Here is a 144,179-nt window from a genome sequence, read left to right as displayed (position 1 = left end):
TTCAATATTCTTTTAATCGCGATGGCTGTGTTTGCATGAAATCACTTTTAATTCATCCCTCATTAGTCGATCAACTTTAAATCCACCCCCACTGCCCAGTATTCCCATTATAACACAGAAGTACAATCGAGTGTACCCAAGACGTTTAATTCTGTGTCACGGCACATATTTCCGTCCAGCATCCAGTCGCATTACAAAGACTCTCTGCGGAAAGTTGCACTTCTGATTTTTCCCTGCCCTGCAATTATTACCACCCAGCTGGCTAAATAGTCTCGGGGACCTTACGGAATGTAATTTCCAAGAGATGCCCCAAGAGTGCCGGCTAGGTTGTGGGAATTGGTAAACACACAAAACGAACTGAGTCCCCGAGGCCCTGCAGTGCCTAAGAGAAAGGGTAAGTGAGTGTGGATAACACTGCTATCAAACAATGAGACAGCACAGCCGGCCAGAAAGGGACTTAAACTCATTACAGCTCTGGGCCCACATGTTGGGTTACACTTGTCTACTTATCGCTGCAAAAATTTCGCTTTGGCTACTTTCACTGTTAACTGCGGTATATTAGGTGCACTGCTTTGGAATGGGCTGTATTAGATTGTGATGTTGTTTAGTGAGGCTGCAGAGTCAAAGGAAAAACAGTGATTTAATTCCAGAGTGCCCAGTGCATTTCCAGCACTGCTGCAATCCTTCATTTATTTCATCTATCAGATCCATTTATCTCCTTAATAACAGATGCAGATGAAGGGGAGAAGATTAAAGGACATTCCAGAAATAAATCTAAAAAGGAGGGCCGTTTAAGCCTTGAGCCAACTGTGCAAAAAAGGGTCTGCAAGTCAATATTAGAAAGGTGATCTCATGGTGCGTGTGCTATGTGTATGTTTCCATTTACCAAGCGATTTTCAATTTCCCCAGGTTCAAAGATCACAAAATAAGATTTGAAACCAATTTATAGACTTTCCACCTGTTCTTTAAAAATGGGTCAGAAGCACTGTGCGAGTCAAATGAAAGTAATCTGAAAGCCTTTATCAAAGCAGAAATATATAGGCTAATTGGCAACTTTCAAAAGACTTCTGAGTTGCTTGCATTTTAATGATGGTACAGAATACTAATTTAACGCTAATTAGTGATGAGGAAACTTAAACCTTCCCAAAATCATTAAAATATTTTGTACCCTGCATATCGCAGCTGCAGATTTTAGCATTACAAGGTCGACTGAGATTACATTTAGCACATTCTTGGTTAAAAAAAAAAACTGTAAAAGTCAAACCCAGTAGTTATTATTTTAACTCCTGACAACATAATTTATAAGGGTATAATCAAAGTGTCAATGGACAATTCGTGAATTATATTTCTGGTACTTTGGCGCAGGCTGCTGAACAGAGCAGTGTTTGCAGCTGGCTACCAGTAAGATATTGTCAGAGATGATCAGAATATGTCACAGCCCACTTGCTCTTTAATTGTTCTCTCGCTCCAGCCTCCAGTATGAGGTCGGGTTTTTATTCATCTTGTTGGCGGATCGAAACGAAAGACTTTCATGTTCATGATTTACGGAGCAGTCGACCTGTCCCAACATGGGTGTTGACATGAATCATAATCTTGGTTTTGTCCAATGGCTACTCACAGTTTCAGTCAAACAGGATGGCGGCAAAGTCAAAAATGCTGACTGTTGACAGCCAAATCTGAGTCTAGGCTACAGTTTGCGACATGTTAAGTACTACTCCAACAATCTTAAAGCAAGTTCACGACAGTTTGAAATGGATCGTTTCAGCAGTCATGTAGGAACCAGGTCTGCAACATCTGCATCGTTGATTGCATGGACAATTTATCAGGTGTTGTGACGCCCCTAAAACTGAATGTCAAACTGCAGCCAATCTCTCAGGAGCAACCAGTTCTCGGTCAAAGTCAGGCTTAACCCATAGTGTCTCCCTGCAGTCCCTTCAGGACAAACAGTATGCTTTTCAGATATCAAACTTCACCGATGCACCGAGTCTGCAATAAAAGCCTAAAAAAAAAACTTTTTTAAGTTGTCTGAATGTTTATGTGTCATGAATATTTGTGGTTCAGCTTATTTATACGCACCTCTGTTATTAAAAAGTCATCTCAAAGGTGGATGATGAAATATTAATGCTGCTCATATTTACATTCACTTTACCAAATACACTAATGTTAACCAGGAAAGCATACAGCACAGATTTAGATGTTAATCCACAGGGCTATTATTTTATGTGCTGCAAGTCCCGGATCACTTGCTCTTTAATTGTTCTCTCGCTCTAAGACTTACATAACCAATTGAGTGGACTTGTGAGGGGACAGCTCGCATCCTGTCAGTCACGCCCACGTGCGTCGTGATTCATCGCTGTGGTTGGACTAACAGATGTGTACGTTCTTAAAGATCATTGCTGCTTTAAAGCTCACAGATTACGAACAAAGCGGCAGGACAAAGGTCACTGGATGTATTTTTGTCTGTAAGGTAATCATTATATGAAATGTGCATTAGCCTTTGATGATACCCTTGAAATGTCAAAAATACGCAGTCCTCGGTGCCATTCAGCATTGATTATTTGTACATTTAGTGATGCATTTTCTTCAAGGAAACTTTCCTACAGTGCAAATGTACAGAAAACCGTGGCTTTAAAGCAAAATGTGTAATGATGGTTGAAATTATAAGAAACGAGAGACACCGGCTGCAGTGGGAATCCTTTTTCAACTCGTAGTTTTACCCTTAATTGTAACTGTAAGGTGTCATTTTGTAGGATGCGTCATCCTCAATAATTTCATGTCAATCATTTGTCCCCCTTCTATTAACTCCACCGAGCGTTTGTGACAGCTCAGCCCTCCCCGTGTTAGAGCGCGAGACAGACGCAGACAGAGAGGTTACGAGATTGTTGGGGACACTCATCAATTTGCACACGGGCTATTTTTTTCGCCAGAGTAGCTCCAATGAAAACGAGGTCTGTGGGTTATCCCCTGCGCATTGTTTCTGGAAAGAGAGAGGGCTGTTGATTTTTTCATTTGAGAGCCACAAACATTATTCCGTTCAAGCAGGAATTTCCTCAACAATTTAAATTGCAATATTCACGACCAGACGCCGCCGGAGCGAAGGGGCTGCAGCAATCTGATGCAGACAAATCAAGCGGCCATCTTCCAAAACTACTGCTATGTTCCCTCTATGTGTCACTGTCGCTCCACGGTGGCTCAGCTAGGAAACAGCTGCTAAAACAACAGTTTCAGTACAACAGTAAGTCAGTAAAGTAAAGATGCTGTGTGTGTTTGTATCTTAACTACAAAGGGAAATGTGTTTTACTGCCTCACTGTAACCATGACTGATGACAGTTTTAGCAGAATATTAAGTGTAAATTAGAAAATGTTTTAATTTAAAGACAGGCAGAGACGGTAAACTAGTGTTGTCAGCTGCCCTGTATTCGCCAAGACGTTAAAGGTTAAAGGTTAAATTGGTTTGTCCCATACATGACCTGCATTGTCCCGAATATTGACTGCTACTCTGCAATGACCAAACCTGTCATCCAATCACAACACCCTTCATATGCATCAGTTGTATACGCAGTAATGTCTGGTGTTGTGCGTTCAGTTTGGTGTGCACAAACCTGCAAATACGGATGACAACATGCAGAAAAGAAAAGACTGTGCAGCTACAACAAACAATAGTAAGCGAAAAAAGACGTGGGTTAACTCGAGGTGGCAACTCGAGGAAAGCCTTGTTTATGCCGGAGAATTCCCCGTTGGCCATGGAGGTGACCTAACTCAGCATACTTCCACAGAAACGCACACAAGCTGAAGAGGGAAGCGGCATCTGTGACATCTGCTGTAGAAAATGACAGAATTGTGGCGAATGAAGCTTTGTGTGTGTGCATTTAGGAAGAAGGAAAGCATTAATCATGCCCCTCTTTTCCTCTTCTGCGAGTGAAATGTTTTTGTTTCTACGACAGTACAGGGCTTATTATTACAAGGCTTGATGTTGTGAAAGCATTTTGATTTTAAGCAGGTCCTCTCATATTTGGATATTTGGCAGCTGAATGGTCAAAGTCAGTGTACAGAGCCAAAGGATGAACGAAGGAGGAGGACAAAGTTCGGATTTTTGAGGGGGACACTGGATCCCTGGTGTACAAATGCTAATGGTACACAGACAATGAACAAATTTAGCTGAGAGTCAGGGCCCTTGGGTTTCAACCCATGCATTTATATTGTGTGTGACCATTACCTTAAAGTTACAGGTTTCACTTGGAGGAAGCTGGTGCTCCCTAAATTAGATCCCTGTGGCCATGTGTTGGGAACGAGCAAGGCAATAAGAGCAGCGGACAGAACTCAGCATTCCTCGCTCATGTTTTTGTCTCGAAATTTAATAAGAGCCCCCGTCTCGCCACCAGAGTCCGTCCCGTAGCTGAAAGGTCGTGCGCTTGACCCTCCCTTTCTCCCCAGAAACATGATCCTAATTACACTGTGTAGAAATCGCTGATTGAATTGTTCGAGTCCAGCATCCCGGACAATGTGCTCCAAATAAACTTCAAAGTAGGTCACCTGTGCAAGGTTTTTCCCATTTAGACGCCGTTATAAAAAGTCCAATTGCTCCTCTGAGATTTTTAAAAACAATAACTATTTGGGGAAACTGTGAAAGGCAGCATTGAGCATCTCCAAAAAAGGCACAAAAGGGTTGATATTTGCTTTTTTAGTGGTTCTATTTTTCTTCAACAAATTTCTAGTTGTTTAAAAAAAACTATTTCCACAAAGAAAAGTTTAATTTCATGAAGTGCTGGACACTGTTAAAGGAATAGTTTTGCGAAATATTTTCAGCTTCCTTGCTGAGCGTGAGAAGCCTGACACCACTGCCATCTCTTCACCGTCAATATGTCTGTGAAGCCAACCGCTGGTTAGCTTAGCTTAGCATAAAGACTGGAAACAGCTAGCCTGGCTCTATCCAAACATAACAAAATGTGCTTTCCAGCACCATCAGAGCTCACAAATTACATGTCGAAGCTCTTTTGATTAATTCATACAAAAGAGTGTAAAAAACAACAATTTGTGCAGTAAAGGACCAGGAGTGTGTGTCCATCCCTGTGTGTCCACATACGCTGGCCCAACCTGCTTTTACAGTGTGTTTCTTGCTAATAGATGGTTTTACTGCCCAGCAATTGAGTAATTGCGGCTGAAGCCGGTGTTGAGTGCACCGCGACGCGTCCTTGTTCTCGTGAAAGTGCCTCTGCTTTCATACTGTCATGCTTACCCGTGTCGTTAACAAATGCCAACAGGCTGCTACCAATGTTCTTCAAAATAAAAACACTGACAGCAAAATATCTTGAAGGTCCTCAGAGGGGTCTCTTTTGAAAAACACCCAGTGTGATCAGTCACTCAGGTTTCCATTCAGTATGCCGCCTGATAAATGTCAACCACTCTGCACTGGAAAGCAGCATTGTGCCAGGTTAAATGGTCCTCGATCCATCTCTCTGTGTTTCCCTCACGCGCCTCACAATGATATATGTATTTCTTGTACTTGCATTCTCTTCGTCTCGTCCTCCCTTTCCTCTCTCTCGTGGACAAACTTTGTTCTTTCACTGCTGCTGCAATCCCTCTTTGTCACCACGCTCCCCCCCCTCGCTCCCTCTTTATCTCTGTTTCTTCTCATTGTTCTTAATCTTTTCATTGCTCTCCATCTGCCGCGGACTCCATCTTTTTCTCATGCTGCTTGGTTCTTCCACTGACTTGCATTCATTTTCCACCCATTTATTTTTCTCAGGGTTTCTCCGGTCTGTGTTTTCCTCTACTTCTGCTCCATATTGATGTCCTCTCCGGCAACAGCAGCATTCAGAGCTACTGGATATTAGCTCAGTTACAGAGTAGCTTGTTTCTAGCTTGACACACACTCCACTTTTGCTGTTGTCAGCTTTACTGAATGCTCAATTTTATGTGATGTAAAATGTTAAACATGCTTTCCTCTTAATGAAATATTCGACCAAACACCTCCTAAACTAATGTCATTCCCATTAGCTTCAGCTGTACTTTGTGTTTAGTGCTAATCAGCATGCTAATATGCTAAATTAAGATTGAACATGGTAAATATACCTGACAAACATGAGCACCCTGGCATTAGCATTTAGCTTAAAAAAGCATGGCTCGTGTTATCCTTTTTTAAACAAGCAGAAATGTGAATCAGAATGATTTTCTCCTTTTTTAGGAGAAAGTGAAGACGGTCTGCCACCACAGAAACAACCTGATTCAGTCATGTTTTTAGGTGGCCTACTTTAGCCTCCGTCGTCCATCTCTGCCATCGCTTACTGTGAGAATTAGTGACACTGATGAGCCATAATCTAAAACAGTGGACATCTTTCCCACCCCTCCCACCTTTAAGCTCTGCTCGGTAACTAATCGCTGTGTTTCAGTGTGGATGACAGAAGTTTTTCAAGGCCATACCTCTTGAAATGCACTTTTCAAAGAAGTACGAGGCTGCAATAGATCATTTTGTGTAGTAGTATATAAGTATATAAAGTATATAAAATATCAAAATTGCATGCATTCTGTTTAAAAGATTGATTTTCACAGATTAATTTATTGGGAATCAAATTTTTGTCTCTTTTTTCTCCAAATAAATACAGTTTTTGCACTTATATGCAGAATCAAATCATATTTAATCGTAAATGCACACCTAATCAAGAGCTAACTAGCATGGCTGGACTGACCACAGATTGATCTGTAAGTAATGACCATGGTGTACTCAAAAATAGCTAATTCATACAACGCGTCCTCCAAACCACATCCAAAGGCTGAAGTGTCGTCTCGATGGTTGGGTGTAAAGTTGAGTTGTTTTGCAGCTGTAGAAATATTTTGTGCATGTGTGAAAAGGTTTTGTGCCCACAGGTATAAGTTACACATGAACAAAAAGTTGCTGTAGCTGTAGAGATATTTTGTGGATGCGAGTTCAAATGAATTTGAACAGTGAGGTTTCACAAAGTCAGAGAGGCGGACGCACAAATGTCCTATTTGTGTATGTGACAGTGAAGTACACACACTAGAAGCTGCAGGTTACAGGTGCAAATTTTGACCCTGTTTTTACACCTGAGAGGACAAGCCAATCAGCACGTTGCCCACTGACGAGCAGCACTGCCCACTGACCATCCAATGAGAGGAAGCCAAACTGTCCAATGAGAGGGCAGAGCTTTCCAGTGGGTTCGTTCTGGTTACGTATGTTGGAGGGAACATGGGAAACAATAACACTGTCCATCCAACACACATCCAGTCCTCACCTGTTTCTGTGTCTTTTGTCTCAAGCTAACATCTCCTCCATCCATTTCACTCAATTGATCATTACGTGATGTTGATTTTCTTTGAAAACGAACTGCCTTTGTTGTCTCCTGTTGCCATAAACACTGAGTTCTGTCTCTTTTTGACAAATGACTCTGAACAGATATCTACACTACCTTTTATTAGTCATCCATTATAGTTGAGGCTGCTTTATGCTTTTTAGAGCTGTTTGTGTGGTCTTTGTTTTCGAGAATCTTTGAATCACGGTGCATGGGAGTCTTTCTCGTTCTGGAACTACAGAAACAGGTCAACTACCAGACTGGCTGATTGATGACTGACTGACTACAAGTTACTCCAGCAGACTACAAGCGGTTGCACAGTCATTTAACTCTGATCTACATCTCATATTTGCATTACTGGTAGTCTGTTACTCTTACGAATGTATTATACATCTGTATCACTACTTTCACACTTCCTCTCATCACTTTTGCTCACCTTGATATACAGAAACACAAGCACATCAATACAACATGACTGAATTTTGCAGGCTGTTTAGGTCTACTGAATAACACTGGCGTCTTACCCAAAAGACCCCTGAGCTGCCTCAATGAGCTTTACTCATTGGAACCATTAATTAAACTACTAGAATATTACACTTGCTATTGCAAATCAACATGTATCAGATTATGAGTGCACTAAATAACAATAATCCCAAACAATAAATAATTCATCCATCCATCCATTTTCTATACCGCGTATCCCTTTCGGGGTTGCGGGGGGTGCTGGAGCCTATCCCAGCCGTCAACGGGCGAGAGGCGGGGTACACCCTGGACCGGTCACCAGTCGATCGCAGGGCTAAATAATTCATGAAAATGGAAATTATACATGAAAACGAGGGGTATCCAGTGTCCATCCACATGGCCAACATAACTGTGGGTCCTACAGAAGTCCAATAATCACTCTCCTGTTTGCTTTGTTTTGTATTCCACCAGCTCTCAGCCTCTTCAGCTGCTAAATGCACCACTACGTTCACCCGCCACTTGCTAACTTTGAGTGTCTTCTGTTTGGTGCTGCGCTGGTAGAGTTTCATCAAGGCTTTTCTGCTGAAAGCATCCGCCTTCTGCTCCCAGAAATGACACTGTGAGAGAGCTGGGAGTGAACCGAAACAGTAGTGTTGCAGGCCATAAAACACTGCCAGCTCGAGCGGGTTAAAGTGGTGCCAACCAGTGCTTTCCCTTCTTCTCCTGCAAACACTCATAGTGTGGTACAAACATGGTCGCTCTGCAGCATAGTGGAAGCTATGCGAGCGCTCTGTGCATGAAGACACTTTAGGAGACTAATATAAGGCAGCTCTGCTCTCCTCAACTTTTCGTTCTTGTCTCTCCTGTTACGTTTTCCTGCCATTAACCTGCTTTTAATATGAAGACGGCCTGATCTTAGACCTCTTGTTCGCCTCTATTCACCTTCTATAATTCACCCTCTTTCAGCTTAAATTTTGAAATAAGCTCTTAACTCCAAAAAGGTAATTTGACATTACAATGGTTTTCATTAATGCCTGTCTTTTTCAATAGACCATTTTTCATCTTGTTTCTCATCATTCATTCACACCTTCTTCATGTCTTCACTCTTATACCACAAAGCTCAGTCAGGCTTTTTTTTTTCCTTTTTTCCTTTACCATTACCTTTACTCTTCAGAAACAATGGCGCTCAACCACTTCACTCACTAATTTTTTCTCCTCTTGCACTTTTCCTTTTTCGTCTCTTAAGCCACAGTCCCCTGCTTTTGTGATTTTTCTTTTTTTGCCCTCCTCTCATTTTCTGCCTCCACTGAGGGGTACATGAATGGACCGTGGAACAGCTGTAGTTTTGACAGGATTAATAGGGCTGATATTCTACCTTGAACAAGGGCCAATGCTGCGTTGAACCATCGAAAATCTACAAGTGTTCAGTGGCTGTGGAGTGGCATCTCCTCTCAATCAGAGCAGGGCTGTTTATGGGCCTCCTCAAAATAGGCTGACACGTAGGTAACTAGCTTTAGAGGCATATTTGTGTCCCTGTTCTCTAATATAATGTTCTATTAACACACTTTTATTGTGTTTGGGTCAAAACCCGAACCCTAATCCTGATCTTTGGGAGCATAGGAATAATCCCCTTATTCCCAAAGTGTTCAGGTTGAATATTTAATGTGCAAGAACTTTTAACTTTCTTTCCACATTTGAGCCATTATCATGTTAGCTACAGCGTGCTGCTGAGGAGATTTTGCAAAATAAGAGCAAGCGGCTGCTGTGCGTCGAGTAGATGTCACCAGGGAGGAAGATGCGGTGGGCAGAGGGGCTGCAGAGACCCAGGCAAACAAGGACGGCTGGTTATTGCAAAGCCACGTCCACAAAGAATTGGAGGAGTACCACCAATTTTAGAAATGGCTTTTTAATAGAAAAAGAAGATATATCCAGATGTGAGACCTCTGAGTAGTTGTCAGATTTCAAATGGTCTTTGACAACCCAACTGTCCAAGTTATGAAGATGCCTTCTTCATGATGCGATGGCATCACTTGTCGTTTATCAAACCAGTGGCATGCAGATGTCAGCATTCACATTTCAGGTGGAAAAGCAGGAGTGAGTGAAACAGTGCGTGTAGAGTCATCTCATTCATCCATGTAATATTGTACGTCAGCTAGAAATGAAACTATCCACTAGACTGCACAGTGGGAGACGTTTTACCTCATTTAAAGGACTTCATCAGTTCAGCATTTGCGGTTTTTCATTGACATTTGTTCTGCCCTGTTGAATACCAGATGGGTGGGGTTTACCATATCAGGCAAAACCACGTAGTGACACACATGTTGTGAGAGAAAAACACATTATTCACTTTCACTTTGCTATAAACATGTTCTGGTTGTAATGTCAAGCTTACAAGAGCCCACTGAGTGAAGAGTGAATACGGCTGATCAGACCGGCGATGTGAAGCCCAGGAAGAAGCAGGATGTAGAAACCCTCAGCCATGAGGCCCTAAATTACCTCAGTGGTGCTCACTTTTGAAATTGAATAGGCTTCCTGGAAGATTTAAGGGCCAGCTTTATGGGAATAATGGAGAGCAAGTGCGGTAACACAGTGCAAACAGGGTAACAAGTTCAAAACAATAACCGCAGATGCAGAAAACATAATAGCAGGACGTATAAATGGATGCTCACACACAAGCCATGTGAATAGACACTTAAGGGCATTGTGTATGCACGCAGTGAAGCATATGTACTAAATCTTACGAATGGAGGTTCATGGACATATATACATTGTTTTGCATTTGTATTTGCATTCATTTAAGGTTTATAGAGGAAGTGTCGCATGCTCTCACTCTTGCAGAACGCAGTGCTCTCGCTCCTCTTCTTCTGCTCAGTCGACATCTACTATCTCAGTGGTTCAGAGACGAAGGGCAGGCGCTTCCCTGCTGTACGTAAGCCAACTGTTTGGGTGCCGTGCAGGTAGTGTCGCGGGTTTAATCGGGGCTTCTTTTTTTTTCGCTGAACACATCCGCCTTCTGCTTCTTGGAAATGACACTCTGAAAGAGGTGACAGTGAACCAAAACAGGAATGTTGCGGCCCATAAAACACTGCCAGCTCGAGTGGTTTTAAGTGTTGCCAACCAGCGCTTTCCCCTCTTCTCCTGGAAACACTTAATCACTTCCAGCCATGGTAATAACCATAGAAATATTGTCCAAAACACAGCTCAATGCACGACAAGGAGGGGACACAAGTCAGGTTAAAGTGCTTCTCATGATGAAATTTTTATTAATTTCTTTTTTATTGTAATGAACTGCATCAGTAGTGAGCGGAGTGTGTGATGAGTGACAGAATGGTGGAGCAAAAACGTCCCAAAACCTGGAGATATGGAGCCACGGCGAGAGAGACAACGAGAGCAGGCTGGTGGTTTAGGCTTTGGACGAAGCCTACAGAGGTGCCACCACATTAACGTTACAACCCTCCCTGACTGAAGCTCATGCTAGAAGAGGCCACTATATATGTATATATGGGTGCTGTGTGTGCGCGGAGAGACTTGAGGCAGTAACAGAAGGCAGCTTTACTCTCTTGACCTCTTCGTTCTTTTGTCTTTCATGTTACGTTTTTCCTGTAATTAACCTGCTGTTAATATGAAGACGGTCTGATCTTAGACCTCTTGTTCGCCTCTATTCACCTTCTATAATTCACCCTCTTTCAGCTTAAATTTTGAAATAGGTGCTTAACTCCAGAAGGTAATTTGGCATTACTATGGTTTTCTTTCATATCACCCCCCCCCCCCAATTTCTTTCCCTCTTGCACTTCTTCTTATGGTCTCTCGAACCAAACTCTTTTGATTTTTGAGAGTTTTTTGTCCTCCTCTCGTTATCTGTCTCCACTGAAGGATACACGAATGGACCAGCTGTATTTTTGACAGGACTAATAGAGCTGATACTTGACCTTGAACAAGGGCTGCATTATGCATACATTCATCTGCTGCTGTTGTGCAAGTCAAGACACCAAACTGTGAAAGTCTTACATGTATTTTACTGCTGTTTCAGGGAAGATTAGCATTCTGTACACATACCATTTGGTGGCTGCTTTATCGCCTCTTGGCGCCATGTGTGCGTACAGTTTTATCACGCTCGGCCACGGAGGGAATCAAACCACTAACCATGCTAGTGTTACTGTCACGCTTTACCAGCTGAGCCACACAAAAAGCTTTCTACTCACATGGGATTATTCAAAAATATTCTGTAGCACAGGGTCCAATGCTAACACGAATTCCTCGACTGCATTACTAGTTCATGAGTTCATAAAAAGTAGAGCACTTTTCCCATTTTTCACACAGCCTGCAAGTATGGTGCAGTCTTTTGGTGCAACCAGTGCCCAATCACAGCGCAGTCAAAGGAAATGCTAAATAAGATGACTGGTCAGGAGCAGGGGCGCTTTCAGCAGGACATTTTTCACTTCACAGACTGCAGTGAGAAATTCTGATTTGTGTGAGCATTGATGATTTTCAGGTGTGCACCGTGAAAAATACAGGTGTGTACTCACGTGCACTCACACACACATACACAAAAAGATGGAAAACGGCAAAACTCACCCCTGAATAGTAAACACAGATTTTGTGAGAGCTGGAGTTTGAGGGTGCCGTGTGTGTGCATGCAACTACAATTATAATATGTAGCCATCATTATTCAAGGTTTTTTAAAGGGGATACTCCACCAATTTTACACATGAAGTTGACTCATCACAAAGAGTACTACACAGCCTGTGAAAGGATGTGATATTGCTCAAAAAAAAAAAAAAAATTGGACATAATATGAGCCTTTAAAGTGCTGGATATTGTTGACCAGCCATTGAATGACCATTGGTGTTCATCTCTGTGGTGTAGAAATGACTTACTACTACTACTTCGTACTACATACTACTACTACAGATTAGTCAACTCATTCATTGAATTGAGTCATCGGGATTATCTGCAGTTGAGCTTGAAACTTGTCGACAGGAAGTCTATGTTACAGGGTGGAAGTGTGAGTTTTAAAGGCCCTTAAATATTATTTTCTCAATCACTTCTTACTATGAATAATAGAATCATACCTGACACATGAGTTCCCCAACTGTTTCTAACTACAATACTAAACTGCTGTTTATCTTTGCTTAAAAAATGGGGCTTTTCCATCGGCTCTTTTGCTGATTTATTTTCCCATTACCAGTTTAAACGTGCCAAGTTGTGCCGAGTCGCACCTGAAATGGACCATCTCCTGAGTCAAGGCAAAGCTCGGCTGATGCTTCATCACTTTCATTCATCTGTTCTCTGTTTTTTCATGCAATCAGCAGTAAATGCCAAGCAAAACCCTGACAACAACCTGAAAATCCATGGTGATAAGTAGCTGGCTACCAACAACTGGCTTTAAATGTACATGGACAGTATGCTATTCTTGCAACACTGCGCCCTGCATTTCCACAGTACATAAAGTATTCTGTTAATATACCATTTGTGTACTGTTTAAATAGAAATCTGTCTTCCATAATCAGTCAGAGCCTGTTTGTTTACTCCCTGCAGCACCTTGGCACTTACGGTCAGCTAATCACTGGGTGATTTGATTTGTGCTAAACGTCTATCTCCACTTGATTTGATGCAGTTGTCTTAATCAGGACGACTGAGCAGCAAAGTCACTCTGACTTACGTTGGAACAGTGGTTGGCAAATGCCATAAAAATGATGATTATCAGGATTATGTATATGTTCCTTTCTTCTGCTATCAGAAAGCATAATACTCAAGGAAGCAGTTGCACCAAAATGATGATTTGCAAAGCTGTCAGAAAAGCAAAGGTGAGCACATGTTCACATTTTGACTTTTTGGCACTTGTCAGACTTGAGTTTTTATGAGGCAGTGTGGATGAAATGAAATTTTGACAATTCCCCAGGGAGAAAAATTTAGGACGAGGGCAATTTTCCAAGCTGCATGCAAGTGTAATGAATCCAACAGTGTTTTCTGCTCCTCCTGAACTCAGAAATAAATACAACACAAACATATTCACCTCTGTCCATCCCTCCTTTCTCTCTGTCTCTCATTCATATTCTCTCTTTCTCACATATTAGTGGAGTGGATATGGTAGTCAGACATGCAGGCTATGTTAATAATGTAGAGTGGAGCAGGTTCACTGTTATCTGAGACTGAGAGCCTGCACAGTTCAAGTCTGCCATCTACTGAGAAAGAGAGGAGACGTTCAGCATCACCTGTTAGGCATATAAACACTGTATTTTGATGCAGATAATCATCTTTATCTTGCTTGGTGTCTTTTAAAGCCATTATCTGCTGTATCTCAACAAAGGTTAGCGAAACAGCTAGCTTTTATGCTAGTTTACTGTCAGGTAAAGTCAGATATTTTGATCTCTAGAGCAGTTATTAGTATCTGGTTCTACAGTAGAGGCAAATTTTACCCACTTTTTTTTACTTCTTTTGAGAGTAATTTCTTGAAAGAAAGATATGACTTTGGCTCGTGTTGGCTGTTTTCTCTTGGCGTTTCCTAGAGAAAGTAAGCTAGTACAAAGCTAATCAGCTCTACATTTACTGCTATCCCAACTGCCAGCTGAAGTTGAGTTTGGAGGACTGCAGAAAGATGTTCAAGTTTCACATAGAAATGTGTTCAGCTGATTATTTACAGACATTTTCATGTTAAGGTGAAACGGTCGTGAAGATAAACAGATGAGCATGTATTAGATTTAATAGACAAATATTGCTACGTGTAATACAATTCCCTTTCTTTGAGCATAGTTCACTTAATATGTCCCCTATTTATACTACTTATACTGTATATACTTGTACTAGATATGTTTTAAGGTATTTTTATCCATGTTTATAACTCACAGTAGTGAGATAGTTTTCACAGTAGTATTGAAGTGCAGCCATGCTAGCCACTGCTGTGAGGCTGTACACTGCTTTAAGATAAATGCTAGCTTGAGCTCGCTAACATGCTGACAATGACAATGCTAACATGCTGATGTTTAGCAGGTATAATCTTTCCCAGGTTCATCATTTTAGTTTGGAGTACCCAGAAGCTAGCATAAGCGAATTAGCAATAAGCACAAAGTGCAGCTATACTGATGAATGTGATTAGTTTTGCAAGTGTTTTGCAAGTCAGTGAACCATCAAAATTATATCAGTTCATCCAGAGGGAAACGAAAACACCTGTACCAAATTTCACGGCAAACCATCCAGTAGTTATAAAAATATTTCAGTTTGGACCAAACTGGTTGATCCACCTACTGCTAGAGCCAAGCTGCTAGCATGGCTAAAAGGCTAAGACTGGTTAGTGTTAAGGAATCTAAAATTTTAAATACACAAAGACTCAATTATTAATCACATAAGCACAGTGTAGCAAGACCTCAAAAAGAGTTTTATTAACACTCAGTGCTTTGGGCCCATACAAACACATGCTCAAATGTTGGAATTTCTCTATCTTTATAGTATCCAATGACCCAATAACCCGAAACAAATTAAAAAATGGTATGAGTTTATTGTCAGTTTTGGAGGATTGGGGGTGAAATAAGTAGATCTCCGGTGGGAATTCTTCCACTCGTATGTAATTTTCTTCAGTTGCCGTCCACAGTAGCAGTACATGTACAGTACAACAGTACTGACAAATAGGCAGGACAGAGAATGAAAAATCAGTTTGAATAATTCTGAGTGGGCGTCCTTTTTAAATTTCTGGGCCCAAAGCTGTTCATTTCACTGATTGATTACTTTAAGAAAAAGTAAATCCCATTTCAATTACTAATTTGACCCACAGCAGCTTCCATTATACTTAAATATGTATGAATGTCACACACACAGCCACTAATCACAGCGAGCCTGCAAGTGAAAGTGTGGATTAAGAAAGAACGTATATAACTCATAACTCCCACGCCATCCTCTTAATCCCTACATGTCCAAGTTTTGCACAATTGAGGGGATTTGCACAAGTTGTACATGACAGATGAGACGAAAGATCAACTTTCTTTTTCTTACTTTTGTTTCTTTCTTTTCGCCGAGTGTATTATTCGTCAAAAACTGATCAAAAGCCAATCTCCATCATGTCCGCGTGTGTCGCACATACCTGTGTATCTTACCGTTTGTGCAGTTATCTCCCCTCACAGCCAAAGCTGAAGATATACAGTAGGAGCTTCATCTTTTCTGTCTCATCCTACGCAGGGGTTCCTGCACTGTGTCACCACCGAGCTCAAAGGGGGAATCTGTGACTTGATAAGTCCGGGTAACATCAAGGAGAAGCGATGTTTTATTCATCGGCACAAAGCTCCTGAATTCCCTCAAATCAAATTCGCCCGCCTTTGTTTGAGAGATCAAGCTTGAGGTTTGACACATATAGAAATGATTGGATTTCTTTGACTCATAAAAGAAGGAGGGAGGGAGAAAGTTATGAGTTCAGGAGAAGACAAGGTTATGCTTTTAGGGGAGTTTAATGAGAAAAGATAAATGTTTAACTAATGTAAGGAGTAGTCCGGCAGTTGAACATGTTTGTCTTCTGTTCCACAAATTCCTGATTTTCATCCAAAATGCTGATAATGCAAAATCTGGCATGGCACTTTTTATTCTTCTCTGTTTCACTTTCAGTTTTTCACTCTCTCACAATCAGCCCCAGCGCTGTCTCTTGATAAGTCAGCCGCTCTCACATTCGGGTGACCTTGGCACCCTGCTGATTCACTTGTTTTGTTTGCGATTCTTTCATCCTGTGCGTTTCTCTCTCAAGCCTCTCTCCTTTCAGATTTTTCCATCTCTCCTCTCTCCCACTCTGATCTCCTGCTGTCAAAGAAATTCAAATACCTTCTCAGTAGCACACGCCGGTCAGATGTGACTTGCACAAATTTGGGATTTGTTTTTACCCTCAGATTGGACAACGCAGTAATTGCCAGAAAGGTCTCATCGCTCGATAAAGCCGAGCCCTGCAGGAATTTAAAATGATTAGGAGTGAATTGTTATTAAACACGTTTTGGTTTCTTTTTTATCTCATCTGCAGAAATTTCCTTCTTTTTTGCTCTCGTTTTATCTTCCGTCTTGTTTCACTGTGTTTCATCAACTAAAGTAAATTAAACTAAACCCCCTCAGACTCGTTTCACATCTCACAGCAGCGTCGTCGAGTTTCAGCTGAGCTCATAATGTGATCCAGGTCACCGCGACAATGTCACAGAGTTACAGTGCAGTCGAGCTCTGAACTCCCACTCTGTTGTTTGAGCCGAGCGGCTCCTGTTGCCGACCCGTTACTGTTAAACAACGCCTGATACGGTGGATCCAGAGCTGTAGAAAACAACTACAGACTTCTTTCAGGAAGGTGAAAGGGAACTGTTTCATTTTTCAATGACAGCTGGCAAAAATTTCAACAGCAAAATCATAAACTCTTGCAATGAGTTGAAGACCCTGTCCCCATCATTATGCTCTCTGCAGGACGACGCAGGGACATTGCTGGCGTTTGTAAGTTTAGTCCTGGTGGGACATTCTGAGTGAGACGGAAAACAAACCTTCAGGGAACGTTCCCATTCAGTCCCTCAGATACTGCTCTCATTTGGCCCCTCAAAGAAGTGGTTAGGACGTCCCATTTTAGTCCCTCATAACGTTATAATGTGGACGTTAACAGGACTTTCTGGGACATTTATTTATTTTTACACAAACACGCATACTGTATATATAATATAATAAAATTATCCATCCATCCATTCATTCATTGTCTATACCCGACTATCCCGTTTGGGGTTGCAGGGGGGCTGGAGCCTATCCCAGCTGTTGATCGCAGGGCAACATATATAGACATACAAACATTCACGCTCACACTCACACCTGAGGACAATCTTAGAGTCACCAATTAACGTAATGAGCATGTTTTTGGTCTGTGGGAGGAAGCCGGAGTGCCCGGAGAGAACCCACGCTTGCACAGGAAGAACATGCAAACTTCACACAGAAAGGCCCGACGCGGGAATCGACCCGGCGACCTTCTTGCTGTGAGGTACGTGCACTACCTGCTGCTCCACCATGCAGCCCATAATAAAATCATTAGGAAGGACTTTTTCCAAATGTCCCTGTAATGTCCTCAGAACGTCCCGTAACATAACTGACATTTTGCAATATCTAACATATCGTAGGTCTCGTCATTTAGAGACATTTTGATGCAGAAATGTTCCACGTTTTACCTTTCAGAGCTTCATTTTTTACCAAGCCCGGAGCAGATTTTACATGTTTTGTCCTTTTCCTTAAAGATTTTAAGACTAAATAAAACCAGTTGAGATGTAGATTTTTTTTCGTGGCGTACCCTCGTTGTGTTCAGGTTCTCAGTGTAGCTATGGTTATTAGCTATTTTAGAAGCCTCTTCTAATGAATGCAAATTACAGCACTGAGGAGAAGCAAGATTCACATTGCTAGTACAATAAAAGGCCTTGAGGAGGTCAACATATTTTCCTCACCAGCACCTGATTACATGACTTTTAACCCAAACATCCTGCACAACAAAAGGAGGGAACTGCTGTTTAAACACCTACACATCAATACGCTGCTGAGGTACACGGAGTACGAATGGAGGAAGGAAGGATTGCTCCTCAGTGCTTCTGTCTTCTGAGCGGTTTATGATCACACATCATTATGTAAAATACATCTCCAGGCCCCTCATTAGCCGAACATTAACTATCAGGATTAGGAGTGTGCAGCCAATGTTGCTGGAAAGTTGCGTGTGATGTAGGTTCGCTCAAAAAAATGTAATCTTACCCTTTTATTACGCTCACTGTAAATAACCAGAGTGTAAAATCTCAGCAAAGTGAAGAAGAACGAAAGTCTTTTGAGGCTGCTGACTGGTCTCTCAAGGCTTCACACCCTGGCTTTTCAAACTTTTAAGTGGAGGTGTCCTTGTTAATCGAACAGCCAGCCAGTGGCGCACCACGTCTGATAGACCTCAACACTAACTAACTGGACTTCATCATGTCTTCTGTCACGCTGTTGACAATCACAACAAGGTAATTGGCTCAGAAAAGAAGCTGACACCTATTAGAATACCCAGACTCCCTTTCTGAAAGGTGGTTTTTGATATCTGGTTGAGGCTCACTCCGGAATCGCGTGTCACTCAAAGAGCTTGACTGTAACTATCAAACATAATTTTAGTTGACAGGCGAAAACACTACAATTAGGACTCAGCTGCTTGTGAATCATGAGTAGAGACAGTGCAGTCAGATGGATGGACGCCGGAGCAGGAGTAGAGAGGAGGAACTCGCTCGAACAGTCATGAAAGGCGAAATTCAAAAGGGTTGGAGACCTCCTCAGAAAGTCTCCTTCCCGACCTTAACGGCACACAAAAGCACAAAGGTTTTCTAGTGTGGAACATCTTCAAAACTGTCAAAAAGTAAAGGTACAAAAGATTGTATTGGAAACTTCTTCCACATGCAGAGTGTAGCAAGGCCTCGAGCCACAAGGCTGCACTCTGACAAATGTATTTGTTAAAGTCAATAATGAAAGAATACAGAAAATGTACACAAAGACATGACTCTAAAATGCCTCCATTCACCTATGAATCACTGAATGCTTTGCAGTGAGAATACATTTCTGATGTGCTGCTACATTATGAAGCGCGCACACCCGAGAAGGTCGCCTGGGACGCGTCCCGCTGTCCCCGGATCAGCTCACTTTCTCCACCTGTCTGGATCAGACTCCGGGGAAACACGGACTCTGCTGCAACACTCAATTCTTTTAAATTGAGGCTTAAGACTCAGCTTCTTGCCACGCTGCCTTTTATTAAATTAACTTTGGGACTATTGATTCGCATCTCGCTCTGCACTGTATCTGTAACTCGCATTCTCCCGTTTTATCAGTTTTGCCTTATTTGATTCTTTTAAACCTTATTTATATTGCAATGTCCATGTTATTTTAATACATTTTATGTCCTAAGTGTCCTTGTTGGCAGTGGTGGAAGAATTACCAGCAAAACTTTAAGTCTGAAAAGTGCTCAGTGCTACAAGTGTTGGAATCTGGTCTTTTCAGTTGTGACTGGGCCACTTTCATGTGTGGTCCTAAACCACAAACCAGCCGAATCTGAACATCGTATCTGAATTCATGCGACTTTCCATCACTCACTCTCCTGAACTGAGCGTCTTGCCGGGAGACTCTTGTGGAGAGGCGCTGACAGATGTAGTTTAAGGTAGCCCCTCGCATCACGAAGCTTTGGATGAAATCAGTTTCTGTGAAATCATTCACGTCACAATCCCACCAGAGGCTCCGGCTCTGCATCCCCACGCACCCCTGGACAGAAGGAGCAGCCTTCGCTCCACAAAAAGACAAAATTTAAAGTTCGGCTCCCTTTCTCCTCGTCCTCGTTATCGTCTGCTCACGAATGCACATCAACCTTTAAAAGCAACCATAAACGCTGCCTTCAGCGGCCTTCATGTTTAATTCTATGTTAAAAATAATGTGAACAACCAAACAAAGAAATCTGATCCGAGCATTAAACCTGAACTGCGCACTGCTGCCTTGCCTTGATTTACTCGCGTACAGGTGAGCAGCCAATCACAGGGCTGACACACACTGTAGTACACAGCAGGCAGACATTCATTAAAACTCACATTCACACAAGGAAATCAGGCAAACACAACAAACTGAGCTTTTTTTCTTTTGCAATGCATCTACACAGCAATACGCTGTGTAGTGACAGTGAAAACTGAAACAACTTCATGACTTTTTTAAGTTTGGTGATGTCGTTTCAGCCTTTTTTACATGCCGCAGTAAGAAAAGCACAGGTGTAAATAATAAAATGACTGATGGCTGAACACCGTTTAGCTGTTAGCTCAGTTTCAGGACCCTGGTGTAGTGCCTGCTGGACCAGTGGGACACTCGAACACAACAGAGCTGTTAAAGTTCATTTTGAAACGGCTTCATACACTTAAAGGGATAGTTCGGGTTTTTTGAAGTGGGGTTATATGGGGTACTTACTGCGTCCGCAGTCAGTGTGTTATCTACAGCAGATGATGGTGGCAGTTTGGAGAAGCAGCAGGAGGGCGGGTGGAGGAAGCTAAGCAGGGTACTGTACTGTAAACACATACTGTACTAGCCACCTTAAAACATCAGTTTAAGGGTGCACTGTAGTATATTAAGAATACTTTCACCACTTTACCTCGTTGTCAGACAGCCCTAACCAACAGCCACCAGACTCCTTTGACAAAAACACTAATTTTACCTTCCAGAACACAGGACCTGCTTGTTTACCGCCGCCTCGATCGGTTCATTTGTTTGCGCTGCTGTGTGACTTTGGTGGATCCGAACTGTCCCTTTAAAACACCAAAGTCACACAGTAACACAAACCAGCTCAGAGTTTGAGGCAGGGTTCGACCAGCGTGCAGCAATGTATTACTGAGCCCAGTTTTTCCAAAAAAACATGAACGTCACCAGTGTGTGATTTGTATCCCACTGCAGTGATATGTAGCTGGGTTTTATCTTTCACCTTCATCTTAACATATTTCATCTTATTGTAGGCACACCTGGGAATTCACCACTCTCAATTAATTAAACAGCAGAATTCCCCAGTGGCTCCGCACTAGATGCTTGGTTATATTTTGCAGTCGTGTACAGCTCGACAGGCAGAGAGTGTGTGTGTCGGGGGGGTCGGGAATTGAATTCGCATTAAATACGAACCCACGTATGATCCTGAAAAGGTGCTTTGGATAAAACTGTCCCACCTTGGTCCTCAGAAGCTCTTGTGGAGCATGCAGCTTGCAGGAGCCGTGCATAACTCAGACAGTTTCAGAGCTGAAACTATAAGTCAGGGGCATGTGGTGAATTAGAATCAGTGGAGGAAGAGTCGGGTCTTGCAGGGTTATCCCACGTGATGAAGTCTGAGGCTCTGATCACCTGTGCAAATCCGATTCAGCTCTGTTTAATCGCACCTAATCAATCGGGGCGATATCATTCGAGTCAAAAGACATTTTAGACGACTGTGGTCCTGACAAACATTTTTATGATTTGTTCATTTATATTAATGAGGCCTTTGATCTATTCCAGCTGCTTTGGGGCAGACAAATTAAACTCATAATTGCTTAATAAAAAGAAGTGTGCAGTGCTTAAGTGTGGCGATATTAGTTTTAGAAGCAGTTTTAATCAAGCTTACCTTTGCTAAAAAATGAGGGTGAAACTCAAGCTGAATATTTTTTCATGAGTTCCCTCTTCTGTGTGTGTGTGTGTGTGTGTGTGTGTGTGTGTGTGTGTGTGTGTGTGTGTGGACAAAATGTGCAAATGTAGTGCATGTTGAATAGTGTGTGTGTGTGCTGCCCTGATAAAGAATCTCATTTGATCATTTAATCACTTTTGTAGCGCGTCGTAAAGCCACAAGTAGCTTTGTGGTACCTTTATGGAAACCGGCACCATAAGACTGAAATACTCTCCGTCTTCTGGATTTGTCTTGCTCTTTTTTCCCCGATGACCTTTTCAAAGACATATTTCTCTCGGCTTTAATCTCCCAAGCAAAAGTAGTAATGGCGCTTGTTCTTCAATGCATTATTTAGTCACAATTCTGTCCCGCAGTGGCATGATTCTTGTGATTTGTAGGTGGATAGAGGTCAAGACATTGAAGTTAAAACTCTGGATGTCTGGCTTAAATACGTGTTATTTCAATAGCATTAACATGACTCTATTCCAGTATAGTTACAGAAACGACCTGCTATAAACTGAAAAACGGTCACCTGCTACAGGCTGCAACAGAAACATCTAAAAATATTTCATCTTTCAACCAGTTTTGGTTACATTTTGCAGAAGTCTTGCAGTACAGTACAGTAGTAGTACAGTATAATCGCCTTAATAAGCTAACATGGCTAACATGTTTGCAAACAACTACCTATTTACACACAGACATGAAGAAAGAGTAGATTTCATGTTTTGGCCACTAAAGCTTAATATTCGTCATTATTTTAGCACTGTTTTGCTCTGCACCAGCCTCTTTAGCTGCTAAATGCTCCACCAGCTAGTTGCTAACTTTATGCCTCGTTTGTTGCTGGACAGGTAGTCCAGTATTCAAAGTTGATATGGCTAACATGTTAGCTAGCTTACACATCCAGCAGAAACATTAGAGTATAATATAATCATTTAGCTCCAAAAACAGCTGCCTGCTGAGGCCGAAAACGATGCTAATGAGAGCAGTGAGAGTGAAGGGCAGTAAAACAAAACAGTAAGCTGAAAGACCATAAAATGCTGAGGGGAACTGCAGATTTGAGCCAGAATCAACGATACACAGTCGATATAAAGACTTTATTGGTGCAGTTGCAGTGTATACGACACACCAGAGAGGGCACGCTGCTCTGGTTAAACCTCTTCAATTAAGCCTTAAAGATGTGCTCTGATGCCTCTCACAGCTCACAGCCAAACTCGCTCTCTCAGGTAAAGCCTCCGCTCTGCAAACCTCTACTTTGGCTAAGGCCTCGCAGACGCAGGGACACCACAGTCCCGACTGAAATGGCTTCATTATACTGTACCGCAAAAACTGGCTCCGAGTCTCTCTGGCAGAGTTTTGGAGCAGAAACACTCATTTGCACCGAGCACGTCTGGTGCCAAAGCTGACTTTGTCTGTCCCAGTCTGGGTAAACATGGCAGCTATCAACATGGACTAGCTGCGGCTATGGCTGTTTGGGAGCCCGACTCTCTGCTGCAGGTCATTGTATTAGCTGGGAATGTGCGCATCTGCATTAGCGTTCCAGCGCTCTGGTGTCCTCTTTCATTATTTCTTCATTTAGCTCATTTTTTAGGGATAATTTTGCCTCGAATAAGGCCTTTCCCTCTTTCTTTAGTGCTGCCCTTTTATACCTCACCCCCGTGCTGCTTTAAAAACATTCCACCTTTTCTTTTTTCTTTTTTTTTTTCTGCACATGAAAAAGGTAGACGGCAAGCCCCAGTAGGTCACAGTGCATTAACCACACTAATAAACCCATTACATTGCAATGGAATGGGATCCAAACGAGAGAGGGAGAGGGTGTTGAGTGATGGGGATAAAGAAAGGAGAGGCTGAGTTTGCCAGAGAGGAGTGGGAGACTGAGGAGGGAGAGATGAAGCACAGTGGCAGGTTGGGTAAAAGCCTCACTGATGCACGCTCACTTTACGTATGTGCGCCTTTAAGCCCCTCTGTCTATTAATTATCTTTTCTACCAGCATTCATTAAGAGCAGATCTGCCATCTTCTGCCAGAGCATCACTTTCGGCTCCTACACCACTCCTGTTTCGGGGCATTAGCATCATTGGGGGGCCAATTACAACACTGCGGTGTGGTTCGGGGCCATAAATATCCATAGTGCGTCCCCAACCTGCAGAGCTCCTGCGAGGAAGGAGAGGGAGCAGAGAGGAGGGAAGCACCGGGAGAGAATATGGGACAAAGGAGCAGCTGAGTGCAGTTTTTAAATGTACTGCTCCAGAATCAGATCAGTGTGTTTGTTGCAGAGTGAATAGTTGTGGATGTCACAGCAATTCATAATTCAGTCCCGGCTCTGCAGTGAACGAGGAAAGACTGAGTCACGCACCGCTTTAAATGAGGAGGTTATTGGTTATGGGCCATTAAGAAATATTCGTTAGTAATTCGATCAAAATGCAGATTTGCTGATACAATGGCAAGAGTTACGGCCTGTTAACATGTTATTTATATCATGGTACATACTCTATCTAAGCCACGTGGCCAAAAGTAAGTGGACACTCAAGAATCCTCTTTGCAAAACCTTATGTTTGGACATTGCAGTGCAAGCTTTCATATAGCAAATGTCAGTGTGGACCCTAATAACCCATATTGTCCATATACTTTTGGCCGTGTAGCACTTTATTACCGCTGTACAGCACTGCATGACCAAAAGTATGTGGACAGCCAAATATTACAGCCATACGTGTTTGTTAAGCGTCTCATTCCAAATAACCATCGGCATCAATCTGCAGCTATGACAGCTTGCACCTTCAGGGAAGGATTTCCAGATTTTGGGAACTGGTTGCAGGAATCTGTTCCAGTCATACTCATTAGTGAGGTCAGGTACTGATGCTAGGTGGTGTTGTGTCCACATACCTTTTGCCTTAGAGCACTGAACTATATGACCAATGGCCAAAAGTATATGGACAAGCTTATGTGATTTTTACACACCTCATTCCAAAATCATGAGCATTAATATGTAAGGAATAATCAAAGAATATATGCACCTAAATGGATCATTATAGACAGTATATTAAACTATATGGAGGTTAGCATTGTTGCTATATTTTCATTAACAGTTAGTTCTTGTTTAAAGTTACCTGTATTTCAAAAGTGCAAAATGTTCTGTACTCTTTGCTTTTTCTGTCATTTCCAGTGTTGACTGACAAATTACTTCCAACTAAATCTGCACTTCTGCGCTATTGGACAATTTGTTCAGAATATGATGGATTTACTGGGTTGGATATCTGTGATTCATGTTTTAGTTATCATTTAAGCTTATATGCATAAAGAAAGTCCATTTTCAAAGAGTGAGCGGGGACACAAGATTTTTTGGCTCATGCTGCATCCAAGAAAGCTCTCAATATACATTCTCCACCAACACATACTGTACTTGATAGAAAAAAACAAGTGTGGTCTGTCACAGTCTTCACCAAACACCCACTGACTCTCTGCAGGTTTCACTGGCAGGGAGTGGCTGACATGCCTGGTTTCCTCTGAGGCTCTGCTGACACCATGTGGCCATCGCAGTAACTGCACCTCTGAGGCGGGGGCCAATAAGGTGGGTTGGTGTGAGAGGCTGGGATTTGTTGCTGTGTACAGTAGTGCCCAAACAACACATTCATCACTGGCAGACGTCCCGCTCCTCTCCTAGTGCGCCGAATTGATGAAGCATCAACACAAGTTTCATCACGTTCACTTTATATTGATAAAGCAATCATGCATGCTTTTCTTCTGTGTATCACGGTTTCCTCACTCTCAAGACAAATGGGGTGTCAGAGTGATGCTTTTCCCCACACTTCTGCACTCTGCTGTGGGGAGGATGGGGGCTTCACGCGGAGGGTCGGGGCTGATGTCCAGAGCTCAGCTGCGAAGCGAAGGATCAGATCTTTAGATCCTCCTGATGTGCAGGAAGAAACGAGAATCATCTTCAAAATGTGTTTTAAATTCTCCTAATTTCCAGGTTTTAGGCACTTTCTTTGTTTTAAACGCGTGTAAAAATCTGATCAAGACAAGTGTCGTATTAAAATAATGATCAGTAGATCAACAGATAATTAATCAGGTAAAAATAGTCGGTTTTGGGGCTGATTCTTGCACAAAAAAATCTATTATATGACAAGATTTCAATGTTTTCTGACATTTTAAAGACTTAATGACTGATTACAAATGTGTAGCTTAATTGCCAATGACAGTAACAGTTGTAACCTTCAGTATTTTCTATGTGTTCCAGTGATTGACTTGCAAGAAAGAGATTTTTTTAAAGCAACAGAGGTCAAAATATTCTGAATTTTAGCCAGAACACTGGATCCTACATTTCCCATGATGTAGCTTGATAGTATCTTTTGTTAGGCTGCAATGCACTGTACGCCATAAACACACCTGATGTCACAGAAACATGGCGACACGTACATTGAGCAGAATTACGCTTTCATCACCTCATGGAGGGTTTGTCTTATGAAATGTGCTCGAACGGCTTTGTCGCATCTTTGCAAGCATGCAGGCATTGAATTCCAGCATTTCCTGACTGGCACGTGTCCTGATAAGCTAAACTAAGATAACCCCAATGACATCATCAGGGTTACTTTTTTCCAGATGTCAAAGAGGTCACAGACGAGAGGCTGAATCTGGTCATCGTGGCGAATAAAAAACACTGAAAGCAATAAGAAACACTGCAGCAAACACGACTCTGACACATACGATGCCTCCATTTTTTTTATTAATTCTTCTACAGTATACAAATATTCACACACAAAATGTTCTCAAAAAACCCCTAATGTCTCGTAAACATTCATTTTCTCCTCGTCTTGCAGTTCCGTCTTCTGTTTCCTTCATCGTGTGCTCTTTTGTCACAACCGTCCAAATATATACTATATTATATATAGATTTTTTTTTTCCTGTAAAAACTGAGGCCACAGGATCCTCGCGTCATCGTGTCGTCCCGTCACCCAGACACGCCTCGTACATGGCATCGACCCCCCGGCGTCGCCTCGGCCGTCACATGACCCGTCGTGTTTAAATGGCACCGGTGACAGCGGGTCCAGGATGGAGGGAGGAAGGCAGAAATCACAGTGTGAAGCAGGAGCTCTTGACATCAGTGCGCTCGGTGCGGGCCCAGAGGAGGAGGAACAGGACCGTATTGCATGGGTCGGCTTCGAGCTTAGTGTGTGTGGTGGGGTGGGGGTGGGGGTGGGGAGGCAGGACAGGACACCGTGATAAGTGATAAGGGACAGCTAGATTACAGAGGAAATGACTGGTGCGGGTTAAATCTGCATATTCAACAAACTTCCTTCAGTAAAGATCAGTTCAAAGGAACCCCCACCAATATAAATCTATTTAAAAACATCTATAAGAACATAATCATGTGAAAACAAAGTATTTATATATATATATTTATATATATTGAGACATCCATAAGTCGTGGCATTGAAGACGCCTCAGATAATTTTGGCTCTGGCATTATGTGCCGCGTCTCCACTGCCGCCGCCCATGAACTCCTCTCATCTCTGTAACTTTATTCAATATGTACTCCGCGAGCAGCGGCTCTTTCCCAAAATACCAGGAAAGCAGTAGTGCAACAAACTTTTAGCAGGATTTTTTTTTTTCCAAAGGAAATTACTCAAGTTTAGGACTCAAAGACTTCGCAAGATGCAATCCATAATTTGTACGAGGGGAGGGGGCAGCCGTCAGAATCTGGTTGGAGGAAATCTGTGATGTTCACGAGCTGCTGTCGCCGCCGAAAGTGTGATTGAAAGAGTTTCGGCGGGAACGGCAAGCATCGCTCTGCACGTGTTGTGCTTTTCGACACGCTTATGGACTGCACCTTCAGACCCTTTACACATAGTGGCTTTTTGGCTCGAACCGAAAAGAACAGGAGACAGTGAGCAGGTAGTGAGTTTCGGCTGTCTGCGCGACAGCCCCCACGACCTTTGCAGGCTTCTCTGTGAGGCTATGAGTGAACTAAATAAAAAGGCATTATTGAAAAATAAGGCTACCAGTCTGAGGCGTTTGAAGGCGCCAGACCGAGCTACATTCCATCTTTGACGACAAAAAGAAGAGCATGAGAGGAAATGAAATGTTTTAGCTTACAGTGATGTCCATTTTTATTTAGTATTAGGGCTAAAACAACTCTTAATATTTTATTTCTCTCTCTGTCTCACGCTAGTTTTATTTTTTCTTCTTAAATAAGCTTTTGATTTTCGAGGAGGAGCGCTTGATTTTCTCTCCATTGTCGCTGGAGTCCTGGGAGGAGGTGCTCTGGAGCTTGTATTCCCTTCCCATGCTCCGGCCCTCCGAGTCCAGGGAGGTAAGAGACGGGTAACGCCCCACGTTGGGCAGCATGCTCGCGGGCAGCTGGCCGAAGCTGTAGGACTTCTCCAGGATGCCGTTGTACGTGCCTTTGCCCGTCGGAGTGCTGGCGCTCCCCTGTGAGAAGGTTACGCTTTGGGACTCGGGTATGATGCAGGTGAGGTCAGGCGAGCCTCTGTGTGCGAACGGGTGGTGCTCCAAGGCCGGGGAGGGCGAGGTGGAGGGCGGGCCGGACGGGGTTGTAGCCGGAGTGGGAGGCAGAGGGGGAGGCGTGGAGTCCCTGAGACTGCTGCTGCTGCTGCTGCTGGTGGTGTGCGTGGTGGAGGTGGCGGGGGTGCCCGCGGGAAGCTCCGAGCTCTGGCCGAACAGCAGCAGCTCCTCGCGGGAGATCTTGCGGTAAGGGGCGTCCGAGCCCGGCGTGCAGGGGTTGTGCAGCTGCTTGCGGCCCACGGAGGAGTTGAGGGAGTCCGTGTCGGAGCCGCCCTCCTGAGCCGGTTCCCTGAGGAGGAGAGCAGACGCAACACGGTCACGACGGGCACGGATTAGAAAGAAAAGACGTTTTTGAACTGCAGAATGTGTCACAGGATGCGTTCGCAGCAGCGTGGACGAACTGTTTGACGGGGACAGTGACGTACGCAGGGGTGGCTTCAGGTATGTGTGCACACACACAGGGAGGAAGAGCATTAAGTTACCATTTCTCATATCTACTTCAACTGTATCTTAATGATTCATTTAGCTCGTCCTCCTGCATTTTAGGGAATTCACAGAGTTTAAGCACATTATAATGTGAGAGAGAAGCTGCAACTTTGTGGCCCTTTCTTGTTGAATGGACGTCTGTCTGAACGTACTGTTAACACATCTGTTACTTTAATCTACACATTCCTACATAAAGCGGTGTTTAATCCAGTTCATTGTATTGCTACGTGGTCTCTGGGCAGACTGAATGTACAGTTTAGTCTGCTGCGTGCTCTGGTACTTAAAGGAAATTTGAGGATGACACACTGCGCAGGGGGCAGTAGGCAGGGGGCGGGGGGGGCGTGGGGTTGCAGTCAAAAGAGGCCCAAAAGTAAATCGGTATTTGTGTCTGGTCATGTGTGAATGTTTGTTGAAGGAAGGTACACAGATACTGTGACATCACTGTGACAGAAACTGTTCACTGTTCGTTATCATTATCAGATTATTATTATTATTGTTCATTATCAGACGATATACTTAACGTGTCACCTCTTCAATATTTGCTTATTCTGAAAGATGAAATTTCCCTGCTGGTTGTCGTTTGGCTAGTTTGTGGCCACTGTTTCGGACACATTAGTAATGCAACCTGTGGTCAAAGTGCAGGAATTAAAGTGAGATAAGATCTTTTTCTGTGTAATTGACTGTGTTAGACTTGAACTATTGATCGTGTACCACGTAGAGGTAATTCATGCATCCTCCACATACGAGACGGAGCCACTTAACCCCCAAGCGGAAAGCGTCAGTGTGAATGTCTGAATGAAACACCTGTGAGTCCAAACTGTAAAACCATTCCGCGGCGTTCCGGCCACCGCTACATACCCCCTCCTATCCGAGCTGAACATGATATGTTCGTCGTCTGCCTCGGGGCGATAGGAGAGGGAAGAGCTGGCCATGGACAGCAGGTCGGGGTCCGGGGACATCAGCGAGGACTGCGGAGAGCTGAGCAGGCTCCGGCGGGAACGACACAGGCTGCTGCTGCGGGTCAGCGAGGGCCGGATCAGCGTGGTCGCTGGGGGGGCGAAGAAGAAGGACGAAATTTACCATTTATTTAAGGACTTTTGTCTTCCATTCATGTCTCTAGAGAGCGTCAGTATCCTCCGCCGCCACCTTACTCACTTGTGAACTGCGGAATGATGGGAGGCGTGTCCTCGTCCAGGTCGTCCACTCCCCCCGCAATGGGGTAGGGGGGCACCGAGACTCGCGGCATGACCACCCAGCTGTGGTCTGAGTAGAGGCTCGCCGTCAGGCTCGACAGCCCCGAGTTATTGACGACGGGGAAGTTGCAAAGCTTCTCGATCTGCTGCCAGCGGTGCAGCCGCTCCCTCAGGCACGCCGTCACCTCTGACAGAGCTTTCCTTTAAAAAAAGAAAAGAAAGGAGACGCGTTACGGGGCGAACGGGGTGATCGTGTTTCTGATATGGGTTCAGATTCTTGGCCGTCTTTGCTTTGCTTTGTCGGGATTCAGACAGTTTTGGCACATGAGCTGGTTACATTATGAAACTGGGCTTTGCCTATTAAAGTGGGCATGCAGATTTTACTTTGTTCCCTCTTTCATGTTATTTTTTTCCCTTTTTGGCTTTTAAACTCAAAGGAAGTCTTTATCTGAGTGGCAGCGCCTGGATTATACAAGACTTCTGAATGCATTAAACATATCTGGAATAAAACTGAAGGAATGTAATAGCATTATGTGGTCAAGCCCGGGCGAGGACTCCACGTCGTACAGTCAGATGTTGACACTGCTCGGGTGTTTCCCGGTGCAGCGAGCGCTCTGACGAGTTTAAACCCTCAACAAACAAACCGAAAGTCGCTGTTGGCGTAAAATGGCAGCACAAGCCTCATTTAATCTCCCAGCAGATTCTGAATAATGCAAACACGACCATTCAGACGTCTGCCTGCCACAGAGGCTTGATTCAATACAGTCAGAAGGCTCAGAGGACTACTCTGTGTTTTTGGATGCCTTTGTCGTGCGTTTAGGTTGTACCAGGCTGACAGCTGAGAGAAGAGACAAAGATACCTCTGAGCTGCAGTTTAAGGAGAACATATGAGATGACCAGCCATTGGTTGAGTCAGTATATCAGTTTTAATCATTTAATTATTCTTATTTTGGGGCCAAAAGTAATAAAAAATGTAAGTTATACTGCTTTTCTTTATGTTAAAATAGCCACCACCGAAAGGGAAGAAGAAAACCATTAATGCAACAGGTGACAGCTGTACTGCTCTTTTTACAGACTGTGTACTGTATATATATTTATATTGTTATATTTTTTACTTTTTAATAGTTGATTTTTAGAAGATTTATCATGCACCAACATCACCAAAACAAATTCCTTGTATGTGTAAAATCATATTTGGCAATAAAGCTTTTTTCTGATTCTGATTCCAAACAGCAGTGTGTGTACATTAATGTACATGAGTGAAGTAATACACGCTGCGAGTACGACTGAAGGTTTCCCTGACGACATATTGACAACATGCCATCGTGATCACGGACCTTTCCTGTAACCTTTCGTATCAATAAGCAGCGATTGGTTAACATCATTGTAAACAGGAACAGCTGACAGCACAAACAGTGACGTTTGTCCCTTTAGCTGCTGTGACGGGTGTAAGTGTGTGTGTGTGTGTGTGTGCGGTGTGTGTTTTCTTACTTCGCTTCCAGTATCTTGTGGTCCACCTCATCCAGCGATGAGCTGTGGGCGACATGAAGAGTTCCAAACACAGAACCTCGTTTCTTCTTTATCTTCTCTGCCTGAGATTCAACAACGAGACGGAACGTTTCAGAGGATTACTGTGACTGGTGGCTCTGAAATATCAATCGATCGATCAACCAAACTTTATTTATATAGCACTTTTCATACACGATAGAATGCGAGACAAAGTGCTTTACAAGAGTTAAAAACAATATAAATGAAAACAGAACAACAGTAAAAGAAGAAGAAGAATCGTACTTATAATTATTAATATCACATCACACATCATGTTGCACACTACACGCCACGCTCTGTGAAATTAATTCCTCCGCATTTGACCCATCCTGGTTGCCCTTCCTCTGCGGCAGACCAGGAGCGGCGCCCGGGTACCCAACTCTCTTCGTCACCATTGGTCAGGTGGTGATCTTCATGCATGTTTTTAGTGGGGGTATATTTTATGGAGGATCCCCCAGGGGAACACGGGGAGAACATGCAGAACATCCTCGAGCAGCAGGCACTGAAGGCATGGTGGAGGACACGCCACCAGCGCCCACAGCGGGATTCGAACCAGGAACCTTCTGTGAGGCGACAGTGTTACCACTTGTTCCACCGTGCTACCCAAAAACCCATCCCTCCCACCCTCCGTATGTACTAACACACACCCTCAACTACATGCATACACACACACACACACACACACACACACAGATAGTAGTAAGAGTTAGGAGACATGGCAGGGCACTGAGGACTGAGGAGACAACAGAAGCTGTCCGTGGTGCTGAAGCAGCAGACAGATTTGTAATTGTGCCTTTTTCTCTCTCACTCCTGCCCGTCGTCTTGGATCTAAAATATTCTATAAATACTCAATTCAACAGTGTATTGCAGTGACATGTAGCAGCGTGTAGTCACTGAAGGGCGGGAGGATCATGGAGACACACTGCTGCCTGTCGTATTCATTTTATAAACTTTGCTGGCTTCGTGCAGTTCACTAAAAGGATTAGCGTCATGCAACTGTTGAATTAAACACGTCTGACTTGAAAATGAATCCAGTGGTTTCAAACTGTGATTAAAACTGATTTTCCTGACTCACATTCAGCTGCCTGAGACATAAATAACTCAATAACTCGGTGGAGTTACCTCGTCTTTGGCGACGCACAGCTGAAACTCGGCGCTCTGTTTCTTGATGTTGTAGTACTGAACCTCCACCTCGTGCGTGAGCTGGAGCCACTTCTGAAGAGCTTCAGGCACCGAGCGCTCCGACTGCATCTCCTTCTCCGCTCGCTTCAGAGCCTTCCGCACCTACGGGGGGGGTGGGGTAGGGGTGGTCATACATCAGGGTCCAGGTTAAATTCACTGTCAAATATTTAAAAGCGTTCCCTGTGAGATCATTGATCAAACATCGTAAGTGAGGCTGAATACTCGTTGAATTTTAAATTCCGAATCTGAAGGCGAGGACTCATTACGACGAGGAACTCGTGATGTATCGGTGCTGTATTTTTTATGGGGGGGGGGGGGGGATGGGGATATGTTATGCAAAGCAGGTATTTTGTGGAGGAAATTAAAATTTAACATGAAAAAATGAAATTAATCTTTTCGTTTCAAGGTGCTTTAGCAGCGGCGATGAATACATTTCCATTCATAAGAGTTAGGATCCATATACTGCCTGTTCGAGTCGAACACTGCCTTTGAACGTTTGAACGATGAGAAATCGATCTGCGGGTGGCATTTCTGAGACGCCCGACCTGCACTAGCTCCTCCTCGGCGTATTTGAGCCGGCTGAGTTCGCACTCGGCGCCCTCTCGCAGCTCTCGAAGCCGGTGAGCCTCCGTTTTGGCCCCGGTGATCTCATCCCGCATCTTCTGCTCCAGGTTCTGCTTCTCCACCGCCACCGTCCGGTTCTCCTCCTGAGCCTTTTCCAGCCTGGGAGACAAGACGAGATGCAGAATGTAACGCCTGTCACGGTGTCTCACACAGAAACCTGATGCGTTTCCTTCTCTCACCGGCTCTGCAGGTCTAAGAGGCTTTGCTCAGCGTGCTGCAGGCTCTCCAGGTCCTTCATCATCTGGGAGATATGCACCTTGCTGGACTTGTTCTGCACGTACGCAAACCAGCAGCCCCCGACACCAATCACTATGGAGATCATCAGGACAAAGTCTTTCATCCAGTTATGTTGTGGGCCTGCAGGGGGAGGGGGGGGGGAAACAGGTGGCGTTAGCAAAAAGTCTAAATTTCATTGAATGTTTTTGTGGCTGTAGAAATTGAGAGTGTGAGCATAACAAACATCCAAGTCGGGTCCAAGTAAAATACTCACGTAGAGGAGGCCCAAACAGCACCGCGTCCAGCGCCTTTAGGTTGAGCTTTTGTTTATGCCGCTGGTCTAATATCTTCAGCTGCATCGACATGAACGACGGTTCATTTGCCGCTATTCTGAAATACGGAGAGGAAGAAAAACCAGCATTGAATCTTGTTTGCGTCTTTCTGCGCAGTGACATTTCAACTATTTCCAGTGCGCGTTGTATTTGTCTCTGCATGGACGGTTCAGTGTAAAAGTGCTGCTGTCGCTGCTTCCTGTGGAATATAGGTTGGAGAAAAGACATTTTTGGACCTGCAAGAGCGGATTCGTTCAGAAACAGGAGGGCTAAACGGAAGAGAAGATTAAAAGGTCGTCGACTGACTGAGTTCTGTGAGAATGAAAATGAGATTCAAGCCTCCACAGTAAGTATTTCGGGCTGATTGAATATAGTATTGAAGCAGAAGGCCACTGGAGGAAACAAAGGTAAAATCATGTAAAAGGTAAAGGCTCTTTTGAACTGAGGTGCTGAATCTAAAGTAAGCTCTTTTAATTGATGCAGTATTCATTACTGCTCTCACTAAAGCGCTTTCAGTGCCCGAACTTAACTACGATTCAACATTTCTCTCGCTTCCTGTCGACGTTTCGGCTTGTGTGGGTCCTTCAGATGAAAGTTTTATGCTTAAGAGGGGCTGCAAAGCTGCAGTTGTACCCCCTTGGTGTGCCATGGATGGATGGACTGAATCCCGACTGCTTTTGTCTAAACATATCTAAACATATCAGTCAAATCCCGCTGAGACGTACAAGCGTGACTGTGCACCTGCACGCACACACAGCAGATCATCCTCATGTGCCTAGTTTGACCTTTGTGACACGGCTGTCACCGTTTCCTCCTCCCACGACCAGCGGCCACATGCCACCACCATCTTAAAGGGCTCAGACAACATGGCAGCCCGTGGAAACCGAATCCCCTCGCTGTGACATCACTTCATGAGTCAGCGCCCAATCAGCTCTGTGGCGTAACACGAAACCCCTCAATAACCCGTCCGTCTACTCATGCCGTACATGCAGTGTGCGTGCACGGCATTCCACAAGTGTCCCAGCGGCGTCTGAGTTTCTTCTGTAATGTCGGCGCTCGGATGTCTCTGTTCATCTTTACTGTGCCACACGGAGGGATTTGAGGTGTCTTTTGTGTGCTATTAAAAGACTAAATCGTCACATGAGAGCGTGTTCAAAAAGCACTTACAGACTGTAATTATGATCATGTGACGAAAACTGCTCTGGCCTTTAAAAAAACACTAAAACCAGAGAAGAAGAAGAAGACTGAGGTGAGGTGTCTCTCTCCTTTCCCCCGCTGTGCTGCCTTTAATGACCAGCAGTGGGCAGCATTAAACAGAGTAATGGAATCTAAAGGCGCCTCTGGGTACTGTAACAAACACCATAACAGTGTTACTGTTCATTAACACACTTCACTGCTCACCAACGGCCAAACAAAACACGCTCACCAGAGGCCCGTGCACGAGGCGCACTAACCGAGGTAAGGTGTTCCCTGTGACCCGGAAGTCCCGGAAGTTCTTCTCGTACTGCGGCAGCTCCACCGACTCCTTCAGCCACTGCACCGAGTCCTCGATGGTCCAGTTGTGGACTGGATGAGGAGAGGATAAGGGCCAAAAAAAAAAAGATGGTGATGGTTTTATCAAGAGCAGCTCACAGAGAAACACAAGACTGAGAATAAAACAGTGACAGAAGAAGCATTCTGCAAAATACACTTCAAGTATTTCCCCCCTGGCTGGTATATTATTATATATTTCACCATTATGCTGATCATTCCAGTGTTGTCGCTGCTCGAGGTGGAGCTGGTTCCCAAAGTAGGGTTCAGACCCCCTTCAAAGGGCCACAAGATAAGTCTGAGAGGTCTGTGCGATGTTTGATTGGCAGAAAAGAAGTTCTGCGACACAAATCTGCTTTTTGGACTTTCATCTTATATACCTTTGAGCCTCGACCAGTGGTTTAAATGAAACCAGCTGAGGTGTTTTAAGGGAGAACAACACACTGGTTTGACCTGAACAAGCTTATCTGATGTTTGTTGGGTTATATTTGAATCTTCAAAGCAGCTAAAGCTGTTAAATAAATGTAGTGGAGAGAGAAGTATTCATAGAAGTGGCATTAACAGTAGCATCAATTGGAAACTGTTATTCTAAAACAAGCGAATGACTGTGAGCCATTAAAAATCATAGAAACTTGATTAAAAATATCATACATATGACTTACTGTGAAAAAAAGCTAAAACTGGATGTTTATTTTCTGCAGTATTTATTCCAAACGCTGAGGATGCACGAGTGCACGTTAAAAACTTGCTCCGCGACCACTTAGCTCTGCACATATTCATAAACAAACTTCGGCACGTCCAGGCTGAGAATGACAGATCGGATAAACACACAATTAAAAAAAAGTGGAGGACTCTGAATCGAGTTTTGTCCCCATCTGAAATTCAAATAAGCAGAAGAAGCCGGAGAAGGAGGGAAAAGTGGATGTCTATTCAGATGATTATTACTGGAGAAACCTGCCCTTGCAGATGCTTCCACATGTGGATTTTTCTTTTGCTGTTATCTCTATCGCGGCTAGTATTCTAAGCGTAAGAAGTCATTTTCCTTCCTGCTCAGAACGACTTCACACGGGGCGGTGAACGTGGAGGTGTTGGTGCTCCTGACGGTCGACCTGCGTTTACCTTCGGAGGTCTTCCAGCCCTTCCACAGCTCCTCCACAGTGATGTGCTGGTCTTCACGGTGCAGGTTGCTGTGTTTGTTGGTCTGCTGCTGCTTCATGTCTTCTATTATAAACTGGGAAGTAAAGAGAGACAGAAGTGAGTTTTCTTCTTTAACATGTTTTTTTGTTTTGTTTTTTTCACTCAGAAGTCAGGGGAGATGCAGAGGGCTGTGCTTGTCTGTGTATGTCCATGTGTGGTTTTGACAAAGCTGTGGAGAGCTGGCTTTGCCTAAAAGTCTGGCTTTGGATCACACACACACACACACACACACACACACACGCACGCACACACACACACACACACACACACACACACACACACACACACACACACACACACACACACACACACCCTTTTGGTCTCCTTTCTTCCTTTTAGGGACTTTGAAAAGAGAAAGAGACTCACTACTTCCACCTGTGTGTGCATGCGTGTGTGTGCACGTGCGTGTGTGTGTGCACGTGCGCGTGTGTGTGTTTTCAGTTTCCGGCTGTCCTCCTTTGGTCGCTCAGAGCTAATGCCCCTGCAGAGAAAGCCTCAGCAAACAAACCCACCAAAGAATTGCCAGAACACCAACAGCATTAACAACAAGGAGAAGGAGCATGGCTGACAACCAAACGCCTCAAAGCATTCATCTTGCAGCTCTGTGTGAGTGTGCGGCCACGGCATAAACTAAAACCTTTATACATCCTGTCTACTTCACACAGCCTTCCTGCTTTGGATCATTAATTAGCCTTTGATGGTACTGCAGTAAAATATTCTAAGCTATCCTGCAAGCAAGCGCTGTAACACAGTAACTGGATGGATGACTTTTAGGCTAATGCTACGTAAGTAAGCTACGATGATTAGCTTTAAATGTTTAACTCCTTTATCGCACACCCTCTTTTTGGGAGCCACTGGCCTCAATTCAAACAAACAGACTAATTTTAATTGGATTATTTCTCTCCTCCTTCCAGCCTTTATGCTAAGCTAGGCTAAGTGCCTCCTGGTTCCAGCTTCTTAATGCACTTCTCATTTAACTCTTTGCAAGACAACAAATGGGTATATTTCCAAAAAATGTCTAACTATTAGAAGGAAGGTGGAAGGTTAAACCTTTCGTGCAACACACCTTAAAACACCTGAAGATCGACCTGTGTGTAAAGTAAATAAACCCATGGTCTGCTCATAGATAAGCTGAAGCTGCATGTAGCAGTCTAATACAATAATGTGACGTAATGAGACTTTCTGCCGCTAAATGTTGTTAACTGTTGCTGAGGGACACATAACGAAGAGCTCGTACTGATGCTTTAACAATAGTGAAAATTCACGGAGGAACTGAAAGTTCCTGAGTGTTGGACCTGGGTGTGATCAGCGGGGAGCTGAATGTGTTGCTATAGCATGTGTTCATGTCAGCGGCGAACGAAAAGGCGCTACAAACTCGAAGCCTCTTTCTCACTCTGGAACGCAAAACTGCTGTTAGTGGAGAAGACTCATCAGCAACACTGAGACTACAGTATTAACCGAATGGTGTGGCTGCAGCAGAGGGTGTTTTGACATGTCACACATTTAATGAATCACAATAGTCGCAGCTCAATGAGTTTCATCTGACTTGATAAAACAACACACGGGTTCCAACGCAGCTTGAAAAATGCATTAAGACGGAAGCTATCATCAGCGCCACATCCCTTTGAAACAGTCCTGAAAGCATTCAAAGGTACGTCATGAACGACGTGACAGACACAGACATGGATTTCATTTTCAGAATCCACCATCTCCGCCGAGTCTGAAGGAGGGCTGTGAGTTTGACATTGAATACATAATAGCAGTCTGGTTGGCTGCCTGCAACAAATGTTTCCAGCACTGGACGCATTTTTCCTGTCAAAGAAAACAAACATCTCCCTCTGCCATCAAGAAACTGTTTGAAAATGCTGCCGGAGATTCACGAGTGGCGCTCGCGAATTATAATCGCACGTTCAAAAGGGTGAAAATGTTCGTGCTAGTTCAGCGTCAGCGGGAGTCACGGCTGGAATATACTGGAAAAAATGTCGGACGACACCCATGTTTTGAGACCTCGTCCTTCATTTACAGGAACCTGAATCTCCAGCCTGTGGTGTGACGGTGCGCCAACTGGTGATGTGATAGAAACTCATTTACAACACTTGCTCATCATCAGTGATTTAGCTTAATAACTGCCTTGCTAGTAAATACGATTAAGATTCGACAGCCATGCGAGCAGTGTTGTGAGGTGATTCTTGATTATGCTCGCATGCTAATGTTTAGTTTTACATGTTAGCATGCAAACATTTACCAAGTAGCACTAAACACAAACACAGTTTGCAGTTTTGCAGGTATTTGGTCATAAAACCAAAGCATTAGACATTTGAATATTGACTTGATTACGAGTGAGGCATGACAACTAGTAAAATCTACTGGTGGCGCTAGAAGAAAAGTCAGGGCAGCACCAAAGTCATTAGGATTCGTCCTCTGGTCGCAGTGAATATCTGCACGAAGCTTCACGGCGAGGCGTCAAAAAGCTGTTGAGATATTTAGTTTGGAACAAAGTGGCGCAACAGTCGACTCTGATATCCTTTGAGCTACAGCGCTAGCATTGGCTACAAACATAAACAGTAAGACTTTTCACAAGAGCTTCATTGGAAGTATCCAGGGTACATCAGGGCTGGAAGAACTACAGATTTACAATGAACCAAACAGAAGACGATCTGTAGGAAGCCTTTAGTTGTTGTTGTAGCCTGTGTTCGGGCTTTTCTCTGGTGCACATATGGGTCTGAAAAGCTCTTTCAGGACATCAGTAGTGGACAAAATACTCTGAGGAGCCTGAAAACTTTGCCCAGTGTTTTTTTTCCCCTTCACCTTCTGCTTACACAATACAAATGCAAATGAGCTTTCTCACTGACGTAAAGCCAGGAACCAACTAAAGGAACCAACTGTCTGCTGAGTCACCGGAGGGACCACAATGTGTGCAATACTAGTCCAAACAAATGTCTTGCAAAGCCTTTAATGCTCACTGTACTTTATGAGAAATGAAGTCCTGCTGGCAAGGAAGCAAACTTCAAGGATATCTGCCAGACGAACGAGAACAGAAAAGGCCTGACGACTGAATGGACAGATCGAGTTACAGCCACAAAAGGAGCTGACTTTATGAAAAAGCCTTAAGTTTCTGTGAATTATTCCAACTGCCTTCATTTTATTCTCACATACTAAGGTGTCATCAGAGTGCAACACTTTCCAAGACTGAAATCCAACAACTTATAGACATATTATGTAACAGATAGCATACAATGAATGGTAGAAGAAGTAGCACACCAAGTACTCATTGTGCAGAATGGCCTCAGGAATATATCACCAATCAGCTGACTAGAAGTAATAATGTATCAATAATGTTGCAGCTGATAAAAACAGGAGCTACTTTCAATTATTTCATATACTAACAGGTAGCTTGATCCATCATTGTTTACAAAATGATTTATATTTTGCATTAACAATCTCATAGAAGCACAAAGAAAAGGCATAAAATGGAAACACTCAATTCAAGTACCTCAATACTGTACTTAAGAACAGTACTTGAGTTACATCCTATAACTGCAATTGATCCAAGGAAACGGCTCGCGCTCGTCAAAGCGAGATGACTGTCATCAAAACTACAAAAAGCTGCTTAAATAGAGGGTTACAAGTGACGTTCAAGCGCTGCCATCTCGTTCTGAGACCTGTGCTCGCGGGCAGAGTGGCTGAGCAGCTTTGCATACGGTCAAAGGCAGCTTTGTGATGCTTTACGGAGCCGTATAAAACATGTGGTGAGCCTCACATATAAAGACAGGTCTTTGTGTGGGAGCCTTGCAGCTTCTGTGGTGTAGAGAGTTTGATAGCTGTGATAATTACGCCGCATTGGAATTTCAAAAGGAGACGAAATTCCTGCGAGGAAAACGGATGAAGCGGTCTTAGCTCGTGCTTACACTTTAATGTGATAATAAATGCTAAAAAAAAAAGTGTCCTCTTGTAAACACGACGACGGGAGAAAGAAACTCTGCTTGGAAAGACAATGAAACTTTGACGCGTTGCACAGATAGAGGCCCAGCACAGACAGGGGATGACACACAGTCAGACACAGGCAGCGGCAGACAAAGACATGTTTGTCCCTATCAGATTCCAGATTGGGTGGAAGCTGGCCGGAGCGGAGACTCTTCCCATGAGCCTCTGCTCTCTCCAGCGGTCGGCCGTGGCTCCGGGCGCCCCTGATATCGCCTGCATCGGCCCATCTGTCCACATCTGCTCATCTAATTCACTGAGGGTTATTACATCCACCGCATCTATCATCACAAAGCAGAAATGATTCTTCCTCACTCAACATGCGTCCCTCGGCGTTAATCAAGCCCCTCAGCAACGTGAAACTGCAGGAAGAGGGTGATCAGATTGATTAATCGTTATTAATCTGCTCTAAGTTCGGGACAAAAACTTTGACGTGCTTGGATATGATTTATGAAACGCGTGAACGACTGATTCATCACACACGACAGCCGTACGAACCATCACTCGTACGATAACATCTTCCCTGCTTTGGAAGTTCAGCAGGTGTCTCTGCACAACAATGTGCTCTGCTGTTCGACTTTAAGCTGCACGCTTCCAGGACTTTCTGACATGATTTCTGGGTTTAAACTGTGTACATTTACTCAAGAACATGAACAAGAATATCTGCAAATTTCAGTATTTCTACTCTAAATATTGCACTTTCTACTCTTTTGCTTTTGTCTGACTTTATAGATGACAATTTCCCATGCCCTTACTGTCCACTGAAAACCATGTATCTCCAAATTTGGTGAGTTTTAAAGTGAGTTTTTCTGATAAACTGAAGGATTAAGTGTTTCTTAATGGGTTAAGAAAATTCTTCTGCTCCTTAGGATAAATAAACTATTTGAAACCCCTCTCGGATTAGCTGACAAATGCACCGTGACAACACTGCCAACAGGCTTTTCTGAGCCCATAAAAAGGACAGAGATGCTGCAAACATGTGATGATCTCATTGGATATGAAGCATTGCTGCGGATTAAACTACCCAACAGTACATAAAGTAGTTCAAATGAGCTCATCTACTGTAGTGAAAGGCGTCAAACACATGAATGCAGCAGGAATATTAATCCAAAAACATCAGACACAACAACAAAACACTGACAGGGAACATTTTACTCCAGAATTAGTGCTTTTACTGTTCGTACTTTAAGTGATAATACTTGCATACTTTGTAGATTTGTAGCAGAGTGTTAGCACTTCTACTTCAGCAAAAGATCTGAATACTGCGTCAACCACTGGCGTCATCAAGACCGTACTTAAGTCAATAGAACGACTTCTGGCAACCTCACTGGTCGTCAAGAAGAACATACCGCAAATCAAACAAGATAAAACATGTTAATTAATGCACTTCAGGGGTTTTTGAAGAGCGCGAGGCGAGTTTAACCCTGCATCTCGTCTTTATGCTAAGCTAATCACCTCCCAGCTTCAGCTCCACGCACGGACGTTTGAGTGCTTCCAATCCTCTCATCTTGGCAAGGGAACAACATTTCCCAAAATGTTGAACACTGCGCTCGACATCAGTCGGTTTTTGGAGAGGAAATATGTCTTTGAGTCAAACCTTTGATGCACAAGGTTTTCAAAGCTGTAGGTCATAAATAAAAGCTCTCCGTTGAATGTTCCCTGTAGAACATTCCCAGACAAGTAAACAAACGCCTTCTTGCACCTTATACCCGCCTGAACACAACCAAGATGCATCCTGTGAAGCTAAAGCCCACGCAGAAGTGGTACCATCGCCCCCTGCTGTCAGGCGGGTTCGGGTTCTTGCACTTTCAAAGTGATGTGACGCGATCCAGCCGGGCATCTCCCCCTGACAGACGGGCAGCGTGCGGCCCAGCGCCGCGAGGGGACGGCGTGCACCTGCCGTCCCCAGTGACTGAGCTCAATAACAGACCCCCTCACGTCGCTCAAAACACCCTGACGACGCTCAGACTCACGGAGTAATCAGAGACAGGGTCGTGTTTCACAGGGTTACAGCTGGGTTTTATTCCTAATAAAATTCTTCCACGGTCGTCAAATTACAGACGCTTTTGGAAGACTGTAAAAAAAGTGCTTACATTTGATTTTGAGACTGTTAAAACACATCATCAGGAGGTCCTCGGGGGTAGAAAATCACTTTCCGGGAGATCAGAAACACACTTATTTCACACAACTTCAAAAGCCATGTAATCATGAACGTGTTTGGCCATGGGGATAAAACTGCGACGTGAGACTAAAAAACTGCCAAAGTCGACTTTTTCCCCCCATCAAACCAACTGATTCTGACAAAAATGCAGCTGTTTGCTTCACTGGAGAGCTATTTGTGTTCTGCAGCGACTCTCCGCTCCAAGCATCGACTTCAAAAAGCAGCCAGAGCCTTTTTTGTTCAAGTTCCCGGCTGATTACTCTGTGACGTGACGTGTCAGTGCGCGCTGTCGTTGAAAGAGGGAACGGAGATACTTGTTGGCCTCACAGCTTCCTTGTTTGCTCTCCTCGCCTCGCCCCTCCACAGAGCGTGCCAACATGTGCAAGTACACATTAATGTTAGGAGCAACTCATGTCAATGACTCAGCAACCTGTAAATCATCTGCGTGTGTTTTATCTGTGTGTGGTGATCTAAACTGTAAAACATACATGGGTAGGCATTGATATGTCTGAGAGGATTCATTTCCCTGCAGCTTAGCAACGCTGATTGTTGTTAAGTAACGGAGGAATTTTAATTTTACATTTCAGCGCTACCAGGTAACTCACAAGTAAGCTTTCTCTTCGTTGAGCAAGCAGTTAAGACCTTGATGAAGGGGATCGTGATGCTGCGACATGCCAAAGTCTGGTTCGTGCATTGCTTGAAAATGGATATGACAAATTACCTGCAATCAAAATACCGTAAATAAGCGTGAAACTACTTAGTTTGCAGCCAAAATTCCTGGGTCGGTTGAAGCAAGGTCGTCGCTAGGCTCTGAAACATAGCAGAGAGATAGCACCTCCTTCTGAAGGCTGCCTGAACAAAGACAACTGATGAACTGACCTCTTTTACAGAGATCCCACAATGTTGGCGTTACGAAGGGCGATTCAACTGTGTTGCTGCCGTCGGCTTGAAGGCGGAACAACAATGCTAACCCTTTCCACGTATGAACGTTTTATACAGGACGGCCAAGCAGGTGGATAACGACAATCCTGTCTTGAAGAGGCCGTGTTAAAGGGCTCTTTGTCTGGCACTAACTCATCGAATGCTGCCTTGAAACAAGTAACAGTGATGCATTAAGCAAAAGTCACGTAGGTCGACGTGCTCGCAGTGTCATGCGGTGAAATCAGAGCCTCGACCTTTACGGCCGTTATCTCTTAATCTGCAGTTTATTTTCCTGATTAGTCCACAAATCGTTTTCAGTTACTTTCAACCATCACAACAGTTTATCATCACAAAGCAGGAGAAAATGTTGGCTTTGAAAAAAAAGAAATACCTTCAAAAAAACATGAGAAAGAAGCCGGTCCTTTCCACCCTCCATCAAATCAGCCTTGAAAGACATTTTTTCTTACATGTCGTGCCAAATGCTCATCAATCCTTCCCTTTCCTGCTCAGACCTAAACAGGTAAACATTAGCCAAAAGCCGCTGGTGTCAGCGCCTCTATATATCACCACTCATGTCATCTTTACCACCAGCATAAGAATCTCTGGAATGCATGTCATGAAAAAACTGGACAGCTCGACCACGGCTATAAGATTACAGATATGAGCATGCGCTCGTCTTAGTGCTCCTCTCAAACTTTGGGGTAAAGATGTGTGTGTGTGTGTGTGTGTGTGGGTGGGTGAGTAATAAGAGAAGGAAAAGAAGCAGGAAGCGCCAGTGAGATCTTTGTTGGCCAAGCGTAAGGTTTCAGGCAGGTGGCAACGGGGACGAGGGGGTGATGAGGTCTCATCCCGACCCCGCGCTCCTCACCCCCATGACCGCGCCACTCCTTTCAGCTCACCGCTGCCAGGAAGAAACTGACATGGCGTCAAAGGTGAGGTTTTTAAGGGTCTTGCTCTCGGACGTTTCGGGATGTGGACTGGAGGAGTTGGGAATCAAACCCACAACCCTCCATTAAATGGAGCTCCAGTTGCCTTCATTCTAAAAAAAGCTTGGAACAGACCACACTTTCTGCTGCTCCCTCCTTTACTGAACTCTCATTTAAGGCCATTTTTACTGCGCATTGTCAAGTAAAACATCAGCAAAGCTCATAATCCCGTATTTAAAAGGCTGATGAGTGCAAGAGCTCTGATCATCTGTCTGCTTTTGTGGCTGTATTTTTAACATTTTGAACCTCTGAGACTTCATCAGTTAACATGCTGACCTGCTAACTTTGGACTTTTCCTGAACTTTGACTGTGAAGGCTTTTTCTTTTGGGTTCAGGCAAAAGCACTGACCTAATGCCAGGTGGTATTTCTTATGAGAAATTTGACTGAAAGCTGCATGGAGACCCTGAATTTGAGCCTTTTTTCAGGTGCCGATCCAAAGAAAGGAAGTGACGGGTTTTCAAAATGGCTGCACAGAGCAGACTTTGTGCGGGACCAAACTCGTCACCCCCGCGGCGTCAAACAGACAAGCCGTTTCGCTTAGTATCAGTTAACTGTGAAAATCAACTCGTTTTGCTCACACAACAGAGCTCTTCTTTCAGAAATCTAACTGATCGACAGCCACTGATTCGGTGAAAGGAGCATCCATCGTGTTATGAAAGCCCAGCGCCGCCCGCCGCCAGAGCCCCCGAGAAGAAGCTTGGAAATCCTCGGTGGTGAGCGGCGGCCAAAAACAACTGGGGCTTTCTGCTGGAGAGAAGCAGACACGACTCAGTGCCCTTATAAAGACAGGAGGGTGAAAATGGGGCGCTCCTATACAGTGCAGCACATACAGGCAGCAGGGCTGCAGGCACACATCGCCTTTACGTGGGCCGGGGGCCAGTTCCAACACTGTTCCAACACGGGGGGTCTTTAGGCGGGACGCATACAGCATCCAGCTCTTTGCTGAGGGGCCACTGCAGGGCTGCCGGGTATAACTGTTTCTCACACCAGCACTTCTCAGCCGGTTAAAAACAACTCCTGCCAACACACACACACACACACACACACACACACACACACACACACACACACACACACACACACTAAATGTGACCGTGGTCCCAAGTGGTTTCTTTTGAACGTAAGAGGTCGTTGATTACCAAGAGACCAGAGGGCACTGCAGGTCAGGGAGCTCTCAGGTGTCAGCTCTGCCCCTCTTGTCACTCATAGAAACTTGTCCCTTCTGTCTCCAGGCCACCCACCCAACACACACACACACACACACACACACACACACACACACACACACACACACATGACCAGTGTCATTACCACCAATCATCAACAACGTCACAAGCAAATATTTTTTTTGTGTTTTCGGTTTAACTGAAAAGCACGAAATCTCCAATAAACACAGCTTTCTCATATTAGTGAGAAACCATTCAAACGGCAGGACGGTCATGTGAGCATATGCATGCACATAACATGCAGTGTGTGTGTATTTGTGCATGCGTGCAAGACACCAGTTCTCTCTCTCTCTCCTCCCATGACTATTATCTGACTATCAGGAGAGCAACAACATCCACCCTACTGCCACAAGCTCTCTCTATTAGCATTGTCACAACACAATATTTACTTTCACCTGGTAATCCGCTTTTCTTGTGTCAATCTTCAAAACATTTACAAGTGACCTCGTTTAGCTCAATAATGACCTATGAAATGCTGGAGTTTTGCTGGGATGGTAACACGAGGCAGCATGTGACAGCAGTCAAATGCTGACTATACAAGAGCCGCAGCGTGAGAACCAATCAGATTGTCACGCTGCCAATCATAAAGGTTTTTGCTGCCGTTCGTCTCAGATGATGAGGAGCACCAACCTTTGCACACCAGTGGTGACCCCTTATAAGAAATGTCATCTCTTGAGACCTCCATCACGTTCACGGCCTCAAAGCTCATTTACGGACGGAGCTTTCTGTCCGTGCTCTCCTCTTTAATGGATCTTTGTTTCAAACAGCATCGCCATGTCTGCTGCTGTCAGAAACTCTTGGCTCTGAGCTGCCCTCTAGCGGATGGTTTACCTGACATCCATGTCAACCTAAAGTACGCATGGAAGTATATGGACAGTGTTACATCAATTTGAAGTGGACCTATCTATTTTCATAGCTGACCCATCAGTATGTACGTGATTTGTGAGCAACCAGAGCTAATTCGTCTTCATCCAGGAGGCCGTACAAGCTAAAATAATTCAGCATTTCACAAGAAACTGGCTAAATTTAGACAGTAAAAATACACATAATGTTTCAACAGAAATATTTTTTTTCTTTCTTTTTCAAAGCTAATCACGTGAGCGTCATCCGTGTACGAGCACCTCGGATATACTAGGTTGGAAACCACTACTTAAATCTAAAGATCACAGGTTTTGCCTTCGCCTTTTGCTGCTGTTTACAACCCATGAGGATGTGTCCTAAAGCAACACGCTGATGCTGAGTGTCCAAAGCTGTAAGCGCACGTTCACAAAGCTCACCTCCACACTCTCGTTGACCTCTATTCCCCCGTCATTGTCGTCATCCAGCTGTTTGTGGATGTGCCGCAGCGCTTCCAGACTGAAGCGGTCGGCCTCGCCTATGCACGGTGGCATCACTATAAGACAGGGATCTACAGGGGACAAAAAAAAAAAACAGGTCAGAGATGAAGGATCAGGGATGAAGGTTAAGAAAACAGCCGGAGGCGGTTTACACAGTGATCACATGCCCGGCTATTCATGACAGGAGCAAACAGATTAGTGACGCGCAGACTTCCTGGTTTTCGTGTCACTTCTAGTCACAGCATTATACAAACTGGTGTGCGAAGGCTGCATCTGTACCAGCCAGCTCAAAACGAGCTTAACTGGATGGCACAGATGTCAGTGCAAAGCGCCATGGAAGCCAGGAATCGCTGCCATGCGATCCAGTGGCACACGGGAGATAAAACGTGCTGCAAAGTGGGGGTTACGCTGCGAACAAAACAGTAACAGAGAGCAGGAAATAATGACATCTGTTCAAAGCTGGTCCTCGTTTTGGAGCAGAGGAGTAAGATGACATGTTAAAATCATTTTAGAGCTGCAACAGATAGTCGATTAATCAACAACCGTTTGGATAATCATTCACCATTTTCCAGCAAAAAGGCCAAACGTGGTGCTTCAGCTGTCTCACTGTCTTACGTGATGATAAAATAATTCTCTCTGGATGTAAAGACATGCTTTAGTTTGGGCTGTAGGAAAAAGTCATGGGCGTTTTTCACTACTTTTCTCACCAGACAATGACTTAAGTGAGAAAATAATCTGCCAATAATGAAAATAATCCTTGGTAGGCTTCAAATAATCCTTGATGCCAATTGGCATCCATTCAGTAGAAAGTCGTTTAATTACACTTAATGCCCGGCATCTTGAATGGCTGACTCACGTTGAGCTGCAGCTTTTCGGGTGGTTCCCTGCCAGGTTACACAACGGCAGCAGAAACCTCTGGTTTTGCGTGATTGTGAAGAGGTGACACATACTTGGGATGATCCAGCCATCAGCCACTAATACCAAGACTGCGGTGTCCATTACGTAAGACCTGTTTTCCTCTGAGAATAGCGGAGGATTCGTTTTCATGTGCGCTTATGAGCAGTTTGTACTAGCATGACTACACCCGCCTCCAGGGGGGTGACCACACCTGCCCTCCAGGCTTGTATTAAAATGCACGCCACTTCCTTATGCGATTTGGAATAAGGGCCAGTTATGAAACAAGGTTTGAAGTACGTCGTGTTCCCGCTCGACTCTCTCGTGTGCTCGTGTCAATCCGGCAGAGTCGCCTCCACTTGTTTTTACTCAGTCCCCCTCCCGTCCCACTGGGGAAATGAACCCATTACTTCCAGGCTTCCAAGCGGCGGACAGTTTGAGCTGGCCGGGCGCCAAACTGTCTCAGCGGAGCCACAGAACACACGCAACCTTGGAAACAGTGGCTCACACACGAGCACACACAGCAACATACAAGTAAAACCGCATTTTAGGAAGGTTTGAGTCACAATCAGCTCCACAAAATGACAGAAACTCATCTTTCAAACCTATGACTGCTTGATTAATGTCAATCCAGGGCTTTGTCCAAACCCAAAAAATAATGATGCTCCATGTTTCAGACTGAAGACAAAGACAGCTGAGGCAAACACAACAACCCAAACAACAAACAGACAGTGTTCAGCTGCTGCTTGCAGTTATGCTACGCTAAGCTAACTGGCTGCTGTTTCTAGCTCCATACTTAACACACAGAAGCAAGTGTAGTATTAACCATCATCTAAACTGTGCATGAAAGACGCAAATGTCCAAAATTTTAAACTATTCCTTACTATTTTGGATGCAAGTAAAATAAATTGTATGTGTGAGCATGTACAGTAGAGCATATAGGCGACCATGTGGCATTTTCGGTGACTTTTTGATGTAGGATCTGTTTACTGAAACAAGACTTGACAAGTTATAGAGTTGCCACTTGGCAATGCACAGAAGAAGCAAAAGGAGACATCTGATTGGACGTGTGCCCGCGCTATGTTTGGATGAGAGGACGCTGGGGAGGATGTCCATGTCGAATGAAGACACCAGCTCTGGCAAAGGGCTGAGCTGGACCGAGCCTCCGGACGACCCAGCACCAGAGGATGGTTTGTTGTGGTGCAAACAGATACAGCAGGTTTTAAAATCTCCACCTGTTGACATGATGATGTTTAACTTGTGTTTTGACTAAACTGCTGCAATTAAAAGCAACACCGGCTACTTCCTGGTATGACAACACAGTGCGCACCAATCAAGAATCGGAAGAATCTGACCTCAAGCGCATGCACTGTAATTCCTCTAAACACCGTGCACTCAAAAGGAGGAACGCAACAACCTCGAAACATGCCTCAATTTTCAGCCTCCGTCTGAAAATGTGCATCAGTGAGCGACAGGAAACAGTCGCCGTGTCCATCTGTCTGCAGTCAAAAAGCATCTGACGCTCGAGAACAAGTTATATAATGCATTTGCTTAGCTCGCCAGCGCAGTTTACATAGCCTGCCGTTTGCATAGCATGCATATCTATTTGGCTGTTTGGTTATTTAAACAAGCAGAAAACTCAAATACTTTACTTGTTTTACATACACACACAGACAAACACACACACACACACACACACACACACACAGATGGCTGCACATCCAACTGCGAAGCCCTGTTTTGCAGAGACATCAGAGCTGATATCGGCACACTTTAACAGCTTTCTGTGATGTTGATCTGTCTGTTTCATTGTCATTTCTTTCTATAGCGGTGGCCTGATTCTGTTCTGCATGTGCGCAGAACCCTTCATGAAACTTATCTTCTGAGGCTCATCGAGAAAAAAGATAATTCTGAGATAAAACAGGCAAACAAAAAAAAAAAAAGCTGTCATTCACTGACAGTATTTAGGCTGGCCCACCTAGAAATATGACAGCACAAGCCTTTCCTTCCCTGGTGGCCTATTTTTGAGTATGTTTAGGGACCGCTGCGGGCACTACAATGAGGAACCATGTGACAGGAAGTGGCCGCCGGTGACCCCGAGCATTCCGGGGGGACGCACGCGAAATCAAAACAGACGGGCGAAGCGGACCCGAAAGATGACAAATTTGGAAAGTGCTGGGCTATTTTTAACCCATCAGGCTCCCAGTTGTCAGGATGTAAAAGCCCAACAATGGCAGAGGTCTCCCTCGCTCACACACGCACGCATGCAGATGTTCAGCGCGCACACACAGCGGGCAAACACAAGCAGTTGTAGAGGCGCTCGCTCTGCCATAACTCACAGATGTGTGCGAGCTGTCACAGAGGGCGGCAGGTTTGCTTCAAAAGAGTCTGAACAAACGCATTTAGCTGTCAGCCGCTTCCTTTAAAGTGAATCCCGAAGCTTCAAAACAGTCTTTTTTTTTTGCACAATATATGCATGTCATTAAGAGGGTTCTGTCTGTAGTTTCAGAGAAAGCTGCTGAGCAGGTGACAGCCGAAGCAGACAGGAAGGAGCGTGCGTCTGATGTGTTCATGGTGATGTTTTTAGGAAGGGGGGGGACTTCCTTGAACCCGGTCCCTTGGGACGCGCGGACATCGTGTTGGTACCACTGAATAGACGGAGCAGACCAAGCTTCCTGACCCCACGGCATTCTGCGTGTTCGCGAAGACGTCGTTCTCCAACATTTGAAGTGCCAGACGAAGGTTTTCTCGAGCAGGTTTGATGTGGTGATCTGACAGACGTGACAGCGGAGGAGTAAAATTAGTTTTCCTGCATTCTGACTCTCGTGTGCTCGTATTCAGCTCAGATCAGCGGTGTGACGGCAATGGTTTTTCTATTTATGCAACTGGTCCACAACAACTTCCACAGACTCTCCTTTAAGCCTCGAATGTTAACAGACACATACCGTACTGTATTTTTTATTGTGCAGCGTCCTGCTTGTGACTGAGCGCCACAGGCAGCGTGGGGACACCTAAAGACAGACTGTATAAAATAAGATAACGGGAGTTTCTCCACACTTTCACGACCATTTTGCCTTCTTAGAAACATTTCCCAGCACAATACAAGTGATGTAAGAAGAAATGTACTGATCTCTTTTGACAATAAATGCACTATTTTACACCTTCAATGATTTGAATTGATGCAGAAAAACATGTCATAGACTGAGCTCTCCACCTGGGAGGAGAAGGAGGCGCAACCTCCCCCCACCTCACTTCAAACCTGATCTCGGGTGAGGAGCCAGATTCAGTGTAAGAATATCCATGCGGAGGGAGGGGGGCGGGTGGGTGTGGGCAGCCGCGGCGTGGAATTAAGATAGCAGGATATGATGGGATTGACATGTGACACTGGGGAGCCACAGGGGGGGCTGCATGGCCTCTTCTTACCCGCAAACTGCTGGAGGTTTCTGTGTGTCCTCTGCTGTTTCCTGCTCCCGTACAGACAGGCATTGTCTCCCTGTCTTGAGCGCAGACAAAGAAGAGACAAGGACACAGAAAGAAGCGCACCTCAGGCACACGGACAGCGCTGACTCATACACAATGTCAAGCGTCCACGATGGTGCAGGTGGCGGCAGACTCGACGAGCCAGGCTCCAAGGTGGAGTAACGCGGAAGCAAACAGGGCACATGGCTAAAACAGATGACGGTGGGTTCGCTTGCGCACAGAAGAGTTCCACCTCTTCATGTTTCAGCCTCCTGACGGGGGACGCATCTCAGATGCTCTGAGAACAAAAGCTGCTGGGGTCAAACGGTATTCGTCTCTGTGGTGGAAGCTCAGCAACTCAGTTTTCCCACCTTACATCACATGCATCTTTAGCCAGACGAGCACGTGCACACACATATGGCTTCATACACACAGTATCAGCAGTCATTCGGATGGTATGTAGCTTCAAAACTGCACTTAGACTGCAAGAATTTGACACCATCCTAAGCCGCCTCACTTCTCACTCCATGCTCCAATCACAGCCGAGCCAGAACTGAAGTCAACTGCCCGAAATCCCTCCCTGTGCGCGACTTAGTGCACTATATTTACTTTCAGCCGCTTTATTTGGGTGTCTGAATTCTTTGTGTGACGCTGCACTATATAGCGCCTTCAAAAACGTCCTCAGTGCGATGAAGAAAGCGGCGTTCAGCATCAGTCCCACCATTTCTCCTTTTAGAGACACCAAAACTGTGCCTCTAGGCCGATCCTTTTTCATAACATACACTAAGCGTCCAAAATATGAATTTACTGCTCATGGAAGAGTAAACTATTGAGTGTTTCTTAAGGAGGAATAAGTGAATGAGTGAGTAATTAAGAGCCTTAATACCTCAACAAATTAGCAAGATGCTGAAATCAGTAAAAAAAATGAACTCAGATCAACATAAAAACCTCCACATACATTTGAAATCAGACCGTGTCTGCAGTTCATTAGGTCCACGGGCACCGTGCCAGACTCTTATCAGCTTTCACATGTTTATGATGTACAATGAGGATGATGCTGCAGACGTATTTTCTTGATGTCCTCGGGATGTTAGACAGTTCACTCCACTCATAAGACATGTCTGGCGGAAGAAAATCCTAATTGCACTGCATTCAATACAACAAATTAGATGCTCCAAATTGTGTAAAAAGTGGAGGGAGGTGGGAGGAATGTGATGTCGGTGTGTACCAGACTTGTCCCCTGCAACCGGTGCCCATATGGCAGTGTCATAAGTCAAGCTGACGGGTCAGTATTAAAGGCAAGTAAATAAAGCTTCTGGGGAGTCTACCATTTCAGCTCATCAGCAGCCATGAATAAGACACAAATATCATTAGCCTCCTACAAATGCCACCCAGCTAGTGCAGAGAGTGGGAGAGAGAGTTGAAGATGAAGAAACAGGATACAGAAAGAGTTTGAATGTTACTCGTGCATGAGCTGTTAAAATGAGTCTGCCTTTAAAAACTGACCTCTTTCACTTATTCGACGCTGTGACACTGGAGGCTTTTTAAAAATTTTTTTAAAAAAGGCTTAATGAAGTTGGCTGGCTCAGAGGAAAACATCTCTTTCCAAATATCAGACAAGTGATTTCAAAAAGAAAGTGTTATTTATTTGGCAGGCTCGGCAGGGTTTTTATTACGTTTGAGCTACTGCTGCGCTGACAGGTGAGCTTTCTAACTCCCCAGGGTGCCCCAGGGCAAGGCAGAACAATGTGTGGCTGCTAAATCATCCCTGAGCCAACACAAAAGAGTGCCACACACACAAGAAGAACACGATTACCCATGTGGGAGTCAAAATCTTTTAAAACCACAAGCATCGATGAGTGGATCTCATGATGTCTTAAGAGCCACAAACACAGAGGCAGAGTCCCGTTTCCAGCCAAAGCAAAGCCTTGCTAAACCGCACACACGCTAAGCTACGTGTGTCCAGGCTCCAGATGTTCGACGTGTCTCAACTGAGCCTGATCCACCCTGAACTGGAGGATCTTTGTTGCAATTTGCTGAACGTAATAAGGCATAGGTTATGCAAACAGTACAGGCGGAGCTGGATCGGCTCAGGCGTTCCCAGGGTCAAACCAAGAGTGCAACATCCGATGGTACAAAGACAATATATTTAATGTTTGACCTCATTAGCTTTGTTGATTTTTGTAAATATCTGCTTATTCCGAATTTGATGCAGCAACATGTTTCAAACAAGTTGGACAGGAGCAACTGAAGACTGGGAAAGATGTGGAACGCTCCAAAAACACCTGTTTGGATCATTCCACAGGTAAGCAGGTTGATTGGAAACAGGTGAGAGCATCATGATTGGGTATGAAAGGGGCGTCCTGATGGAGCGAGGTTCACAACTTTGAACACGTGACTGTACAAAGGATATTGAGGTTGTCCGTTCTGTATGAGCTCTGCCAGGGTCCTACACTGTGGTCCACAGCTCTGTGTAGCACATAATGGGAAAAGATGTTTGGGTTGGGTAACCTTAACCCAAAATCAAAATGATAGACATTGGTTTCGTTGTGTTTATATAAGCGTTCTGATGCCTTGTTCCCAGAAAAACTTGAAACTGGGGAACACTGGACTGTGGGCAACCGCAACCAAGGAGGGAAGCTAGCGTGGATTTTCAGGGCGTGAATAAAAGTTAAGGTAGCCTGTGGAGCAAGAGCTGTTTGACTGTCAACAGAATGTTTGTTGGTTTATAATAAAACTCCACAGGTTTGCACAAACGTAGACAGTTCAAATGCTGAGCAGATAAAAGCTTTCTACTTCCCTATCTTCGGTTCAGTAAGGGATCGGGAGCTCGCCGTCCTCGACCTGTTGAACCCAGTTATTTCCACTGAAACAGGGTATCCTTTGCACATCTGAACCACCTTAATGGGCACCAGTAATCCTCTGCTTAGGCCACAGCTTCAAGGGGAGTGGGAGGGGGGGCAACTCGAGCAAAACGTGTGGAGGCCCACCGAGTCTGATCAAAAAACTTCCAGAAAAGGAGACGCTCCTTGCACCCGGGCGTCCCAGGAATGTTTCAATAACAGGGCCGAACACGAGATGTGTGATATACGCGGCCGGCCGGAGGAAGAGAAGCAGGAGGAGAGGATGGAAAGGCAAGAGGAGGCCGAGCGCTCGTTTAATTATCTCGCTCTGCCTCCGACATGCTCCTCTGGATGTAAGGTTAATGGACTGTGTGCCTATAGAAAGAGAGGCAGAGAGCAGAGGAAGAGATCTCACACCGGACTTGCTCGAGTTAACAATGAACAATGAAAAGCATCACGAGAGCTCAACATGCACTGGCCATGTAGTCAGCCGGGATAACCAGGGAAAATCAATTCCTTAAGGCTAACTCATGCACACGAGCGTACGGGAGATGCAGACTGGATAACCCGGACCGGGATTAAGTGTTCCCCATGTGTGTCATGGCCTCAGGAAAGGAAAGCTGAGGGTTAGGACTCTCCCACCGGACTTCTGAGAAGCATCTCTTTTAGGGTAATGGTACCCCATGTTCCCTGACCTCGTCACAATTTGGTTAAACAAATAGAAGAAGGAAAAATAGCAACAAAAAACAGAAACCAGATGTGTCTGGAGGCGAAGAACAGCTGCAATCATATGAATCTCACTCCTGAAAACCACCTGATTCATAACTCTGAAATATATGACTCTGAAAAGCAGCTTAGTTTTAATGTGAGTCGTTTGAACTCACAACAAAAACAAATTCACACTGATGGATTTTACAGTCAATTTCAACATCAGCATTCATTGGAGGTTTAAGGTCAGAGGTGTGTGTTCAGCCGCTTGTAAGATTCACATTATTATGGACCAATAGGTGTCCTGCATCCGAGTGCTATAGCTTCAACCACATGGCTCCTATTATTTCAATGTTTCAAATATGAAGGCATTACAAGTTCGCTGTCGTTAAAGAAGCCTGATCTCATTTGTGGCATGACAACCGTGAAAGGAAAATATCTGCAGCTTCAAAATGAGCAGGTGAAGAGCAGCTAAAGACACAAAATACTGCACGCTGCTTCCTGCTTCCTGCGAGATTTGTTGTTAGCAATGTTTACATCTCGCTGGATCTATTGTGGGACTGTCAAAATCCAGAGCTCAGACCTCTGCGTGGCCTTGAAATAGATTTAAAATGGCATTTGTGTGATGGAAAGAAACACTGAGAACAGCCCGTTCAGACTTTTGGTGCTACCTTTCAACCGACGAGGTTTGTCAAAACAAGCACACATCTGCGCGCTCGGAGGACAAGGACACACGTTTGTGTTTTCAACATGAAAAGTGCCTCTAAAAGACACATTTAATGGATATGGACACTTTCATCACCGCGTTTGCATGGGAATGTCTCCCTCGGACGATTTGTAGCTGTCAGCACACAGCAGGTTTGGCCGTCTGCCAGCTTCCTGTGTATGTCTTTTACCTTCCTGCTTGACAGGATTCTGGTGTTTTTTTTAACTTGGAGCTCCTATATATGGACGCCAGTGTGAAAGCTAAGAGTATGCGACGAGCTTCAGACAATAGCTAAGTGAATCAGCAGAGTTGAATCCAAATAAAGAGGCCCATCAAATCTGAACAAAAGAAGCAGCTCACAGAGGATGGCTGCAATACAGAGGACTGACAGCAGCAAAACCCAATATCAGCATGCTGTATTTCATACTGGCAATATGGATTCCAACTGCCTGCATCTTAAACCACCTTTGCCCCACTTGCTGCTGGAGAGGCGGGAGAAGAAAGCAAATGAAAGTCATTCTGTTGTTATCAGGTGCTTTGATGTGTAATACAAACCTTGCCCGTTTTGGAACAGCTCAAGGCAAGGCCAAGTGGCTCCTGAGGACCCACCTGTTGGTGCGGATATGCTACTGTTAGCGGCGCTTCGGCGGATTAGCAGCGGACTCACCGCGGCCTTACGGCGCCCAAACAAGACATGGGTTAAAAAGAAAAGCAGAAACACTTCAACTGCTCGCTTCATGCTTGGATCTCAACATCCACCAGGAGACAGTTGAGGCTGATTTCTTCTCGTGTGATCAATTAAAAATCAACGGAAAGCAGCCCGGAATATTCGATAACACTGTAAACCAGCATTAACTGATTTTTCCGTTTTTTAAGTTGATATAGCCAACTTGTTGGTAAATAGCTTAAATGAGTAAACAGGACTCACTCTTTTTTCAGCTTTTTTTTTGGTCTCCACCAACTGGAGATATGTCCCTTTTTAGTTGCTAAATGCTCCATTACGTTCACAAGCTAGCTGCTAACGTGGTCTGCCTGCCATTCGGTGCTAGACTGGTAGCGTACAGTCGGGTTTTAGAGCGTTTTACCCGAAAAATCTGCAAACAATGCTGATGAAAGCAGGGAGAGTGAGAAAAAATGCGAAGTTGTGAGCTAAAAAAAAAACAAAACAAAAGGAGGAGCGAAAAGAAGCTGAAACGCTCCAAAGAGCTGATGGAGGTGCTGCGTTGGACGATAATTACTTGTAGATTCGTCATAATGAGCGTTCACATTGTTCAGTTATTTGACATAGTGTTAATCTAAAAATATTGATCATAGCAGCTTTAAGTCAAGATGGTTGGTTTATCACATTTGTTATGTGTTATGTTTGCTCTCAACTCGCATATTTGTTTGCCATGAGCACAGGTCAGAGCTCAAACATTGGAAGAGACAGACTTGAGAGGGGCCAGCATACCAAAGAAATCCACACCAGTCTATGCCCCTCTTGCCCAGGCCACCACATCACGAGCCCTATGCCAAGGGAAAGTCCCTGAAATCAGAGGGGACAGCTCCTCACGTCTACTATCTAACTTTAAATCCCACTCAAATATATCATATAGCCCTGCAATCGGCTGGCGACCGGTTCAGGGTGTACCCCGCCTCTCGCCCATTGTAGCTGGGATAGGCTCCAGCCCCCCGCAACCCCGAAAGGGATAGGCGGTATAGATAATGGATGGATGGATGGATATATCATATATATATATATATAGATCCATCTGCCCGAATTTGAATGGAGCAGTCAATCATCTGCTTTCACAAGACAGTAACTTAAGAAACTGAATCAACCCATTGTAGGTCTCCGTTTAGGCTCACAACAAATAAACTGTAAGATTTTGCATGCAGCGCTGAGAAAACAAATGCTTCAGTAAATACACGTGATTAGCCAGGAAATGGCATGCAAAGCGAGAAAGCCACGCTGACAATTTTAGGCTTCTGTGAAGGGCATGGCATTGGCTTCTTCCTGTGTTAAGGTGACGAGTATTATCACAGCAGGATGCCACTCGCATAACAGGACGGGACCGTGACCCCTATCAGCCTTTTATTCTGCAAACTGCAGGGCTGAAGCAGTGTTGTGACTGACGGCGATTGTTCCAGTAAATCCATTAATTGTGTCGTCTTAGCAATGAAAAACGGCCTTCAAATCTACCAGGATCTACCAAATCTTCCAACCAGATGGTACAAAATCGATTTTCATTGTGTAAACCAGGCAAAAGTAGCAGCTCCTTGTATTTCAGAAGCTAAAAAACAGCAAATCTTCAGCATTTTTCCTTCAAAAATGGCTTGAATGATTATTAAAACTGCCGACTGGCCGCTTAATCAACTAGCAATTTCAGCACTACTGCGTCCTTACCTGACAGCCAAACACAGTGGAAGTGAGAAAGAAAAAAGGAACCTGGACCATTTTTTTCTACATATGTGTTTGCACGTATCCATCACTGCATGTTTTTGTGTTTTTTCTCTGTCTGTCGGCATGTAGCGTTGCCATCTTGTGTGTATCCATCACTAAGGGCTCAGCCAGCTAAGCGCCCATGCATTGCCAGCTTGGGGGATCAACACCTTCAAGTGTGGTGGAGCTGGACAACAATAGCCCCCTCCGGACTGGGCGAGGGCAGACAGTTATGCTACTGTAGGCCACCCGCAGCAGGAAACATTGTACAGCTGAGTACAGTGACCTACATCTCTTACTGAGGCGCTTTCTGCATGAGTGAATCAGCTTACCGGCTGCTGCTGTTGTCTGCTTATGAATGAACTACGATGCGTGCATCGGGGATTCAAGAACGCAAAACAAGGGTTCGTTTCAGCGCAGCCTTTAAGTTATTTGACAGTTTGTTTGAGGACAAATGATGCGGCTGTCCGTGGTAGTTAATATGTCCTCGAAGATATGAAAAAAGAAATAGTTACATCATTTGCGAAGAGGAAGAACAATAGCTCCTCAAAGCAACTTAACAATGCCTGCATGTCTGTGAATCAGGCCATTGATTGTTTCAATGCTTGTTAGTGACTTCAAATCCAATCTCTGCTCTCCGCCTGTGGGCACGGTGGGATAAACCATCAAATAAAGCCCCATTATCTCCCTGGTGAGCCCAGTTGAAAGTCTGACTGGTCTCGGTAATAATAAGAAGCACTCTGACCCCGACGCATCAATGTCAGTAATGGGTCAGCGGCAGTCACATCGGGGAGCATGATGGAAAATGCAAATGGAAAAACTTTGCCGGTGGCTTTATAAATACACCAGGGGGAAGTCTGTTCTGATTGGTGACCGGCCTCATTAAGTTGGATCACAACCCTAAAGCCCCTTATTGAGATTGGCAGCAGCTGTCCACTTTCGGGAGAAGCCGACCGGGCATCTGGGCGGCGTCAGCGCAGCGATGCGACGCCGGCCTTTCGTTTGAGGTCATCAATGGGCTATAACTGGACCCACGCTCTCTTTTCTAGATGGATTTTGCATTAAAGCAGTGCTAATTGACCACTCAGGTGCGGCAGACACCAGCTATAAACACAACACTGACGTATTACCAAATTAACGTTGATGTGGCAGACGCCAAAGCGAACATTTGCCTTTTTTTCCATGCAGCAGATACAAAGCCAGATCATTCATTTGCGTCTGGACACATAATGATACTAGATCCAACTGTGGCTTTTCTTCTGCCTCTGTTTTGGTCTCCACCAACTCCTGAGGGAAATATCTGGCTTTTCAGCTGATAAATGTTTGACTATGTTCACCTGTCTGCTGTGTGGTGCTGGGCAGGTGGTGTACAGTGGGTTTTTGGCTAAAACAGCTGTGGTTGGGAAAGATGTTGATGAGAGAGATGGAGCTGCTCTCAGGGGTTTGGTGAAGAGTGCCTTTTTTCTTTTTTTTTTCTTTGGCTCATGAGGAACCCTTCAGAACAGTCTGTCCTAGTCAGGGAGAGGAAATGGCTTTGCCTGTTGAGCTGTACACCACAGAGCGAGGACATTATGACTCGCTCCACGTTCACTCTGACACTGTCACTTTTAGCCCCCGGGGCGAACCCAAAACTGGCTCCGAGGCTCCGACTCCACAGCAAGTAAGAAAGCCTGGCTTCCCTCAAGCGTGTGTGTGTTCGTTTGATAGAACAGCGGCCGGCCAGCAGAGACGGAAGTATCACAGAATGCAAATTCCTCTGCTCTGTGCAGTCCTTAAGCAAGCACTGGCAAGATAGGTAAATGTTGGACCTCCTTTCCAAACAAATCCCTGTATTAATGCAGCCACTGTGCTCTGAGATAGCCAGTGTCACCTCTGATTTAGCTACAGAAACAAAGAAATATGCAGCGAATTCTCTCCAAACTTGGACAAGCTTTGCATGAAATCATGGTCACACAGTTATAGATCATGCAGGACTACAGAGCATGACAAGTCGGTGCGAGAAGAGATCTACACGTGTTTTCTTTACTGCATTCGAGTCTGTGTAACTTAACCGGCAGCAGCCAGGTTCTGCCTCTGTAAGTTATGTAAAGCTTATGCTAAATGGGGGCCCTGTATCTGAGACAACTATCATCCAGCAGGCACATTACTTGAGAACTGCATGTTCCTTGCAGCCAGAGGGAAGCGCTTTGTTTGTTGAAACGCCAAACAAGCTAAACACACACCACCATTAAAACTGGGGAAGACCACGTTCACATGGCCGCTGAACCTCCCGACAAATGCCTCTTCTTCTTTTCACTTGTTTTGCTGACTGTCTAAAAATTTCTAAGCCCCTTTTCTTCCTCGGGGTGAAAAGAGATGATTTATGATTCCTATTGTTTGCGCCTGCTCTGAATTTGGCCCGTGTTTTGTTTTTGTTTTTAAAAAAAAAACACTCAATTTGGTGCATGCTGCAGTGCATGCAAGTGGATTTACAATAAATCAGGAACCCTGCACAACTGAAATGAGGAACAAAGACCTGTGAGATGACATCCAGACTGCAAAATGAGCTTAACAGCAGCACAAAGACAACTCTACACCCTGACACTCAATTCAAACCACGTGCAACTAGTTATCTGCGACGCCGACATCAATTACAACCTCAGCGCCTGATTCATCTTTGTCTGTCTTCCAAGATAAAGGAAGCTCCTGACAGACAGAAAAAATATCATTTTCTATTTTTAAATTACATGACAATAAAGACAACTGGAGAAATAATTCACAATCCGGAAGAAATTTTGCATTTCACATCCAAATCTCTACACTTTTAAAACCTCGACAACTCTGACACGATGAATTTCTTATCAAAGGTTACAACTGCACACTTATGTAATCATCCTCCATCACCGTCCCCTGCTCTACTTCTGAAGCTAACTTCCAGCTTCCCTTAAACTCTGGCCTGGTCTTTTGAAGATCCTAAATCACAAGGGAGCTGCCTGACCCGCCAAATGCTAACCCCCGCCTCCCAGGTCTCAGCCCCTGACCACTCACAGCATGCTAAATGGCAGCTTTGAACCATAAAGCGCTTCAATAACACCAGTCTCATCTCTAACCTCTTTTACCAGGACAAGAAATCCCTTCAGGACGTGCGTGGCAGTTACAGGCATGAAGTGAAGTACATCCGTCTGTGCCTCTTTGTGCTAAAACTCCTGCAGGCAAAAGCATTGCTAACAAATGCGACATAACCTCTAAATATGCAAACATCCCAGATTATGTGTTACATAGATGTAATGAATCACATCGTTAAAAGCCACACCTGTTTTTGATGAGTAATAATGCTACAGACTCAACCACAGATTAATATTTGGCTAAAATGCTAGCAGCAGCACAAGAGATGAGTCATGAAGTCAGCAAACTGACAGTAATGTCAGCTACATGCTACATTTATAAAGTTAGCTTACATTAGTGCGTACCACTAGTTATATCAGACAAACTGAAGGCCTTTACGCACCGGGGGCATTTTTTTAATTTGCATGTAAAACATTTAAAACTGTTGTTTTTGTCATTAGTGCTTCAACAGCTCAAGGCGAATACTACACAATAGGACAATTTTTCGGAGCTCTCAAACTGTGAGTAAAGGTATCGACCAATCAGGTTCTGCAGAGCGGACATCACGTCAAACGCCCTAATGGCAACGGCGGACCTGTTGACCGTTTGTGTGTCTCGTCGCTCCATCAATAACACAAGTTAATGCCAGTCGTTTCTTTAAAACTGACCTGTTTTCAAAGAGATCTGTGAAAAACATATCACACCTGAAAATTCAAGATTTACTTGAGCTGCCGTTAATCTAGAAAGGAAACTCTGCATGCACAGGAGCTACGAGCACACGCAGGCTTGTGTTTTCCTCTCCTGACGCCAAGACCACTGAAAAAGCAGCTGACCTTTCCGGGGAGCCGGCTGGGAAATGGGTAACGCTGCGGTCATGTTTACTGACACTGTATTAAGTCACCACTGTCTCCACTGCACTTCATTGTTCGCTGGGAGAGAGGACTGACGTCGTCCCTCGGCCCATTTTTACACTGTGGAGCTGTTGTTGTGGAGATGGGCAGGTGTGCTTTTGCCTTATTAATCGATGTATTGCACACATCCCTGGTTTATTTTCAGGTGCTCATTAACACTCGGAAACGGACAGTCATGAATGCTCAACAGCTGTCTGGGACAGGGTTTCTTATTTTCTCCAGCAGCCTGAACAGAGAGGCAGGGGTGGATGCATTCGATGAACGTGAATATAAAAACGAGTCTATAGGCCTGTATTTACAAGGTTTTGTGAGCGCAGCGGCAGCACTTAGCTGTGTTCTGTCAACGCTGGCGGCGCAGCACAGACCTCATTTAGCGTTAGCAAACAGCCCAAAGTGCAGAAGAGTCAGACTGTGTTGTAAGATTTACCTTCATGGGATTTCACTTAGCATAGCACGTAAAAAAAAAAACCACCTCATAATCTAATGCCTCTGCCAAGCAGTCAAGCTGTATTCACGTCCATGTCTGTCCAGGCTCATACAATGTGGAGTGAAGACTTTTGAGGGATTTTAATAAAAGCTATTAAGTGTATTTTTACAGAGGACTGATCACATGATGCAGCGACAATCGCCTGAAGCTCAATATCAGCAAAAGCAGTGAGCCTGCGCTGGACTGGAGTGAAGTATGAAGCTGTCACACATCTGTCCATCCTCTGCTGCTCTTCCAGAGGTTTCTTCCATTTTGCCCGATAATTGTCGAGGGTCTAAGGATAAAGGATGACGTTGCTGCACCAATTGTGAAGCCCCTTGAAGCAATTTTTTTGATTTGTGGTACAGGGATGTACAAATGAAATTGGTGTGACTTGACCTTGTTAAGCTTTGTTGGTCTTGTTCTGCTGTATGTCTATTAGCGTGTAAGTTCATTGAGAGAAACAAAAAACAGACTCAAATGTGAAATATGGCCACAATCTGCCTGTCTGTTCCTGAGTTATGGTGTTAAACAATGGCCAGAGGCGTGCTTCTGCAGAGCATTATGATGTCAGAGTGACGCTGACCCTTGACCTTTTGGATACCAAATGTCATCACTTCATGGTTCATCCAATGAGCCATTTGTGTAAAATTTTGTCATAATTAGTGTGTGAATTCTTGTGTTATGACCTAAAACGTGTTTCGTGACCACCAACATCTAATCTGCTCACCAGCAGACATTTGTTCTAGATGTCAGAGGCACAAAAAGAAGGCTAATATTTGCATCAGTGACACCTTGTTTGACTCATCCCTGATAATCTGCCTGTTAGGGTGCGTGAGCCGAGGAAGAGAAAGAACATCTTCTGCAGGTAAATGTTTCACTGACGTGCTGGTGAAAAACAGGTTTGAGCTTGAAGGTTCATTATTGTTCTCAGACGTCGCAGTTTGGCAAAAAAAAAAAATAAATCTGAGCATCAATCACGGATGGTTAACAGCATTTCCATGACAACTGAGCAGATCTCATCCTGGAATCTACATTTTTGGAAATGCACAAGCTTTCTTGCCGGGAGGTAGATGAGAAGATCAATACGGTCTATGAAGCTGCAGCCAGTTAGCTTATAGCTTAGCATAAAAGACTGGAAATGGGGAAACAGCCGATCTACCAGGACCTCTAAAGCTCACTCACTAGCATCTTATATCTTCTTGTTTTATCTGTCCAAAAACCAAAGTGTAAAAACACCAATTCCCTGTTTGACAGGGGGGTTCTGTGCTGGGCTAATTCTTGGCCGGGACCAGTTACTTCCTGGACTCTCCTCTGGTTGAATGGCAACCGGTCTCAGCCAAGAAATCTCCTGGCAAGAAAGCGAATCCCCGCATTTCCCAAAAGGTCGAACTCTTCCTTTAAATCCGAGCTTGTGAGTGGGGCTCTGTTTTGTTTGGGGCTCAGTTAACAGAGACAGCAGAGTTAAAACACGCTGTCCTGTGCATGAAAAGAAGTAAGAGGCTTAAAGCACAACCGTAAACAAATCTCTGCAGGATTGTCAAAATACTCTGGCAAGAATGTCCTTTTGATAATATTTATATGAATGTCCACTCCAGTTACATATCCTCCTGTTATTGCAAATACCTCGAGCATTGTTTGACCCGAGTCAAGTGCGCTGCCTGCATTACTGACGAGGACTGAGGTGGTCTCTGAGTGGATGAAAGCCAGCGGTTTTTCTCGTAAAAGCAGAACCTCAAAGCAAATGAAAGGAAGTGATCCACGTTTTATATAAAACAACATTAAACACCACTAATATACATTTAAGCTTATATGCCACCTACGTATGCACAATCATTTGTAAATTCACACACAGTCTTAACACCTAAATCAGCCTAAATTTTAAAACCGGGGACAAGGGCTGCAAAATATCTTCAGCTGGACGCCTTAATACACATTAACTATAAACATATAAAAGAAATGGTGCTTTCTGCACATTAATCCTTCCATGCGTTGATTTTTATTTAACTTAGTCAATTTAAAGCACCCGGCATGCACAAAGGCCCTGTCAATGAACAACTAATCAATACTGGCTGGTTAAAACAGATGCAAATAGATGGAAATCCTCCTCTCGGCTGGTTATGTCAATAGCACAGTTTGAGTGGGGGATCACCTGTGGCCCTCTGGCAATTATCAGCCAATGTAAACAGAGAGCATTTATGTGGGCTATTATTATTCATGGGTGTATGGATTCGTCTCGTGAAGATCTGTGTCAGGCGCGCGACGGGCAGCTTTACCCTCTGTCACATCCTCAGTGGCACATGAAGGGCACCGTTACAGTAAATGTCCTCTGTGAGGATGCATCCCGCATTCTTGTCATGTCATGCACAGATGTGGAGGGGGGAGGGGGGACAAAAGGTAAACGACGACATTAAATGCATCACCCTGCGCGGGGCATTCCTCGGCTTTCCCCCAGAAAGCCACTGGGAACGAGAGGAGGATGAGCGGGGGTGGAGTGGGGGGGGGGCAGGGGGGTAACACCGTACATGCGTAAATAAATTGGAGGCACTTGTAAACGACATGGATCACCGCTTACCTGTGGTGGCTACATTTGCAGCATCAGACGGCTGACTGGGTAGATCATTCGAGTAAGTGCACTCCAAGCCCAGTACCGCATAGATGACGAGTCCACGTAGCAATACATTCAATACCTTGTGGATGTAACTCATGGTGGAAAAATGAGGTGAAAATCTCGCCTTTCGTGTCCGAGCTCGGCAGAGGGGATGAGGGATAAAAGGAGTGGGGCAGCCCCGACACAAAAAGGGAAATAGAAATATGTCCCACGGCTGCAGCCGGTCAAAAAATAAATAAATTATCAGTCTTTTTAAGCAGAAGAAGAAATGTGTGGTGTCACCTGGAAAATGCACCAATTTAACAACAACAAAAAATAATCCCGCAGTAGACTAGTGTGCAAACCTACCGGCTAACGGCTAAAACAGAAGTCATGACTGTCACAAAACCTCACAGGAGCGTGAAAAACAACAAAATAATAGTTCATGGTGAGTCAAGGCAAACTACTTTGAAAGAAGACCCCCTTCAAGAAAAAAAAAAAAAAAAAAACTAACAGCCTCTAATGGCTTTACTGTCTGTTTCAGAGGGGTGACCGCTGCGAGCTACAAGCCAGAACCCCATAACGAATTTGATCAATTTAAGAAATTAAGCTAACAGTAACGGAAAACACCGTGTGGTGAACGCAAGCAGCTAAGGAGCAAAGCGCACGCAGCCTGTCTGAAGGAATCCCCTGTCCAAAACAAAAACAAAAATAAAGACAGTAGCTTCTCTACCGTGGATATCCGAGAGCTACAAATAATACCAACTGCTGTGTTAAATCCTCACGTAGGCCTGTGAGTTGGAAGAAAATAGTCTCTGTACTTCCACGTACAGTATACAAACACCGGGGACAGCTTCAGCATATTGAACTCGCAGCGTCTCATAGGTCCGCCTCTTCATACGAAAGTGGCAAATCCCATTGCATCAAAAAAATGCATCGGCTTCTTCCTCCGTCGAGCCTAATCCTTCTCCGACCTATATCGACCGCACACGACATCCGCCTACTTTCTAAATGAAGTTTTTAAGTCAGCTTCTCGCGGCTCGGTGCGATACTGTATCCCCCCCCCGTCATATTAGCTGCTCGCCGGCTGATGCGGACGAGGGAGGGAGAGCCAAGCGGGGCGGAAGTCAGCGTGCAAAATGGTTTGACATCAGGAGGAGGAGGTGGAGGTGGAGGAGAGGGGGGGTGCGGGGTTTTAATTTAGCCCCGAGGACTGCCGCGTGCAGGGCACCTCCGCCGGGATTTGTTTTGGTTTATACAGAAAATCAGCGGTGCTTCACTTCCGTGCTACTGCGGCTTTTATGCACTGGGAACCGGGCACACAACTCACTTGAGCCGCGTGTTTCCGCCCAAATTAAGAGGTTTAAAGTGGCCATTACTGCGTCCACGTAAGAGGAATCCTCCTGAAAAACTTGGCGTTGTTTTTTTTTTCCCCCCTGTCATGGTGACGCGGAGGAGACCCGCTTCATTGTTCCTCGCGCTCCACAACCGTGCAAGTTTTCCTCCCGGCTCAGCGCTCTCATTGGCTGGAGTGTCCCAACATGGCAGGGCCTGATTGGCTGGTTCAGAGGGCACTTTTTCTGGCGTTTGAAGACGCTCACCGCGGGAAATAAAGGGATTTTAAATGGTAGTACCGGTGTTTTCTCTTTATTAAGCCATGCTCTTTACTTTGAAGCCATCTGCTGCCATTTTATATTCGGTCAAGGTGAAAACTGAAAGTGTCTACTCCACCCCATACTACTATTACTACTACTAAGAATAAGAATAATAATATTAATAATAATCATTTCATAAATGGCCCCAATTTTTTTGACAAAAAGAAAGGGCTTGGAAATAGCAGTTTGAACGAAAAATATTACTCAGGGTCTGATTAACATTGTTTTATAGTTAAAAAAAAAAAAAATAAGATAGTTACTGGACCTTGAGCTTCCATGTTTTTCTTTAAAGCCAGGGTTTTCCCATGCTGGGTGCCCAGGGACTGTCAGAGCCATCCCATGCAAATCAGGTAGAGGCTAATTTCAATATGAGGCCATTCGCTTCCTTGTGTTAAAACAACAATTGATGATTCAATGTCAAGGCCCCAACAAATACAGAAGACCACAGGAAGAGTTTGTCAACGGAGATTAAATTTAGTCAGATCAGTCAAAATCAATATCTTTTACATGCCTTTATAGACACTGTGTAGACAGCAGCATTGATGAAAACAACACACTTGTTCCATCTGCTCTGAGATGGACCAGGAAAAATTAGGCTTCATTGCTTACAATAAGGAGTAGATCTTACTAGTCTCCAGCTCCAAGTGACATTAACATACAGCTTGCTGCAAAGATCCCTCAAAGAAATAACCTAACCAACTTTCTTTCTGTCTTTCGAATGAGTATACTTTTCCTTTCCATCTGCTGAGAGTCAGCGGTCAGCGCCGTGAGGATGTCTCGTACGTGTCTTTGAAACCAGCTGTTCTTTCTGCAGTTTGGCTTGTTTTATGCTGTTGCACGCTCTGACTGTCATGAATTCTTGGGATTTTATCTTCATCTTTTCCTGATACCTTCAAACAACCTTCTATTGATTAGGAATATCTTTAGAAAATGTTTTTGTTATAACACCATTATATGCATTTCACATACATTTAAACGCAATACAAGTAAGATGTAATTGAGACATTACGCCGCACAGTCTCAGTTTGATATGGCTGAAAATCTAACCTCATAGTTGCTGTTATTTTATATTATTAGTATGTAAGAACACCAAGCCACATGCTGCTGGCCAAACGCTTATTAAGTTCACTGTACTTGATACTGCTTTCAAGCTCAGAGTGTTGATGGACAGAAGGCATCATCACCCTGTAATGCAACACATCAGCCACCAGGAGGGACCTCTGTGTGAGCGAACCACTCAGCAGGTAATAGTTGTCTCAGGAGGAACAGACGTCTGGGGAGGGGAGGGGGGCGAAGGAGGTGCATGATAAAAGCCGTGGGAGTCCTCGTAAACAGGTGGCAGATGTAGCAGGAACCAGGAGCGAGGGAGAGACGAAAGAGAAGAACAGCATAATTCGATACGAGCCCGCTGAGGGGGGCGGCAGGGAGGAAGGCGGCCAACAACGCGGGAGGAATAGAGCAGATGCTACATGTAGGAGGAGGGCGGCGGAGGTGGGGGGAGGGGGGCAGACGGTCAACTCCCTCAGTGCTGCTACCTGTCATTTACTCTTTCTGCCTTCCAAAATGCTGAATGCCCTGTCCAAATATTTACCCTGTCACACAAAGCCAGAGAAATATTCAATTAGGGAGCAGACGAGACCAGGCAGCGATGAACTGAGGCGACATCTGAAGGCCTTTTAAGGTTTTATACAATAACCCAGGGGGAGAGATTCAACAAAGCGTCATTTTATTTAGAAAAAAATGTGATATTTACGGTTGCAACGAGCATTAAAATGTGTTGGATGAAAAGCACTGGCATTGACTGGCATAGAATACTGTTGCATAATATAATAAAGACAATGATTTGATTGCATTTAAATCAAAGGTGACATACATTATACTTAAAAAAAAACACTGAATACATTCAGGAATTAAATTAAACAATGAAAAACAAGCATAAAATATCCATATTGAAGTTCAATAAATACTGGCACAGGAGGTGCTAAATGTCCCTTTAGAGAGCAGTAATATGCAGCATCTTCATAAATACTAAATTATGTGCAGACACAGCAGCTTCTAATCATCTAAGTTATGTATTAATCCAGTTTGTGTCTTTGCGCCCTTCCTTTCGACACACTGGGCTAATGCCTCTGAACTCCTCCTTCATCAGCGACAGCATTATCTAATAGTGTTATAACAAGCGGGAGCTACGGAGCGGGATAAATTGCGGCGGCTAATTAACACTTCATTAGCCAAGCTTGGAGACGTAGCTGTTGTTCTCCCCGGCACGCCGCTGTCGCAATACAATTACTGCTTCATGCAACTCGTGGCCTAATGAGCTTCTCAGCTGATCCAAGCAATGCCAGTATCGCCTTTCCTGCAGAGCATATGGCTTAAGGAGGTTAGTTTAACCTTACTGGTCTGTAGGCTATACTTACTTACTGTATAATATCTAATAACATGATACAGGGTATTTACTATTTATGGTGCATCCATGCTAAAGAGTGGCCAGGCTTTTAAACCAGTGCAAGGTGTGTAATGTCTCTGTGGGTTTTCTTCATCATTCCTTGATTCTTGATGGTCGGTGTGATTATGGCGTTGCACAGTGGCATTTTTGTAGTGATCCTCCAAGCGGCGCATGTACCGCGATCCGTGCACAGTCCCCCGCGCTCCTCAGATGGCGGTGGCAAACAGAAAGATCTGGATGAGCGGCATGACCTTCAGGGTTGAAAGGTCAGCGAGGACAGCCTGCGGTGTGCATGTCAGACAAAACACAAGTAAGAGCTGTCGTCCAAGCCCACACCCCTCCTGACCATGGGAGTCTCAGAGCCCATGAGAGGGGCTCTAAATGGCACCCTCCCCCCTTCTCAGGAGACATATTTCAAGATTTAAAAAAAGAACCACGCAGAACGCCGTGGATAATGATGATGCAGGATCCTTGGGAAGCGACAATCCTTACTTAAGAGCACACCGCTCCCCACTCTGTCCTTTTGGGATCGGTGGGAGATTAAATTTAGGGACCCTATCATGTTTAGAGACAGGGTTTAATATTTCAACGCTGGGCCTGGGGTTCTAAATATAAGATAAGGAGCAGTATGTTATGATATCTCCTCTCTCTGCCGGGGCAGGTGGTAAATGAGCAAGCAAATAGTGCCGGCTAGCATCTCAGACGAGCAGATCAGCCTGTCGCCCCATGCGTCATATTGTAGTTTAACCCCCTCACCCTCAGGGGAAGGGGAGAACGGGGGGGAAAGAGGAGCGGGTGAGGCGAGTCATCGTATGGTTTACTCTTGGTCTCAGTCATATGATAGTGGGATCACAGTATGGGAGCGGTACACAGTGCAGGCATGCACAAGAATGACATTAGCGGTGACTGTAATAATGCAACATGAGTGACAGTGCAGAGGGCGACAGAGGATGCACTCATTTAGCTTATAGCTGTGTGTGGCAGAAATGAGAGCCTCTGTTGTGGCTTGTCCAACAGTGCATAGGCTTTTTGTTCCAGGTGTTGGGATATGGCGGCAGAGGAGCTGGGGAGTGTTGGCGAGCTGGAACACAGGGCGGGGTAAGAGGGTGAGGATTCTTAAGTGTCCAGCCAGCCATTTTTTTCAGACGTATGCATGCAGAAGACTGGGTTACTGGTACTGGCTGCTCATCAACTGCTATTTACAGCCTTCCAGGGGTATGTGGGGGGACAGGGAGAGGACTGGAATCAGAGATTCTGACACTGACACACACACACACAGACACACACACACACACAAGTCTAATGTGAGACGGACGCACCTCAGCTGAGGCCAGCGACGTCACTTCCATCAGGTTCTCGGCACGGAAGGCAAACACAGCTGCTGCTAAGACTGGAGGCAGAGAGAGTAGCAGGAGTTAAGAGAACAGAGCAGGAGAGGAGGATGGCATGTGGGAACAGCAGAAGGAAAAACAAAGGGAGGAGGTAAAGACAGAGAAAAATAATGGATCAGAATGAGAAAAAAAAAAGAAAAGGTGTCTGTCACACTGTAATTGTGTCCATGCTAATATCATGGCAGGGTGCAGCAACTCTTACCCGCAACGATCTCCAGTGAGTCGTATCCCAGGATTCGGTCCCAGAGAAGAAGCAGCTGGTCAGTGGACAGATAGCCAGAAAAGGCCCGCACCATCCACTTAAAGGCAATACGCAACCTGTGGTCAAAAACATGTGTTTGTGTCACTGACACAGGGAGGAGGGCTTCCAGAGCTACAAGATCCACAGTGAGCAAAGATAATACTCTGTGAGCGAGCCAGGGGAACAGGTGGAACACAGACGTCTTTAATTCACGATCAGAAGGCCTTTAAAGTCTCCACGACTGTCTTCTTGATTCAGAAACTGTGATTCCTGTAATTCACCACAAGATGGCAGTACATCATTATAAAAATGAGATGTTTTCTGTGTGTGCAGGGTCTATATGATTCTTACACTGCATTAATATATCAACAGCTTTGCATAAAGATATCATTTAGATGGAAGAACTTTAATAGAAATAGATGGAGATATTGTATCAAAGGCTTCTTTTATGGCCCTTTGGACAATTTGTGGTACTGTGTAAAGGACCAAGATGAATGATTTCTATGGACCTGACGAGGCAGAAATGCTGTTAAGACGAGCATGCTGGACTTCCCTCATGCGGGTGAACTCACTTAGAGCTATCACTGCAAGACCAGAGCGAGCATGTTTCCATGGCGATTTGAAAATTGCATGAGGACTCTGTTTAGTTTCGCTGACAGTCTGTGGACTGAAATCAATCTTACTGCTTTTCTGTATCAAAAAAAAAAAAAATCCTCAACAGCTTTTTATTTGCATGAAACCGCAGGTTCATTTCAGTCAAAGAGCTGTGGGGAAGCGGGGCCCTAAACTACAATGAAAGAATACAGAATAGCAGCACACTTGTATCTCTGTTTTCAGTCACTAAATATTTCATGTGTGCCGATGAATTAGCCTTTTAACAGCGTTGGCACCGCAGCCACACGGGGCCGCAAACACATCAGGATGAAGCAGTGTGTACTCACGGCTGCGCCCCGATCTGTCGCAGGTGGTAGAAGAGCTGAGGCAGGTGGGTCTGGAGCAGCCGCTCAAACTGCAAGCACAAAGACACGATACCCTGCAGGAGCGAGCATGAAAGCAGAAGGACAGACATGAGCACACCGGCAGAATACTTTCATCTGGACGTTTAAGAAAACCAGGGACCTCACCGAGAGAGAGGAGGAGATGGAGTGCAATCTGAAGAAGTAGCGGACGTACATTTCCCTGAAAACACTGTACAGCTTGGAGGGCTCGTTGTACAAGAAGCACAAAGGTGCCACTGTGGGACAAACGCACACACAAACACACGCTCCCTGTCATATCTGTTGTATCCTCCTGTGAGTTTAGTGTGAATTGAAGGTTGACAGGTGCAAAATACACTCACCATACATTGAAAACCCGTGAAAAGGGATCACACCTGTTTAAATCAGTCAGTGCAGTTATGGCAGATAAACATTTATTATATCAACACTGCAGATTTACAACATATGTGTTCAAAAAAATCACAGATGAACAAAATACTGCATGTGAAAATGTCTAAAAACTGCATGAAATAATATGAGAAGAAGCAGGCTTACCGTTGGGAGGATAAACAACAGCACACTCCTCATCTCCAACCTTCCCTGCTTGACAGACACACAGACATCAGTGACCGGGACCTACAGCTGTGTGTGTGCGTGTACGCGTGTGTCCTAATTATCACTGTCACTCGTTGTGTTAAGGTCGTGCGAGTGAAGTGGCGCTCCTGTGATTTCGTGTGATGATGGGGTGTGTGTGTCCTTGGTGAAGGGGACCCATCATCTCACCCTGGATGTAGGATTTCGGAGGAGTGGCGCTGTTGTATTTGAAGTGATCCAGGACGGCCGTGTCCCGAGAGAAACAGAGCAGCACCTGGGAACACACAGGGTTGGTGGGTAAAGATAAAGATGACTGATGCTGGATTCAGTTCACATTATAAAGTGCTTAAATGTCGGAAAATTGGAATAGTATCCCTGCCTGATGACGGGATAAAGACGACAGCAGCTAATCATTTTCTTGTGATGACCTTGAGCTGCATTGCTTCCTCTTGAGTAAGAATTCCATTAAAGCAGCTCACCTGGAGCCAGCGATTTAGGAGGAACTGAAGCAGAGAGCCTCGAGTGGCTGCTTGTATCGCAAAATGACCTTATGAGTGGGCCCTCTTTCCATCACAGTCCTGGTTCTGTGTCTTTTTGAGGGCCGATTTCATTTCCTGGCCACTTCAGATGAATTACACGAGGGGAGGGTAATCTTTTGGGGCAAAAATGAGGCCGGCAGACCTTCGTAAGAGATGACCAAAACGATGGCAATTGCGTGTGTCTACACTGCCTCCTGCATGACCTTAAAGTATACCTGCTGAGGCTCAGGAGGCAGAGCGGTCGTCCACCAATCAGGAGGTTGGTGTTCGATCCCTGGCCTCAGCAGTCCACATGCCGAAGTATCCTGGGGCAAGATACTGAACCCCAAAAAACAATGCTGTGCCATCAGTGTGTGAACTCATATGTACGTCGCTTTGGATCAAAGCGTCTGCCAAATGACTAAGTGTACTTGTAATTGTACAAAAAACTGCGGTCTACTGTTGTACATGAAGCACTTTTGTCTGTTTGTGATAGATATTTGCAAATACTGGGAAGCGTTCTCAAGATGGAGTTTAATAAATGCTGCCGATCTTTAAAAATCATGCGAAAGTAAGTGGAAATTGGCTCACTCAAAGCTGTCTGAAAGACCACAAAGGCATGACACTTTAGGCGTAACCGATCAGGTGGAGTCGTATTAACTGTGTCCATAAGAACGTCCAATTCTTTCCTCTTGTGCTACTTCTGCAGATCATAACGACGCCTGTGTGAATCCACGCTTGCTCCAGAACAAGTGGATTCTTTCACTGCCTAGTGAGTTTACCATCAGCCAATATTGACAGTGACAACAGGAGCACGACATGTTAAGAGCCGCTGAATAAACCGGTTGCCGTGTGTATATGCACCAAAGGCAAACACACAGAGCAGTGAAGGCGATACTAACAGGTTGTATCCTCACCTGTGTAACTGTAGGTAAAGAGAAATGCTGTCATTCAATTCATTTTCTCAATTTAATCAATCAGTGATCATATATTATAACGGTACAGGGTGATGTGGAAATGCTGACTTCTTAAACAGAGGTGATAAAACGCTATTACCCTCATAAAAACCTTTGTTCTCTCTGAGCTCAATAAACTCTGACCAGACAGTCCCGGTGAACAGATGACAGAACTTCACACATGATTGTTGCTTATTAATTTGTGGGTGTTTGATGTGTAAGAGAAAAGCTTAATATTCGGAACCAAGGTTTTAGGCTGAACTGTGGGAGGGCAGATCCTACCTGATAGAGGAAATCTTCAAAGACAAAGTAGTAGTCGTCATTGCTGGCGGTGAGCTTCACATCCTGGAATTAAACGTCATCTCAAATGAACGTCAAAAGGAAAATGTACGGGAAAGCTTGGAGCTTATAAATCACTTCTCGTATTAGAAAAGAAGATGTATAGAGGGATTGTGTGACCCTTATCAGAAAATATCTCCAGAAATAACTTAAACTTGATGTTGTGCAGGACAAATGTTTCGGTGGCAGGACTCGGAAATTCACCAGTACACCAAATCTTCCACTATTTGTTTTTCATTTACTGGACAGTCTTGGCTGGGCGGCTTCATAAATGTGGACAGCGACAGTGTAGGGAGGCATACCTTATAGATGAGGTTGTCCACCATCAGGTCATGTTGAATGACTCCAGCCATTAGCTGCTCATAATGCATCACATCCTGAAATGGCAGAGACCCAACATGTCTAAAAATCATACCCAGACGCCAGTGTAGTAAATTATCTGTGGGCAAAATGTTTGTTTGTGAGGCTGGTGGTTATCCTATAATGCAAGCTCCAGTGATTAATGTGGTACGTGGATGCTGCTAAATCGGCTTCATGCATTGTGACGGTGATGACAGGAGGATTAAACCAAGCTTAATGGATGGGTATCGTGTTTCCGACCACATGGTTAAACTCAAACGTGTCTCCGGTTTGAGGCGGCTTATCATAAATGAACAAAAGAACAGGCGACGGGGTGGACGGGGAGATGAAAATGTCCGCTCTGACAGTCGTGAAGCGCCTTGGCAATGATCGGCGCTGCGGATGTGAGGAGAACAGAAACAGAGATGGTCATTTTGACAGCTGAGGTAGAACACTGAAACCGCCGTGGTGACTTGGACAGCATCAGTGGAAGAGACTTAAAATAAGTTCTGCTAAAACTGATTATATATCTTGGAGATTTGGGTCACGGCAGCTGACTGGTGCTGCATGTGGAAACGATAAAATCTACTGAAAACGAGACGACACGTCAGATAAATATAACACAAAACTGAGCTGTTCTCTGACTAAAATATTATTTCTTCAGAGGATACTTGTGTTGGATATCCAGACAAAGAAGAAGAAAGGCGATGAAAATCTAAGCAATTAACAAAATGCAGGTTAAGCATTCAACTCTGACTGTTTCGTGTGTTGGCCTCGCGCCGTCCACAGCCATGCTAACACTCTGCAGACCTCTGTCAGGTCCCTGTATCTCTCCCTCAGAAATCAATCTTCCCATCACATGCATTGTTTTATCGGCCTCGGCAGGAGACTCTGGACTGCAGCGTTTACACAGTGCGTTGCCACACAGGCGGGCAGCTGCTCTGTTTGGGCAAACCGAGCTAAATCACCAGCATTTGATTATCTTAGCATTTGTACACACTGGACAAGCCGCGGTGAGTTAAGATAAACAGGAGGGGGGGCTTATATGCTGATTATGTCGGAGTTGTAGGTCAGCTGGGGTCCCATATGTTGATTTATTACTGTGCCTTATAGATCCAAAGACACAAAATAAACTGCACAGTTGGTGCCATGAACTGTGAAGATGACAGCAGCTGAAAACTTTAGGAAGCACAGCTGCTTTACAGCCACCACCAGCATACAACATCTGTGTACATATGCGTGTATAGTACCTGAGGCTGGTTTGTAGAGTTCAGGATGAGGGCCCACAGGTCTGCCCGGAGCCCGGTGGGACAGCCCTGCCTGCTGTACTGCTGCGCTGCTGCACTGTCCTGCTCCACGACCACTGCAGCAAAAAGAGATAGAAACACATATGATGTATATGGAGCTAGGATTAGCTTAGCTTAGCATAATGGCTTTAAAATCCAACTGTGTACGTTACTAAGTTGGCAAATAATTGCCAGAAGATTGGACCCCTAACCCAACCACGTTGGAGATATATCGAATGACTTTACACAAAGTTCGCATCTAGTTTTCTTTTCCCATTTGGAGTCCTGAACAGAAAGCTGGACAACACACCCACTGCAAAACATCTCTGGCCAAAGAGGAAGCGTCCCAACTAATTTCGACTGTAATAATGCCTCAGAACTCCGGTGCAACATCATCAACACGGCCAGTCGCTGTGACCTCTCTGGACAACGTGAGCTCAATCAGACATCGCACTGACTCTGTGCTGGTTCAGCTGATTCGGACATTTGCGTTCACACACACAGCTCATCCAGGTCATGTCAGGAGACGTTAAGCGTAACGAGCAGCTTCACCGTGACAGAAAGAGTCCAGGAAGACATGCCAAGACTCACACAAACACCCAAGGCATGGACCTCCCCTTGTGAAACATTCACATGTGCAAAAAAACAGGATGTGACTTTAGCAAGCTCTGCAGGTGCTAGCAGGTGGATTTGGCCACTTTCAGATAGAGCTAGGCTAGCTGTTTCCTCCTGCTTCCTGTCTCTATGCTAAGCTAGGCTAACTGTTCCTCTCACATATGAAAAGTTAAATTCATATCTAATAAAACACATCATTGATCACTCCGTACATTCAGAGGTTTGGTCAGTACAGTCCCGTGGATAAAGGTTGCCAATGTTGGCAAAAAATCTGGTAAATTTTGTCAGAATAAACAGAAAGCCTTGTGATTTGCTGGGAGAATGACATAATATTGACAAACATCCAAACGGTACAAAGCCGCTGAATTAGCTGGGAAAACGAACACCTGCACATCTGGAGAGACCGCACGACGACAACAAGCAGGCAGCTCGGCTCTGAAACCGTGAAGAGGTTTGTTTTTTCCGAGAAAGCTTGGAAAGCATGACCTCCGTCGGGACGCAAATAAAACATCTTTCAATGGCCACTCCAAAAAAAAAATCCAGAAGAGTGGGCAAACCGTGGCGTAACATCCTGGTGTTTTGGTTTCATGGCCTCGCTGAACGTACACACGGCTTCACAATTTCATTCAACCCCTCAGAAAACGCATAAACAACAAAAAACCTCCTAACACAGACATTTCCACAATGGTTTTCTAAAAACACTCAGCGCGTGCTGACAACACTCCCTCCCACATGTCCATTCTGCACTAAATCTCTGTTGTGACAGTAGCCAAAAACACACAGCCCTTGACTTAAGGTGCTGGCCAGTCATAACATAAACCAACACACTCCCCCGCTCTTAAATTTCCAATTTGAGCGCACTTAACACTTGGCCTGGCATTTAACTCGCAGCTCTGCCCCAGACGGGGGTAAAATAGTGGACCGGGGCCTCGTGGCTGTGTATATAAAATACCGCCTGTGTTTTTAAGCTTCGACTTGATTTATGTCTGATTGGTGTCCATAATAAGGCTGGTGTTTACAGTGTGTTCATAGTCGGGCGATGGGATAAGAGTTAAAGTCCCTCCAGCCGATTAAATCACCTGAGAGGGTAATGAGCAGGATTCACGTAACGGCAGGAGCTGATGCTGGTCTGCGGTGCACCAGCATATATCCTCTTTATACAAATCTATGTATTTTACAGTATGTTTTTACCTTTTATAGCAGCATCTATCACAAGTAGTCCACCTTCTCTTTCAGAGTTTATTCCTTTTTTCATTGCAGTGGATATTATTAGATTTTTTTTTTTTTTTTTGATACGCATCTCCAAAAGAAACTCTTTCAAGTAAAAATAAAACCAGATCTCTCACGGTCTAAATTAAGTGCAGGTATAAAACACAAAACTAGAATGACACAGACAAGCACAAGCTTCCTCTTTCTTCTTAACGTCAAGTTAAATGGAGTAAATCCAGACTAAATCAGAAATAGTAACGATGAATAATGATGGTTGGTTGGAGCTTTTGGATAAAATGTCCCACATTTATGCATTTAAATATCTCAGTGAAATAACTAGAATAACAGAAAAGCATGAATAGAACTTAAAAACTATTTCAGACCAAGAGCCAAACACTGACCTTTCTTCCCGATCTGAACATGTTCGTTTTCAAACAAGTCTGCGCAGGGAAGAGAAAGAAAGAACAAAACAGATGCATCAATGATGGCCTGGTCGTGGCACAGTTATCTCTTTGATTTACAAACACAGAGATGGTAGATAGATGCTTCTATTTAAAGCCTAAACACCAGACCGTAACAATGTCAATATCTGGACTTAACAGAGATACTGTTTGAGAAACCCCAGGTGTGGCACAGGAGAGGAACGCCGACCGATATGAGGCCAGCGCGTTGTACAAACCGTTTAACCTCAGCGTTCAGGGGGTAAACACATTTATTACAGTGTGTTTGAGATTCATTACTGCTGGGGTGAAGGATGCATGTAGGTCTGATATTAAAAAGCTGCTTTATATCCAATCATAGATCATGTTTTGAGAGGATAAAAAGTCCATAAGCCCTTTGTCCAAACCAGAATCACGAGGGGAAATTATTCAGCCATGACACAACGTCCTGCATGCTGCATGTCATCGTGACAGGATGCAGAAGCCGCCGAGCAGCTGGCTTGTTAAAGGAACAGTTGAACATTTTAGGAAAGAGTCTCCGGCGTTGGCTGTGTATTTACTGCACAGACATGAGAGTGGTGTCGACTTTCTGATCTACCTCTTAGAAAGGAAACAAATACGTACATTTCTTGAACTACCGTAGTGCATGAGGAGGCGTATTTGCACTTTTTGTGAATACCTGGATGGATGTGTGCGTGGTCGTCAATCCCCAGCTGCCCAGTGGTCAGGTTCAGCTCTGAGTAGGCCTGTCTCTGACAGTTTAACACACATACAACACACACATACAGATTTCAAATCAATTGTGCGTTTTCTGGAGCTGCTTAGCAGGACACACTGTTCAATGCATTGAGGTGACCGATGGACAAAACACCTGCAGGTACACATGAGTAATCTCAATAAACCACACATCCACATGGCCGCCTACCAGCTGTGGGATGTCCCTGACGTTGAGGGGAACCTGGATGAGTCCCCAGTGGCTCCTGATGCTGACGTCCTCGCTGCTGTCGTGATTCGGATTCCGCAAGCTGATTAACACCTGTACAGAAAGCAATAAGGTAAGCCATCCATCCATCCATCCATTTTCTGTACCCGCCTATACCTTTCGGGGTTGCAGGGGGGGCTGGAGCCTATCTCAGCCATCAACGGGTGAGAGGCGGGGTACACCCTGAACCGGTCGCCAGTCAATCGCAGGGCAACATATACAAACAACCATTCACACTCACACCTAGGGGCAATTTAGAGTCACCAATCAACCTAATGAGCATGTTTTTGGCCTGTGGGAGGAAGCCGGAGTGCCCGGAGAGAACCCACGCATGCACGGGAAGACTTCACACAGAATGGCCCCGCCCAACCCAGGGATCGAACCGGCAACCTTCTTGCTGTGAGGCACGCGCACTACCTGCTGCACCACCGTGCCGCCAATAAGGTAAGCCAATGACATTTATTTTTCTTACTTACAATTGCTTCTTTAAGTCAAACTGAAGCAAATAGTCTGATGTGCAAGAAGTCTGCTTACCTCCAGAAAGTCTTTCGGGGCGTAGACAGGCCTAAAGCGACTTAAGTCTGTGGAGACACAGAGACATTAATGTATCTCTATTATACATTAGTTGATGGTCCCACTTACAGAGCACACTTTTAAGTGGTACTTCCAGCTGCTACGTGCACAGTGTTTATATATGCAGTTTCAGAACCATTTCAACAGCTGTAACACTGAGACTACACAAATGAATCCAACCATCCAGTCCATTTAATCAACTTGAATATACTTGGTCTGTGACACTTGTGCAGCTGAATCTGGCCACTTTTGGGAAAGTCAAAAGAACAGCACAAGGCCACTTTAAGTGGGACTTCCATCCACTGACTTCATAACGCTGCAGTAATTTCAAGTGGCGTGTCATTCCCAGAACAAGGGCACATTAAGGTTTGGACGGAAGGAGGGGTGCTGCTCGTTATCGCAGCTCCGTCCAAGGAGTCTGGACAGCTTCTATATTCACAGTCCAAAGTGTTTATAGCCAGGGGACGGCACATCCTAAATGTTATTATACGCCAGTGAGCCGTGATAGCATTGTTAGGACACTAGGTTGTCGTGTTCTTTGTAAATGTACTGGCTTGAAGTGCAAACGGTTCATTGAGAGCTGAGCTTTACACAGTGAGGTCTCAATCTGAATGCTAGTATCTGAAAAATAAAATAGGAATCTACTGCTTGCATTCCTCCAAAAAATACTTTTAACATACACTTGAGCAAGGATGATAACAACTAAAAGTCTGCCCTGAAGATACTCAGTGGCTTTTATCAGCACTGTCCAGGTAGCTCAAGGTGTAAATGCCTCCATTGTTAGCCGCTATGGCGCCCCAACGCCGCAAATCAGCATCTGAATGCTACACGACACATTTTCAGATGCTGCCCAGTCGAGCCCAGTCCCTAAGAAATGCTTCCCTGGATAAATACGGGTTAAAAAGCAAACATGGAAGCGGTCGGCCTGCTTAAGAGATGTGTTACGCTGATGTAAAATCAGGCAGTGTGTGAGCGATGCACCAGCGCGCAGACACATCAACACCAATCTTTCATAAAAGGCAGAATGCTCAGGGCCAAACCCCTGGGCAATGTCTTGAGACCTGGTTCATCCGTGCCCATCTCGTTCCATTTGTTGGTGAGCTCCTTCTGCTCCACTGCAGGCCTCTGCGGAGTGAGGGCAGAGAGGGAGGATTTCAACAAAGCGCACAGCTACAACAGAAACAAATCTTGAAAATGCCACATCGGAAATGAGGTTGTGTGGTCATGAATTTGCATTCTCTGTTTATTATTTGGCATTTGCACAGAATACAAATGCAATCCAAGCAGCATTGCCTTCCTCACATCAATCTATAGCTTCAGAGTCACTGCTTCCTCTTAAACTGCTAGTTCCTGGCTACTGTCAAACTTAGCCACACAAATAACAATATGCAGAAAAAAAGCCACAACAGTACCATGACATTGCAAAAGCTGCAACGTTAAAAGGACCTTTACACTGGAGAAGATGTTGCCAGAGAACCTGAATTACGAGCTGCTTTAATTAAGTTATGTTAGATGTGACAATATTTTAGCTACCATGCGAGCCAGAGGCACTTCAAGCTCCGTACTCATGCTATTCAGGCTTTTGAGGATGCGCTTCTCCCAGCTGGCCTGTGTATGAGAGCACACACACACACACACACACACACACACACACACACACACACACACACACACACACACACACACACACACACTTCAGATAAAAAGACAGGGGCTCTGAATTCGGCAGGCAAAAACAAGAGTCAGAGAGGTAGAAGAAGAACGAGTGAGGAGTGACGGAGATACGAGTGGACAGACTGACCTGTGCCTTGCGCATGTAGGCCAGCGGCTCTTTGAGATGCTCTGGAGGAGCCGCGGGATGGCTGGGGGGCAGCTGGCTAGAATAAGCAAACACAAGATCGGGGGCAAGGAGCGTTACAGTACAATAGCAGAAGGGTTGATCAAGTGCAGTAAATAAATTCTAAAGAAGCCAAAAAGACTGAAAGCTTTGAGGGACTGAAGCCACCACAAAAACAAACACGTTCCAGAAAGAGCCGTTTTAAAGAGCTTGAGAGATAAAAGTCATACATCAAACAAAAGCCCAATAAAATGTTAAGATTTTTCTTAAAAACAGGCCGGCGGAGAGCTCAGATGAGTCAGAACACATCTCCACCGCCAGGTGCAGCAATCCCGCGTCTCAGATCTTTTCCCCACGAAGCTGGCTGAGAGCACACTGAGTGACTCAAGGTCTGCGCTAAACAAAGTTCAGCCTAATCTAAACACCTATAAGAGCACATAGGGCTGACTAACAGCCGAGGAGGCATTAGTCGATGTCATATGTCATCCATTAAAAGCAAAGCATTAAGCGTATTATGTTTCCGTCTGAAACATAGGGCACATTACCCTCAAAGGTAAGAGAGGACAGTTAAAAGCTGTTTATTGAAGTTCACAGAGGAGCAAACATAAATATGGATTACACTGGAGCAATTATCAGTGCTTAAAGTTAACCATCTCCAATTTCACTGTTTTTTGTCCAAAGTGAACATATGAAGCCAGTGACGCTAGCAGGGTTAGGCGACAAAAACTAGATGTGCTGAGGTGCTGCAGGGCCAGAGCACCAAGCAGGACCTGATCTACAGTCCCTGTTTATAAAACACACACTGTACATTTCTCTTTGCGTGCCAGACAACAATGTGGAGAACAAACAAAAAAAAATGGCGCGTCTGAAGACTTCAAAACGTTCCTCCACGTGACAACGCTTCACCTCCCCAGTGAGATGTTAAATGAAGCTGAAAAGCAGCTACACACCCCCACCTGATGACAGAGGACTAAGTTACAACAGGCCTCAGACACAGATATATTACAATTAATGTAATGTATAACATGTATCTGAATAGTTTCATAGTGTTTCTTGAATGCACAATTTCATCTGTCTATCACCCAGACAGCCTGATAGCTCAATAGGAGTGTATATAAATGTGTGTGTATGCTTGCTCTTCAATATATATGTTATATATGTGGCTTTAGATGTGGCTTTTCAGTGACTTGATCAAAGTTTGGTCCATTTGCTCCACATCTCATGAGCTATCCTCTCCACTCAGGGACAATTTACACCTTTTCCATGCTTTATAACAGCTATATGCATGCGGTGTCCTTGGAAAATGAGAATATCATGCATCATCTGTAACATTTACTCATTTTCTGTGACTGAAGTACAAACCTCAGGGATCAAACAGCTGTTTCAGAGTGTGTACAGATCTGGTCGCCATGTTTGTTTATCATATCACATTAACACATTAGCTTGATGCAACTTACACATGCAGCTCTCTGTACACTGCATTCTGCAGCTTTCTTTCCCAGCCTGTAAAACATTGAAATATGTCATCACCACACACAAAGAAAGACAATATAATACGTATATTACCAACTGAGCTGTGGAAGTGTGTGTGTGTGTGTGTGTTACAGAAGCTAGAAAAAAATGCGCCCACCTGATGTTTTGAGAAAACTGCGTACGTCCTCTTTAAGCGACTCCAGTTTTATCTCAGGTTGATGTAAACACTCCTAAATAATATTTGGGAGAGAATAAAAAAAGTTTGTATAAGTTATGCAGCTCGTGCGCTGTTGAGGTCAACCTGAATTCAACTGTTGGCGACACTCTGAGATTGACAGCAACCTGCTCCGCATCGTTAGCCGCGTGCTAACCGGCTAACTCACTTTGGCTTGTCTCTCTATCTGGGAGTGCAAATGGCTTCCTTTCAGCCGCTGGACGATGTGAGCGATGGTCAGCGAGAGCTCGGTGCCTTCGTCCATCCTCCTTATCAAAGCTCGACGAGTTTCGCGTCCGTAATGGCACAGTTTGATGCTCAGTACGCTGGTGGCATCCGGCGATGCGGCAGCCGCCCCCCGCAGAGGTTACTTAGCAACTGAAGCGCGTGCGCCGGGCAAACAAGGAGCAGACACTTTGGTTCCGAGCTGAAAATCTTTGTTCCGATGGTACAACAGAGTGAAATCAAAGGTTCACACTTTTACATTTATTTTTGTCTTCTTGTTATCTTTTTTTTTTTTTTTTCCACACGTTAAAAAGGACGGAAATAAGCATTTATGAGATCATTTACTTAAGATAGACATATTACCACTTTATGTCACTTCATATATTCACTACATTTCAGATGTACTTTTTACCTTATTGCTTATTTTACCTTATTGCTTTTATCTAACAGCTTAAGTAATGTGATTTTTGTATGATCAGGTTATAAAATATGGTACACTGGACCCAATAATGCAACCACCGGCCTGGATGGATTGAAGTACTCAGTGTACTCTCACTGTTATTGCTTTTAGTCCTATTCTATGTGTGTTTCCCAATGTCTTAAACGTGCATTCATTTATTGCCGAGCCCTGTCAAAGGAATATTTTTGTTTACTGACAGACAATTAAGTTTTTTCTATTCTATATAAACTCGCTAATGTAGTGCCACCTAAACAAACTGCAGTATTAAAATGTTGCCTATACATTGCGTACATCAGCTGTGCCAATCCAATAACACACAATCACAAAGGTCTTCCTTAAAATTTATGATGCAGAATGAATACTTTGAGTATTTTTTTTTTTCTTTTTGTATTTGAGATTTTGAATGCAGGACTTTTACTTGCACTGCATTATTTTTACATTCTGGAAAGATATTCCCACTTTTACTTAAGTTGAGACTCAGAATGCTTTAATTTAACTGAATGTAAATAACTTAATGTAGTTAAATTGGGCCTGGGGTTCATTTTGTGACGTTGCATTATGATTTTTTTTTTTTCATAATAGTCATCTCTTTTTTATAATCAATAACAGGTTACAATGACCCTAAAAGACCTTTCTTGAGGAGTTCAGGGAGCAGTCATGATACTTTCTGTTTGTACTAAGACAATTTTCACAGCAGCTCAACACGTGACTGATTCCAAGCCGTCTGGGCACTAATGACAGCCCGTCTCTCCACCCATCAGAACAATTACAGCATGAGTCAATGAGCTTCCATATTGCTGCTGACATGTTCACATGAAATGCCACAGCAGGCAATCTCATGCTCTGAAACGGGTCAGGGAGCCGTGGACAGAGATAGCCCACAGTGGATGCAGTGCGGAACCCTGCTGACAGTTTAAATACATTTAATTCCTCTTATGCGTCCTGACTTTTTGCTCTTGATACTTCCTCTGCTGTAAGTGATCCGGGGAATTAGAAATATTTGAGATGTTAATGAAGAGTCACTCCCGGTGCAGACAATATATCCTACTTAAAGCCGTGCAGCTTGTCTATTACAGCCATGATTTATGACTGGCTGCTTTATGAAAAGTAAAAAACGAGAGGGGGGGGGGTATGCTGACTCGCACAGAGTCGAATAAAGGCGGGCTGAGCACTCAAGAATGTGACTCGTCCACATGTTGTCAGAAATGCTGAGCACGAGCAGAGCGCAGCGCACGAGCCGGGGAGCGCAAGGAAACTTGTAGACACTAATCTTATCACTGTTATAATTTCGTTTCTCTTTAATTCGACTGAGAGAAAATACACTTTTTTATCCATCTCATCCTTTTGGAGCATTTTTTTTTTTTTTCCTTTTCTCGCAAGAGCATGACGAATGCTGTTCCTATGACTGATTTCACTTGAGGCTACAGGAGAGAAAGCCAAATGGAGACGTTTACAATACACGACATGCTCATTAATTCAACAGACCTGAACAAGATTTTATGCAATTTTGGTATCAAGAATATTTCGTGCGAGAGCGAGCAGGAGCCCTCATCCGAACCTCAAGGTACGGTGAATTTATCTATTTTATATTTCTATCAAATGCTATGGAATATCCTGTCGAATCATTTCAGTCAGAAATTTGATGTTGATTTTACTCCAAATGCACCCAGTTCCCTCCAGTTTTTGCCAAAAGAGCGAGCGCTTTAGGCATTTTTTTTTTTTTTTTTGCGTCAGTGCGCATTACGCATATGGCTCAGGTCCTGTGTGTATGTTAGGAGTGACATATGTTGTCACTGTACACTAGTTCTGCTAATGTCAAGTGAAGAGAAATGCCACTGTAGACTTAACAGCAACAGGATGGAGAACTGAATGGCACATTTCTATGGTTAAGATCCAAGAGGAGAGATACAACATGAGAAAAACTCCATTCAGGCTGATTATGAAGCTTCTCCAAGAGAAAAAATAATAATATTCTGCACATGCTGACCAACTGACTAATATATGACTGGCTGAATATGACTATTTTAGGAATATGAGAGTGAATTTAATAATATAAAGAGTCAGTGTGAAAGAGTGAGGGACAGGATGAGTCAAAATAGCACCGCGCTCACATTTAAGAATGCGTGTGCGCCCGCGTCTCCTTCCACTGTGTCTCAGATATCAACCAGACGGTGCGGATCGTCCTCTACTGCCTCATCTTCCTCCTCAGCGTGCTGGGCAACGGCCTCATCATCACCGTCCTGGTGAGGAACCGGCGCATGAGGACCGTCACCAACCTGTTCCTGCTGTCCCTGTCCGTCAGCGACCTAATGGTGTCCCTGGTCTGCATCCCCTTCACCCTCATCCCCAACCTCATGAGGGACTTCATCTTCGGCAACGGGATGTGCAAGCTGGTCATGTACTTCATGGGTGAGTGAAGTGGTGATGCCAGATTTTCTTTGTTGTTATATTTATAATTTAATATTGTATGAAAACTAAATATATATATATATGTTGTTATTATTATGGCAACTGATTGCGTCATTGCGGAGAAGAGTTTGATTTTAATGCGTAAAAGTTGTGTGCTGATTGTGCCATTTCTGCAATCTCCTCCTGTCATGCCTGATGCAAAATAATTTAAATGTCCATGGTGCATTTTTATTAATATTATTGTTATTATTATTACCATTGCACCGGTGACTTGCATTATGTCAGACAGAGGCTAATTGAAGTCACCTCAGGCCATGTTCTGCACAAGGTTCATTTCCCTGCACGCTGAAATGCTCCTGGTGGTGTAATGAGCTAAAAACAGCTCTGGTCGAAGGAAACATGTTGTCATAAAGTGCCGATTTACCTGAAGCCATATTTGCAGCAACTCCTCTGTTTTCCCTGCGACTATATTTATCACCTGCTGTTTCCTGCTCTATTCCACAGTGGATTCAATAATAATAATTAGAGGAATAATGAATAATCAGAGTCTCGGGGAAATGATGAATGGCGTGAAGAGTGATGTGAGTAATAACTGGAAATGAGCAAATCTATATCCAGTCAGTGTGAGGCCATAATAACTGAAGGCAACAGAACTTTAAAATCCCCGTCTACTAAAATCTGGCTTCCGCTTCTTCTTCTTGTTTCTTCACTTGGATGTTTGAGCCTCACGTGTGCAGAATGGTTAGAGTTTGATGCTAAAGGCTTTTCTCACATTCATGCTGCAGGGTGAAAATTCCTCACTCTGATTCTGTGTTTAAGACGTGTGTGTTCATGCAGGGTTTTATGAAGTGAACCTCCAAGAACACAGGCTGAGAGTGGACTTTCCACTCAAAGATATGGGAGAGCAACAGTGTCGTCCTCTAGGAGTTATGTTTCTGGCCACCTGGCAAATATAATATTCACACGTTTTCTCTGTTTTTGGTCTCGGGATCATGTATAGTTATTAATTAATAACAATTGACAACAATTTTAGAGAGTGAGCACCAACCTACTGTAAGTCAAGCAGCCACGGCAGCGGCACAGGCAGGAACACTGAGCTGATTCATTGAAACTGCTTGGCGAGGAAAAGGAAGTGAGGCAGCACCCGGATGATCAGGTTTTCACTGTTTCTAAAAATGCCGCGCAGTGAGATGAGCGTATATGTGGACCCACCGATGCCATTCAAGCAGTCAGTCCGTGCAGAGACTCCAGTCTGCAAAGTGACACCATCAAGCTTCATGACTGTCCCTTAAATGATTATATGTGACAAACGGTCCTGATTGATTGATCACAAAATTAGTTTTTGCTTCACTTCTGTGCATATGCATGAGCTCTTCTCAGTACAGTATGTTTAAGCATTATTGAGTTAATACAAACCTCAGAAAATTAGAGCTCGAGCTCCCAGATACATTTCATCATGCAAATCTAAAACCAAATCACAATGCTGTTGCTCTAATGGCTGAAAACTGCACTATGAGAGCCGTGAGAGTGAACCAATTCACCAAACCATTATGACGCCATTATGAGCTGGGCTACTTTTAATGGTCAATCGAATAATTAATATAGAAGCCTACACCTTTACAAGAAACAGTGTTTCTTCATTTCCTCTTCTCGCAGAGTAATGGTGATGATCAAAAACAGGATCCAACAAACCAAGATGCCTGCTTTTAGTTTAGCTTGAACTTTAAATGACTTTCAGTCAGTAAGTTTAGAAAACCAGCTCAAAATCTTTCCGCTCACGTTCTCCGTCGTCACACCGCTGAGTCTGTGTTCGTGGCAGCGGACAGACTTCCTCTTTTCACAAGCAGGAGATTTAGAAACAAAAAAGATTTCAATTACTTCCAAATGACTTCTGGGATAATCAATAGCGGCTTGACAGCGTTAAGGGATGTGAATCAGCTTGACCTTGGCTTTAATTTGCCTGTGATTGTCTTCTGCTGCATCTCAGAAAGCCTTGTAATAAGGTGCAGTATTACAGATAGTGCACCCCTACTAATATTTCATTTTCATCCAATTACAGCTCCGCTAGGAAATCCTATTTTCATTTTTCTCCTTAACTTCCTGTTGCTCCATTTAGCCGTGGTGATATCAGAACGCTGTCATCCAGGGTTCTTGCCTCATTTGTCCACATGTTTATCTGTTTATGTCTCGCTCCTTGCAGATTGTACTCACAGCGATAATTTGCACGTATTTATAGTTCCTCTTGTTATTGTTAGCGAGTGTGTTAACGCTGATCTGTAACGGACAGCGCAGGATGTGCTCTGTCACTGTGCGGCACTTCAGTTTAATGTGACGACATGCTAATGTGCCATAGCGTCACATGGACGACCGTCGACACAGTGACACGCTGTGGGTGTTACAGAGCTAATGGCAGAGGGATAATTCAACCTAATTAGAATAAAAATGCCACTTTGAGGAAATACACCTAATTCTCTTTTTCACATGAGAAAATTGATTGAACTCTCATGTCTTTCCCTGAAGTATGAAGCTAGAGCGGGTAGCCGGTTAGCTTAGCTTAGCATAGAGACTGGAAACAGGGGAAACAGTTAGCTGGGCTTTGTCCAAAAGTTAAAAATAAACCCACTAGCAGTTCCAAAGCTCAATATTTAACACATTACATGTTGCTTGTCGATAGAAAAAAGTATCAAAACATATTGTGGTTTTTGGTGATTAAGCTAAGCTAACCGGCTACTAGCTATTTAGGGAATGGCAGACTGACAGTTGTCAAACTCCCGCCAGACGGGGATATGTGTCAGAGTATTTCTTGGCTGGATGCAGAGTCGTGCAAGTCACTGCAAAACATTCACTTTCTTGCCGAAAGATGGCCAAGATGTTGGCGCAGTTGACAAATGTGACGCTAAAGCTAGCAGCTGGTTAGCTTAGCTTAACCACTGCATGTAAAACCACCACATTATGTTGCTTGTGCTTATCAAACAAGACATCGTGTGCTATAGTGAGCATTAGAAGTATTGGTAGGTGTATAGGAATAGTTCAACATTTTGATTGCTAGATGAGAAGATACCGTTCTCTAATGTAAAGCTATTTCTTGGATTTTCTGACCCGTGTAGGTGTCTCAGTAAGTGTTTCTACATTCAACCTGGTGGCCATTTCCCTGGAGCGCTACAGCGCCATTTGCAACCCTCTGTCCTCCAGGACGTGGCAGACCAAATCCCATGCCGCCAAGGTCATCACTGCCACCTGGGTGGCGTCCTTCATCCTGATGCTGCCCTACCCCATTTCTAGCACCCTCAAGCCCTTCACCCGCCGCAACAACAGCACGGGGCACATGTGTCGCCTGGTGTGGCCCAACGACGTCATCCAGCAGTCCTGGTGAGCTGAAAATAAGCGCATCAGGGAGGGTCGCACCTTTACTGTCCCACCAGGGTGTCTTCACACTCAGATTGTGTGGCAGCTAAAGTAGCCCACTGCTAATTTCAGATGGCTCTTTCATCGATTTTCTCAGGCTGCTGCTGCAGGTGAGAGACGACCTCTTGGGAAAATCTTCAGGCTTGACACAGATCTGACCCTTTGAAATAAAAGCATACAGTTCAAAATAATTTCGGATAATAAAGTCAGCCTGGCAGGACCATTTATTTATGGAGCATATTTGAAAAACAGAAAGTCCTTTCCCGACCAGATTAAAAGTCTATGTTATCACAATCATGTTGTCATGATGATGCTAGTTTAGACTGAAAGGCAGAGGTTTCTAAATTTAGCACAGCAAAATTGGCACCATTGGCTCTGGTGTTGATTTAGATTAGACACAACAAATGCTCGTCTGCATCCAGGCTACTTACTCCCCTAAATTTGTCCCTTGCAGGTACGTGTCCCTGTTGTTGCTGCTCTTCCTCATCCCTGGGATCGTCATGATGACAGCTTATGGACTCATCTCCCTGGAGCTCTACCGGGGCATCAAGTTTGAGCTCTCCAACAGGAAATCTGGTAGAGGTATGAAAATAAAACACAGCAAGTGAGCAAAAGCAGGCATTATTCTCCATTTTTAATCAATTCTAAATGTCGTGGTGAATAAATTTACAACTTCCCTTACCTGTCTCTGTGGTATTAAGTTCACTGGTTTCTACTGAAGACGTAAATCTTTAAAAATGCATCTCAAGTATTACGTTTTATTTTGAAAAAAAGCTAAATAATTTCCTAAAACAGCTAGGCAGTGTAGGTTTCAGGAGGAAAAGGTGCATTTCTTTGGGACTACTTTCAGCTGCGGATTGATACAGAATTTAATTTTCAAGTGTACTTACACAGCAGCAGGATGGATGGTCTTCATGAGACAGTACTCATGTCCATGGGACCAAAAAAGAATGGAGCGTGTCAATTTGTGTCCTCTTGACGTGTTTTTAATACTTTTTGGACAAAAATGGAGGTTTGTGGCACAGAGGAAGTGGACTCCATAAAAAGTGCTCGCTAGCAGAGTTAACTCATTGTTAAATTTGGTCATTTCTTGTTTGATATTAAGAAAAATGAAATCACAAGACTTGTCCTTTAACTTGATATGTCACATGATGATTTTCACCCGTAGTCTCCTGAAAATGAAGCCTGGCTTTTAGCAAAGTCGTCCATTTGACCCCAACTTTCCAAATCATGGAGGCTTTGCTGCCATTTTTTATGCTCTTACGCTCTGGCCTTTCTCTTTTCTCTCCCGACAGACAGACAATCGAGCACTGGCAGCATCAAGCCCGGTGACAGCGACGGCTGTTACATGCAGCCGTCTAAGAGGAAGAGCATCACCGGCAATTTCGCCAACTCCAGCGGTAAGCACATGCTTGGCCGCGTGTGCAGCAGCAGCTCTACAGCCAACCTGATGGCCAAGAAGCGTGTGATCCGCATGCTCCTTGTCATCGTCTTCCTCTTCTTCCTGTGCTGGACTCCCATCTTTGTGGTCAACGCATGGCAGGCTTTCGACCGGCGCTCAGCCTACCGCCTCACGGGCGCCCCCATCTCCTTCATCCACCTGCTGTCCTACACCTCGGCCTGTGTCAACCCCATCATTTACTGCTTCATGAACAAGCGCTTCCGCCAGGGCATGCTGGCCACGTTCACCTGCTGTAGCTGCCTTGGGAAGAGCGGCGCAGGGAACGGCGGCTTAGCGAGGTCACCCGGAATGGGAACGGCTAAAGGGGAAGTGGTCAGATCAAGAGCGGAGCCAAAGGCCGCTGAGCAGAATGGTCATACCCCGCCGACCGGAGCCAGCACACGCTTCACCTACACCGGCATCCGTGCCTCAGCCTGGAGTGAGCTGACTTAAGCTGGACTGATTCTTGTGTGTGTGTGTGTGTGTGTGTGTGTGTGTGTGTGTGTGTGTGTGTGTGTGTGTGTGTGTGTGTGTGTGTGTGTGTGTGTGTGTAAGGCTCCGGCCTGACTGCAAACACTTGAAAGGAATCTGTGGCGTGTTGTCTCGAAGTAAAGCCCTCACTTATGCGACTAGCTTATGAGCAGCTACGTCTCTTTAGCTTGGAGTGTGACGTGATGCGGGTACAGCTGTAAATTCAGTGCTCTCACATCCAGATGTTTCTCTTAAGCCCGCAGTGTCCGAGGCGGATGCCTGGTCATATGGAGCTTTGAAGGGCCTGTTATAGGAAGGACTGTTTTTAGGAAGTAGAATACCAATGAATGCAGTTCACCACAGTTCTCCATACGTGTGCTCAGTGCAGCGGTAACTGCATAACGTGCACGGCTGTTCAAAAGGTTGGAATCGCCTGCCACAAAAGCTTGATTTGGGACGGTCAAATGGCCGAGAGGACTACTCTACAGTATACGTTTCAATGGTTTTTGATGCTTTTAGGTTGTAGAAATTGATGTTATCTTGTATGGAGAGTGGACAAGAAAAGTAAAGTTTTGCACAAGGACAACAAAAGCGAAAAAGAGACAAAGACACCTCTGAGCGACAGTTAAACAGGAAAACAAGAGTCAGTGGAAAAAGAACCTGGAAGCTTAGCATCAAACTCTGTCTGTTTAAATAGAAACAGCTTCCTCGTCAAGTGCACAGTAATGCCTCGACAAAGCTGGAATGAACAGGTGTGTCGCTTTAGCAATGCTACTCTTAAAGCTTCAAAATGGAAATAAAGGTTAGTCAAGTCGAGTTAGCGCTGTTGAAAAATCAAAGTTTAAGCATCTAACCACTGAGTGGGCCCAGGGAAAAACAGCTTCCTGTAATACAGAGAGGCCAGCTACACCACTGTGGCTCTAGAGAGCGAAGTATTTCATGGAAAAAACACTTGAGGAAGAGATGTCTAAATCATTTAATTCTTCTTCTTTGGGTCCAAAACTATTTCAAATGGAAAAAAAAATCCACAGCGACTGAATTCTGCTATTTTTATGTCCATTAATTGAAGGAAATAAGACAAACATCAGTGTAACAGGTGATTCCAAATCTTTCAACGGTAACACGACTGACATTTTTGGGAAATCACCTCTTTCTCAACAGCACAACAAGCTGGGAGGTCGTTAGCTTAGCGATTAGCAAGACTGCAGCAGAGGGGAAACAGTTAGCGTGTCTCGTCCAACGTCCAACACCTTTCGAGACCATGTTTCACACTTTGTGTCTGGTTTTCTTTATCCTTACTCAAACAGAGGAAATTAAAAACGGCACATTGTTCCTGTTTGTGTGCTAACGCTCTGTGTGCTAAGATAAGCTAATCGCCGCCTGGCTGTCGCTCTGCACTTTTGACTTTCTGCGGCTGAATGGTTTCAAAACGAATGGCTGCCTGGAAGTAACGTAAGCTATTCACGACTTGAAGGAAAGCAGCTAACACATGAATTTTGCTCCTTTCATTTCTTTCAGAAACTAGAGGGTTGAAAACACGGCTGTCACGCTGCAGCGTAACTGTACTCAAAAACAATCCTCCAGTGCACAAACAGTCCTGCTTTCGTCCTTGACCCACTCTGTGTGTTTGTGTGTGTGTGCCTGAAGGGTTTGTACTGTGTGTACGACAGGAACTGGAGAGAAGCCTTATCATTTTGTGGGACTTTGAACACCTGTATCCCCTCCACTTCACAGCATTACCCAACTGATTTCCACTGATTCATACTGTTAAATATAGCAGCGTCAATGTAGCAACTTATTCCTGTTTTGTTTTCTTGCCTCAGAATTGTTGTGTGACCTCGCCGTTGTTGTGTGAAGTCTTTTTTGCTTCTTTGGTTTACAGCCCAATCCCAAAAAAGTTGGGACGCTGTAGAAACAGTTTTAAGAGTTGCTGAGCCTATGTCGTAACATCCTTTATCCAATCATGTGTTCACAAAGTGAACCAGGTTGCCCCTTCATCCCTAATCATGACTCTCTCACCTGTCACCAATGAACCTGTTTACCTGTGAAATGTTCCAAACAGGAACATCTCTCGTTTAGTTGCTCTTTAGTTGCGCCTGTCCCAACTTGTTTGCTGAATCAAATTCAAAATCGGCAGATATTTACAAAAATCAATGAAGGTAAAGCATTAAATATATTGTCTTTGTGCTGTTTTCAGTCGAGGATTAGCGAATCGTTGTCCCACCTTCTTTCTGAATCGGGGTTGTAATTGCATGACAATGTGCCTATTTGGTGGAAGTCCTGTTGAACCCGAGGGCACATAATTGAATGTAATCCCAGTGATTTTGCAGGCTTGTTATGTGCGTCTGAGAGCTGCTTTCAGAGTTGAATTGTGTTCTTTTTCTTATGTACACACACACACAACCCATCTCCACGTACCCAACGTCTGGTCGACCATATAAAGACCTTGAGTGCCTGGTGTGCTGCGACGTTGGCAAAGACTTGGGGCAGAGTAACTTTAGCTTTTAAAGGCTTTAATAAAAGTGGATCTAAAGGACAGAGGGCATTAGGGCCCAGACAAGTGGTGGAAAGAAAAGGGGGAATCTGCTGGGACTTCATCCCAGGGATAAGAGTTTCCATTTGGGCTTGCTCGATGCCCAAAGGCCTACCCTCCTTCACCCTGCAGCCGCTGGGGATGAAAACTGCTCCACAAAACGTTCCCTGCATAAAAGACACACCAGTCTGGGTTATTCGCTTGTTCTCTTTCGGCTAAAACCTGAATTAATTGGAGTAAAGTGTAAAAACGTGTCCGACGATGAAAAACAACACAAAGTGAGATTTTATATCACTTTTTTATTTCTCATTTTTATGCCAATATTGCAAGTTTTTTTTGTCTCGTTTTTTTTCTTTTTTCTTTTTTCTTCTTTTAATGACATACAGATTTTGAGCAATGACCTGGAGCTGCAATATGTACAAAAACAAACTAACTTATGTTATCAAAAAACCGTCCCCTTTGTTTTGACGTTATTGCTAAATGTTACAAACGGCACAGGTTTCTACCATCAGCAACCCTTTGAGCACTGAGTATACTACCACAATGACACCTCTGCTTACCATTTACTAGAATAATACACAGATACAGTGAGAGTGAAAGATAGTGAAAGGACATGAAGAGGAAGAGGAGGAGGAGGAGGAGGAGGAAATGATGACAAAAAAGTGATCCAACTGTAGCAAAGCTAAGCAAGACTGCATGTTAAAAAGAAAAGGGTTGGTGGGAGGGTGGGGGCTCCAAATGTACATACATAAACATGAGCGATGAAGAGTGAGGATGAAATGTGTGTGAAAAAGAAAGGTTAGCGCTCTGTAGTGCAAACAGCCAAATAGTCTTAAGGAGAAGTAAGGCTGAGTGCGACAGAGAAGGGCTCCACACTCCTTTTTTTTTTTTCATTTGTTTAAAGCTGCCTCTCACTCTGCCCTGTTTTGTTTAGCAGTGCATGAAAACTACATTATAAAAAGACATTTGGCATATTAGAGGATACATACATTGTTCAGAGCTCATTATAAAAAAACAAACAAACAAACAAACACAAGAACAGCTGCTTTTGGAAGAGCAAAACAAGTATGACCAGACACACGAAGAGAAAGAAACCGGTTAAGATGTTTCGTAAAAGCATCGCGAATGAGATTTTTTTTTTCCTCTCCTCTCCGAAAGCTTTGTCGCCAGGTTAATACAGCGTGAAGAAGGCATGTAACATTACTTTTGACTGTTTTTTACAGTTCATCCCCTTTCTGTGTGAGGCGTGTTATCAAGTTATTCTGTTTTTCCTCCCTATCTCTTCGGACTCCAGGCGTCCGAAGAGAAAAATCAACTGTAAACCAGCTGGGATTGTCAAGGCGACACACTGTTGTTGTTTTTTTTTCTTTAAAAAAAAAAAAAAAGCATGCATCACCCCCTTTTGTTAGTTTGAGCGAATGTGACAAAGCTGCTCCGTTCAGACTCGCGTGGGGCGATGAAGAGGAGCCGGGGGTGGTTAGCCTGAAGAGGCCGCTCGGCTTGTAAACAAAAACCCTAAAATATCCGAGCTCGAGGGGGAGGAGGGGGTGTGGGGTGGGGGTGAGATGCTAATGCGGAGGCTATGTTAAACACTCGCTGAATTTAGAGCTAGTAAACATAGAAAAAACACTCAAGTTAAAAATCTACAGTTAAGATTTCGTGACCTCCATCCTGCAGAGTAAAGGGTTCGGGTCGACCTGCGGCTCGTCGCAGGAGTTCAGCGTGAAGAAGCGCAAAAAATCTCCGGGTTTGGATGCTACACCACCGCTGCAGCACCGACTCCTCGACGGATCCGGGATAGACAGGAAGTGGCCTCTTTCAAAAAAAACACACTCCCAGGCCAACCTAGGCAGCACGGGCAATAATGCACTTTTTTTGTGTGTGTTGACGTAAGACAAGGGGAGATTTGTACCAATAATTTAAAAAATATCAATATTACAATATAAAACATTTAACATTAATGACTGACAGGTGGGCAAGGGTGGCGAAGTGGGGGGGGGGCATAACTTAACTTTTATCTTTTTTACATTGGAAAGGGGGTGCAAGCGAATCCTTTTTTGTTCCTATTTCAAGGGTTTGTTGGTAAGAAAAGTTCAGAAATACTTCATTAAGCAGACATTCAAGTTACAGTATCGTTGTTCTTTTTCCCCAGAAGTGTTTACAGTTGTACTGTAATACTAAAATCACAAGTATTGCCTTTGAATGTTTCTCCACAATTATCAGACATTTGGATCCTGGTGGAAGACAGAAAAACCCTTTTTTTTTTTTTCTTTTTTCTTTTTTTCCGACAGCGGTTGGAGCACACTTTGAAATGGAGCGAGTCTGACTCAATATTCCATTACAGCAACTACATACGACACTCACACACACTCGCACACACTCGCACGCACCTATTTGCTGGCTGGTGATCTAGTGCTCAGGCGGACGAAGACGATGAAATGACCTGTACAATATTGCTGTTCTGTTTGGAAATGCACATCTTCAATAATACACATTTAGAAGGCCTTTATACTCCCGCAGGAGACGCAGTCGGCATGAACACAGATGAGTGCAACTACTCAAAGTACACACGCTTGTTTCTGCAGAGATATTAAACCACAGGAGATTTGTTTTTTTGTTTTTTTTTTTAAAAAAAAAGAAGAAGAAGAAGAAGAAGGCTGACAGGAGCTTACAGCGCTCGTGAGACATTGTACCAAAAGTGAGAAGGTGCCGGGCACCGCGAGAGTGAGAGTAAAACAAAAAAACGGGCTTGTTGTACTTGTACACCGAAAATGAAGGCGGAGAGATCCGTCAGAAGGCTGCTTTTGCACGCCGACGCGGTTCCGGAGCCGCAGCAGTGAGCTGGAAACGGCAGAGCTCCCGTGATAAGAGGCGAGGCATTAGCTTGTTTTTGTGCTCTGCAAAGTTTCTTCCAAGGTGAGTAAACAGCAGATAAGAAAAAGGTGAAGTTTTTTTTTCTTTCTTTCTTTCTATCTTTCTATCTTTTTTCTTTAAGTAATTGAAGGTATCAGTAAGGCCACATTCAATTGAAAAGTGTCTTTTTTGGAAGAGAAAAAAACAAAAAAAACCAAAAAACCCCGCTGGAGTTAAATGCCACCAGAACTACAGCACACACTGGAAGACACCTCGCTGGGTGCGGAGACAAGTTTCACGACATCATCCGATACGCTGACAGTGACCGATAGAGCAACAGATACAGGATATTAGATATGTGACCGGTTTGCTTGTGTATACAGTAAGAATATACAGTACTAAGGCTATCCTTTTTAAGTCGATGACTACGCTTCTTACATTAGTCTGAAAATGACAAACTGACTTGATCTCGTAACATATGGAAGTCTGGTTTTTGATGGATTCTGCAAACGTAGCTATGGCTCCATGTGTGATGTACTGATGTGTATACTTTCCAAAGGAGACATAGCGCACATAGAGTATTGCAGGCAAGGCAGAGGCGTTGCTTAAAGCTTTTCTTTTTAAAGACTTCATAAAAACCAATGATAAAACATAGGCCCTCTGAGGTTTTTCCCCAATTTAAAAAAAAACAAACCTTCGCTTATGTAAATAAACAACCCAGACTTCAGATATTTTTTTCCCCAACAGAAGAAGCAAAGAGTATCAAAACAAAACGAAAAAAAAGATTCAATCCAAAGACTGAAAAAGCAGGCGTTTGTAGTCAGGTCGTAATCACATACAGGTTGGGATTTTGGACCTCAAAAGGGGGGAAAACAAAGCCCAAGCTCAGAGGAAGAATAGAAACTATTTGGTAACAAAAGTGTACTATATGTTTAATACAAAAAAGGTATGGAGAAAAATGTACCTTTACTAAAGCTTATACAAGATCCTTGGTCCATAAAAACTATGTTATCGTCACGTTTTGTGTGAGTCCCTCGGCATCCTCGCGCTCCCTCCAACAACAACACATCCAGCCCCCTTCAGGGAACCACAAAGGAAGTAACACGAAACAAAAAGGAATAATTATAAAACAAGTGGTGGGAGGGGAGGGGAGGGGCTGGGGGGGAGGCGCAAAAAAAAAAAAAATCGACTTTTAAGAGGATTTCTTTTTTCTGTGGATGTATTGTTGTCGTGGCTTTCATCCTCGCAGCCGTGGAAAGGTGCTGGTGCTCTGAGCCTGCAGGAACTTCACTCATTCCAAACACCAGAACTGGACAGGCGGGTCCCTAAAGTAACCACAGGAGAGGGGGGGCGTGTCAAGGAGCACTTTCGCTTATTCCTGTTGGCTGACAACGTGGTGATGTCACTCCTTCTTCAGATCCCCCCCCCCCCGCGTTCGCTCCGTTCTCCCGCCAAATTTCTTCCATTTCAGCTTCTTTGTATCCAAACTTAATACGCAGCACTTCAGAGTGAGTCAGTTTTTGTTTATTATTTCCCATAGTCTTTATATACCTTGTGGTACATTTGCTCTCAAGGCATATCGTATTGGGTGGCCCCCTGTGTGCGTTAGGAGACCACAGCTGCGGCGGTGGAGGATGAGGATGTGACGCCGGCGTTGGAGGTGCTGTTGGGGCCGTAGACGCCGGGGCCGGCCTCCTGGCTGCTGTTGCTGAGCAGGCTGGAGTTTCCGGCCCGCAGGATGGCCCCGGCGGCGCTGCAGTGTGGCCGCGGCCCGGGCTCCGGCGTGTAGGTGAAGGTCAGTGTGGTGGAGTAGATGATGCCGTCGTTCCTAACCAGCGTGACGGGCACCTGGACGGGCTGCCGCACCCAGCGCCAGCCCTCGCGGAAGGCGGAGATGTCGGGCACCACGCACAGCATGCTCTCCGCACACCTGCAGCGTTTGGTGGGAAAGAAGCAACACGAAGCAGATTCGGTCAGTAATACATCAGCGCTCTTTGGCTTTTGGACTGCTAACTGCACGAAGGATTTCTTGAAACAGCGAAGCCGCTATTTTGCAGGCGAATTGGTGATAAAATGGACATTATTATCTATTTATCTATCTATTTTTTGCTCACAAAAGTAATAATCAATAACTAAATGAAACGTGAGGGGTCTGCAGGCCTGCAGTCAGGGAGGTCCCACTGCTTCACAGACAGCGGTAATCGCGTCCCTCCCCTGTCTGGGACTTAATGCTTGGTGGGTGGCTCTGATAAACACATAAAATCCAATCGGTCTGTAAAACACGCCAGAGGAAAAGCTAAAGCTGTGGACTTTTACAAGGGTGTAACGCTGCAGCGCCTTGGCTCTTAAAACGTCTTTGGCTGGACGTTCTGTGACTCGACTCGCGTGATTTAACACCAGCTGAAATCACTAAAAACTGAGATGACTGTTTGTTTTTTGCATTAGGTAGCCGTGCTATGAGGCATTCAGAGCATCTGCAGCACCGAGGCTGACAGAGAGAGATTTGAAAGCTTTCCTTGATTCATATTACAAAACTTTTCTGCACCACCATCATATTCATTAAACTTAGAGCTCATCATTTTCTACATTTGTATGATCCCTCATCAGTCCTCAGATTAGCTGTAATAGACAATTTGTATGCTAATAGGCCCGAAAATAAAATATTGCTGTGGATCTAATCTTAAAGACGAAATGGAAAGAGCTGTTTGAGTAAATTTAAGTTTATATAAAACGGGCAAAAACCCCCACAAAAGCCAAATTCAGACAGCCAAAGCAAAGACACACCTGTACATGGTCTCAGCCTCAACGTCTCCGAACCAGACCCGCAGATTTGGAGTGAAGTTCTGTCCCGTCAGCTCCAACATGGCGACGTCGCCTCCGCCGTTTAGCTGCGGACAAAGGAGATTCAAAGGGTTTAAAACCTGCACTGGGAGCAGATTTCTGATCGGCGATGTGGACTGTGAAAGCAGTGACGTCTCTTCGGAGCGTACCTGTAAGCTCTCTACCACAGGCACGGGGGTGACAGGCGAGTGGACGGGGCCCATGCCCTCGTAGAAAGTGTATTCAGCCTTGTCTGTGCTGATGATTGTCCAGGAGGCGCCGTCGTTGATCATCTCCTTGTTTGGTTCCTTTGGGCATGGAGTGGCCTGGCAGAAGGGGGAAGACACGACTTTAAAATAACCACCAATAACTACACCCAATCACCACTGCTTGTTTCTGAGCGCTAGAGCAATCATCCTCAATCATTTGTGACCGGTATAAGATGAGATGTGAGGGTGAAGTGACCTCAGGCCTGAGGGACTGACGTGGAACGGGTGAAGGGACGGAGGACGCAAAAGGATTTTTGGGTGAGTGAGTCGCTTACTTGAAACTGGATGATCCTTTCTTGGGAAAGGCACAGGTACATGCGTTCTGTGTCCTTCAGGTAGAAGGCACACTTGTGGAGCTGGGAGACGGGGTCGTCGGCGTCCAGCAGCGCCGTCTGCTTGTCCACTTTACGGATGATCTGAAAGGGAGAGACGGAGAGAGGGATGAGTCAGCTGGGAGGCGGACGGGCGGATGCGAGGGGCAGGAGAAAGAAAACAAGGACGAAATTCAAGGAGAAACAAGGAAGTCACGTGATTGAGAAGGAAAGAAAACAAGGCAGGAGATAAAGGCGGAAGAGAAAAAGAAATCACAAAAAACTGTACGATTTGTCGGGAAAACGTTCTTCAGTCAAACTTTATGTGACCTTGTGTTAAAGGAACAGTTCAACATTTTAAGAAACAAGCTTAAATACATACCACAATCATATGTGTCTATGAAAGAGCTGGTAGATGTTAGCTTAGCTTAGCATAAAGACTGGAAACAGGAGCAAAGAGCTAGCTTGCCTTCAAATATAACTACATCTACATACACAACAAAGCTGCCAAAATGTTGATTTATTCCTTTAAGATGAGGACAAATTGAAGACTTTTGTTTGTCCAATGAAGATTTTCCTGACCGAATGTTTTCATTTTCATTTTCATTTCTGCTCTCATGTAAAACGAGGCGTGGCTTTTTACCAGTCTGGGCAGGGCCATGCCGGTGACAGAGCACACCAGCTTCACCGTCTGGCCGTAGTGGATGTAACCGTCTCTCACAGTGAACTCTTCTCCTTCTGACTCCTCGTCATCCACTGAAAGCGCAGAGGAAGAAGGAAAAAGTCAGCCGCCCACCAGCCTCAACATTTTCTACGCATGCAAACCCACATTCAGGCCATCAATCACTTTCATTGTCTGGGAGAAATCAGCTGTGTAATTACTACAATACAGCGGGGGTTACATTTACAACAAACATGAAGGCAAAGTGACAGGCTGTCAGAGCGACTTCATCGCTTTGCTCGTGCTGAATCTCGCCATGATTTGAAGCTTTTCAGAATCCGTTTGTGCTGTTTGTGCTGCAGAGTGAGGCTTACACAGGTGGATGTAAAAGGCGCCCCACTGCTGGGAGCTGGCGTGGAAGTTGCCGCCCTCCACGTGTAGGTAGCGCGTGCTGACCGTTTGGGACCGCAGCCGGTTGAACAGCGCCACCTTGGTCCCTGACGCGATGCACACTGTGGACAGACGCAGGCGGGCAGGTTACACAACATCCTGAACGCTGCTCTCAGGTCAGCTGTGTTAGCAGAGGAGGTGATGTGTACACTACAGGTGTGCCACATGTGACAGAACTGGGTTAGAGGACGAGCAGGTGACGCTACACTGCCCTCTGGTGGCTGGAAATCATTAGGGTACTGATACAGGCCACATTTTAATTGCAAACCACAGTTACTGACAAACAAGAGTGCAAAAGCGCCCGAGGCGCAAACGCCGGACGAGCACCGACTTACAGTCTGCGTTTTTGAGGGACTGCTTCTTTTTGGAGGGCTTGGAGATGACTTTGATCCTCTTGCTGAGGAAGACACCGATGTCAGCGCTGTTGCCGTAGAACATCTTGACAGACAACATGAAGTGCTTTCTCTTGTCGGAGTCGGATATGTACAAGGTTTTGGCTGTGCAATAATTCTGGAGGGCGTTGGGGTGGAGGAAGAAACGGGCACGGGAAAGAAAACAGAACAAATGAGATCAGATTTTAGTCACGTACACTGATTCTGTGCAACTTTCGCAAAGGGCTGCATGTTTTCAACAATGTGCATGTGTCTCATACCTTTCCCTCTAAGTTAAGCTGTTGCATTTCTTGGTCGCTGTTGCCGATGCCGATGAAGGCACAAGGCTGCGACTCCTGCTCGGAGCAGCCGTCTCGCTCCATCTGCTCCTTCTTTTTCTTCCAGCCGCTGCCCATCAGGTAAACGCAGGGAGGAGGGCAGAAGAACCTGGAACAAGCATTGATGTTTCACTTAAGATATCCCACATCACATGCCAAAAGTTTGTGACCCTTTATGCTTCTGTAACTAACATTTCAGCTTGTTACTGTGAACTGGATTGCAAGAAATTATATTTTTGAAAGGAACGTCTCAAGGACATGAACAGATATTTAGTCTGGATGTCAGCAGCTGAGCAAAAACAAGCGCAACACCTGTTAAAGTTGCACAGACTGAACAATGTGCATCTCTTGATTTACACCAGAAGAGGGCAGGCCTGCACTAAAGCTTCAGCAAGACAGCCAGAAACCTTTATCAACATACTGTTTTGTACACTTGAACTAAAGACTCTGTCCTCAGGCTGTTGAGCCTAATTTAGCAGATGTTAACACGAGCAGTCCAGCATGAAACTGATCCGCTGAAATAAATACAAACCAGAATTTCGACAAAAAGGTCGCTTCTTTCCATTTCAGGATTTCAAACTTTCCCCTCTCTCCTCCCTCGAAAGACTTTCTCTCATCAAGTTCAGAGCTCCATTAAGAAAAATGATGACTTTCAGCAAATGTGAAACCGACTCGTCACCGAAGCAGCGCACTTCAAATAAATTCATGTGCGTCAGCGTGGAACGGGAAAGCGACCTATTTCGCAACACCAGCGTCTGTCTCTGTGGGTGTTTGTCTACTTTCACCTCCTATAAAAAGCACAGACAGAAAGAGGCAGCTAGAAAGAGGGAGACGGCACATTTGAATTCTCCATGCACCCACTTTTTTTCTTTTTTTTTTTTGGGGCTCCCCTTGTTTCAGTACAGACAGAAGTAATCAGAGGTGCCAGACAGACGAGTAGAGCACCATCACCGTGGGGTTTTGCAGGCAGGGGAAGAAACCTGACTTTGTATATGTGACTGTAATACAGCAGAAATCCCCCTCTGGGACTGACTAAACAGACTCATTCAAACACTTGTCTGTGATCCTGCTAGACTGTTTATTGGTTACAGATACTGCGGTTTTCACCGAGCACCCAAATGTAAGCCCTGCACTGGCATGTCACTGAGCAACCCACAAGCCACCAACACTGATCCTGAACCTGCACAAGAATGCATGTGACAACAGCGTTTTAACGCTTCCTCTCGCTGCCATCTGCCTCACAAGGTGTTACTTAAACTGGACCAGACAGCTACACTTTATCTGAGGAATTCATCTCAGGCTCAACCCCTCTCCTCCACCTTTCTCCTACTCTCCGAGGTGTCTCGGAGTTGGCCCGCGACGGGCTGATTTACCAAGAGATATGCCTGATGAGATCGCAAGCAGCGCTGGCAGCTCGGGCCAAGAAAACAGGCGGAGGATGGAGCGCAGAAGAGAGTTGCATAATGAGCGAGAAGGGGGTGTTGGGGGGAGGGGCAGGGGGAGGAAAAAGCTATAAAAAGTTTGAGAGTGAGAGGTAGAAAGGTGAGAGGCAGAGTTACAGGAAGGGTTTGAGGAAGAAAATATGAGTTGCAGAGTTCAAGAGAGCAGAAAAGAGAGTAGGGGTTGCAACAGCCAGGGATCACGCTGCACTCACGTGGAAACTACAACAAAGCAAGACAGCTTAACTGTGGACCTCTGAGACCTGCGTGCACTCGTCCTTGACCCCTCACACCTAAGTGGCCCACGGTCCCACCGGCACGTTCCCCCAGGAGCCTCTCTGCAGCCCTCACCTGAACGTGGCCTCACACGGGAGGTCGCCGCTCATTTCCTCCTCTGACCTCCTCTGATACAGGAGGTCAGAAGGGTCAAGGTGGCAGCACAGCACGGGAGGCGAGCGCTCCCTCTGCCCGACAGCCCCCTGAGCAACACGCGTTACAAGTCTGCAAACCCTTCAACTGAAAGGGTCCACTTCTCTGAAGTGGACAAGGATTAGCAGACGAGGCCAGATTTGTGGTTCTGCACGATGCTAATGACTCCCTTTAAGGCTGAGCTGTTTGCAATCAGTGCGCTAAACAATAGGTCAGTGTGTATAAAGGCTTCATAAACATCATCCATCATAAAAAGGTTGGCACATTCACACAAGTGACTCTTTACTTCCTCTTTGGAAAAAAGGACAAAAAACAAGAATAAGTATTGCAGCGAGACAAATCCAAATATATAAAAAGCCTGTTTTTTTTTACTTTAAAGGAATAGTTTGACTTATTTGGAGCTTTATAAGATTACTGCTGCTCTCATACCTGTGTAAGGCTACAGCTAGTTAGCTTAGCTTAGTATAAAGTCCTACTTTCACCCTCCTTAAACTAAAACAGTCATTTTTACATTCCTGCTTTTGCAAAGAAGGTGGATTTTCTTAACTTCAGAGAGCGCTAGGCTAGCTGTTTCCCCCTGTTTCCAGTCTTTATGCTAAGCTAACCTTCTGGCTGTAGCTTCACATTTATCACACAGACATGAGAGAAGTATCATTCCTCTCATCTAACTTTCAGCAAGAAAACAAATACGCATATTTTCCCAAAGTGATGAATTATTCCTCCAAATCAGTCTTGCGTTAATCCGCCACAGGAGAGAGGGATCCAGGGAGATTGGACGTGCTGATTAAATTGATGCACTTTCCATCTATAAATCTCTTAAACCTTCAAAAACCATCTTGTTTTATTTTCTCAAATCCTGCAGCGTTCAATAATCATGGAAGTCGGAGGAAACCTGGATGAACGTGCTCTCACTCACCTTTTCTCATTGCCATAGGATTTCTGTGCAACCTTTGCGTGCAGGATCATGACAGTTTGGTCACCTCGCTCCTTCAGGTAATTCCTCATCGCTTCTCTGCAAGATGAGAAGGAGGAGACAGAGAACAGATATTTATTAACAGGCCGTGTTGTGATCCAGTCGGTGAGGTGATACTGCATGTGTTGAAACTCAAAGCTGAAGCAGGGGGTCGCTGCGGGGGCGTCGCTGCAGCTCTTCGGTGCAAGCCGGATTAAAAAAACTGAACAAAAGTGTGAAGTAAGTGATGAGAATGTACAGAAACACACATGCTGAACCGTCAACGACCGGCTCAGAGGGACAGTGAGGAGCAAGGGAAGGGAACACAGGGGGAGAGGGGAAAGGGGGGGAGGCGAGGAAGGGGGTGAGAGAGAGAGAGAAAAAAGAAAACACCAGAGCTGAAAAAACAAAAACAACAGAGCTGAGCTCACCAGCAAAGATTCCTCATCCCGTGTCAAAATGTTGCAAGGTCCGCGCTCCAATTACTTCTGTCAACTCGGCCAAACCTCCCCCTCCCACACCTCCCCCCACCCACCTCCTTTACACAAACAAGGCCAGAATTATTTTAATATTTGGGAGACCGGTGGAGCTTACGCTGGGCCGGTCAAAGATCGGGGGCTTCGATGCACAATTAAGATGCATCCTGTGCCTGGACATTAACGCACCCTGACCCAATCAGAGCGCATGCACAGATGTCAGTGACACCTGACACGGCGGGCTGCTCACAGGGCTTCCCACACACACACACACACACACACATGCACACACGCACACGCACACACACACACACACACACACACACTCTGCCACGCAACACTGGACCACACGCTCGGGTTAGACAGGGCCTTTGTTATGAAAAGCAAAGGGCCTCATGACAGTGCGTGTGTGCGTGCGTGTGTGTGGAGGAGGAGGAGGAGGAGGAGGGCTGAGAGGGATTTTAGTCCATTTCATAATGGACTGGGAAACGCGTTCCTTCTCACTCCATCGTGTGATGAGACAATTATTTTTCCGGATGAAAGCTGCAATTTGAGCCTCACGACAAAAAATGACGCTCTAATGTTTGTTCAGCGAGCGCGGCTCAAAGTGACGGAGGTGCGATCCTTGAATTCCAAACACTTGACGCCGTTTAACTGATCCGACGCAATCTGATACCATTTACACACCACATGGAGGAAATTATTTCCTTTTCCTAAATCAAGCCAGGAAAGAAAAAGGTGCAGAGGACTCGAGCCAAACTCATTCGACTCAAACAGCTATGTCCTATTCGCGGGGACGCGCCAAAGTCACTTCTTCTTCCTCGTGTTTACATTAAATGACATAACCTTCCTCTGGGCTTCAGTGAATGATACACTCGCCAGTGTCAGATACAGACACGGTAACCTCAGGGAGACTCTGGAGCTTGCAGCTCTGATTGATTATATGGAGAACACACAGTCCAAACCTGCTGATGTCAGGCCTGCAGAGCACGTCACATGACACAGATAAAACAACACGCACACACGTACACTCACACACGGTCTGTTTGCCTACATGCATATTCATATTAGCATTGAAATGATAAGCTGATTGGCAGGAAACGAACCTTTATCTGATAGAAGCAGTTCAGATACATACAGGAAACATGAGGATAGAGACGTGAAACAAATGTCCTGGACCACAATCAAACTGGACGCAGTTATTTGTCAAGCCAAAATGCCAACTTTTACCTAGTTCCAGATTCCCACATATGAGGATTTGATGCTTTTCTCATGTGCCAGTAGACTGAATGTTTTGGGCTTTATTTTGGTCAAACAAAACAGGCAACATCAAGACGTCACATTGTTATATGGAACTGAGCATTTTCAGGGTTTTCTGACAAACACGTTGATTACTCAAGGCAATAAGTGACAGATCTCATTTACTCCCAAGCATGCTGGTAATTAATAATATTCCCATTCAAACACCAACCTTGCAAACTCCATTTAGCACTTCTTTAATCAACCCCTTCAGCCACAAACCTGTGGTTCTATAATTAACGTGAACTTTCATCCGGGCCAACACTGTGAGTAAATACTCAGAAACACTGCAGTATAGTTATTTGATGACACCAGAATCTCACAGTAGTGTTGGGTAGGCTTCGTGCGACAGCCTTGGCTTGTGGTTAACACTGTTTCGCTGCTCACCAAACCATTCCAGACCACTGTGGCTAAGCTGGGGAAGAGACCACCCCCCTCCCGTCAAGACAGAAATGCCTCATCAGAAGACTGCAGTCGTTCTTAATGTACTGTCATCTGCAGTGCCCTCTCCGGCACGGCTATCCACTTCACAGCCACCTCTCCATAACCTCTGAATAGATAACAAAGATGCCCCAACATGTGGCAGCAATCAAATGAAACTGAATATCCTGGCATCAAATGAGAAGCACAAACCCAGTGGTGGGTCCATCTTTACAAACTTGTGTCACGTAGCCAAGCATTGTTCAAACCCACAGAATTTTATATTAAATTCTGGTGGGGAACCCAGGGTTTACAAAGACACTAAATATGTCAGGCTGAATTTCGGGGGAATGTGTATAAAATGACGCATAGGACATCTAAAATATTCCCGTCTGATGCAACGCTGCAGCCATGAAAATCACAGCATTCTGGGTTTGAGTATTTCAGTTGCTGTGAGAAAAGCGCAACCGCAGTAAAACACTGGAAGAAGTACACACAGAGTATTGCACATGGAGCAGGGTGAGGGTTAACGTGTGGGGGGAAAAATGCGAGAGACGGGGGAATTCAGGGTGAGAGCGAGAGATGAAAAGCTAAAATCATATGCAAAAGAGGGGGAAAACACCGCTTTAACAGGAATTAATGACAATGGCACACCCAATGTATACAAAGCAAATGAGTGCAAATAAAGTGAAGTCAGACTGACTAAGATTATTAACCGCAGCAGAAGAGTTTATGGAAAAATATGTAGATGCAGCCACACTGTCAAAACAGCCTTTAATGCACCACTAATAGCTCTGTTTGGGTAGAAATTGGCTGTAAAAAGTGATTAAGGACAGCGACACAGCACAGACTGGAAACAGGAAAGAGCAACAAAGTCACAGATCTTTTTAAATCATTAAGGCGACAAGATTTTGAGACCAGAGAGTGATGAAGGCACCGTTAAGAGGCCTGACCTGATATTCCAGCATATTTCTGCGATAATTCTTGACGATGTCAGAAAATATGGAGCACAACTTGCCTAAGGTTCGGCGATGCTGATCCTTCTTAGTTTGTTTGGTTTAGGACTCAGAATAGCTCAACTTGGTGCTTCTGCCTGAGGTGGTGAAATGAGTTTGTAGTATTGCTTTCTTTTGTTGTTCCAGTCATTCCAGTTTGTTTTACATCTGATCTCTTCCGTTCAAACCAATTCCAAACTACTGTCGTGGCTCCAACTAACAATGTTAGCTTTGCTTTCAGCCACGCAGGTTGTTGCTGTGACACTGCCATTGTCCTGATATGAGTATATCCTTACAGATTATACCGGTAGTATCATGAACTAATTGATTATGACACATCTGTACCATAAAGATGAGATTGTGATGTAACGCAGTGTGGTAACCTCCGGGACAGGAGGGGGAAACATGTTGACTAAAAGTCATGATGGGTGATGCTGCATGGGATAAAAGGGAGAAGGGGGGTCTGAGTAATCGCTCATCTCTTACACATACTGAAACACACACGCACGCACAGGCAGACACACACACACACACACAAGATAGAGATCAGGTCTCTTCCTGAGAGCTGAAAGGAAGCAGAAGTGAGAGAGACAGTGACCAGTGCACTGCACAGTGTAACTTCCTATTCAGGAGTAGCGTGCAGACACATAAAAATTAAAAGAAATAAATCACGCATATACATGTAAATGAGACTTACGTGCATACATAATAAACATACGGGACCGGATCAATTAAAAACACTCAAATACAAATTTATCTGGGAGCAAATAAAAAAAAAGAAATGTCCAAAATGAGAAATCAATGCCCTATTTCATCAGATTTCATCAGAGACAGGAAGTGGGGGTCATGGGCATTTCAATCTTAACTGAAACACACACAAAAAGCCACATCCACATGTAATATAAAAAGTAGCACACAACAAGAGACAAGCAACGACAATGCAGCCATGCATCTCAGCAAAAAACCAAACAAAACCCAAACAAACTAAAATGACATAGTTTTATCGGCGAGGCTGGTAGTTTAGCAGCTGCTGCAATCAGGCCAGATTTGTGATGCAGATGGTGAGTGTTTAGCTGAACTAAGAGGACACATGCATTCATCCAGGCCATACATGCAACATGCAGGAAATGAAAGTAAAGAGGAGCTGAAACAACACAACACAGGAGCAAACAACCACACGGAGCATGTGTGGTCGGACAAAGTGGTGGACAAGAAGCAAATGACAGAGAGAGTTCATCTAAGTGGCAGGTTTAATTTTCTTTGGGCTTTATTTAGGTCGAGAAAATGTGCTGAAGGGCATTCTTTCATCAAATCCGAGTGGAAGAGAGGAAGAGGAGGCGACGAGATGTGTGGAGCGAGGAAGGGAAGAAACGGAGCGAGAGATAAACATAAGAGAGAAAACAAAAAAAAAAAAAGGAAATGCGTGACAAGTAAGCCAAAAATGTGCCAGACAGATTCACAAAAAGAGACACACACTCAACAGCAGGCACGGCAGGGGGTCGGGCGAGTGTGTGCGAGAGGGGGTGGGGGGCTAGGTTAAGCCAGGCTACAGATGCAGCAGAGCAGACAGGCATCTGTCCTGTACATCTGCCATAGCGTCCACAGCAGTGGGGCTGTCACAAGACCCCCTGTACACACACAAACGCGCGCACACACACACACAGCGGAGGGGTATACACACGAGCACTGTGAAATAGCTCAATTAAGATGATCAGACTGCAATTAGTGTGCGCCCTCGTGAATCACAAAAGGTAGATTACACACATCCGTGGTGTTGTTAAGACATTAACAATCAGCCGGTTCAGGGTGCGCACCCTCCTTCTAAATCTCCGCGTGTGAGTCCAGGAGAGGTGATCTACACACAAGTGCCTGCTCAGTGTGTGATGTCTGATCTCCAGAAGGCCCTTGTGAACCTCTTAAACGCTGATGCGTAGCTTCCTCATACGGCAGATTCTTGCACAAACTTGCACGAGATCTCGCCTCTTATTTTTTTTACGACCCGAAACAATATGAAAACAAAGCGCGGTGCGTTTTGTCGCATTGAGAAAACGGCGCCTGCAGCATCAACCGCCGACGAGGGGGGAAAAAAACAAATGTTTAGAATTTAGAGTCGGTGGAAGCTGAGCGGCAGATTAAGAAGATTTTGGGGAAATTCACATGAATCAACTGAACACATCTTGTAACTCAATAAGATGGAAAAAAAAAAAATGCAAAGGAAAACGATTCAGGAAAATAAGATCTTAAATTCAAGCGTGCAGCTCCAGACCAAACAGCAGCCTGGGCCAAATTAGTGGTCATCAGGGATTTATTTTAGTTTGAATTCGGGTGTTTTTGACAAAGAAGTTGATAACTTAAAGGCTGTTTCTCTTGAGCGTTTCCATCTGCGGCGATGGATTCTGCAGAGCTGGCCCTTCCTCTGTTGTTTGGGAGAATAAGCCCTTGAAGGGGCGGCTCCCCTAACAGAGGAGGCAGCTTATCCAGCCTGTATGTTCATGTGTTGTGTCTGTTTGTGTGTGTCTGAATCTAAAATGCATGTGCGTGCATCTCTGTGTATGTGTGTCATGTATTGTATTTCCAGTCGAGTAGCCTTCCTGACAGGGCGGCCCTGCAGGACCCGGAGAGCTTTAGCTGCCCTAAAAAGCCCCTGCAGGACGGTGCACTGTTTTAGCTGTCTGTGCTGCTGCCTGACGGAAAGTCATGGGGCTGTTGTTGCTGCAAGAGCGGGGACAAGTGGGTGTGAGTGAATATACAGACATGAGGACACTGAACCAGATACAAAGAGGCAAACACAAAGAAGACAACGCTGTGATACACAGGGGTACAAAGACACACACACACACACACACACACACACACACACACACACACACGAAGGGAGTTGTGTTTTGAGCCTGCGTAAAGAGTGTTTTGTGTCAGTCATATTTCTGGCCATCAAAACCATCAGACAAATGGAGGGGCCAGTGCAAGCCAGCGGACTGGCAGCACATGAATAAAGAGGGGGACACATCAAAAGGTGCATGGGCCCCTTTTTCCGAAACCATGCTCGGCTGTTCCAGGCAATACGCAACCCCTCATTTCCCCCGCTGAGCGCCACGCGCAAAAGACGAGCGCGTGCACGCACAAGCGCGCAGGCGAACCCCTGCCCGTTCCCAGTAACAAAGAAAAACACCAGCAAGCAAACAAGTGCATACACACACATTTACCCTGCAGCACACACAAATCTCCAGAAGCAAACCACAACATCCATCAACATTATGTGTTCACCCAAATGTTGCTCCAAATGACTTGGAACAAACATGAGAGGAACAGAATAATCAAAAACTTGCAGCGCTGCGCGTCAAAGCTGTGCTGAGTGCAGCACAGTACAGTGCACACAGAGTACGAGTTTAGACTGCACGTCCACCGAAAAGATGAATTATCGCTTTTCTGGCTTGTTTCTCTGACAGAGTTTATTTCAACACAAAAACATACTAAAGCAGGTCCTGGAGGACTTTAAAGGTGAAAAACTAAAGAGATCTAACTAATGAGCAATCAATGGCAGAACAAAATGATGCAATGCAGCAGGGGTCAACAGATAACAGCTGTCCAATGGTGGAAACGTGAACGATGGAGCCAGCAGCACACGGTCAAACTACACATGCAATGTTGTTGCTTTGGCATGTTGACGTGCAGTTGTTGTTGTTGTTGTGGCAACAACATGCAGCCAGTCTACACTATATTTATTCTGTGGCCAGTACAGTCGCATTTCTGAACTTACTCATCACTTCTGGAAATCACCGCTAGCTCCTCAGAGCCCCAACGATGACGAGATGGCCAACTGTGAGTTTTATGAATTTGTTTGTTTGCCGGTTCGCACATATATTTTGATGTGTTGCAGGAATCCAATCAGGAATCATAAAGTTTTTGATGGGCCAGGTGCCCCTTGTTGGAAAAACCATGACGTCTGTACAATTCTGTTGATGAAGGCGATTAGCAATTACAGGTATCTCTACATCAACATGACTGTTTCCGAATAATCCCATCCCCTCTCTTCATGCCTTGCTCCAAAGCGACCCCGGGCAGAGTGCTCAGTTAGGCGGGTACGTAGGTCGACAGGACGGTGGGCCATCCGATCAATGCATTCAGACAAAAGCAAAAGACTGGATGTGCTTATTCCAGGCCTACAACAGCCACAGATGCTGTTGGGATGTATATGTAATAATGTAATGCCACAAAAAAATGCTTGTAAAATACATGACATGCTCACATAGGTGGCATTTACTCTGTTTTTGAATGAGTATACTCACAAGAACATGTATATTCTGTGCACAGGTAGACATACAAATACCACCATGACATCAAAAAAGGCTCAAAGGAAAAATAAGCTGCGTGTGTGTGTGTGTGTACGTGTGCTCACCTTGTTAGGCGCTGTGGCTGAGGGCGCTCCCCGAACTTCCTGCAAAGACACAAAGTGAGAAGAAAACATGAGTGGGCTGGCTATCAAGCACAAACACACGCAGAGTAAACACTGCGTTACACAATGGTGCACCTATACACACACGCAGGCTTGTCAGTGTGGCCTTGACAGTGTGTAGCGGCACCGCGCTCGGTGGCAGGACGTATCGGCGTGTTTTTGTGTTTTCACGGCGGCAGTGAAGTAAAAGCAGGTGTACAGAGACGCTGAACTTTATTCAGACTAATTCCTGTCTACGGCATCAAAACAGGCTGTGCATCATCAGGGAAAAAACCATCTTGTGTCAGATTTCATGAATCGTTATAGGTACAATCATATTTCAGAAAAACATAAAGCTAGACTTACTCTGAGATGGCGACATGAAACTTCATAATGAGGCATGGACGAAGCGAGGGAGTGCTCAAAGAATGACCAGACATCCTTATCTTGGTTATCCAGGTTTTTACAACCTTCAGCTTTAAACAGTAAATAGATGTGATGGACTCAGACCTCACTGTCTGACAATCTGGCATTAAACGCATTAAGTGTGAAATACTGATGCAAAAGTAAACCGACAGGAGCAGCAGCAGCTTTTCAGGCTTCATGTGTGCTGATCTGAATTGTAAAAGTGGAACAAGGGCATCATTTCCTGACGCTGCTTCCAGTTCAATGGTGCACAATAGCTAAGGGCAGATTTCACTTGGTCCGAGGCAACGTGCAGCATTTTGGAAACTAGACGCCGCTGTGACCTGACGGGGTAAATGCTTCTGGATTCTGAATGATATGAGATGCGGCACTCGGTCTATCACTTCATAGTGCTTTAAAAATGAACGGTGGGTTATAAAATAAACTTCAACAGGAAGAACATTCATTTAAATTTGTATGCAAATTCACTGTGCAGTGCAGCAAAACATACAAAATGACAGTGTTTGAAAGTGATTACTTAAGGCGCTAAGACGTCCACCTGAACATGACCAAATCCTGACTTTTTCCCCTGATTCCATTTAGTCTAAAAACCAGACATCGACGCCTCTATCGACATCACCGTCAGCACCCAGTACTTCTCAAAAATCATCAAATGTTCAGGTAAATTCTTAGTAGATGGGAAATTGGTACCACTGCCACACGTGACACACAGGAAACGCAGTTCAACTTTCCGCTAAGTATTTCAAATCAACCTGTTTGACAGTCAGCATTTGCAGAGCTGCACTGAGCCCCCCGACGCTCTTGAAAATCTAAAGCAAGGGGTGATTCATGTCATCTGACGCCGAAACCGGGAAGATGACACATGTATCAGCTCTTTTTTTTATTTTACATTTACGTGATGGCTTCTCTCTGCAATTCTGGGTGCTGTGCCCCTTTCTAAGCTTCACATCTTGATTACCATCAGTCCGCTCATGTCAGCATCATGTACTTTCACTCACTGCGAAGACTGTCCTAAAATTCACCTCGACATCAGCAACGTGTGACTGAGTCATAACTGAAAAATTAGTCATTGCATGTAAAAGGAAACCACTGCGAACACATGTAGAGAAAAGGGCCAGAAACCTGCAGCATATCACAGCTGAGGATGACTATTTTCTGGTCAGCTTCTTTTCTTTATTGGTAAAGCAGTGACGTCTGCGACCTGTTACAAGCAATATGGTCTGGCCCAAGCTCTTTGAGCCTTTTCCTGAGTAATAACAGATCAAGATGACATGAAAACAGCATCACAAGGCAATACCTAGAATTACCGCCTTGCGGTTGCATGCGTGCGCCAGCCAGCCAAGTTGCAGTTTACACCAGTGCCTATTCAGTCTCACATATGTAAGAAAGACAATTCAGTATCTGACCAAATATGGTCACAGTCTGCCCTTCTGTTCCTGAGTTATGGTGTTGACCAATGGCCATAAAAGTGTTTCTGCAGAATAAGATGTCACAGTGAAGTTGACCTTAGACCTTTTCGGTGTGAAATGCCATCACTTCATTTTATCATGAGACATTTGTGTGAAATTTTGTCACAATTAGAGTAAGAATTTTCGAGTTAAGGGTGTTTTGTGAGGTCACGGTGACCTTTGACCTTATCCTCGAGTTCAAGCGACTGTTTGTGGCAAATAGGAAGAAATTTCCTCAAGGCGCTCCTGAGAAAATCACGTTCACGACATTTGGATATATGTCCCTATGGACAACCCGAAAACACGGCGCCTCCAGCCATGGCTGTCGCCTGCACAGACGCAGAAAAAGGAGACAGAGAAGCAGGACCGAAGCACCGATATCACTGCATGGAAGACAGACAGAAACATTTTTTTAACGTGACCGCAGATCAGAATTTATTTTAACAAATCTGAACATAGTTGAATTTTAAACCTCTTGATTTCTTTGTTTCATTAACATGCAAATTAGCTGAAGCATAACTTTTAACACACGCAAAAAAAAATGGTATTAAAAACCAATTAGGGACAATGGCCCCCAAAGTATGAGGCCGAGCTACTGTCAGGAACAAAAGAGAGGAGAGAAGAAGAGCGGAAAGCAAAATCGACTTCCTTTCCACAGGGTTTCGTTCACCTCGGGGTGTTCACGCTGCACGCGTTTGTCACTAACTGTCATTCAGTACAAGGCCCTGGGTTCAGTGTGTCCTATGAGCCAAATAATTACAGTCTTATTAGTTTCATACAGTCAAATTACAGCCTGTGTCGTACAGCGCCGGGCCTGGATTCAAAAGTGCGAGTTCAACCTGGAAAACTTTAGCAGCGTGTCAGTTATTGGCACGCCAGCCAGGTTACAGCCTGCAGCCAGCATCATCGATACAGCGGGCGCAAACGAGAAACCAGAGCTTGAAGATCGGCCCGTGTTGTTTGCGTCTGGAAAATTCACCAGTCAGTGAATTAGACTTAAAAAAGCTGTGTACTCCTGCACACTTTGCTTTGGTCACGTTATCTTCTTCAAGACCAGGTAGCTTCACCGTCAGCTACGTTTCATTTGTGAGCTACAAATGTGAGTGAACGAGCCCCGTTTTCCATTTACTGAGTCGAGAATCAGTTCTGAAATGAATCATGGCGCCAACAATCAGAAGAAGAAGAAGAAGAAGAAGAAGAATTAGAGGAATTGCAACTAAACTTTCATTTTCAATTGGTCTATTAATAGTTTTGTCTATAAAATGGCAGATCATAGTGAAAAATGCTTACTGCACTTCTTCCACAGTCCGAGGTGATATCTTCAAACGTCAGTTAACCATCACATATGACAAACGAAAGCATCAAATCCTCACATTTGAGGCGCAGGACACAACAGATGTTTGTTTTTCTTTAACAAAATATGGAGAGCGATGAATCGAGCAAGCACTGCAGCTCTGAATCAAGTCATGAGATTCCCAAAGATTCCCAAACCTGTCAAACATGCTCATTTGCATAATCTACATACGTATTACCAGAGCTTGTTACAAGCTTGTTACTTCATTTAAAATAAATGAACAAAATGTTTAGTCTCCTTCACATTCGTTCATGTCAAAAACATACGTAGTAAGCAAATGTCCTTTTGTTTACCTGATTTCGCCTGATTTTTTTATTGCAAACCACGTTTCAGAGGTAAGGTGACTCAATCCGTCCTAACAAAAACACACACAACACACCCCTTAACATCTACCAACTGAGGCACTGCAATAACCTCGGCTGGAATAAAGAGGATGTACATGAACGCAGCACATGGAGGTGACTGTATGGAGGGTGTGTGTGTGTGTGTGTGTGTGTGTGTGTGTGTGTGTGTGTGTGTGTGTGTGTGTGTGTGTGTGTGTGTGTGTGTGTCTACAAGAGGGACACAGAGTGCGAGTGAGTCAGATTTTCTCCTTGTGTAGGATGTGGTAGAGTTGCATGCTGCTGATAAGTGTGTCAATACATCTTACAGGCCATCAATAAACACAGTTTGTGTCACTCGGTCGCTTAGGGGTTTTTGGGACGGAGGCACAGTGTGAAATTGCGAAAAGTCGCACGCAAATGCGGGGATGAAAATAGCAACCAAAAAAAAAAAAAAGCAAGGGAAAAGAGGCAAAGAAGGGATAAAGGGCCGGAGAAAGCGAGAGAAACTGAAGGCATGATTGGTGCAAGAGCCAGGAGGAGGGAGTGGAGGTGGAATAATTACAAAGGAGGGCAATCAATAAGGTTCCCACAGCGAAACACTGATGCCTCAACTGGCTAATGGATTCCAGACGGCTCTCTCCTCTTCCCCCCCCCCCCCCCCCCCCCCCACCCTTCAAACCTCACCCCTACTGCAAACAAGGAGCGATGGAGGAAAGGATACTGCGGGGAAAAAAGTGAGGGGTGAGATTAAAGGCAAGGCCAGAAGAAGGAGCGTCGTGGAAAGAGGGAGGAAAGGATCAACGCAGAGGTGAAGTGCAGGGGTTTGGAGGTGGATGTGCTGAGAGAAAAGGAAGGTGAAACTGGGGGTGCAAAGGGTGCAAAAAAACATGAATCGGCGTGCAATATGTTTCGCTGCTTGGACTTCCTTTTAAAAAAACAGACTGTGCTTCTGTAAAAAAAAAAACAAAAAAAAAACAGACAGTGTGTATATATATTTATATTGTTATAATTTGTACTTCTTGTTATATTTTTTACTTCTTGTTATATTTTTTACTTTTTTAATAGCTTCTTTTTAATGGATGTGTCATGCGCCAACCTCACCAAAGCAAATTCCTCGTATGTGTAAAATCGTACTTGGCAATAAAGCTTTTCTGATTCTGATTCTGATTAAAAACATTTGAGATAAATAATGGCTGTTTTGTATATTCACAGTGTGCATGCATAAAAATTCACGCCCTTACTCTCTCCCATCTTCAAGCACTTCAGTGGGATTATATGAAACTACTCTGGACAGTAACGCTGGTTTTACTGTGAAGAAGGGATGTCTAAAAAGAGACACAAAGGCGGTCAGATGTGTTAAGTTGTTGGGTTAGCAAATTCTGTGAAAAACCACGGCTTCGTATCACCTCCACGAGCTCACTTCAACACACTCGCTGGAGACAAACACCAACAAGACAAAGCAGACCGAGCGCAGGAAACCGCAAAAGGTAGAGTTGCAAATAGAAAAGAGAGGTGCGCCGGCTGTTGCATCTGCAGTTTCTTCAGGGTAGGCTTGACTCTGAAATGGCGTGCATGCTGGTCAAAGGTCAAGAAGTTCAACTACAAAATTCTGACTTCATCTACTTTGGCTTATTTCAGTTGTCTTAAGTTGCACAAAGGCTCAGACGGTCATTCAATATCAAAACGACTCGAAGCCTGGAGGTTAACACAAAGATGAAACGAGTGCAGGAAAGCAAGACACTCACTTCTGGATTTCTATATCATTTTGAAACACTTTCTAATTGTTTTTCATGTTTTCCAGCACTTTATTTATCCTTTATTTGTTCTAGAATTTTGCTTAACTTTATTTCCTCATTTTAATCCTATTTTGTGAGCAGTGAGGGCTCCATCTACTGCAAAAGTGCAATTAGTAGTTATTAAATCAGCGCTCACGCGCCGAAAATCTGTCTCATCTTTTCCCGTTCCAAGCGATGCCCCGTGACGTGCGCTGCAGCACCAAAGTGTGACTGCAAACAGACACTCCAGAGGTCAACGGAGGAAAAGGAAGCTCTGTTAAAAGAGAGGTTTCATCTGATTTGCTCTCCATCCGTTATCACCGCTCTCCCTTCCCTCCTCCTCCTTCCCCTCCTCACCTCCTGCTTACTATCACTGATCCCACAGGATACAATGAAGCTGACGAACACTGCGGCCAAACTGCAGTGGTGACAAATCAAGCGACAGGATAGGATTCGCCGCAATGGGACACGGACGGCAAGAGGGGCTCTTCCAGCAGGAGGGTGTTAACACAGACGCATGCATTGAGCTCGCGACGGATTGATTTCAAGAGGAGGAAAGAAAGATAGGCCGAAAGATAGGAATGCAGAGCAAACTGATGTATTTTTATTTCAATGTGGTTTTATACTAACAAGGAAAAGAAAGCCAAAAGGCAAAGTGTTAACTTTTCAGCAGTCCCCTCAGCAGCTCATGCGCTTACTCGCTCTCTAAAGTCACCTTACACGTGTCGAGTAAATGCTAAAAATAAACAAGCATAACGCAAAACAACTAGAAGCTTCTTCATTTGACGCTATTCCAAATGTATTTCAGAAGTATATGATGTGAAACTGTCGAACTGGCTGCACTTCTGCCACTAAAATCCTCCAAAAAAAGGACATGAGGAAGCAATCCTTAAGCAAAAGTCAAGGGTGTCTATTCTGCAGGTTAAACTTCAACAACACAAACGAAGGATATTGGTAGTCTTGTTAAAACGCAGCTTGGAAAGAGTTTAAACTCACGGTCCTGAGCAAAAGGACTGCATTGCTAGTAAATATTTAGTAAGTCAGCACCACCGCTTCCAACTAACACAGAAGTGGCATTAATATCAACACCATAAAGTATTTTAGTTGTAGAAATATACCTCAAATGCACACACACAACCAGCACCTCCTGCACTAATCCAAACCCTCTGCTGAGTCTCTCTGCTTTTCAAGTCTTGTAAACTACTAAACTCATTTCCCATACTGTTCTTATCCCTTCCAGTTCTGTTTATGGACCCTGAAATGGGGCCTTTTTACTTTGGCAATATCCTATTAGGAACCCGATAGGCCCATTAAACTGCTGCTGGTAGCTTACCCTGGCATGGCTACTCATGGGTAAGTGTGCCAAGGCCAGTGAAGTGGTGTGTGATGAGAAACTGTTGTTCCATTTACAGTAGATGTGAGCAGTGGAAGAGGATGTCCTGACTGGGGGCTCTCGCTGGGAAGTGAGAGTGATGTCATTGTTGGCTCACTGAGGTGTGCTCATAATGCCTGTTGTGTGGCGCTTGTGTCCATCAATGCAAAACACTTGCACTTGGGCCTCCAGTTGTTCTGAAGTTTGGTGAATATCAAAAGCAGGACAGCGTCCCCATAATGCAAACTACCAACTGAGCCAGGACAAGGAAAGCTGAGGCACACAAAAACACCACAGTCAGAAAAATTAAAGACTTTTGCGGACAATTCTGGTTTCAAACAGAGCTGCAACAATTAGCCCATAATCTGCAACTACTCTGCTAATTGTTGTAGTCGTTTTCTCCACATTTGCTGGTTCCAGCGTCTCAAATGTGAAAATCTGATGCTTTCGTGTGTCTCTCGAGGTGATATTTAACCAAACATCTTTTGGTTTTGGACTGTCGATTCAACAAAACAAACATTTTAAATCTCATTTTGGCTTTCATTCTTTTCTTTTATGGACAGAACGACTGACTATATGAGAAAACAGTCGGCGTATGAATCGATAATGAAAGCTCTTGTGAGTTGCAGCCCTAGTTTCAAATCTGTGGGATGAAATCTGGCACCACCTTATTTGTTCAAGGAAAAATGCGAAGTATTCAACAGACAAAAAAATGCTATAAAGACTATCAGCAACCATTTTGACATTTTTTTTAAATAATGATTACTCAGTTTTATTCAATCATCATGGATATCTTAACTCAAAGAGCCCATACATGAGCACACAAGTAAAAAAAAAAAAAAAAGCCAGGTATGAACCCCAGGTCATACACTGCAGCTTAATGCTTGCAACAGGAACAACATTAACATGTTTTATATCTGTTCTATTTCCTGCTGTTCTCTCAAACTCTGAAAAAAGAAACGATTTTAAACAGCAACTGTCTGAGAAGAGCATTTCTCTCCCATTTGATCTTATGGACCCGAGCTGGCAGAAGCACCTTGCTTTGCTTCATCTGCTGGCTTGACTGGCTCGTGAGTGACAGAATGAGGAGCCGAACCGAACTACAGAGAGCGCTCGCCATTGGTTGAAAGTTTTTAGACACAGAAAAGCCAGAGAAGTAGAACGTGGAAGTAACACACACTCGCTCCTGTCATGTCACCTGTTTGTTTGCCTGAACGCACACATTAATCGGAGACAGTGAAGGGAACATCCTTCATGGCGTAAAAAGTTTGCAGCCTGAGATTTCCATTCTGACGCAACTTTGCAAACCAAGACTGTCAGCTCCTCTTTCGCAGTGACGGATTTCGTTCATCAACCACATTGTTCTCCGTGCTGTTTGGAACAGAGCCGCAGCCTGAGAGCCATGGGAAAATTGATAAAAGCTCACCCATCCTGCCAACAACAATGTTCTGAGGGAAAAATAAAATGTTTGTAATGTTATTGAGGCACATCGGTGTTCGAATGTTCAGACTGAAACTGAATATTGCCGTTTAGGACATTTTTACTTGTCCAAAAATAAGACTGGAATATTAGCAATTCCCAAAATAACATTAGCATGTTACACAAATGACACTGGCAATACTGGGAAACTCTATACTATTAATTGTGATTCCACCTTGATTCCAAAAATACATTTTCTATGATTTTGGCTGCTTCAGAGTACACACACACACACACACACACACACACACACACACACACACACACACACACACACACACACACACACACACACACACACACACACACACACACACACACACACACACACACACACACACACACACACACACAGATGTCCGCAAATATGCAGACACTGACATCAGAGTGACACTTTAATTTCTCAGAAGCTCAACACAAGAGCAGTCAGCCAGAGGGTGACAGACCATATTTTTGTGGTAGCTTATTAAAACCCAACACCTCTAACCAACAGCAGATACGACTCGAAGATAGAGTGAAATTCCGTGCCAAACCTCCCCCCAGGCCTCTTTCACAGAACACACAAGCAACTGCAAACACTCAAGTCACAGCTAGCATCTCTTGGAAGAAGAAAAAACTGTCCGATCTGAGGCCGGCCGACAGACGCAGATATCCAGTCATCTAGAAATCAGAGGGGAAGTTTCTGCAGTGAAACGGGGGAAGATTTCTATCTGCAGTTTATCAGGATTAAGAAACATTCTCCTTTTCACAGTCACGTATCTTGATTCGATCTGAAGGTTTTGGCCAGTGGTTGTACATGTTAGCAGTGGCCAGTGAAATGTCAACCGCAACTACTGCGCAGACAGATAAAGGTTTTATCTCGCAGCTAAATTCATATAGATCAAAAATGGGCTAAAAGTCACAACCTGTCAGTGCTGTCAAAAACATAAACAAAGACAAAAATAAATATGCAGACAAGCAGACAGCTGCTTAAATGTTTTATATGACAGGCACCTACTGGGAAATGGCTAAAATCAAACATCAGGGATGTCCTGATCTTGTTTATTCGTCCAATTTGATATATTCCCTCAAATTTAGGGATACACCAATAAAGTCCAACCCAACTCTGTCACCTGAATTTGGATATCTGCCAAAACCGAGTACCGAACCGATACCAGTGTTAAATTATTAAGCTGCATGCCTCACTGTGTGGAAGAGACTGGGATCATTGTTTAAACTGGAGTCAGATTGCTTGTATGTGCACACATACTTGACCAATAAAGCGGTGGGTAGCAACAGGTCCAAAATGCATTAGTAATGTCACCATAGCACAAATCCAAGATGTTCTTTCTGGTGGGAACGTCCACAATGTTCAGTCAAGTCTGAAACCGTTATAGTCCCCCAAAATAAACACCGACGCTCCAGAAGACTTTGCCAATATAGCGTTAGCATTCTTGGCTACCAGCTCCCTGCTGCCTTGGTGTTGGTGTAGCAGTGTTATGTTGTTTTGCTTGTCTATATAACACAATGCAGTCAGACCAGACACATTGCATCATCAACAGCCCGCAAGAGGGTAACTGTCTTTTTGTGCTTGTTTATAGTTTTTACCACTAGCGAGGTTACATCACTTGACCCAAGCTGCATCAAAATACTAGCGCATGACTGACATATGATGTAAAATATGCACATAGAATTCAACTGAATAGATCAGTCCTATTTTCACTGACACCTGATCAAGGTATTTGGGTCAGATATCAGTGTCATCCTTCCTCAGGTTTACTGCTGCACACACTTAAACTACCACCTGAAAATGAGAAGGCAGAACTGAATTCATTTTCTTGCAAATGATGCTGCAGAAGGCTCGCAGTTATGATTAAACATGTATCTGACGCATTGAAATAGCAGCAGCAGCCTTGTCGATTTGGTACACCGCATTTTCCACAAGCTACTTTATCCAAACATTGAAGGTCCAAGTTCAAAACTATTAAGTTGATCAGCTCACATTCTTGATATTTTATGAGTGAAAGTTTAACTGAGAATGTGACTCTTGAGATTAAAATACGATTTTCGTTTAGCCCGTCATGCCACGGGAGAAAAACAAATTAACACTAAATGCAGCTCTAAGCCGAATCTTTTTTTTTTTTTTTTTTTGGTAAATCGCTTTTGAGAAGGCTCTTACAGTTAAATACACAATGCAAGCACATCTGCACAGCACAAACACACTGAATGAATAGCAATAGAGTAAAATTAACCTCTGGACGGAGCATGTAGGGAAAAGTCAGGACTTCTCTCGTCATTCCTTGACAGGTCGTGTGACATATGAGGTATTAGTGACAGAGAGGGGTGGCAGTTGCTATGAATAGAGCATCGACCACCCACCTCCACATGCTAACACACAAACATGCGTTAACACACGTCAACACATGCACACGCAACAGGGGGCTGATTGAGAGAGTGTGAACCCAGCCTGCCGTTCATACGGGGATGTGTTTGACAGCTGTGACTGACAGTCCAAACAGTGCTGAGGAAAAAACACACATCAACACCCCGAAGGCTGAGAAGAGACTGGAATACACACCCTGACATGTCTTCAGCACTGTGTGCCAGACTTCTGAAAAGACACGCACTTATGCAAAAGTGCACAACCACACATACAGTTTGTGCTCTGTTGCTCAGGCATGTAGCCGATACATCTCTGATAGATCAAAAAGAGAAGTTATGTTTTCTGTCTCACAAAGTTTTTTGTGCTCATGTGCATCGTAGGGATGCTACAATATGATCAGTTTAATGTTAGCGGACAGTATCACCTTTGAGAGGAAATATTCTGCAGGACAGGTAAGTTTTATTACCCCTATTTTATTATTATTTCTGTTAGTCTTTGTTTTATTACCAGAAATGTGCTGTAAACACAAAAAACACAACCGAGTAAAGAAATGCTGCAAGCGGCACAGACGACAATGGAAACTGTTTCCAGGGGACACTAAAAAGTGATGCACGAGGCTGAGGCACGCTTGTAGCCATGGTACGTGACTCATGGAGTTACTGTAGTCAGCTATCCATCAGTGGAGTTGGAATATGAACTAAAATGCAAGCTTTTTTGGTTGGACAACATGTTCGTCACCTCTTAGCGTCCCCTGGAAACGGCTTCAGCTGCCGTCTGTGTCACTTGCAGCATTTCTGTGTTGTGAAGTATGTTGAGCTCCAAGCCCCCACAACAAACTCGACAAGCACCAGAAACAAAAGAAATAAGCGATCAAGTTTCTTGCAGTCACATGCCCCATAGCTCTTCAATATCTTTTTATATTTAGGGGGACATGGGTTTCACCTATAACTGGAAATCTGCAAAGCTATAGAGCTGTTGAATGTTGGTGCTGCAACAGCATAAATCCCTGAACTCATCTCTCCAAATTACACTAAGCGCAATACAAAACCCTCCTCTTCATGGGACATTTCTCATGAAACAAGGAAACTGCGACACTGTATCCCCACTGACTATACGACATGCACAAAATATTTTGGTTTTTGCCCTTATTCTGAAAAAGACAATACACAGCTGAGTAGGAATAAGTCATGGCTAATGACAATGAATATTCCAACAATATTCCAATTGCATGCAGCACTGCATATCAAGATTAAAAAACACCTCCCTCATTCACTCGTTCAACCACCTTCTTGAAAAGGTTGGTTCTGAGATATTTGTGGACATCCAACTAGAATAACCACGTCACGAATGTATGCCTCTGCCAACCAGTCAAGTCACAGTGACTCTGACCTTTGACCACCAAAACCTAATCAGCTCATCAGCGACAGATGAGCCGAGAACATAATGTTAAACATTGGTGTGTTTCTCGTTCCGACCAAGAAATTCGGGCTCTCCTTTTGTGCGTGCGTCTCTAGCCCAGCCTTGCAAATTGTTGGCTCGGCATCGCACAGAAGCTGACCATAAACAGGAAAGAAGCAAACTGCTGCAAGCTGCAGTAAAAACCCCAATTAAGACACATGTTCTGAATGCACTGTGTACATATTCAAAGGATGGTCCTGAAACCTAAATAATACTGGCATATCCAACATGTCTTTATCGGAATAAGTTTACACATGAAATTCAGATTATTGTCATATTTGGAATGATAGTGAAATACTAGCGTGCATGCAAACGCAGCCACTGACAACTTAAGCACAGAAACTACGTGAGCAAAGTTGACATGAAGGCACAATCACTCCTCTGACTGCAACATGAGTTGACACATATCTGGAAATGTTGCTCTTACCTGAGGTTCATTCTATATGAATGTAAGGAGTGTGTGAAGTGGAATAAAATGATTGTTCTTAAAGGTGCGAGAGATGGGTCACACTAGGACCTTATTAATCAGTAACAGGTGACATTTAAATTAGCTGCTGGAGGCTCTTTAGTAAACCAAGGTGCAGTGACTGGGCTTTTCTGTGTTGCCCAAGAATGTGTGACTTCTCCTGAACACCGCGGGTGGTGGTAATGCTGAAAACCTGTTTGCGAAAGGCTTCTGTGCCCAGCAGTGACAGTACATGCTCTCCATAATGATCAATGCATCACACTGAGTTACCAAGAAGCAAAAAGTTGCTATTTTCCCTGTAAAGTAACAGCAAAAGAAAGAAAACGTCTCATTTAATCGCTGTGAAAATGATAGTACATGACACATTTGGCTGAGCACTTTCATGTTTTGTCTACATTTCTGATAGAAAACACACAGAGAAACACACATATCTATCTTTTGTGGACCCAGTGCTTCCCAGGGGACCAAAACACAACCCACAGACGCCAGACGCCATCATTCATACGCTCGAGGTCAAGGGTCAGGCTGTGACCTCTGAGGTCAACTGGCAGACAGTGTGTTCATGCATGTAGATGTGGCCTGAAACAGATTATACTACGACTACAAAGATGGCGCTGCATAGCTGCAAACATTTTGAGGCCAAACTAAGGCAACTGTGGTGCTGCAACAATTACCTACCGAACCTTGATTTATTTAGTTTTGATGTTAACGTACTTCAAACGTGTACGAGGTGCTGAGCAGATGCACGCAGCTCCATCTGCTTGCTCTGTCGATGGGAAGCACTTGTTATGATTTAGGTGTTATAATAAGCAGAAAAATACAAGTCATTACGGTGTTAAAACACATTTTCAGTGCAGTGTAAAAGGGGTTATACAGAAGATTTTTCAGATGTCTTCACTATAAACGCTGCTCAAATTGTGTATTTTTTTGCTTAAAATGTGTTTCCATAACTGTAAGTGTTAGGTTTGCTGGGTGTAAGCTTCAATCTGCACACAATTACACCTTTTTTCACACATCTGTCAAACTTGCACATCAGGGTGGGTCAACTGCACTCTGACGCAGGCCCTGTGTGAATATGAGACCACATATCTGGCTGCGTATATGGATTTGCATTTACACATACATACTCTACACACCCACACATATATATACACAGAGCTCCAGGACAGTGCACACAAACAACAGTGAGAGGGAAAGAGGAGGGATGGGAAGAGGGATTAGGCCTATAAAAAGGTGTCTGGTTTCCCTGCCTGAGGGCTGATAGCAGATATCACAACTCCTCGGAGTGGCTGTACACCTCATTATCAACACCATGCTCCCTCACAGCTTCCAGTGGCCTCCATAGCCACAGGCCATCTTCAGTGACACCAAATACACGAACCCTGCTCTAACTCATAGCTGAAAACAAGGTGCTTATATGGAGTTTACTGGTGAAAACTTATTTTCACTGGCGAATTCATTCTGTGTCTTCCAACATTTCTTGAGCAATTTGACTGCAAGTGTATTATCAGCGGTTGCAACTGTGAAATAAAACAGCTGAGCTATGCCAAAGGTGAGAAAGATAAAATACAATATAAACATAGGCAGGAAGTCGAGCGCAGCAAGCAGGTGTTGGGCTGTGTGGAAGCATAGTCGAAAATGAAGGTTTTTTGTAATTAGGATGTTCCCCGCTGACTGACAACAGCCTTGAAAGTACATAATGACAAACGACAAATCCGACAACAAGAAGGCAATCCAGGCGTAAGAAAAGGTAACAACCAAGGAAAGAAATGTTAAAACCCCTGTTTTTAGAGGCTTGTTAATAAAACCTGTTTTGAACACTGTCAGTCTACAACAGGGCTTGAAAAGCAAACAATGCGGGTGTGGCCTCACCTGTTCGGTAGCAACACCCATTGGGAGGCAATCACATGACCCAAGTAGTACCGTGACAGGTGAAGCCAGGACAAATCGAGCTAATCTGAAGACATAACTTTTAACTTCTGCGAGATACAGGAAAGAGACCAACAGGAGTCAGCAACAAATCAGTGGATGAGATTATTCAAATAACGTGTTCTGATATACCAAGATCACATGTTAATACCACGCAAGTGAGGCCCGATCGGCGTGCTGTCACACTAGCGTTCAGGTGACATTGCCTCTTGGAAGTCAAGAACAATTATTCAAAGTAGGTGGTAAAAATATCTTCCAGAAACACAGCATGAATCTGCAGCTGCATGGATTATTTTTCATAAACAAGGGTAGCAAGCGGCGCATTTATCACGTCAGGTGCAGGAGGTATTAATGTTGATGTATGGGAGAAGGAGGAAGGTGACAGCCACCTATTGTACAGTCTACACAAATTGACGCCTGTCAACAAGTTTATTGATATTCGCCAGACACAATAAAGCAAAATTATGGGCTGGAGTTGCCAGGCTAACCTGTTATCGGGCTTATAGCAGACGTCTGAGGAGTCCCAACTCGTGCCTGCAAGCTTTGCTCAGTGAAGCCCTGCCAAAACTCAGCACTACTTGAAAGACAAGAACAGGCTGAGATTGAGACACTGCGCTCCTTGTTACAGTTACCTGTGTATGACGTGTGTTCAAAACCTTCAAGACCGGACAGAGAGAAATGGGTGGAAATAACATGTCTCACCAAGCAAGTGAATGTGTTTGTGTGGAGGAGACTAAGTGAGAGAAATTTGGAAATCTGAGCCCGCTGGCTACATTCGCCCTGGCAGCCAGTTGAAAAAAATAATACCTGTACACTGATGTCACAGCTGCAACGCACACTGTTATGGACTTATAACACGCACCAAGCGTAAACATCAGCCTTTTCCTTTAACGCATACCCTCACTTCCTCGGCAGCACCGTGCCATGCTGTGTGTGGCCTGCAGCAAGGGTATTACGCACACATCCTTCATGCACATATTTAATCATTGAGGGGAAAAAACTGTCGCTGTGAAGGCAGCCAAGTTTGGGCACTAAACTCGTACCCTAAGTCAACCCTGGGCAAGTGATTCAAAGAGGGGGTGGAGGCAAGAGGGACACTGAGAGGGACCTAAAGAGGGGGAAGAGGAGTGGACAGAAAGTCTCCTGAACAGGGACCAAGACAACAGAGAGACGTGGCTCGAGCTGGAGGCTCGCTCTGTGCTTGGCACCGCTGCCTGGCATGTGCCACGGTGCATGCCAACAATCGCAGCAGCCAGCTGAGAGCGGGGAGGGCAGAGTCACTGCAAATATACTGTGGAGCGTCCACAGATGCATAAGGAAAGGGAGAGGATAAGGATGCAAAGAAACAGAGAACAGAAGATCAGTTAAAGACCGGTGTGCAGGCTGAATTTCTGAGTGAGTTTACAAAAACTACATGAATAAGGCAGGCAATAATGCACAGAGAAATAAAGCCACACTGCCTGATTGTGGCTACGTGTCCCTTTCTTTTGGACACTACCATTTGCATGCTCTCTGAGTTTTTCCTGCTCAGTCAAAGATAGCACCTGTGTGACTGTGCTGGGTATGAGTAGTCATGAGGTTATGATGCCTATCGAATGCAGCATGGCAATGGCCAAGGATATCACTGGTTGGGGTTTCAGTAGGCGATTTAAATAAGTCATTTTTCCTTTAGTAAAGCAGGCATTAACAGCAACGATAGTAATTAGAATAACCCCATCCTTCATTTTTGCACTCTGGCTGATACTCCTTAAAATACATATTCATCAGTTCTAAGGCGCTAAATGTTTTTAAAAATTACTTTGAATGGCTTTTTTCTTGCACTAGTTTATATAGCACTTTCAGTAATGACATTTTATTTGTCCAACAGAAAAATCTACCTGCATTCGGCCAATGGCAGATGTTAATTTTGGACCCTGTGTGTCTGTGTGTGGTCGTGTGTGTGTGTGTGGCAGGGTGTGCTTGGTGGCAAGGGGAGAGGGGGGGCTTTTAAATCATGGTGTTATGATGGCAGAGAGCTCAGTGGTCGATTACTGCGAGCCACAGGCCCAGCCCTGATGACTACGTATTTTAATCTAATCTATGGCAAATCTGGAAGTTAAATCCATCTGTACTGTCGTGACACGTGACCTTGCTTGGCCCTTCATCAAATTTCTTTGTTCTGAGGTGGGCGTGGCAGACCACTGAGCGAAAATGAGTCAAAATGAGACAGCGTGTATTAAGACTTTCTACTTTCAACATTTTCCTCACATTAATCCGCTCTGGTTGCCAACCCAAAAACTGCAACAAGAGAAGGGCAGGATGAAACAAAAGAAATGAAGGGTGATGTGATCCGAATCACAAAAGGCCTTTAAAATGATCTTTTCTAAAAAATAAACGTTTAATGTTGCATGAGCAGACGGAAGCAGATACAGAGAGAACTTAGCTGACTGAGTTAACGGACTACTGATGAGCTGTCTGACCCTCAAGGCTGACTGACTGCAGATGGCAGAGGTCTGGTAGCTGCCCTGAGACGCCCCGCTGGAGGCAGAATCAAGGGCAGGGCTCAATGGTGTGTGTGTGTGTGTGTGTGTGTGTGTGTGTGTGTGTGTGTGTGTGTGTGTGTGTGTGTGTGTGTGTGTGTGTGTGTGTGTGTGTGTGTGTAGTTGGGTGGGTCACATCAGTCTGCACTTGCGAGTGCCTCCATGCACAAATACGCACACATACACGCAGGGCACCAGCTCCATCTGTCTTTGACATGGGAGAGCTTAATGACAGAGGCAGAAAAGCCAAAGAAAAGGCCTCCTCGTTCTCTCTCCCTCCCTCCCTCCCTCCATTTTCCTTCCCTCCATCTCTCCCCCTCTTGACCGCACTCTCCAACATCAATGCTCCATATGGAGCTCTCTGGACAGACTTTTTAAAACTCGTCTTGGCCTGGCACACAATCAATAAGACATCTAGACGTACACTCGCTTGCACACCAACTGTACACATTAAGGAGTGTAATCTGGCGCAGAGGCTGGAACACACTGAGCAAGTACATACTCCATTACTCGTGCACATTCAATATGTCCCGAACACAAAATAATGAAATTTCCAGCATGTGCTGTGGAGCCAACCTGCAGACACACACACACACACACACTCCCCTGATGCTTGTTCTATCTTTAATGAAGTCTCCTTTGTGAATCCCGCAGCTCTGCCTCTGTTTTCTCTACACTGCCTGCCACCTGGTTCCAGTCGGGTCCTCAGATAACATGTGTCCTAAATCGAAATAGTCCCCCACGCCTGACCAGTTGCGGCGGATCAACAAAGAGGTCGTCACCGAACTGATTTGCCTCAATTTCAAAAAGTCGCTGGAGAACATTGTATTACTGAACGCAAGGTTAAATCACATCACCTGGGTCTGATAGAGCTCGAGCTCTGGGCCGTGAACGGAGAAATTGAACTGGTAAAGCTAGAAAGGTTTGGTGGAGGTGTATTTTCAGGCTTGAGATCCAGAGAGTGTTTGTTGTTCTCTGCTCAGGCACACAGACGATAGAGAAAACACTGCACTGTCACACCTCAGACAGGTTACGGAGACAGACAGCAAAGGAACCTCTTCAGATACCAAATACACAAGTGCGGTTTATGTGAGTGAAATTTTCCGGTTAAATTTGTCTCTTTACCCGCAGGTAATCAACATCTTTGCATGTCCTGTTCTGATGTAGTATTTAATAAAAGTGAAACTACTGATGCCACTGTGTAGAAAGCAATATTCCTGCACAGATCTTTGGTTTTGAAAAAGGCTGCTGCACTTGCGTAATCTCCCTTTTGAGATTACAATAAATTCAGCATGAGTTTTACTGTCCAATCTTGTCAGGGTGCAGCTAAAACATGTCTGTACACAGAAAAAAATATCTGAATTGGACTGAAAATGTGCATAATCTGGTCACAATTCAACCAAATAAGTACTTAGTTTTGGGACAAATCAAGCAAAAGTACCTGGTGGAAAAGACAAACCTCTTGAACAGCCGCCGACTGCAAGTCTGCACGCTCACATTAGCGATGTAAAAAGATGGGAAGACAAAGTCATGTGGGCTGTTTTAAGTAAACACAGCCACGGGAGACGCAGAGCAGAAATTTTCAGGCGGAGTGCGAAGACACGCAGCACTGTGATCTTACAAAATTAGACATTCATGATTAAAAAAAAAAACCTGCTCTGAGGTGACAAGTGTGACTGTAGCCAAAGAGCCACATCGAACGGCTGGGGTTTCGGGTTGAGACGGGTCATGTGCTCGGGGGAAACTGTCAGGAAAGAGAAGAGAGGGGACGAGGCGAGGGAGCCTTGAACCCTGAATGAACCGCCCTTCCCGCTCCCCTTTCCCCCCTTCTCACTCGTTGCTGAGCTGATGACTCACTGCTGGAACGAGAGGGATCCCAGGGGTAAGGACTGTGAGTCGTCGAGTTCGACCGCAGCGGCAGCGCTGTAGCTCGTGCTCTTGTGCAGCACAGCCATCAATGACGAAGCAGGTAGGGCCTGATGACCACACTGGCTGCTACAAGGGTCAAACTCAAGGCTTTTAGCTTCTGTGCAGATCATAGGTTGTGTTATGACTTCCACATGCTCCGTCATTTTGAAGGACGGGGTCGTAAAACTTCCAACACAGTCTATCAGAGTGATAGTGAGGCAACGCCTGTTTAAGAGCATTTAAAAACAACTTGATCACAGCAACATTCAATATACGGAACAAACTTACAGATAATGCATTTATAAGGACATGGAGAGAAGAGGAACAAAGACACTGACCACACGGATGGGTTTTTCCTCAATGGCAGTGGAAGGCACTAAAACACTGAGACCATTATGCCCAAACATGCAAATATGGACGATGCAACTTTACAGAATTAGACAATTAAATTAAAATATGAAGAAACTATTTCCAAGAAATTAAAAGGAACTTAGCTGACCTGCTGTAGCCTAGCCTGAACTTAAACCTTCCTCCTGGCCCACATGGACTTAAACGGGGCGCTCTGAACATGGGGTTTGTGATAATCACTGACTGGTTCCAGCTTCTTCAATGTGAGGATGTTCCTGTTTTTGTGTTAGGATAACTGATTTTTTGCTTGGACTCTAAACTGATGTGGTTAATAGGTTTCTGATAGTTGTAAACATCATGAAGAAGTGATCTTTCCCTTTATTCCACAAAGCTCAGAGCACAGCCAGCAGCACTTGGGCTGGTGGGACTTCGGAGGCTTGTTGTCACAGCTCTCCTTGTTGAAAGGTGGTCTTCTTACTAACTATGGCACCCTGTTGCCCCTTTACTGAATCTTGGCCTCGTTTATTTTCCCCTGGGGTTGATCACACTGCACACAACAGTTCTTCTATTTTTGTCTTGATTAACCAAAACAAGCGCAAACACTCCTCACTGAAGCCAGTGACAACCTGAACACCAGGTGCTTCGTATCATGCAGCCACATCAACACTGAAGAATTTTTTTGAGTTTACAAAGTGGGAATTTTCATAATATAACCAGTGGGCTTGTCCTGTGGCTATGTCACTTTGATGAAGCATCTCAGACTCAATCTGCACCACTCATGTATCCAGTAACACCACAGGATTTACAGTAACCACAGGCAGAGAAAAGGAGACGGTAACATAAAAGCTCCATATCTGCACATGCTTGGTTGTACAAAAATAGACTGAATATCAATACTGAAGCCAACAATGCAGCAAAAAACAATTCTGTTCATTACTGATAAATCTGGCAATTATTCTCTCAATTAATTGATTGCTTGTTCTCTAAAATGTCACATAAAGGTGAGAAATGTCTGTCGTGACTTCAAACAGCTCAAAACCGAAACACATCCAAGAAAACCAGCCTGTGACTTATTTTAGTTGATTGGTGTAATATATATACACAACATTTTTTTATCCAACCAATAAACCAGAAGATAATGAGATGCAACAGCTGAAATAAACAATCGATTATCAACATAGCTGCCGATTAATTTCCCACCAATCGACTGATCAATTAAATTACCTGTCAGTTCAGCTCTACTACAACGTGACTGTGTCTTTCCAGTGTACAGGCCTTAATTGTAAAATGGGACTGTTGAAAATGAGACACAGTCTCTCTGGACATCTATCAGCTCAGGCAAACTAACCACTGTCTTGCCCTGCCCTTGCCTCAAAACCACCCGAAGGACCGACTGCGCTACAACAAGAGAAAAAAATAGAATTCCTGGCACAGAGAGAGAGAGAGAGAGAGAGAGAGAGAGAGAGAGAGAGAGGGATGACCTTTAGCCCACATGCTGTGAGATGATCCTCAGCAAACTAAACCAAATGCAGAGGCTGCAGCGCGCTTGTGTGTGCATGTGCAGTTCAGCAGCGACTCTGTTAGCTCAGGGCCGCCGTCTGGTTTCAGTGTTGATGTCGTGATAGGGAAGAGGTCTGTTGTTCCTGCTGCTTGTTCCTCTTCAAAACATGTCATCTTTCCAAAACTGTCTACACTGTCATTAGCGAGATGTGAGAGGAGATGGTTTCCTGAGCCTTAACCGCACGCGCACACACACACAAATTTGTCTTGAAATTAGACTGCTTTAAAGTAAAGCGAAAGCGGATTATGTTCAGTTCTCATGCAGCGAGGTGAATAATAAACACCAGTTGAATGCTGGTTAATTACGGCAAAGTCGGATGCGTTTGTCCAGCAGACACCTTGGCGAGTTGGAGTTGAGGTTAGAATATTTGAGGTCCAATTCTAATAAATCCAGTAGGGTGATAAATAGAGAAACTTTGCTGGTGGCTTTTTAGGATAAACCAACAAGTTAGTTTCCTTCCATGAGCTCATGTGAAACCTCACGTACATTCTTCGGCGGTGCTTCCAAAACGATGGCAACGGTAGAGAACATCAAACTGCAGCCACAAGTGCAAGATGATCAGCCGCAACATGAACAGCCCCTCTCTTCCAGAAAAAAAAGCATTGTTTCCTCGACCACAATCAATAGACTGTTCCACAAAATGACACACATGTCTATTACTTCATTGTGATTCTAAGCAAAGGCCAAAACCTCCTGACGTCAACAGCCACAGGAATGCCACCAGGCGGATTCTTCAGTAAAACTCTCCGGCAGCCTTAGTTAAACAACCAGACAATGCAAAGAAACATTTGGAGATAACAGTGTGCCTTTCCTGGAATCCCAACCCCTCTCTCTCTCTTTGTTCTTTTCCTTGAATATTTTCCTGACACTTGATAACTCCGTTTTGTGCCCTTCTCGCTCTTTCTCAACGTTTCCCTCCTGCAGAGGGGTGATGCAGGCTGCTTGTCTCCCCGGGGTTGCCATCACTTGCCTGGGCAAACACCAGCAGTGGTGTCCCTGGAGGCTGGCTTGCAGAAAATATGGGCTGGAATACCCCGTTTGCGTTTAAAGACATGCACGGACGCACGCTGAATGCATCCGTGCATGCAGGGCTTGGAGCAGAAACTTTGCTCCAAAACAAGCCAAATGCTTGCAAGCAAAGATAAATCTTACGCAAAATCTGCCTGATGTAAAATCCATTTGACAAGGTCCAACTAATAACTCCTATACTACTCCTATACCTGCACTGATGCGCTTAGTCCCAGCAAAGTTATTATGATGGCTCTGTAAAAGTGTCAATTCAAAGGCTTGCGAGGATCAATCAGCAGCAAAGCAATGTTTTCATCAGTTACGAGCCATTTACCTAAAGAGGGTGGGAGCGAGGTATAGCTCAGTGGCTATCAGCAGACTTTATATGATGCCACTAATAGTCCCAAGGCTACAACATTTCTTTCAGGAGGGTTTACTACACACTGGCTTGCTGCTTGCCACTCCCTTTCTTATCTAATACAGTAATAGTGGCAGTTGCTTACAGCTGTGGGAGGTGGCTTCATTAGGGGCTTTCCCAACACGGGAGATCCTGTGTATATTTGTAACCTTCCTCTGAAGGGATGAAAAACCAGCCCACTGTGGTTGTCGGAGAACAGACAGATCGTTCTGACAGCAGCTAGACCCTTGAACAATGCTTCTGAGCCCTCACCACCACAGCTGAGAATAACAAAGCAACTATTTGAGCCAATAGAATAAGAAAATAAAGCGCTTCTCTCTAAGCTCAGCTCTCTGGTGAATTGTCCTGGAGGCTTTGAGCAGCATATTCAAGTCTTATACAATATATCTGAGGCCTGGCATAAGTCCTCTATTAAAAGACAACTTCAAAATACAGACCTCCCTCTGTCATCCCGAAGGAGAAAAGAAATGACCATGAAGAAAAACAAAAGAGACAGACGAGCAAACGCACAAGTGTCAATGGCGTTCATATTTTTTCCTCTCAATTTCAGCTGCCCCAACATAGGAAGTAGGTAAGAGTTTGCTCACTGAAGCTGAATGAAAGCAAACAGCAGTCAGACTGGGGGAATCAGTTCGTGTTTCTGAATGAAACATCCTGAATGTGGAGGGACAGCGGGGACAAAAACTGCTGACACAGTAGAAACCACCATTCCCTTGGCGAAGCTGTAATCGCTACAAACATAAAAGGAACAGGGGCAGGGAAAGGCGAACGCTGGGGCTAAGGAAGCTCTCTTGGAAGGGGAAAGTGAATGCAACAGAAGACGACAAGACGCTCCAAAACAAGAGTCAGCGGATAGTTACGTACTTCCACCGCCTGTCGCATTTGCCTCATGTTAGCTTTCTGTCTCTCCTGTCTTAGCTAAGCAGCGAAGCCGGTGCCAACAACAACACCAAGAGGACTTGGGCCTCTATCAAACATGACGCCAGGGCTGTTTTCAAAACCACACTGGCTTTAGATTTACATCAGAATGTTCCGTCCCATCCTTGCCGAAGCAAACAGCAGCAAGATTTTTGGAAGACCCGGAGAAAAGAGCATGAGCTCAGACCAATGGATTTCAAGTCTTGCACAAGTAAATAAATGCCCCCTTGTCGTGGCTTTTGTATGAGAAATCCCACCCCTTAAGCAGGCCCTGGGCTTGGAGAAATTAGGTAATGCAAGCCCCTCAAAAAGGTCACTCAAATTCATCCTCTACAAAGGGAACCACTTGCTATGAATAAGCAAGAGGGAAGCAGAAGTACAGGGACATACTCCGATGCTATATCTGGTTTGGGCACACTATAACACGTGGCTGAGGACCGAAAACGGGGAGTGCCAAGCTGGCGGCGATCCAAGGCAAATTACGCAAAAATGTGCATTTCTATCCCCTTGGGTGTCTCATGTGGTTGTTCCCCTGGGACAGACAGACACAAACAGGCTGAAAAGGGAAACAAGAGAGTGAAGACACTGAGTCAACTAGGGCGTGTGGTGCTTTAAGAGGCCCATCATCACTCAAGCAAACAAGTTGAATCTGAACCCTGAATGAAACTATAGGCTTCAGGGGATATCTCAATCATGTGAGGTAATGGATATGCATGAACTTCCAAAACAATAGGCTACTGTAAGCATGAGAATAAATCCCCCTAAAGATGTCTGGCGGTAGCGCATTTGCTTTGGTGCTTTGCTTGCGACTTCTGTACAGCTCCCCCCTGGCGTATACCCCCCTCACGCACACCACACACTTTGAAGATTTTCACAGCTCTGGGTGGATATAGGAAAGCTTTGGAGGCTGCAGGATACTGAGGTGACGCACAGATCAGGTAGCTTGTATCATCTCCATCGTTAACCTATCCATCAATGCTGCAGCTTAGGTAGCGGAGTGTGTGTGTATGTGGGTGGACATGGGGCTGCTGCTTTGAGGGGTGGGGGGGCGGGGGGCCTTTTAACTCTAGCCCAAGCCTTTGCCACCATAAAGGTCAGCGCTTCGACATCTGCTGCTCTCTCTGAACCTATCCTTTCATAGAGGGAAGCAGGGAAGAGGAGAGGACCCTGGGGAATGGATGCACGTGCACGCGCGCGCACACACACAGATTAACTTTTATGTCGAGATACACTTCCATACACACACTCACTTGATCACTTCAACGCAGCCGCAGAGCTCCAAACACACTCATTTGCCCATGCTAACAAAAACAAGAACACAAGGTTTGCGCCTCAAAGAAAAGCTCGGTGGTATCATTACAGCAGCACAGACGCTTGGCTTTTGGCCTTAAAGACTCTGTCGCTCTTTTTTTTATTTTTGGCAGAGGGATGGGGGGGGGGTGTAGCTAAATGGAATCCCGTCCCCCAGGGGCACAGCAAAGGCAGAGCAGTGTTGAAATAAGTGATTCATGCTTTTATCATCCCAGGTGAACACTGCTGCTCTTTCAGCTATCAGCTCATCGGTTTCTCTGGCAGAGAGGACGAAAGATTACGAAAGCAACGCCGTCTTTATTTCACTTGTTTTGTTTTGTTTTGCTCTAACATACATGAAGGGAGGCGATCAGGAGGTTTCGTGCCAAAAAAAACTTTGTGTTATTGTGGTAACCTATAGTGTTCTCAGTAAGGCCAGGCCATACCAGGACAGGAACATTTGGGGTTTCACTTGCACATTTGCACAACACACAAGAGTATTACAACAGTTGTTATCTAGAGCTGAAAGGATTAGCCAGTTGACAGAAAACTATATTCAAGCAAAAATGCCAAACATTTTCTAGTACAATATCTGAAATTGTAATATTTTCTGCTTTTCTCTGTCATATCATTTTAAAAGGAAGATCAGGAGATTTTGTACTTTTGGTTTCAATATATCACCTAGGGCTTGGGGAAATTGTGATTTTCTTTTGATAATCAGTAGTCAATTAACTCAAAAATCAGGTCAGGTGGATCACTTATGAAAGTAATAAATGCAGCCTCAACCTCATCTATTTCACTCTGCAACAGTTCTGAACATTTTCACTAAGCATAAGGTGTGGCTCCAAAATATGCATTAATATAAAAAGAAGCATCTACTCACCGTGCATTTTAACTCTGTAGTGTATGTTTGGCTTAAAATTATAGTCCTCGTGTGATCTAAGGTATGCAACACATTGCAAGGACACCTGAGTACAGACCACTTTAATATCTGCCTTTGAAATCAACTGTAACTGAAAATGAATTAAATTATAGGCAAAGAAGCTAGCTGAAATCCCCCCGGAGTCACCTTTAAAGTACACATGGACCCAGTTTTTGTTTCTTGAAACACACAGTAGATTTTGTCCGTGCTGCAAACCTTGAGCCCTTCAACAACTACAGGAGTTCTACATTGAAAGGAACTTTCTTTGCACTAAAACACAGTGCTTCATAAAATTTTATTATGAACTGTCAGATTAATTAGTAACTGTCACATACAACCATGCACATCCAGTATAAAGCACCACAGTGAGAACGGTGGTTGGTTCAGACACAAAACACACACGTCATGATCTTCTGTTGTTTGTTCATCCATAAGATTTCCAGGAGGCAAACTACATTAAACAGAAACGCAATGTAAATATATTTAGGAGTGCAACACTGACCGAAACCAGGGCTACAATGAAACTCTACTAAACTTTAGCGACAGTAAATCCAGTACAAGCTACAAGTTTTAATTCAGACAGAAACATACAACCACAGCTTCTCTGTAACACTATTACAATATGGTTATAATGCCATTAACAAGCCCATGGCTGCGGAGCCCCTCCCTGTGTAAAACCAGAAGAATTCAAACAGTACACGGTTAGGCTCTGGATGCCTCCAACCGTTACTGTGAACGTGGTCTGCCATCGGCTAAAGAGACCCCTTATGGCACTTCAATTTTCTGTTAAACCTCTCGCCCATGCACACACCCTCCCCATCTTCCTCTCACACAATGACCTCCCCGCTCCTTCTCCCCCACTTGCAGAAAAACACACAGCCAAACACACACGGATCTGGAGATATCATCTGGACAGGTGGCCAGCCACCCAGACCTGACCCGCCTGCCCTCTAGCTCGCTCCCTCCCTCCCCCCCCTCTGCTGACTCCCCCTACAACCCCCTCCTCAACTGAAATCAGTTCAGGTCTGCTGGAAAGCCCCAAATGAACATGCACAGCAAAACCACCACCCCCGGCCCACCTCCCCTTCTCCTACCAACATACACACACCTCCAGCAAGCCCTGCAAATGTCTGTCACCCACTGAGCTGTCTATGGGGATTATAGCCTCAAGAGTGCAAAAAAAAAAAGGTTTGTGTCTAGCTAATGTGCAGGCAAATAATTTTAATCAGGGTTTATACAACAGACTGACAAAAGCATTGAATGCAATCGGCCCACTGGAGCACAAGCAGGTCCAGACTACAGCCTATTTATGTTGAATAATATGGTCACATTACTGACAGACTAAACAAGGCAGCACTGCTCTGCTTTACTAAGAAATATATCCTCGACATCCTCTAACTATCAATTCAATGGGCAGTTTGAAAATGTTAACAAAGCCGATTTTCCCATTAAAAGCCTTGGCTGACACACTTATCACAGATGTATTATCCAGTAGCAATTACTGAACGCGCACTAAGCCTAATGAACTCTTTTAATTTTGGAAAATGTATCCATCTCAGAGATAAAAACTTTAAATTCGACACAGAAAAGAGGCATTTCAAGACTCGGTGTTTAAGGAGCTGGTTATCCAATATTTAGAGCTCATTGGAGGGGGGGTGATTTCAGAAAACGTCACTTTTATCATCAGTAGACTGCAAATGAGAAACTAACTCAAATGCTCGGGCAAACTGCAACACTTGGCTCATTTTTTCAGTGGTGATAGGGTTAAATACACATGGCTGTGGGTGTTTATCGCTGAATTTTGTCCTAAGATGCACTCCACGTCTATGGATAACCAGTGTTTGGATGGGGGTTTCATTAGAAATCTGCTGACAGAGTATACATGCAGATCGCGGTCTGAGTAACAAGTAAATACTATTTCACAGCACTGCCGTGTGCTTTAAGGGTGCTGAAGTCATAAAAGTACACGCTATTCCACTGTGTGTGCCAGCTCTAAGCTTAAATATCCACAGCATAGCGAAAACTATCTCACGGCGTCAACAAATGCAGTCAACTCTTTAAAAACACTGCCAAAAAGGATGCCTTGCTCACAAAGCCGCAACGTGTTTCAGTCAGATATCGCTAGCTAACGTCCATTATCGGACAGCTAGCTGTGTGAAGTCGTGAATCCAATTCGCAAACGTGCTGCCCGGCTAAACGCTGAGCACATTTCGAAAACACAAGCAGGACCGGGATTTGTACAATTGCTTTTATTCGGGGGAAATGAGACGCCATACCAGCGTTAAATTCTTTTCAAAACCATGCCTCGCTGCTTGTGTTTAGCTCGCTGGCTAGCCGACTAGCTAACAGCTCGCCGTTGTCTGGGAAAAAAAGACCACCGAGGGTGAAGTATCGCTTAGCTGGGGCTAGCTCACAAAACACCGCAGCAACAGTCAGCTCAGGCAAGTAACGTTAACTGGTCAAAGGAAAAAAAAACACTCGCACGCAAACACACTGAGACAAAGAAATGACTTCTGGCGAATAAAACAGTAGCCAAAACACTGCAGTGTGCCCAGGCTACAACACATGGATCAACATTGAGCTATTACATAGCAATAACTTGTATTCTCTTCAACTCCGCTTCCCACCACCAGCCCCGAATCTCAGACTCACCCTGTCACAACAGGCGCCATCTTCCACAAACTCTCACCAAAACTCCAATACTCGCGATATCCTTTCTCTCCCACAGTCCAACAATCCGCCGAGACAACAGAAGCAGACTGGAGGTGTAGGGACGAGGGAGACGGAGAGAAAGGGGGTGGGTGAGGAAGACAGAGAAAAGGGGAGGCGGCGGGCAGAGAGAGAGAGTGAGCGAACAGGGCAGACGCCACAACAACAGGCGTGGGAAACTTCGATGATCACGCGAGGTTTGGAAAACTCTCACAATAGGCGAGCATAGAGGGAGCGTCCCCTATCGCGAGATATGCGTGAAGCGGAGTAGTTGTTTATCTTGTGGCGCTGAAATACTATTCCCACGTGTTTACCGGGTAATAAATTACAGCACCGATTGGTTTGGGGAAATAAACGCTGGCGAGGAAATCCTCGATTTTCCCAGGCTCACACAGATTTTGCAGTATGCATCCTGTCTCCTGATGGTGTCTCTGCAGCATTCAGCAGCAACAGCTGCATGTAATTACAGCCTAAATATAATTTTTATTTAATAATACTTCCCAGTAGTATACACAACAAGCAGGAGAGGTGATGAGACTGCAAGGACGGGCTGACTTTAAATAAGAGCAGGAATTAATGGAGGGTTTCTGCACACCACATTTACAATTCCCTTGGGTAACATAGCAGTTCCTGTTTAGAATGTGGAAACAATGGTGTGAACACATGTGAATGGGCCATACAGGGCAGATTAGTGCATTGCCATCACATTGGGGAGCCCCATGACCACCCTCCTCCTCACAGCCCAAACCTCAGTCTAAGTACAAGGGAGGCTATTATTTAGAATGATCATGCTTGGAAATGTGGCATGGGCTTTATTAGCCTCTCTTGTTTGTAACTGCCTCGGTTTCTCCTCCAGCCAGACTGCATTTCCAGAAGCGTGTGCCTGTTTTATCATCGCCACCACAGTCGAGTCAGGTCATTCTTGTTTATCTGGGAGGGGTCAGAAAGCCGTAAACCTTCATGTAGGTCTCTGTGTTGTTGTCTCTGCAGCCTTCATTTAAATATGTTTGGCATCTTTGTTCACTTTACAAGTGACTTCTAGTGGGAGTTTTTCCAACTTCAAAGATAAAAGTGAAGGCTTCTGAGACCACACTGATGGCAAGTCAATGCTCTCATTTGTTCGATGTGTGTGTGTGATCTGCCTGCGGCTGTTTTGTATGGAAAAAGTGGCTGTTGGCTGATTGAAAAAAGACCAAAAAAAGATGAATACAAGAGGAACACTTCGGCAGAGTTGGCACAAGGTTTAAATGCATTGAATATTTTAGACTACGAGCACAGTTGTTTCTTTCTTGAAATATGTGGGCATGACTGGTTTAAGAGTTTGACATTTTGGGGAATATGCTTATTTGCTTTCTTGCAGAGACCAGAAACACATTTTTGTGCAGATTCAACAAACATGAAAGAAAATCTGTTTAGTGAGCTTGAGCGATGCTAGCTGTTTCCCCCTGTTTTCAGTCTTTGTGCTAAGCTAAGCTAGCCGACGCCAGCTTCATATACCATGTGTGTCAATCTTCTCATCTAACATGTCACCAAATATCAAACTGCTCCTTAAAGCTTTTGCCCACCTATCCACACACCAGACACTTTCTACTGTATAAGGATATTTTCTCTGCATAAAGTAGCAGATGCGATCTCCCTCAGTGCACGCTGCAGAAATCTACACATTTCAGATTTTTCAGATGCATAATTCATTTTTATGGAGCTTCACTGGTCTGCCAGGAAGAAAGAGGGAGAGAAAAAAAAAAGGGCAGAGAAAAGAGTTTGCAGGGATGAGGTTTTGCATGAGAGTGTGCCTGGCCCACAGCCCGCACTATGAAGACATAGAGACGAGGACCTCATCCTGCCCTCAACCATTTTTCCTTTCCTTCTCTTTTTTATAGTCGGCGGAGAACCTCCAGTTACACTCACAGTTGAACGGGGAAGCATAAAGTTTCCTCAAATGTTTTACAGCTGAACACAGTAAAAAAAAAAAAAAAAAAAAAAAAGGAGAGACTACCCAAGTGCAAGAGCTTTTCAGAGAAAATGGGAGTGAGATAGGAAAGGAGAAGAGGCCCTTTTCTTGATGATATGTTAACTTTATATTTAGAGGTGCTCAGGGTTTGAACTTTGACTTTTGTTGGCTGTTGTAAAACATATAACATGTTTTAAAGAGCACTCATACGTATGATTGAAGGTTTCCTTGAGCCTCCTTCTCCCTCTTTTCCTTTAATTTGTTCACTGACCGAACAAGTAGTGAATTTTCAAAGCTTTTATTCGAATCAATGAGCGTGTCGTGAGCTTCTGCAGATGTCTCAATCTCCCCCCGTGTTTCATTCTCTCATCAGGAGTAAATAACATTTATTTTAATTGAGACGGAGCCAATTCAAGCAATCGTGACTAAGCCATAAGCCTCAGGTCTATAAATCCACTCACTTGACTGCTTAAGCTCGTGGCTCAGAAGGAAAAGGGATTGAGATAGAAAGATTCTTGTCCCCGTGTGGAAAAGCCACTCAGTCAATCATTTCATCTGTGTTATCGCTATAAAAATTTGCCCACTTGCTGTTACCTACACATGTTTATTTGCTCATAAAAAGTCTAAAGGGCCACCAAATGAAGCTACTTTGTGTTTGGTCTTGCACAGATTTACAGTTAAATCTCACAATTCCTTTCTTTTCGAGGGTTGAGATGAAATTTTGAAATTAACACGTTTTGTTCTGCGGTCCAGGCAATTTTCACATCCAGCTTATCCTGCTAAGCTGAAGCACTACTGGCACGTCATGTAAAAGTAAAGGGGGGAAATGATTTCTATCTGCAGATTTGAGGGGTGAAAACGGAGCAACGGAGCAAGCGAGCCAATTAAGGAAGTGCAGTCTGAGTTTCCTGATTAGCAGCCCTTTGACTCGAAGTCATTTGATAAAGCTGGAGGGTGGTGAAACTTCCTGAAATGAGCAGACGCCACTGAAGCACAGTCGAAAGCGAGAACCAGTGACAGACAGAAAGGTGGGTCGAGAGACACTGGGTCAAATGTCGGACTGGTGAGCAGGCAGACGAGTCGATATTGTGGACGTGAGGGATCAGCTGGGTACCAGACAGGGACGGGAAATCAGAACTTGTCACCTCACTGAACTCCTACATACATTTACTGCAACAAACAACTTCTCATGCAGCAACCAGAGCAGCTTCATCATATCGTATTCCCTCAGTGAACATCACAGGATTAAAAGTCACA

The 144,179-nt window shown here is 44.4% G+C and overlaps 4 protein-coding genes across 6 annotated transcripts; 1 reads left to right on the top strand and 3 right to left on the bottom strand.

Moving 5' to 3' along the window:
• Nucleotides 1-27,947: 27,947 nt before the first annotated feature.
• On the bottom strand, nucleotides 27,948-66,551 carry stim2b (stromal interaction molecule 2b). 2 transcript variants are annotated; one of them, XM_070993191.1, is made up of 12 exons: nucleotides 65,420-66,551; nucleotides 47,292-47,422; nucleotides 36,661-36,772; nucleotides 35,466-35,577; nucleotides 33,954-34,069; nucleotides 33,643-33,820; nucleotides 33,385-33,562; nucleotides 32,780-32,941; nucleotides 31,601-31,701; nucleotides 30,072-30,310; nucleotides 29,721-29,964; nucleotides 27,948-28,719 (listed from the first exon to the last, which is right to left on the bottom strand). In XM_070993191.1, the coding sequence occupies exons 1-12, from the start codon at nucleotides 65,550-65,552 to the stop codon at nucleotides 28,080-28,082; spliced, it is 2,346 nt and encodes a 781-aa protein (XP_070849292.1). In that variant the 5' UTR covers nucleotides 65,553-66,551; the 3' UTR covers nucleotides 27,948-28,079. The 2 variants fall into 2 exon arrangements, with proteins under 2 accessions (XP_070849292.1, XP_070849293.1); XM_070993192.1 differs by having other exon boundaries at nucleotides 29,775-29,964.
• A 2,273-nt stretch (nucleotides 66,552-68,824) lies between these two features.
• tbc1d19 (TBC1 domain family, member 19) lies at nucleotides 68,825-83,910 on the bottom strand. 2 transcript variants are annotated; one of them, XM_070993505.1, is made up of 21 exons: nucleotides 83,689-83,910; nucleotides 83,463-83,535; nucleotides 83,290-83,335; nucleotides 81,797-81,872; nucleotides 81,529-81,603; nucleotides 81,057-81,120; nucleotides 79,957-80,003; nucleotides 79,366-79,476; nucleotides 79,120-79,192; nucleotides 78,402-78,440; nucleotides 76,141-76,253; nucleotides 74,854-74,928; nucleotides 74,495-74,557; nucleotides 72,928-73,012; nucleotides 72,700-72,747; nucleotides 72,507-72,539; nucleotides 72,292-72,401; nucleotides 72,109-72,200; nucleotides 71,129-71,244; nucleotides 70,855-70,925; nucleotides 68,825-69,816 (listed from the first exon to the last, which is right to left on the bottom strand). In XM_070993505.1, exons 1-21 carry the CDS (start codon nucleotides 83,782-83,784, stop codon nucleotides 69,742-69,744), a joined length of 1,581 nt encoding a protein of 526 aa, XP_070849606.1. In that variant the 5' UTR covers nucleotides 83,785-83,910; the 3' UTR covers nucleotides 68,825-69,741. The 2 variants fall into 2 exon arrangements, with proteins under 2 accessions (XP_070849606.1, XP_070849607.1); XM_070993506.1 differs by having other exon boundaries at nucleotides 72,700-72,744.
• Nucleotides 83,911-85,644: 1,734 nt separating this feature from the next.
• Nucleotides 85,645-91,912, top strand: cckar (cholecystokinin A receptor). The gene is made up of 5 exons (XM_070993462.1): nucleotides 85,645-85,768; nucleotides 86,362-86,613; nucleotides 89,721-89,982; nucleotides 90,473-90,600; nucleotides 91,314-91,912. The coding sequence occupies exons 1-5, from the start codon at nucleotides 85,645-85,647 to the stop codon at nucleotides 91,910-91,912; spliced, it is 1,365 nt and encodes a 454-aa protein (XP_070849563.1).
• Nucleotides 91,913-96,753: 4,841 nt separating this feature from the next.
• On the bottom strand, nucleotides 96,754-141,048 carry rbpjb (recombination signal binding protein for immunoglobulin kappa J region b). The gene is made up of 11 exons (XM_070993193.1): nucleotides 140,915-141,048; nucleotides 112,943-112,981; nucleotides 105,321-105,416; nucleotides 102,480-102,645; nucleotides 102,163-102,337; nucleotides 101,752-101,889; nucleotides 101,360-101,472; nucleotides 100,681-100,821; nucleotides 100,307-100,462; nucleotides 100,101-100,204; nucleotides 96,754-99,246 (listed from the first exon to the last, which is right to left on the bottom strand). Exons 1-11 carry the CDS (start codon nucleotides 140,932-140,934, stop codon nucleotides 98,922-98,924), a joined length of 1,473 nt encoding a protein of 490 aa, XP_070849294.1. The 5' UTR covers nucleotides 140,935-141,048; the 3' UTR covers nucleotides 96,754-98,921.
• Between the last annotated feature and the right edge of the window lie 3,131 nt (nucleotides 141,049-144,179).

The sequence above is a fragment of the Chaetodon trifascialis genome, chromosome 23, assembly GCF_039877785.1.
Source record: "Chaetodon trifascialis isolate fChaTrf1 chromosome 23, fChaTrf1.hap1, whole genome shotgun sequence".
In the NCBI taxonomy this organism is placed as follows: Eukaryota; Metazoa; Chordata; class Actinopteri; order Chaetodontiformes; family Chaetodontidae; genus Chaetodon; species Chaetodon trifascialis.
The sequence above is the reverse complement of the archived record's forward strand: the minus strand, read 5'-3'. Positions and strand labels throughout refer to the sequence as shown.

What these genes read in the sequence shown, in the direction of transcription:
- rbpjb (XM_070993193.1), bottom strand. Translation starts at nt 140,934, where the DNA reads ATGGCGCCTGTTGTGACAGG. An exon ending in ATGGCGCCTGTTGTGACAGG is followed by an intron (nt 112,982 to 140,914) that starts GTGAGTCTGAGA and finishes GTGTCTTTGCAG; the next exon opens with GAAGTTCGGGGAGCGCCCTC. An exon ending in TCCTATGGCAATGAGAAAAG is followed by an intron (nt 102,646 to 105,320) that starts GTGAGTGAGAGC and finishes TGCTTGTTCCAG; the next exon opens with GTTCTTCTGCCCTCCTCCCT.
- cckar (XM_070993462.1), top strand. Translation starts at nt 85,645, where the DNA reads ATGGAGACGTTTACAATACACGACATGCTCATTAATTCAACAGACCTG. An exon ending in GACGTCATCCAGCAGTCCTG is followed by an intron (nt 89,983 to 90,472) that starts GTGAGCTGAAAA and finishes TGTCCCTTGCAG; the next exon opens with GTACGTGTCCCTGTTGTTGC. An exon ending in CAACAGGAAATCTGGTAGAG is followed by an intron (nt 90,601 to 91,313) that starts GTATGAAAATAA and finishes CTCTCCCGACAG; the next exon opens with ACAGACAATCGAGCACTGGC.
- stim2b (XM_070993191.1), bottom strand. Translation starts at nt 65,552, where the DNA reads ATGAGTTACATCCACAAGGTATTGAATGTATTGCTACGTGGACTCGTC. An exon ending in TGCAAATGTAGCCACCACAG is followed by an intron (nt 47,423 to 65,419) that starts GTAAGCGGTGAT and finishes TGTCCCCTGTAG; the next exon opens with ATCCCTGTCTTATAGTGATG. An exon ending in ACAGGGAACACCTTACCTCG is followed by an intron (nt 34,070 to 35,465) that starts GTTAGTGCGCCT and finishes TCCGTATTTCAG; the next exon opens with AATAGCGGCAAATGAACCGT.
- tbc1d19 (XM_070993505.1), bottom strand. Translation starts at nt 83,784, where the DNA reads ATGGACGAAGGCACCGAGCTCTCGCTGACCATCGCTCACATCGTCCAG. An exon ending in ACTCTACAAACCAGCCTCAG is followed by an intron (nt 74,929 to 76,140) that starts GTACTATACACG and finishes CTGCCATTTCAG; the next exon opens with GATGTGATGCATTATGAGCA. An exon ending in TGGACAACCTCATCTATAAG is followed by an intron (nt 74,558 to 74,853) that starts GTATGCCTCCCT and finishes GTTTAATTCCAG; the next exon opens with GATGTGAAGCTCACCGCCAG.